Source organism: Leopardus geoffroyi, chromosome X (genome assembly GCF_018350155.1).
Source record: "Leopardus geoffroyi isolate Oge1 chromosome X, O.geoffroyi_Oge1_pat1.0, whole genome shotgun sequence".
Taxonomy (NCBI): Eukaryota; Metazoa; Chordata; class Mammalia; order Carnivora; family Felidae; genus Leopardus; species Leopardus geoffroyi.
This window is the reverse complement of record NC_059343.1, coordinates 82,339,466-82,483,644: the sequence shown is the minus strand read 5'-3', so window position 1 is coordinate 82,483,644 and position 144,179 is coordinate 82,339,466. Positions and strand designations below refer to the sequence as shown.

Sequence of the window (144,179 nt, the reverse complement as noted above, 5' to 3'; positions counted from 1 at the left end):
TCATTCTTTTTATATGAAATTTATTGTCAGATTAGTTTCCATACAACACCCAGTGCTCATCCCAAAAGATGCCCTCTTCAATGCCCATCACCTACCCTCCCCTCCCTCCCACCCCCATCAACCCTCAGTTTGTTTTCAGTTTTTAAGAGTCGCTTATGCTTTGGCTCTCTTTCCCACTCTAACCTCTTTTTTTTTTTCTTTTTTTTCCTTCCCCTCCCCATGGGTTTCTGTTAAATTTCTCAGGATCCACATAAGAGTGAAAACATATGGTATCTGTCTTTCTCCGTATGGCTTATTTCACTTAGCATAACACTCTCCAGTTCCATCCATGTTGCTACAAAGGGCCATATTTCATTCTTTCTCATTGCCACATAGTACTCCATTGTGTATATAAACCACAATTTCTTTATCCATTCATCAGTTGATGGACATTTAGGCTCTTTTCATTCTTTAGTAGGGTGTCCTTTAACCTCCATGCTTTTGGAGGTTTTCCAGACTTTTTCCTGTGGTTGATTTCAAGCTTCGTAGCATTGTGGTCTGAAAGTGTGCATGGTATGATCTCAATTCTTGTATACTTATGAAGGGCTGTTTTGTGACCCAGTATGTGATCTGTCTTGGAGAATGTTCCATGTGCACTCGAGAAGAAAGTATATTCTGTTGCTTTGGGATGCAGAGTTCTAAATATATCTGTCAAGTCCATCTGATCCAATGTCTCATTCAGGGCCCTTGTTTCTTTATTGACCGTGTGTCTAGATGATCTATCCATTTCTGTAAGTGGGGTGTTAAAGTCCCCTGAAATTACCACATTCTTATCAATAAGGTTGCTTACGTTTGTGATTCTTTTTTATATATGAGGGCTCCAGTATTCAGTGCTTAGACATTTATAATTGTTAGCTCTTCATGATGGACAGACCCCTGTAGTTATTATATAATGCCCTTCTTCATCTCTTGTTACAGTCTTTAATTTAAAGTCTAGTTTGTCTGCTATAAGTATGGCTACTCCAGCTTTCTGTTGACTTCCAGTAGCATGATAGATAGTTCTCCATCCCCTCACTTTCAATCCAAAGGTGTCCTAAGGTCTAAAATGAGTCTCTTGTAGACAACAAATAGATGGGTCTTGTTTTTTTATCCATGCTGATTCCCTATGTCTTTTGGGTGGTGCATTTAGTCCATTTACATTCAGTGTTATTATAGAAAGATATGGGTTTAGAGTCATTGTGATATCTGTAGGTTTCCTGCTTGTAGTGATATCTCTGGTACTTTGTCTCACAGGATCCCCCTTAGGATCTCTTGTAGGGCTGGTTTAGTGGTGACGAATTCCTTCAGTTTTTGTTTGTTTGGGAAGACCTTTATCTCTCCTTCTATTCTAAATGACAGACTTGCTGGATAAAGGATTCTCGGCTACATATTTTTTTTCTGTTCATCACATTGAAGATTTCCTGCCATTCCTTTCTGGCCTGCCGAGTTTCAGTAGATAGATCTGTCACTAGCCTTATCGGTCTCCCTTTATATGTTAGAACATGTTTCTCCCTAGCTGCTTTCAGAATTTTCTCTTTATCCTTGTATTTTGCCAGTTTCACTATGATATATTGTGCAGAAGATCGATTCAAGTTACGTCTGAAGGGAGTTCTCTGTGCCTCTTGGATTTCAATGCATTTTTCCTTCCCCAGATCAGGGAAGCTCTCAGGTATGATTTCTTCAAGTACACCTTCAGCACCTTTCCCTCTTTCTTCCTCCTCTGGACTCCCAATTATGCATATATTCTTACGTTTAATTGTGTCACTTAGTTCTCTAATTCTCCCCTCATACTCCTGGATTTTTTTTATCTCTCTTTTTCTCAGCTTCCTCTTTTTCCATTATTTTATCTTCTAATTCACCTGTTCTCTCCTTGCCTCTTCAATCCGAGCTGTGATCACCTCCATTTTATTTTGCAGCTCATTTATAGCATTTTTTAGCTTCTGACTGTTTCTTAGTCCCTTGATCTCTGTAGTAATATATTCTCTGCTGTCCTGTATACTTTTTTCAAGCCCATCGATTAATTTTATGACTAGTATTTTAAATTCATTTTCTCTTACATTGCTTAAATCGTTTTTGATTAGTTTGTTAGCTGTCGCTACTTCCTGGAGTTTCTTTTGAGGAGAATTCTTCCGTTTCATCATTTTGTATAGTCCCTGGAATGGCGCGGATCTGCAGACTCTATAGGTCTTTTATGGAATAGGAGCTTTCCTTCATGCCTGTAGATGAATGAACTGTTAAGGGCATGGCTGGGATTTGTTTTTGTTTTTTTGTATCTGTACCTTATAATTAACTCACTGACTGCATTCCCTAAAAGTAGAGAGGCTGTCTCCATTTCCAAACCAGAAGAAGGGAAAGGATCAGCCCAGAGCAGTGACCTCAATACCCATAGTTCCTGATTCTGGTTAGTGGTCTTCAAATGTTGATTACTTCCGCATTACCACTCTTGTAACTTCTCATCCTATATTCTCCCATTCAAACACACACTCACACACACATAGTGAAAAAGTTATGAATGGCCTGAGGGGTAATATCTGGTTTCCACTCTTCCCACACAAAAGCTCAGAAAGTTTCCAGTTAAAGAGAAACTGAGATGATTCATGCAGAATATTTTCAACTACATAAAAAGGTCCTTAGATTGTAGCAGACTAATGTGGAATTAATTTCTTCTTCTTTATACTTAGGTATACTTGCTAAATTGCTTTGGTATCTTATGGTCTTATCACTGAGTTGAGTCATTAAGGCTGGTTTCTAAAGAAATAGGAAACAGAATAAATCTAAATACTCAAGCTCAAACTGTGGGTAAAAAGAAAAACATAATTAAGTCCACAGTATATCAGTAAGAGTTTTCTTAAAACAGGATGACAGAGTGGTGGGGAGCCTCAGATGAAGAAGCACAACTAGTGCTCCTGGATGGAAAGAAAATTGTTGAGGACACAGCTGGACTGCTATCTGGAGCTGTGAACTAAGAATCTTCTAAAGGTTATAAACATTTTCAGTGTCCTGATGGGACAGGACACAGCAGAGGACCCGGAACCCAGAAAACAAACTAATTTATCTGTACTCCCTTCCTCTTGAATCTCTGTCCTCCTTCCCCTTCTCCTTAGTCCTGTGGGTTCAATCATTATTTAGGGCCCTGGTGAGACTTGATGTCAGCTGGAGTCATGGTTCTATTTTCTTATGTCCAAGTAACTCTTCAAAACACTTTCTGAAACTAAGCATGGTTGTCCAGATTGTTCTTCAACCGAAAATGTCCTGGGGCACCTGGGTGGCTCAGCCAGTTGATCATCCAACTTTGGCTCGGGTCATTATCTCATGGTTTGTGAGTTTCAGCCCCACATCTGGCTCACTGCTATCAGCATAGAGCCCACTTTGGATCTTCTGTCCCTCTCCCTCTGCCCTTCTTATGTTTGCATTCTCTCTCTCTCCCAAAAATAAATAAAACATTAAAAAATATCTTTAAAAATGTACAAAGAGTAGGAGACACTGGAGATTGTTTTATGGACTGATCCTTCCCAAACTATTGATGCTCCTACCTGTCATTCTCAATGCAGTGCCCTAGTTTTCCACTGGTTCTTGCTTAGTGGTCTTGTTCTTAGGGGATTCTATGACACCTTCTCCTATATACACCTTTCCTCTCTACACAGATCAACATACCATCAGAAAACATAATAATACAAGGGGATAGAAAAAGAAGGAAGGGAAGACACTGAAACAGACCCTTCCCCTAAAGACAACTAGACAAATATTGAGTATTAAATTTTAGGGGGAAGGACAAATACTTGCAGTTCTTTATTTAGGACCATGCGTTTCAAGCTGCTCTCTCTTGGAAGTTCATTCTTTTTTTTTTTAATGTTCATTTATTTTTGAGAGAGAGAGAGACAGAGTGCAAGCAGGGGAGGGTCAGAAAGAGAGGGAGACACAGAATCCGAAGCAGGCTCCAGGCTCCAAGCTGTCAGCACAGAGCCTGATGCAGAACTCAAACCCATGAACCATGAGATCATGACCTGAGCCAAAGTCAGACACCCAACCGACTGAACCACCCAGGCAATCCTCTTGGAAGTTCATTCTTTTCATGGCTCCCTAGCATGCTCCCACTGACCAGAAACGCCATGCCAATGGAGTCACAATTAGGAGTGTGTGGAGGTGAACTGAGAATAGGAAAATAGGGAGTGGGAGACAGTGGGAGGTCAGACTTTTGGCAGGTCTTCACTCCCTGAGCATATGGACAGACAGTAGGGCAGGAGAGACTGCAGAGCTATTCAGAAGATGCAGAATAGGCAGCACAGAGTGGAAGAGACAGTGGATGCCCCAGGACCCCAGCTAGTCACAGCCATCCCCACTTCATAGACACATACATATGAAGGTGGAGATTGGGTACTCAATGAATATACAAGTACTCAATCAGCCCCAGGACACAAATCTTAATACTAATCTTTCCTGATTGAAACGTCCCATTTCAAGGTCTACCTATTGGACCCCCAAACCTCACTCTAGAATTCTCTGCTGCTAGCCACTTCCCTAGAAATTCTTTAAAATATTTCCATTCATAACTTTTAAAAACAATAAGGAAATTTTACTAGATATTGACAAGGTATAGGTCCAAGTTTTAGAATAAAGAAAGTATACACCATGAACTTAATAACTATTCTTTCTCATTTTCTCCCTTTCTTCCACTCCTTTTCCTTCCCTCTTTTAATATCAAGAGTTTGTTCTTGATAAATATGGCACTGAGCCACCCATAAACCCAAAAGAAGCAGTATGATTGGTGAACTAAGGTGCATTCTGAAGTGAAGGCTCTTGTTTTCCAGAGAATCCTGACACCATGATACACTGAGTCACAAGATAAGGGGAGTAGTTTAAGTGCCCATGCTTCCAACACCTTCTCCTATGGCCCATCTTCATTCACCCCCTCCTGTAGGCTGGCTGCCCAGTGAAGCTTCTCAATTATATGATTTATTCTAACTCAATTAGGAGAGAATGAAAGAGACAAAGGAAATCTATTTTGCAGTTGGTCAATCACTCAAAACCATCCTACCTTAAAATGTCAGCTAATTAGGAGTTAGTGGGCCGGGAGTTTTTGCTTGAGTACTTGGACCTTATTATTGGGACTTAAAGTGATTATTAATATTATACTTCAACAAAATAAACCAAAACTGTATCACATACCTAATTGTATTTGAAGACTGAATTTCTATTTCTCTCACTTTACCCAAACAGATTCGTAATGTCTAAAATCACAGGAACAATGGCCAAATTAGTGTTTTCTCAATTAAGTACTGACCAATTCTGTCTCTTTTTTTAAATTTTTATTGTTTATTTAGTTGAGAGAGAGAGAGAGGAAGACAGGGCGTGAGCGGAAAAGAGACAGAGAGGGAAGGAGACACAGAATCCCAAGCAGCCTCCAGACTCCACACTATCAGCACATAGCCCGATGCGGAGCTTGAACCCATGAACTGTGAGATCATGACCTGAGCCAAAGTCGGACGCTTAACCAACTGAGGCGCCCCTGACCAATTCTCTTTAATTCCTTTGTGGTTTTTGAAGCTCTAATAACTTTTGGATACATTTAACCCTCAACTTATAAATGAGCAGAAAGCTGAGAGAGTAAGGTATGTTTGAAAAAATACAATTGGAAGAGACCGAATGGCTACAGACTCTAAAATGCAGAAAGAGTAGCTGTTCTGTTCTTTGGAGAAAAAGATACATGCAAAGGAAAACAGCATCCAGGATGACAACTTTGGTTAAAATTTACTGAGCTCTTACTATGTGTCAAGCACTGCTCTAAACATACTATACTCTCTATCATATAGATCTCACAAATAGTGTATTAGAAAGGATGTTTTTCACATAAGGAAAATTCATAAAGAGGTTAAGTGGCTTCCTCAAAGTCATACACATAGCAATAAAACCAAAATTTGTACCTGTGCAGTTTGACTAGAGAGCCCTTCTTACAAGAAATATACGCTCACAAATGTTCTTGCACATCAATAAAGACAAATAATGAGAAAGCACAGTAAGATGATTAACAAAATGCATGACTAGAGACAAAGGGCAAAATTCAGTCTTTGGCAAAAAAAAAAAATTTATGGAAAATAGCATCTTTTAACTTAATTTTATTTTATTTTATTTTATTTTTATTTATGTAAATCCAAGTTAGTTAACATATACATGTAATAATGGTTTTAGGAGTAGAACCCAGTGATTCATTGCTTACATATAACACCCAGTACTCATCCCAACAAGTGCCCTCCTTAATACCCATTATCCATTTAGCACATTGTCCCACCCAACACCCCTCCAGCCACCCTAAGTTTCTTCTATATATTTAAGAGTCTCTTATGGTTTGCCTCCCTCTCTGTTTTTATCTTATTTTTCCTTCCCTTCCCTTATATTCATCTGTTGTTTCTTAAATTCCACATATGAGTGAAATCATATATTTGCCTTTCTCTGACTCACTTATTTTGCTTAGCATAATACACTCTAGTTCCATCTACATTGTTGCAAATGGCAAGATTCCATTCTTTTTGATCATCGAATAGTATTCCATTATATATATATATGTATATATATACCACATCTTCTTTCTCCATTCATCAGTCAGTGGACATTTGGGCTAATTCTGTAAATTTGCTATTCTTGATAGTGCTTCTGTAAACATTGGGGTGCATGTGCCTCTTCAAATAAGCATTTTTGTATCCTTTGGATAAATACCTAGTAGTACAATTGTTGGGTCATAGGGTAACTCTCTTTTTCCATTTGTGAGAGACTTCCATACTGTTTTCCAGAGTAACCACACCAGTTTGCATTCCCACCAACAATGCAAGAGTTTCCCTTTCTCCACATCCTTGCCAACATCTGTTGTTTCTTGAGTTGTTAATTTTAGTCTGGCAATAAATTAAGTCACCCTATAACTTTTCTATAAGGAGATATAGACACACACAAACACACACATACAGGAGTTTGAAAATAAGGTTTCCCTCTGAAAGTTAAACAACTAAAAGCCAGCCATAATAGATGTGAAGAGCAAACTATAAAACACAAAGGACTGCCTGGCCAGATATGACAGCAGACTATGCACACATCCAACAGGCTAGTCAAGGCTGAGGCACCAGCGCTGGGGACCAGCCCAATGAAGGGGAAGAAAAAGGGTGTTTCAGGAAGAGAGACAACATGTACCAAAGCTAGAGAGGAAATGATACATTCAGAGAACATTAATAAGTTCAGTAGGGCCAAAACAGTGAGGGAGGAGTAGGCAGGGATGGGGCTATGGAAGGCCTTGTCTGCCTGTAAAGTTTTTTGGACCTTATCCCCAGTGCAGTGGGAAGCCAAGCACTGAGGTGTTTTAAGTCAGATGTGAAGGAATTCAGATTTGGGGGAGATCACTTTGGCCACCAAGTGTATTGGAGCCACTCCCACCCTCTAGCAGAGGCAGATAGACCAGTTTAGGAGGCTGTTGCCATCATCCAGGAGAGAGATGACTGTGCAAGTTTGGCAGAAGTGACAACTGGGAAGTGTGGACTGATGAGAGACATTTCAGAGGTAAATGGATGGGATGTGGGGGTGAAGTGGAGAGGGAGTTGGCTTGGGCAATGGGATGGGATGTTGGTGCCCTTCACTGAGAATGAGACCCCTTGGAGGAGGAAAGGGAAGAAGAGGGACAGTTGGAGGAAGAGAAGGAGTTGAGTTTTAAGAACCAGTGAGATGTCCAAATGGAGGGAGCTCTTCACTGACCAGTTGATCACATGGATCTGGATTTTGGGTGCAAGGTGAAAGATGTGAGTATCATCAGCCTACAGACTCCAAGGGTGAATCAGCTGGCTAAAGGAAACCAGACTATGGAAATGGAGAATGGAAATGGGAAACAGGAAAAAAACAGAGGCTCAGACAGCAGAGGCCAATGCATATTGCATGGTGTGGAAAAAGAGGACTTTTGTGACATCCCAAGTCAATATCATTTCTTTGCTTACTACTTTGGCTTCCTATTTACTTTGTGTCTGTTTTTCTGGAGGTGTGGTGGGCTGGGTTGGGGGAGTGTCATACTTTCACATTAAGATGCAGCATAATCTAGTGGTGAAGAGAATGAGTTTGTGCAGTCAGTTGAGACTAGCTCCACTAATTTCTAGCTGGGTACACATTAGCAAAGTTGCTTAACTATTTTGAGTCTATATTTCTTCATCTCTAAACTAATACCTAACCCCAATGTGATCTTGTCAAAATTGAAATAGATAACACATAGAAAACCCTCATCACATTCATTGCTATTATTGTTATTGTTATTATTATCATACAATCTTCATCATGTCTACTTTTATCATTTTTGGTCCAGGACCATCTGGAGCATGCCATCCTAGGGTTTTATGCAAGGCATCAGGAGGAAGAAACAGTGCCTGAGAAGCACACTGTATTCATGATCTATAATAAACTTTGTACTTTCTAGATAAGGAGAAAGTCACAGGACTAGTTTGTGCCTGATGAGGCAGTTCTGAGTGTTGATTTACATAGCCCAAGGTAAGAGTTCTCTTTCCCAAGATATCATCTGATCTACTACAACATATCACATGGACAGTCCTCACATTCCAGCAGATTGATTTGGAGTCTCAGAATCCTTATTGATGAGATCTTGATTGCATGGTAAACCAATAAACCAGTTCTATACTCATCCTTTAAAATAAAACTAAAATAGGTAAAACACATTTTTATGGATTTCAGACCCCTGGGGGCCTGAGATCCAGATAACGGAAAGGTACTTCTCCACTTAATAGTCAATATTGCCATGGTTGCTTAATGATTCACATGATTCACAAGTACTGTCTGCTCTCCTATAAAACAGTATTTGCATTTCAAAGAAATGTACATTTTTTAAAAATTCTCTTCTAAAAATATTTGTTTCAATAGGAAAAAATTGAATTAAGGTCTAGAAAAATTGAGACTTGCAATAACAAGGTTATATTTGCTATAATAATTTCAATAATAAAAGACTTTATTAGAGCTATAAGTTTATAGCTATAAACCATAGACTTCAGTGAACAAATTCAGGGTTTGATTACATGGAGCATTTACTCAGGAGTAATGGCTTTTCCTTTCCTTATCACCAGAAGCTCTACCATTAGCACAAAGCTTCTTACACATTCTTATCAATTTTTATCACTTTTATCATTCACTGTTAGAATAAAAAAAAATTAAAGGCATCCCAACCAAGTTGGTGTGTCTTAAGCTTAAAAGAAAAATACAGGTGATAATGGCTCCTGATTTTGTTGGCATTAATGCCAACTACTCTTGGGGTGCTTGGGTGGTTCTGTCAATTAAGCGTCCAACTTCGGTTCAGGTCATGATCTCAAGGTTCATGAGTTTGAGCCCCAAGTCAGGCTCTGTGCTGATAGCTCAGAGTCTGGAGCTTGCTTCAGATTCTGTGTCTCCCTCTCCCTCTGCCCGTCTCCTGCTCATGCTCTGTCTCTGTCTCTCTCTCTCTCTCAAAAATGAATAAACTTAAAAAAAATACCAAGTACTCTTTACATAATGCAAATTAGACTTCATAATTGATCAATCACCTTATATCCAATTTGAATTATGAATATGGTTGTGAAAGAAATGCTTTCACTGAATAAAAATAGGCCATTAGCTAGTACTTGGAAACCCTTGTTATACAGACATTCTTATAAACTCTTACATAATATTCTATAATGTGCTGCAATATTTGATTATCTCACAACATTAAAATGTGTAAGTTTTAATTATAAATGAAACTGGTTAGGGAGAGAAGGTAGAGAAAGTTAAATTATAGTACAATTTCTCAAATTTCAATTTTGATTTATATTATTTATACGATTTTATTATTGAATTTAACTTGATTTTTTTTTTTTAATGAGAAAGGATTTATCTACTGACCCATTACTATCTATAGGGTCTTGGTTAATTTACTTACCCTCTCCTGGCATCCATTAAGTTGAGCAAAATAACTTGTGGTTTAAAGAAACAAGAATTTCTTCCAAAGCCAAAAAAAAAAAAAAAAAAAATCCTCTAGTTTGGGAAAGTGTTAGTGAAGTTTAGGGATTCCTGAACAAGGAGATACCTGTGCCTTACTCCAATAGTGTTTCAAAGATGTGGCAAGCCTCAGAACAGCCACGAGATGCTCAGCAACTCCAGCTTTGACAAAGATTTCTGTTCCTTTAGCATAGAGCAGAAGCACCAGAGCCATCAAGCCTGAAATGAGCTTGCAATCTGGAACAATGTGTGTCTCAGCAGACCATGTGACTGGGCCTGCCTTTCTGATATGCTGGCTCCCAAATTTTGACTACACTCAAAGAGTAAGGTAACCACAAAAATAAATAAAAAAGCTGATTTTTTTTCCATTTTAACAAGATGGGGACTCAAAAGAGCTTAAATTCCTCCAAGTTACCTTCTATCCCCAAGACCCTTGGGCCACCACCTAGATCTTAGATTAATAAACCCATTTGTCAGAGTAGCTAGGTCCTCTTGTCTTGACAACTTCCCATCTCTGCTTAGGTCAGCTTTGATGGTCTAAGTGAACATCTGACCCTCCTTTAGCAACTTCTCCATTACTTCCAAGAAATTTGGAAGTGAGTTGGAAGGCAGTAAACTTAACACCTGTCCAACCTGTTTTAAATGGGACAGGCCTCCACATCCTATGTCTAAACATCCATCAACCTTTGTATTAACTGGGGTGCCTGGGTGGCTCTATCGGTTAAGCTTCTGACTCTTGATTTTGGTTCAAGTCATGATCTCAAGGTTCATAGGTTCAAGCACGGCATGGAACTTCACGCTGGCAGCTGACAGCGCAGAATCTTCTTGGGATTCTCTCTATCCCTCTCTCTGCCCCTCCCCTGTGCATGCATGTGCGTGTGCACGTGCATGTGTGAACACGTGCTCTCTCTCTCTTTCTCTCTCTCAAAATAAATAAACTTTAACAAAAATAAAGCTTTAAAAAATACCTTTGTATTAACCTCTAGTCTCATTACAGGCAGAATACGTTTTCATGAGGCACTAAACTGGGTGTCCTCCAAAATCTATATATTGAAGGAGAGAGAGTTGATTCTTAGGTTAAAGTGAGAAAACTAGCCTCTGAGGGAAAGTGTTTCTGAGACAACCACTAGGAGATTGGAAAAGAACAAGCATTCTCCTCTTTTTCAGTTATGGAAAAGTTAGGCATTTTCTGATAGAGTGCAACACAGCTAGTAATGCTAAAAGTATAGGCCTTCTGGTGAGAGGAGCACATGAATAAGAAGCACATTTGCATTGCAAGAATGCTGAATGGCTACTTATAATAGAGGTAGTAAATGCTATTGATGCTTTGTCTAGATTCTGTTTACTGGGCTAGTGCATCCATCCCCTAGCTCTTCCAAGCATTGGTTGCTAGATTCATAGTTAGATTCATACCCAGGAGCTAAAATCCCTCTCCCCTCATGCCACTTCACCCATACACCATGGCTTGCAATCAGTGGATATAAAAGGTTGGCTCCTTTGCCTCAAAGTGGATCAATTCTGTGGTGCCCTTCATGTCCCAGAGTTGCCCTGGGTTCAAGCTGAGGCTATACTTCAGCTGGGCTCCATCTATGCCTAGTTTCTTCCTTTGTCCTTTGCTGCTCCCCTCACCTACAAAGATGTTTCATCTGAGAACACTCCCTCACTTCTAGGGAGCCCCACTTAAGACACAATGGTATTAATATGTTTCATCTCCGTATCTGTCTGTGTTCTCCACTTTCCCTTTCTCAATCAAGTCTACCTCCTTGCCTCAGAGTAACCTTGTAGCAGGATTTTCCAGATTTTCTTTCCCCCAAATCCCAAATCCACTGTGAATAACAGAGTTAGGGGAGTAAGAGATTTCCCTCACACTAAAGAGAAATCCCCTCTTCAACTGGAGGGGAAAAGAGAGAGGTCTCTGAGTCCCTTGAGCAAATGTGACCTCTAGCCTCTCCCCTAACAGCCCAGAGAAAACAGTAGGAACCCAAGTTTGGTGGCCTGGATCCTTCCCAGGGCTCCCAACTTCACTAAATTCCTGTGTCTTTTATGCCAAGCATGGCACAGAAGCTGCCTAACTGGCCCACCTGGAAACTTGAATGATGGGTATCACAGCTATAACTAGTGTGGAAAGATATCTCCTTGTAGATAGATTTTAGTTTAGTCTACACAGTTATTTTTTAGAAAATGAAAACATTTAATATTTTTCACACCTGAATCCGAAGACAAAGTTTCATACCTGCTATATGAAAGGTCAGCAAAAGGGGAAGACTATGATTACTATATTTTATTATTATGAAACAGTTCATTAACAGAATGTTTGTGAACCATTTTTAATAACTAATAAAAGACATCCCTTGCAATGTAACCTGAAAAAAATAATCCCAGGATAATACATACAGTATGATTGCAATAATGTTAAACACACACATCTGCATTCTTACACAGAGAGAAAGACAAGGAATGGTAATTGTTGGTGGCTTATTTTTATTTTCTTCCTTACAGTTTTCTGTATTTTCTAAACTTTTTGTAAGCAGGCTTAATGTCTTTTGAGTCACCTGGTTTCTTCTTGTTCTGTCCACCACAGGTCAGTTGGTATATGTAATACCATGTGCCAGCACCGATCATCAGTCCCGCTGCCATCAACCCCAAATTCTGGGCGCGGCCCATGCTGCCGCTGTTGCGTTATCTCACGGGTCTCTCCCAAGCTAGTGAGAGAGCGTGTTGGAGGCGGCAGTCTGAAACAACACTCAAGTGGGATCTAAGGGTGGGGGGAAGGAAAAAAGGAAATGAAGCCTAAGGTTTTCTCCATCTTTCGCATCCCACCCACCACTGATGGATGGACCAGCATACCATGGACAGACCAAAGCCTGAAGTAGACAGGAACAGGAGACAGTGGGGACTCAGTGCTCTGGTGGATGCACCAACACCCGAATGTGGGTCCAAACCCCAACCTTTCCCTGTTCCAGATCCAGGTTGTCAAACCTGTCTCTCACCTCACATTTACCCCATCTCTCTGCTCCCTGATAACCGTTTCCTCCCCTCTGCCTCCTAAGTCACCAAAGCCAACCATTTCTGCTGGTGCTACTTCCCTGCCTTTTACAAAGCCCGAGGAAGAGGCTGGTTTCGGGTGTCTCCAAGGGGAAACACTGAAGTGCCTCTAAAGTCAACAATTGTGCTGCTACCCTCCACCCTCACCCCATGAGTCTTCCATCAACACCCACCCTCACGACGTACAGGAATCAGGAACGATTTCCTCCTCTTCCTCCTCCTTCCTAGCTCACAATCACACCATCTCCAAGGAAATAGGGAGCTTGCTACCTGAGCAGAACAGCCGTCTGGACCAAGACTTCAGTACTAGGCTGCTGGTCACGTGACACTGCGTCACTGGTGAGTTCGGGTCCCAAATGTCCCCTCCTATTATTAGCAACCCTCCTCCTCCCCACCACCACTGCACGCCAGGCACTGTCGCTTTTTTAGTCCTTGCACACCCAACAAATGTGTTGTGTTTCTCTGATTATTGAAAGGGGCAGCATCTTCTACTGGACTACTGGTCAATTCTACTGTTTCTCTGGAGGAATGGCCCCATCCTTTTCTCTGTTCCTTCCACCTTGTTTCTTTGGAATCCCTACTGTTCCTGTCTGCAGTCCTGAAAATTGGGGTGGGAGAATGGGTGTCAGGAAAGGAACCAGAGTGAAAAAATTTTTTTGTTATTTTCTTGTTAGCACTATTTCTGTTCCTTATTTAAACACTAGTGTGCATCCTTTTTATTATTAGAAACTATGATAGAACTTTTTTCATTTAAGAAAAAAATTCACTTAAAAAATACATGTATCATAAGCAATCATACTGCGTAATGAGTTTTGTACATTCCATTCAAATCAATCTTAATTTCTTCTACATCTTGTTACATGACAAGATCCTGATTAAGCGAATCAGTTACCTGAGTGTTTGCAAATCTGCTAATATGGCATTACCAATTAGGCTTTATTTTTGGAATGCAAGAGAATTGTTCAATGTAGGAAAGCCATTCACTCATTTATTCAACACATTTACTGAGCACCTACTACATGCCATTCATTCTTCTTGATGCTGTGGTTACAGCAGTGAATTAAACAGACCTCAATCTCTAATCTCATGGCCCTTACATTGTAGTCAGAAAGACAAACAACAATCAAGATAAATAAACAAAATGTATACTATATTATTAGTGTTACATATAAAAGAAAAAAAATTAAAGGCAAGAAAGGAAGATATGAAAAGTTGAGATGGGTTGAACATTTGGATAGGGTAGCTGGAGAAGGAATCACTAGGAAAGTAACCCTTGAGTAAAGACCTGAATTCAATGAGTAATCTAAGTATGGTGATATTTTGGGTAAGAATACCTGAGACAGGAGGACAAGGAAATGAAAAGGCTCTGTGAGGGCAATAAGCCCAGTATGTCCCAAGAACATCAAGGAGGCCAGGATGACTGAGCTAAAGAGAACATCATAGAAGATGAAACAGGGAGGTAATAAGGTTGAAGAGAGTAGAGCCTTTTAATTTAAAGACATTTGCATTTACTCTAAACATCAGGGGAAGTGGGGTGTGTGAAGTTTGAACTTGGGTGATGTGTTGAAAATAAACTATAGGCAGGGGCGCCTGGGTGGCGCAGTCGGTTAAGCGTCCGACTTCAGCCAGGTCACGATCTCGCGGTCCCTGAGTTCGAGCCCCACGTCAGGCTCTGGGCTGATGGCTCAGAGCCTGGAGCCTGTTTCCGATTCTGTGTCTCTCTCTCTCTCTCTCTGCCCCTCCCCCGTTCATGCTCTGTCTCTCTCTGTCCCAAAAATAAATAAACGTTGAAAAAAAATTTTAAAAAAGAAAATAAACTATAGGGAGACTAGAGTGGCAGGGAGACCATTCTATCTAAATCATTCACTGCAGCAGCAAACTGAAGGAAAAAAGAAAGCTTTCAATCAAAGCATTTGATAAACTTAGCCAGCCATTCCTGAATATTTAAAAACTATTAGTAAAATAAGAATGGGAGGAAACTTAGTTTATGCAGTAAAGAATTATATATAATTTAACAAATCATTTTTGGTTACATTAAATCAGATATAAAAGAAAGTATCCTTATCCTGATGAAGAATATATCAGAGGATCTTCTAACCTGGCATATTCCTCCCTCCTTGTGGGTTACCAAGACCACAGAACTTATGACTTGGCTCCACTCACTGGCATTATTTCTCTGTATTGCCTTTTTTGCAGCATTGGTAAACATAAGTGAAAGTAACCTTGAAAAAAGGATAGAATATATCAGAGCAAAGGTTACACTAAATGATGAAACAAAACAGGTATTCCCATTTTATTCAAGAATAAGATCTAGTCACCACCATTGCTCAACATAGTTCTAGAGGTTATGATCAATGTAACACATGCAGAAAAGAAAAAATGTACAAATATTGGAAAGGAAGAAGTGAAAAAAGTCGTTTGCAGATGATTATATATAAATACCTGGAAAAACCAAAAGTATCACCTGAAAACTATTGGAATTAATAAGACAAATCATAAAAATTAGCAGATACAAAATAAATATATAATAGTTGAACATTATCCTTAAGCAGAAAATTCCCTCCCAGAAATTTTAATTGGAGAAAAAATAGCATTTCAGCAACAAAGACTACTAAATACCTAGGGAAAACCTAACAAGTAATAGGAATTATTTAGCTGAAGAAATTTACGAAGTTTGATTAACAAACATAAAAAGATCTGAACAAAATGGAGACATAACATATTCCTGGAGGGGAAGTCTCAATGTTAGGATACTAATGTTTTTCAAATTAATCTGCAGATTTACTACAATTACAATAAAATTCCAAATGCTTATTATGTGTTTATTGTTGCTCAATTTGGAACTTGATTAATAACCACAAATGCACCTACTAATATGTCCATAAAAAGGACAATGGAAATTGTTAGCAGTGGTTTAGAGTGCAAAAGATATCACAGATATCTTTCTCTGTATACTTTATATATTTCTTTGTTATATTGGATATTTTATAATCATTAATATATGTTACTTTTTTCCTCAGGAAAAAAAAAAAAAAAACAAGAGATTCCTAATCTGGATTGTTATATATAACACTAACTCTCTAGGTCATTGTATCAGTTCTTAATATCTAGGGGAGCAATCACTGACCCCTTGAGAAACTGATGAATTAAATGACCTCTAATGCCACTCCCCCCAAACAAATGCACTTAACCACACATACACCCACAAACAAAACCTTGTGTACAATTTCAGGTACAGCACAGAGGCAGCCAGTTAAGAATGCTTACTAGTTAATCAGTATGGTCTGTGAGGAGGTTCCCTTGGGGTCCAGCATACATTTGGCTGAGGGAGCACCAAAATGGGTGTAGGCTACATGCAGTGACCCTGCAGCATGCCTAGGTTCTGTCTGGGTGCCTGCAAGCAAGGAGGCCAGAGGTAAGAGGCCCAGCTGGCTGCACATCTCAAGCCAGGTGGGAGCAGCAGACAGTGTTAGGAGCAATGTTAACTAAAGCACCATGATTGAGGGCAGAACAGGCAGACCTGGTGCTTTCCCCAGCCAGCAATCACTTTTTTTTCATGGAAAACTGCAGCTGCAGGGGTATGTGAGAACAGCAGCCCCTTCTGTGTATCTCTGAGTTACATCTGTGGGGATTTGGGGAAAGAGGGGAGAAAAGGAAGAAGCCAAAGGTGGTTACTCAAGTTGGTCACCTGATTAAAGGTGGCATTTACCATCTTGGCCACCTGTCCATGTGTACTTTTAGAGTGACCAACAGAATCAAGTGCCTGAATACAGGGAATGAGAGGCTCTGGAATATGGAAGGGGGTAGAGGGTCAACACCTCCCCACCCTTGAAAAACAGTGGGGAGATTTAGCTATCTCTGCATCCCTCACTTTCATCTTTCCCTTGGCCTAACATCTCTGCTTTTTGCCCAGAGCTGAATCACGAAACTGGAACCTAATCCAGGGACAGGTGTTCAAAACTGTCATGGTTACAGCCATCAAATTACAGAAGGTTCACACAGCAGTCAGCAATGGTTTGGGAATATTAAATAACCGTGTTTCTCTAACAGAACAAGACAGGATCATTTATTTATCCAACTTAAAAGCCATCCCACAAGGAGAAAAAGTAGGATATTATTTGTCCAGAATAAATAAGATTGGACAACTCAACATCTCTCCGTGGATCAATTTACAGATCCCATGAAAACACACTTATCTTGTTGAGGGAAAATGCCATTTTTATATATTCAAATACCGTAGCACGTTTTGACAACTATTTCCTATGTGGCCAATAGAAGTCATTTTCTGTATGGTAAAAATTAACCAAAATTAATGGTGCCTTTCAATATTAGTGGGAGATCTTTATAAATCATGCAGCTTTTTTTTTGTTGCTGCTTCTCATACTGTGGTATTTTTTTACTGCAATAATAAAGGATGGTGATCACTTTAAAAACAAATTGGAGAAGTGTTACAGAAATACAGACCCCATTCTCACTCCTTATCTCCTTTCTGACACTCTGCCCCTTAACTATACGGGAACAGGGACACAACTGCAGGGGAAATGGTGGGCACTAGTGGATTAGGGATTGAAGGTGGAACGAAGGGAGAATGTCCAGTTGCCCAAGAAAAAATGAAACAATTCCCCCAATAACAACAACAACAACAACAACAGCAAAAAGTAAAACTTGTCCATCACCTTCCAAAAAAATGCATCCCATCCCCGGTAACTAGAAAAAGACAAATTCTAACACAGGGAGAAGGGGCTACTTTTGGCCTCCGGGACTACAAAGACAAAAAAAATAAAATGAAATGAGTGACAGGACCTGATGTGGTAGGGTGAGGTGGGAGTAGGGCTAAAGGAGGGGCTCACGTTCTTGGTGGGAGTGGAAATTGGGGACCCAAGCTTACTGGCGATGAGACCCTCACGTGACCGGGAGCTGACGCGGGCAAAGGTACTTAAAGCCCTGACAGCCGTCCTCCGTCCTCCTCTGGGTACCAACTCTCTTACGCTGCGCACTGCCGTGCGTTTAACCCAGGCGAGGAGGAGGAGGAGAAAATTCCCCCAGATCCGGGCAGGTGGGTGTGAGGGTGGGCATAGCCTGACACTCCCGAAAGGGGTAGCTCAGAGATGCGGGAGTCTGAGGCCGCGGGTGCCTCTGCCTCAACCGCTCCTGGCCGGCTTTCCAGACCCCCGCGCTCAGTCGCAGCTCATTTTGGTGGGCGGCGGGGAGAGGGGGAGGGGGAAAACCTAAAGACTGGGATATAACTGCGGAGAATCCGCTCAATTCCTCTCCCAGTCAGTGTTTTTTGGTTTTGTTTTTGACACTCAGGCCCCGCACCCCACATCCCGTCCTATTTTGAGAGGAGGAGGGAAGAGAAATAAACGTGGCATCGCATATAAGGCCAGTAGGGTGGTTGGGCAAGGGTGACCGGAGGGGCACGCAATTTGGAAACAATCCGGCCCGTTCATTCCCATCCTCACTTTACAGATACCTCCCCCAACCACCACTCCCCCTGCCCTCCGCCCGGCAGGCCCCCTGTCATTAGGGGGTGCTGGGAAATGGGTGTGCCAGTCTCTGTGGGGGAGATGGCGGTTTTGGTTCTGTCTGGGCTTCACAGGAGGGGGGACCCTGAGACAATCTGGTATTAAACCACCGTGCTAACCCCCAGGCTGCTTTCCAGACACCTCCAACCCAAACAGCCCTTCACCTCCGTTTATTCAGTCCTGGAAAAGGAGTTCGGGTACGCTGGAGGGAGACGTGGCGGTGGTTATTGGGTAATTTGGGGGGGGGGGGGGAGGCGGAGCCCAGAACAGAGAAACAGTGGAAAATCACGACCCTCAAATCGAAAGGTCAGACATTGGAGCCCCTGTTCTTCAGGCTAATGCTAGGGCTGGGGCCTGGAGACTGAAGGACGGGTGGTCCTAGGAGGAAGACACTAGATTGTTTGGCAGTAATCCCTTATCCGGCGTCCCATCCAGTTTTTGCTGCACCCTCGCCCCGCCCCCTCCTGCTTCGATGCAGGAGAAGGGGTGTGGCTGTGTGTCCCGGAGAAATGGCGGACGGGCGGGGAGGGGCAAAAGAAAGGAGGGGTTGAGTGCCTGGGGAGTCTGCGCAGGAGGCGGGGCGGAGAGGTGAGAAGAGTTGAGTGAACTGAGAGGTGGTCGTTCTGGTATGTGAATGCTAAAAGGCAATTATAAGGACTTGTGTTCTGGGTCTCCTCCATCCACCGGCTCTCACTGTCCAGCCTCTGGTGTCTACATTTCTGCCCTTCTTTCTGTCCTTAGGATGAAGCTTTAACTGAACTGAAGGAAAGAGAAACAGCCCTGAATCTTTGGAGGTCAGTGTGGGGAGTGGGAACGGTCTGGAAACCCCTGGTGTGAACGGGGCAGAAACCAGAGCAGAGAATGGGACGAGAGGCCCCTCCTCCCCCATCTTTTCCCTCTTTACAAGATACCCTTGCCTTGGGCCTGTCCTTTCTGGTGCAAAGAAAGGGGTGTGTCATCCACTTTCTTAATTAATGCTTTGAGTAGGAAGGGTTAGGAAGGGAAAGAGGATCCCTGAGAGGGAAAAACATGGCCTACAGGGGTTCAAATCAAGAAAGGAAATTGAATCCAACTACCAAATGCTCCAAAGCACCCTTTCTGGGATCTCTCTGCAGGTCTGTCTGAATTTGGGGCCCTGCACAAGTACAAGCCTGGTGGAAAAAAGTAAACTCCTCCTGCTTCCAGCAAGTTGGTATGTGTATGAGCAACATCTGGGGACCCTTGGGGTGACTGTGGGAGGATCAGAGCAGAATCTGGGATCTCTACTGTTTTTCCTGCTCTCCACAAGTTTCCTAACGTCCATACTGCCTCTCATCCCTCATTTAGGTGCTAGGAAATTGTGTGTTGGCATTGGGTAGGGCTGGCTAGGGATGAAGGTATAGAAAACCTTGGACAACCAAGGTCCTGTATCAGCAAACACAGGCCTTGACATCTGTGTCTGGGTACCAGCCCACTCACCAAGCATTATGTTTCCAAGTCCTCTAAGTAGCCTTGTTTAGACATGAAGTTAGCCAAAGCCTTAAGCTTCATTTCTGTCCTTTACCCCAGGTCCTTCTCAACTTGCATCCTGGGTAAAACCTGTGAGACTGAGTGGAAGTGCCTTGCCCAGACGTGCACGCATCCCATTTAGGCAAGCCAGCTCCACGCCCTGGATCAGGGAATTACTCCAGCTGCACCATGAGCCGAGTTCGAGATGCTGGCTGCGTAGCCGCTGGGATAGTGATTGGGGCTAGTGCCTGGTACTGTGTCTACAAATATGCCAGGGGAAGAAACCAGACAAAAAAAAGACTGGCCAAGCCCAAGACAAGGGCTGTGGCCGGGACTGGAGCCAGGTCTAGAGCTGGACTAAGGGCCGGATTCACAATTGACCTTGGGCCAAGATTCGGCCCTCCCACCCCAGTCCACACTCAGGCCGAGGACAGGGCCCAGGATGAAGCCTCTGCTCCGGACATGGCTGGACCTGAAGAAGTGGCCCCAGCTGTGTCCAGTGCTGAGGCTCAGAGTGGGGCAGGAAATCAGGTCCAGGAGGTAGAAGGGACAAGGGTTGGACCTAAAGCTGAACCAGTAGTCAGGGCCACAGCAGCTTCTTCAGTGGCACCACCTCCCAGGGAGGCAGAGGCTTCCGTGGCTGTAGAGGCCCCCACAATCACAAGGGCTCCCAAACTGCCAGAAGCCCTTGACACAGCAGAGGCTTCTGGGGTGCTAGCAGCACCTCCCAGGGCGCCAGTGATGCCTCCTACGGCGCCAGCACCTACTGAGGCTGTGGAGGCTCCTGTAAGGGCAACGCCTACTGCAGCACCAGTGCCTTCTGGGGTAACAGTGCCTACTGGGGCTGCAGAGGCTCCTGGGACTTCAGGATCCCCTAGAATAGCAGCCTACAAGAAAGCGACCCCTGGGGCTCATACAGGCGCAATACCTAAGGCTGGATCAGCCACTGGAGCTGTACCTAAAGGTGGAGCCAAGGGAACCAAGTCTCGGACTGGGGGCAAGGGCAAGGGAAAGAAAAACAAGGTTGAAGTAGACGAATTGGGGCTGGGCTTCCGCCCTGGGGATGGGGCTGCAGCAGCTGCTGCAGCCTCTGCTAATGGAGGACAGGCTTTCCTGGCAGAGATCCCTGATTCTGAGGAAGGGGAGTCTGGGTGGACTGACACAGAGTCAGAGTCAGATTCTGAGCCTGAAACCCAGCAGAGAGGGAGAGGGAGGAGACCTGTTCCCATGCAGAAGCGCCCCTTTCCTTATGAAATAGATGAGATTCTTGGTGTCCGAGACCTCAGGAAAGTCCTTGCTTTGCTTCAAAAATCAGATGATCCTTTTATCCAACAGGTAGCTTTGCTCACTCTGAGCAACAATGCCAACTATTCATGCAACCAAGACACAATTCGCAAATTGGGAGGCCTCCCAATTATTGCAAACATGATCAACAAAACTGATCCCCACATTAAGGAAAAAGCCTTAATGGCCATGAATAACCTGAGTGAGAACTATGAAAATCAGGGCCGACTTCAGGTATACATGAATAAAGTGATGGATGATATCATGGCCTCTAACCTGAACTCAGCAGTACAGGTAGTTGGACTAAAATTTTTAACAAACATGACTATTACCAATGACTACCAGCATCTGCTTGTCAACTCCATTGCAAACTTTTTCCGTTTGTTATCTCAGGGAGGTGGAAAAATCAAGGTTGAAATTTTGAAAATACTTTCGAATTTTGCTGAAAACCCAGATATGTTAAAAAAACTGCTCAGCACCCAAGTGCCATCATCATTTAGTTCTCTTTATAATTCCTATGTGGAATCAGAAATTCTTATTAATGCCCTTACTCTATTTGAGATCATCTATGACAATCTCAGAGCAGAAGTATTCAACTACAGAGAATTCAATAAAGGTTCCCTGTTTTACTTATGTACTACATCTGGAGTGTGTGTTAAGAAAATTCGAGCCTTAGCAGATCACCATGACCTCTTGGTGAAAGTGAAAGTTATAAAACTAGTGGATAAATTCTGATTGGCTATGTGCTGTCAAAAGACTTGAAGAAATTTCTTGGTTTTCCATTCTGGAAGCAATGAAAATTGAAAGTTACTACTTTTCCACTTTTCATTTAGTAAAGGGATCCTTTCAGCTGCCAGTTTTGAATAATGTATCATCCAGAGTGATGTTATCTGTGACAGTCTCCAGCTTTAAGCTGACCCATTTTATGAATACCAAATAAGTAGTCCTCTTGTACTGAAAACACATTTGTGACTTTAATCATGCTGCTTGAATGGAAATATTTTTACTGGTTCCTCTATGTAAATTGACAGTGAACCTGTCCATCAAAAATAGCCTACACTTCTGTCATGTTTTGTCTTGAATTTATCCACCAAAGACTTCATTTGTGTATCATCAATAAAGTTGTATGTTTTGACTGATGAAAAAAAAATGTTCTCATGTTTGAATTTAAATTCTAGCTGGTGAGATAAAGTACATAAACAAAAAAGGATTACTGACAGCACCTGGGCATCTGTTCATTGTCAAATATATGCTGTCTGGTTAAATAAAGAAGTTGCTGGAGACCTTTAAGGGGGAAGGGCACACTTAGGCTGGGACCTGAAGGGAGAGCATGAGAAAACACAGAAGGGCATTCAGGTGGGTAAGATGGCCTGAAGAAAGGCATGAGGTGGAAAATCTGTTCTGTGATAAGAAGACAACGAATTTGCCTGAAATGGAAGCTGTGGAAGAGAAGGATGAATGAAAAAGGTGAGGAAAGTTTTGAGAAATCCTGAACCCCCACCTGAGATGGAAATATCCCAGAGTTACTGGACATTTTTGACAAAAGGAAAAATAATCTGGTGGCCATGTGCAAAATGTATTGGAGCTAGGATGGGGTTAGGCATAGAGACTGGAAATGAGAACTGTTGTTAGGAAGTTATCATCAACCGAACATGAGAGTGTGAAGGGTGAAATAGGGTGATGATTATAAGAACTGTTAGGGAAGGGTGCCTGTGGCTCAGTCGGTTAAGCGTCCAACTTCAGCTCAGGCCATGATCTCACGGTTCGTGGGTTTGAGTCCCGCGTCGGGCTCTGTGCTGACAGTTCAGAACCTGGAGCCTGCTTTGGATTCTGTGTCTCCTTCTCTCTCTGTCTCTCTCTCTCTCTCTCTCTGCCCCTCCCCTGCTCACACTCTGTCTGTCTCTCTCTCTCTTTCTCTCTCTCAAAAATAAACATTAAAAAGGGGCACCTGGGTGGCTCAGTCGGTTAAGCATCCAACTTCGGCTCAGGTCAGTATCTCATGGCTTGTGAATTCAAGCCCCGTGTCAGGTTCTGGGCTGACAGCTCAGAGCCTGGAGACTGCTTCCAATTCTATGTCTCCCTCTCTCTCTGCTCCTTCCATGCTTATGCTCTGTCTCTCTGTCTCAAAAATAAACATTAAATTTTTTTTTAATAAATAAAATAAACATTAAGAATTGTTAGGGAATGGTGGGAATAACAGATGCTTACAAAAAAACAAAAACAAAAACAAAGTACCAGGATCTGCTGTCTGACTTGACTGTAGGTTGACAAAGAGGGAGAATTGTATGATCTGGTGCAAGTCCTAACAAAGAAAGCCCTCTTTCTTGGGCAGTTCTTGTGATCAAGTAATGCCAAAGTGAGTTATCATTTCTAATGATGAGACAAAACATTGTGACAGAAAGAAAGACTCATTGCAAAGAGTGTTTCTTTCCCCTAAGATTAGAGATTTAGCTCTGTCTTCTTTTAGAAGAGGGGCAGTGGTTAGGCCTTTATGGGAACCCCACCCTCACCCTTAAATTCATTAAAGAGCAGATGCATCTTCCTTGCTCTTCTCCCTGGCCCACTGAAGCAATGAACATAGAAAATGGGTCCAGACATTTTTCAAACCCAGCCTGCTTTCCTGACACCTCTCACAAAATCCTCATTTTTTAAGTTTATTTACTTATTTATTTTGAGAGAGAGCGAGAGTGCAAGTGTGAGTGGGGTAGTGGCAGACAGAGAGGGAGAGAGAAAATCTCAAGCAGGCTCCATGCTCTCAATGCAGAGCTGGGCATGGGGCTCAATGCCATGAACTGTGAGATCATGACCTGAGCCGAAATCAAAAGTCAGGTGCTTAACTGACTAAGCCACCCAGGGGCCTCACAAAATCCTCATTTTTGTACAAGTGTGTGATAACCTGAGGCAAGGATAAAGACAGGGATTCCTGGGAGGGGAATACATAGAAAAGGGGCAGGTGGTTATTATTCACTGGCACAATTTATCTGGAAGGCAATTTGGTAGTCAACATAAGAAGCTATAAAGATAGCAATCTCTATCAAAATAACACCAGCATTCTTCACAGAGCCACAGCAAACAATTCTAAAATTTGTATGGACCAGAAAGACCTCAAATAGCCAAAGCAATCCTGAAAAACAAAACCAAAGATGGAGGTATCACAATCCTTGACTTCCAGAATTATTACAAAGCTGTAATCATCAAGACAGTATGGTACTGGCACAAAAACAGACACATAGATCAATGGAACAGAATAGAAAACCCATAAATTGACTCATAAACATATGGCCAACTAATCCTTGACAAAGCAGGAAAGAATATCCAATGGAATAAAGATAGTCTCTTCAGCAAATGGTATTGGGAAAACTGGACAGTGACATGCAGAAGAATTAACCTGGACCACTTTCTATTAAATGCACACACACAAAAAAACCCTCAAAATTGATGAAAGACCTAAATGTAAAACAGGAAGCCATCAAAATCCTAGATGGATGAAAGACCTAAATGTAAGACAGGAAGCCACCAAATTCCTAGAGGAGAAAACAAGCAACAACCTCTTTGACCTCGGCCACAGCAACTTCTTTTTTTTTTCTTTTTTAATGTTTATTTACTTTTGAGACAGAGAGAGACAGAGCATGAGCAGGGGAGGGGGAGAGAGAGAGGGAGATACAGATTCCGAAGCAGGCTCCAGGCTCTGAGCTGTCAGCACAGAGCCCGACGCGGGACTCGAACTCACGGACCGTGAGATCATGACCTGAACCGAAGTCGGATGCTCAACCGACCGAGCCACTCAGGCGCCCCAGCAACTTCTTACTTGACATGTCTCTGGAGGCAAGGGAAACAAAAGCAAAAATGAACTATTGGGACCTCATCAAGATAAAAAGCTTCTGCACAGGGAAGGAAACAATCAGCAAAATTAAAAGGCAACCGACAGAATAGGAGAAGATACTTGCAAACAACATATCAGATAAAGGGTTAGTATCCAAAGTCTGTAAAGAACTTATCAAATTCAACACCCAAAAAACAAATAATCCAGTGAAGAAATAAATGGGCAAAAGACATGAATAGACACTTTTCCAAAGAAAACTTCCAGATGGCTAACTGACAGATGAAAAGATGCTCAACATCACTCATAAACAGGAAATACAAATCAAAACCACAATGAGATACCACCTCACACCTGTCGGAATAGGTAAAATGAACAACTCAGGCAACAGATGTTGGTGAGGATTCTGAGAAAGAAGACCCTTTTGCACTGCTGGTGGGAATGCGAACTAGTGCAGTCACTCTAGGAAACAGTATGGAGGCTCTTCAAAAAATTGAAAATAGAACTACCCCACGACCTAGCAATTGCACTACTAGGAATTTATACAAAGGACACAGGAGTGCTGATTCAAAGGGGCACATGCACTCCAATATTTGCAGCAGCACTACCAACAATAGCCAAATTATGGAAAGACCCCAAATTTCCATTAACTGATGAATGGATAAAGAAGATGTGGTATATATATATATACAATGGAATATCACTCGACAATCAAAAATAATGAAACCTTGCCATTTGCAACTACGTGGATGGAACTAGAGTGTATTATTCTAAGCAAAATAAGTCAGTCAGAGGACAAATATCATATGATTTCATTCGTATGGGGAATTTAAGAAACACAACAGATGAACATAGGGGAAGGGAAGGAAAAATAAGATAAAAACAGAGAAGGAGGCAAACCATAAGAGACTCTTAAATACTAAGAACAAACTGAGGGTTGCTGGCAGGGTGTTGAGTGGGGGGATGGACTAAATAGGTGATGGACATTAAGGAGGGCACTTGTTGGGACGAGCACTGGTTATATGTAAGCGATGAATCACTAAATTCTATTCCTGAAATCATTATTAAACTATATGTCAACTTAGTTGGATTTAAATAAAAAATAAATAAAATTTAAAAAATAAAAAAATAAAGACACACCTACTTTCAGATAAGGCATTCCACTGTGGAATGTTTTTTCTTAAGGAAATAATCAAATAATTTTACACAGGGAAATATACAAGGGATGCCCATTTCAGCACTGTTTCTAAGGGAGAAAAATTAGAAGCAACTTAAATGTCTAACACTATAAAACTGATAAACAGGGATGCCTGGGTGGCTCAGTGTGTTGAGCGTCCAACTTTGGCTCAGGTCATGATCTCATGGTTCATAAGTTCGAGCCCCACATCAGGCTCTGCTCTGGTGGTGTGGAGGCTGCTTTTGATTCTCTCTCTATCCCTCTCTCTCTGCCCCTTCTGCACTTGAGCTCTCTCTCTCTCCCAAAATAAATAAATAAACTAAAAAATATTTTTTAAACTGCTAAACAATAGGTGGTATGTCCACACAGTAAAATATTATACAATAATCAAACTCCGTGATGTGCTTCTATATTATTGGCATGAAAAGACATTCACCATATTTGAGTCCATGGCATCAGTCTAAAAAGGCTACTGCAACTGAAAGTTAGTGAAAATTCTTGCAGATGTTCATGTCATCTCTGTGTATTTTTACACAGAATTGGAATCATATTTGTACATCAGTGGTTCTCAATATAAACCCCACAAACCATTGCAGGTCCCTGAAACTGTAAGGTCAAAATTATTTTCAAACAATATAACATGATATTTGCTATTTTCACTAGGTTGACATTTGCACTAATGCTGCAAATGCCGTGTTGTATAAAACTGCTGGTGTCTTAGCATAGATCAATGCAGTGCCCCAAACCATACTAGTAGTGATTGACTTTTTACAGACACAGATTAAAAAAAATGTTTTAAATCTAGTTTCATTTTAAAATGTCATGAAGGGGCACCTGGGTGGCTTAGTCAGTTGAGTGTCTGACTCTTGATTTCGCTTAGGTCATGGTCCCAGGGTCATGGGGTGGAACCCTGTGCTGGACTCCACACTGAGAATGGAGCCTGCTTAAGATTCTTTCTCTCTCTCCCTCTCTCTCTCTCTCTTTCTCTCTTTCTTTCTCCCTCTCTCACTCTCTCCCTCTGCCCCTCTCCCCAGCTCCCACACTCTCTCTCTAAAAATAAAAAACAAAAAATAAATAAATAAAATGTTATGAAGAGAGTCCTTATTTATAATAAAATCATTACTTTTATTAAATCTCAATGCTTGACTGCATGCCTTTTTAATATTTTGTGATAGAATGGGACATGTGCAAAAAGCACTGCTGCTGCAAAGCTTAAAACAATGGTTGTCTCAAAAAATATATTTGCATGATCATTTAGTTATGCCCTGAATGCACTAGGGGTTTTTTTTGTATGTTTTTTTTTGTTTTTTGTTTTGTTTTTTTATTATGAAATTTATTGTCAAATTGGTTTCCATACAACACCCAGTGCTCATCCCAAAAGGTGCCCTCCTCAATACCCATCACCCACCCTCCCTTCCCTCCCACCCCCCATCAACCCTCAGTTTGTTCTCAGTTTTTAACAGTCTCTTATGTTTTGGCTCTCTCCCACTCTAACCTCTTTTTTTTTTTCCTCCCCCTCCCCCATGGGTTCCTGTTAAGTTTCTCAGGATCCACATAAGAGTGAAACCATATGGTATCTGTCTTTCTCTGTATGGCTTATTTCACTTAGCATCACACTCTCCAGTTCCATCCACGTTGCTACAAAGGGCCATATTTCATTCTTTCTCGTTGCCATGTAGTACTCCATTGTGTATATAAACCACAATTTCTTTATCCATTCATCAGTTGATGGACATTTAGGCTCTTTCCATAATTTGGCTATTGTTGAGAGTGCTGCTATAAACATTGGGGTACAAGTGCCCCTATGCATCAGTACTCCTGTATCCCTTGGGTAAATTCCTAGCAGTGCTATTGCTGGGTCATAGGGTAGGTCTATTTTTAATTTTTTGAGGAACCTCCACACTGTTTTCCAGAGTGGCTGCACCAGTTTGCATTCCCACCAACAGTGCAAGAGGGTTCCCGTTTCTCCACATCCTCGCCAGCATCTATAGTCTCCTGATTTGTTCATTTTAGCCACTCTGACCGGCATGAGGTGATATCTCAGTGTGGTTTTGATTTGTATTTCCCTAATGAGGAGCAACGTTGAGCATCTTTTCATGTGCCTGTTGGCCATCTGGATGTCTTCTGTAGAGAAGTGTCTATTCATGTTTTCTGCCCATTTCTTCACTGGATTATTTGTTTTTTGGGTGTGGAGTTTGGTGAGCTCTTTATAGATTTTGGATACTAGCCCTTTGTCTGATATGTCATTTGCAAATATCTTTTCCCATTCCGTTGGTTGCCTTTTAGTTCTGTTGGTTGTTTCCTTTGCTGTGCAGAAGCTTTTTATCTTCATAAGGTCCCAGTAATTCATTTTTGCTTTTAATTCCCTTGCCTTTGGGGATGTGTCGAGTAAGAGATTGCTGCGGCTGAGGTCAGAGAGGTTGTTTCCTGATTTCTCCTCTAGGGTTTGGATTGTTTCCTGTCTCACATTCAGGTCCTTTCTCCATTTTGAGTTTGTTTTTGTGAATGGTGTAAGAAAGTGGTCTAGTTTCAATATTCTGCATGTTGCTGTCCAGTTCTCCCAGCACCATTTGTTAAAGAGACTGTCTTTTTTCCATTGGATGTTCTTTCCTGCTTTGTCAAAGATTAGTTGGTCATACGTTTGTGGGTCTAGTTCTGGGGTTTCTATTCTCTTCCATTGGTCTATGTGTCTGTTCTTGTGCCAATACCATGCTGTCTTGATGATTACAGCTTTGTAGTAGAGGCTAAAGTCTGGGATTGTGATGCCTCCTACTTTGGTCTTCTTCAAAATTACTTTGGCTATTCGGGGCCTTTTGTGGTTCCATATGAATTTTAGGATTGCTTGTTCTAGTTTCGAGAAGAATGCTGGTGCAATTTTGATTGGGATTGCATTGAATGTGTAGATAGCTTTGTGTAGTATTGACATTTTGACAATATTTATTCTTCCAATCCATGAGCACGGAATGTTTTTCCATTTCTTTATATCTTCTTCAATTTCCTTCATAAACTTTCTATAGTTTTCAGCATACAGATCTTTTACATCTTTGGTTAGATTTGTTCCTAGGTATTTTATGCTTCTTGGTGCAATTGTGAATGGGATCAGTTTCTTTATTTGTCTTTCTGTTGCTTCATTATTAGTGTATAAGAATGCAGCTGATTTCTGTACACTGATTTTGTATCCTGCAACTTTGGTAAATTCATGTATCAGTTCTAGCAGGCTTTTGGTGGAGTCTATCGGATTTTCCATGTGTAGTATCATGTCATCTGCAAAAAGTGAAAGCTGGACTTCATCTTTGCCAATTTTGGTGCCTTTGATTTCGTTTTGTTGTCTGATTGCTGATGCTAGAACTTCCAACACTATGTGAACAACAGCGGTGAGAGTGGACATCCCTATCGTGTTCCTGATCTCAGGGAGAAAGCTCTCAGTTTTTCCCCATTGAGGATGATGTTAGCCGTGGGCTTTTCATAAATGGCTTTTATGATCTTTAAGTACGTTCTTTCTGTCCCAACTTTCTCGAGGGTTTTTATTAAGAAAGGATGCAGAATTTTGTCAAATGCTTTTTCTGCATCGATTGATAGGATCATATGGTTCTTATCTTTTCTTTTGTTAATGTGATGTATCACGTTGATTGATTTGCGAATGTTGAACCAGCCCTAGTATCTTATTTGCTAGTATCTTATTGAGAATTTTTACACCCATATTCATCAGGGATATTGGCCTGTAGTTCTCTTTTTTTGCTGGGTCTCTGTCTGGTTTAGGAATCAAAGTAATACTGGCTTCATAGAATGAGTCCTGAAGTTTTCCTTCCCTTTCTGGAATACCACATTTCTTTAGTGAAACTGGGAACACTGGTAATCAAAATAGGTGATATGGGAAATCCTGAGTCTTTCTGGGCCTTTAAAAAATAGTTCCCGGGGGCGCCTGGGTGGCGCAGTCGGTTAAGCGTCCGACTTCAGCCAGGTCACGATCTCGCGGTCCGTGAGTTCGAGCCCCGCGTCAGTCTCTGGGCTGATGGCTCAGAGCCTGGAGCCTGTTTCTGATTCTGTGTCTCCCTCTCTCTCTGCCCCTCCCCCGTTCATGCTCTGTCTCTCTCTGTCCCAAAAATAAATAAACGTTGAAAAAAAAATTTAAAAAAAATAATAAATAAATAAATAAAAATAAGTAAAAAATAGTTCCCACTATGACCTGCTGATAAGGAAAATAAATAACAATTTGTCTCATATGCTCTCTTTGAGACTCATACTTCAAAATATAAAAACACCTTAGGTCTGGTGGTGATACTGCAATATCAGAACAAAAAAAGAGAATTATAGGTTTTGAGGGTGCTTAAGAACATAAATTTATATCAGTCCATATTAATTGCAATTGAGCTGTCACCTACTATTTATGTACTGTACTGATTAGCTCTAGACTTAAGTTAGATATGAAAAATAAAATTTCAGAAGGGACTACTAAAATAATATAATGTATGATGTCTAAGGCAGTAAAGAAAAAATGCACTAACAAAAAAAAATCCAAAAGAAGGTAAGAAATGAGAAAAGTAGAGCCTCAAAAACACAATACAAATAGAAAGCACAATAGTTCACATGTATTAGTATTCATAATACATGAAAATGGGCTAAACTTAGTAGTTAAAAGATATTGTCATATTTTTTAAATCCAGCCACATGCTAAGGAATAAGTATGCAGAAACTTGGAAAGTAAAATATGTGAAAATATACCATATAAGCACTAACCAAAAGGAAGTTGGCATAGCCAAATTAATATCAGACAAAATATATTTTAAGACAAAAAAACATTATTAAAGATAAAAATAGGTGAATGGTTAAATAAATTGTACATCTATATCATTAAATACTATTTGCTAATGAAAAGGAATGAACTATTGATACACACAACAACTTGAATGAATCTCAAGGGCATTATACTGAGTGGGAAAGAGAAAAAAGCCAATCTCAAAATGCCACATACCATATGATTCCATTTATATAACATTCTTGAAATGAAAAAATTATAGAGATGGAGAACAGATTAGTGGTTGCTAGGCATTAGGGATGGTCGGGTGGAGAATGTGTGTGACTAGAAAGAGGTAGCACAAAGGAGATCTTTGCAGTGATAGAACAATTCTGTATCTTGATTGCAGTGGTGTGATAAAATAGTGTAAAACTATGTACACAGTGTACTAATGTCAGTTTCCTAACTTTGTTATTACACTATAGTTATGTAAGGTGTAACCATTGGGGGAAACTGAATTGTATGGAAGACGTCTCTGTACTATCTTTGCTACTCCTTGTAAATCTATTATTATTTAAAGATAAAGGTTTTGTTGAATGATGATAAAAGGTTCATATCACAAAAAAAAAAATTCTAAATGCATGGGAATTACCCTATGACCCAGCAATAGCACTGCTAGGAATTTACCCAAGGGATACAGGAGTACTGATGCATAGGGGCACTTGTACCCCAATGTTTATAGCAGCACTCTCAACAATAGCCAAATTATGGAAAGAGCCTAAATGTCCATCAACTGATGAATGGATAAAGAAACTGTGGTTTATATACACAATGGAATACTACGTGGCAATGAGAAAAAATGAAATATGGCCTTTTGTAGCAACGTGGATGGAACTGGAGAGTGTGATGCTAAGTGAAATAAGCCATACAGAGAAAGACAGATACCATATGGTTTCACTCTTATGTGGATCCTGAGAAACTTAACAGAAACCCATGGGGGAGGGGAAGGAAAAAAAAAAAAGAGGTTAGAGTGGGAAAGAGCCAAAGCATAAGAGACTGTTAAAAACTGAGAACAAACTGAGGGTTGATGGGGGGTGGGAGGGAAGGGAGGGTGGGTGATGGGTATTGAGGAGGGCACCTTTTGGGATGAGCACTGGGTGTTGTATGGAAACCAATTTGACAATAAATTTCATATATTAAAAAAAAACTGAGAACAAACTGAGGGTTGATGGGGGGTGGGAGGGAGGGGAGGGTGGGTGATGGGTATTGAGGAGGGCACCTTTTGGGATGAGCACTGGGTGTTGTATGGAAACCAGTTTGACAATAAATTTCATAAATTGAAATAAATAAATAAATAAATGCATGGGAATTTAATAAAGTAACCTCAAAATATATAAAGAAAAATGTTATGGAACTATAAAAAGAAATGAACAAACCAACAATCACATGAGAAAATTCAACATACTTCTGTAAAGTATTCAAAAGACAAGGAGAACAAAAAATAGTAAAGATATAGAATAGTGAACAATGCAATCAACAGGCTGATTTAATGGACATATACAGAATCCTGCCCCCAATAATAGGAGAATACACTTTCTTCTTAAGCTACATAGAAAATTTACAATAATTAATCATGTACTTGGCCATAAAGCAAGTCTCAACAAATTTCTAAGAATCAATATCATAAAGATCATCTTATCTGACCAAATGAAAATAGGATAGAAAACAATAACAACAAGATAAGATTTTTAAAAATCCCATGTGTTTGGGGTTTTTAAAACATGCTTCTAAGTAATTCATATTTTTAAAAAGGAAACATAATGGAAATTTTTAAATACTGAAAACTGAGTAATAATTAAAATACTGAAGATCAAATTTGTAGAATTCAGTAAAAATAGTATTTCAAGGTGAATTTATGTTCTTAAATCTTTATGGTATACAGTATTTTTCGTATAGGTAAATCTACAGAGACAGAGAGTAGAATTGTGGTTGATGAAGGCTGAGGGGGAAGTAAAGGAGAGATGGAGAGTGACAGCTAATGGGTTCAAGGTTTTGGAGGGAGGTGATAAAAATGTTTTAAAATTTATCATGGTGATGGTTGCACATCCCTGTGAATATACTAAGAAATGTTGAATTGTACACATTAAATAGTGAACTGTTTAGTATGTGAATTATCTCTCAAAGAAGCTGTTATTATTTTAAAACGTTATGTTAGACTAAAAAAACAACAAAAATCAATAAGCTAGGTATCCAAATTAAGTTAGAAAAAGACTAAGAGAATAAATGTAAAGACAGAAGAATGAAAAAGACAAGAGCAAAAGATAGATTAAATAAAAAGCAAAAATACATTAGACAGTATTACCAGAGACAAAAGTTCTTCCTTTTAATGGTATAATAAAAAAGACAAATCTTTGGTGAGAGTAGTCAAGAAAAAATATAAATAAACTATTAGCAATGAACAAAAAGACATAATATTGCAAAAGCAGAGATTTTTAAAGATAATATTATGATTAACTTTATGATAATAAATTTGAAAACAGGGACGAATTTGATGAATTCCTTGAAAAATAGAACTTACCAAAACTGACTCAAAAAGAAAAAGCCAAAGATTCCTATAACCACTGTGGAAACAAATACGTAGTTTAAAAGTCCCTCTGCCCCTCAAAACAAGCCCATATAGAATTGATAATTCAAGTCTTATACAAACTCTTCCAGAGAACAGAAAGAAGTAATACTGTCCAATATATTCTACAAGACTAGTATTAACCTTTATATCAAAATCATAAAAAGTCAGTATGAAAAAGGAAAATTGTACATGTCTCACTTATAAACATATATGTGGAAATTTACAACAAAATACAAGCAAGTAGAATCCAGCAATGTACAAAAATATTTCACGATCAATATTGGAAAGCAAAATTGGCTTAAGGTTAAAAAAATCTATCAAAGCTTAATTGATACAGTCTAACATTTATATGAAAGTATTCACCTTAAAAGAGTTATGTCAATTTTGAGAAATAAGGATTAAGAGGAGATACTTATTCAACCAGATAGTAAGATATACTACAAAACCATATAGATTAGTCAAGGTAACAAAAGGCTATGCTGCATTAACAAAGGAACCCCAGAATCTCAGTGAAATAAATAAATGTTTATTTCTTGTTTACATAAAATTTAATAAGGTTTGAGCAACTCTCCAGTCTTCCATGCAGTTACTCACTGATCCAAGGTTTCTTCCATCTTTTGGCTCCTCCATCTTAATACATGGTCTTTTTTACAGGTGTTTAAACTACCTTGGCCCAGAAGTCATTTACATTGCTTTTGTTTATAGTACCTTGTCTGAGTCTGGTCATGTGGTCCCAATCCAAGCGCAAGGCAGGCTGGGAAAGTAGGGAAGTACAAAGATCATTTGGTCAGTATTAGCTGTCCCCGCCATATCACAGTAATAAAAGCAATATGGAAGAGATAAATAGATAAATGAAAAGACATAGAGACAGATGTAAGTAAATATAGAAACCTAATATAGTATAAAATTGTCACCACAAATCAATGGAGAAAGGACGAAGAGTTTAGTACATTATATTGGGAAGACTGGCTTACTATTTGAAGAAAAATAAAACTGGACTCCTGACTAGCACCAAATATAAATCTGGACACCAGAGGATGAAAGAGCTAAATATGAAAGTTAAAATTATGAAGTTAACAGAAGATAATAGAGAAGCATATCTTTGTGGCTTCGAATTGGATAACAGTGTCTTAAACAGAACCTGGGAACTATATACCATATGGCAAAAAAGATTAATAGATTTGATTACATTAAAATGAGTATTTCAATAAAGGACACTATGAACAATGTTAATAGATAACAGATGAAAAAAACCATATTTGCAATATGTTAAACTAACAGAGAATTAGTATCCAGCATACATAAAGTACTCCTGCAAATCCAAACGAAAAGGACAGGAACACACCACCCTAAATTTGCAAAATATATAAAAAGTACAATCAGATAAGAGGAAAACCAAAATACTTAGAAAGACACGGAAGGGTGCTTGGGTGACTCGGTTAAGGGTCTGACTCTTGATTTAGGCTCAGGTCATGATCTCAGGGTTGATGAGATTGAGCCCTGAGTTGGGCTCTGCACTAACGTTGTGGAGCCTGCTTGAGATTTTCTCTTTCTCCCTCTCTCTCTCTGCCCCTTCACTGCTTGCTCTGTCCCTTTCTCAAAATAAATAAACATTAAAAAAAGAAATACATGAAGAGATGTTCAAACTCATTATTAATCAGATAATTGCTGATTACAATACAATTAGAAATGTATTTACACCTATTTGGCTGGCAATTAGAAAGCTGAGACATACCAATTGTTAGTAAGTGTCCAGAAATATAGGAACTTCAACACATACAGCTGATTAGATTTTAGACTGGAGCTGCTAATCCAAAAAACAGTCTGGCAGTACTTAATTAAAATAATTATATATATTTCCTATGGCCCAAAACTCCATTTATTTTACATATATTCCAGAACACATCTCACATAGGCATGTAAGGGAACATGTATGATGACATTCATCACAGCGTTTGAGGTAGTAGGAAATCGGAAGCAGTCTAGATTTTGTTTCTAGGAAACTGAAGTAGATTAGAGTAGATGAACACTGTGGTATATCGAACAACAATTAAAAACTCCAGATTAGGGACACCTGGATGACTCAGTCGGTTAAGTGTCTGACTTGGTCTCAGGTCATGATTTCATGGTTTGTGAGTTCGAGCCATTTCGGGCTCAGTGATGTCAACTCAGGTCCTCTGCCCCCCTGTTTCTCTGCCCCTCCCCCGCTCACTCTGTCTGTCAGAAATGAATAAACATTAAAAAGAAAAAGACTACAGATTAGATGTACACAGAGTAACATGTAACATATTTTCTAAAATACTGCTGAGTGGGGAAAAGAAACAATGAGAACCACAGTACCATACCGTTATCTAAATTAAAATATCAGAGTCAATCTCCTGAGCAGATGGGGACAGGCCCTGAGCTGGGGTGGCATGTATCCCAAAGGGACCTGGGCCATGCAGGGGAGAGTGACCTCCTGTGCTCCTGATGACCATCCCTCCTTGGCAGTGATGGGGTCCAGACCCATACCCCATCTCTCCTGTCTGTTTTACATGAACATGAGGAGCAGCAGTTTTTTTTATTTATTTGGTCCAAAATCACATGTAGGATTTGGGAGTGTGGATTTTTAAACAATTTGTTTTCTTTGGTTTAATGGAGGATATACAGACCAACCAGAACCAAGTGCCAAGAGGGCAGGAAATGGTCTGGTGGTGCCGCCTGGTCTGCATGCTTGTGTACAGCTTGAGCTGGACTGTGCAGCTGGTGGTCATGAGCAGAGTTAGGGGGTGATCTTTGCTCAGCTGATAACTGCCATGCACTGTACCACACATGTCCCCAGAGCCTTCTGGAACCATACACATTCAGGGCATTGCTCCCTCCAACCAGGGCTTGTCTCCCAACTGACTGGCCTAGTCTCCTCCAGGTATGGTTCCCACCTCCAAGGTCCCCCTCCCAGCCTGAGTCCTGCCTCCAAAATCTGGAAGAAGCCCCCTATAGGGTCTGGCTGAGCTCCCACCTTTTCCCTCCTTGGTCCCTTTCCTTTCCTGTCCAACCCCCAGTTGGGGTTGCTGCCTGGACTAACCACGTGTGGAGCCAGGACATCCTAGTAGGCAGCCTTTGTCCCCTGCTGCCCCAGGGGTGCTCTAACAGCTCTCCTTCTCCCTGGATCAGCCCTGGCTCCCTGCCTCCCCTCAGCCTGCCATGGGGACCCATCAGCCTGGCCCCACTCCGTGGAACCCAAAGTCTTACTGTAGATAACTCCAGGTGACATTTCTATATTTATAGCAGTGTTTAAATCCCACGTGTTTTACACAGAGAACCACTCTCTCCAACCCCTGACCTTTTCCCACCCAACAAAAGGTTTTCAGAATCCTTAAGTTTTCTGGGGCAGGTGGAAACAGGATCGTGGATTGTGTGTCGGCTGCAGCAATGATTACAATAAGCAGCAATGGGGAGGAAACACAACATTTTTCAAAAAATCATTTTTAAAAAAGATTTATAAAACAATTTTTTAAGATGTTTGTGATTTGCTGACCTTGCTGTAGATGCCATGTTACCAATGATTTCCTGTGGTGGGGGCTTGTCATTGTTTACTCATTTATTTACCAACTTCTGGCCTAAGCATGACAGTGGGCACTATACCCCTGCCCCAAGTTCTGGCAGGGCTCAGCACTCAAGCTCTGTGATATAATTTGGCAGGGACCTGTTCCTTACACATTTACAGTTACCTCATTTTTCCCATGTATGTATTTGAGATAATGTTAATATACAAAGAAAAAATGATTCTTAAAGCTTAAGTGTGTTTTTTTCCATTCTGTGGGATTCACATTAGCTTATAGCATTTAACATAACTAGTATGTTGTATTTGATATGTGTATTTACTGATTGACATTTTGACAGATTTTTACTTTTTAAAAGTGAAAGTTGCTAGTTCTGCTTGACCAAGTATTACAATCATAATTTTTTATATATTGTTGCTAATTTCAGAGGGATATTCACTAATAAATGTATGATGTATAGCAAGTATTCCCCCCAAAATAAAAATAAATAAAAATTCATGCATATAAAATAATTTGAGTTTTAAAAGAAGTCAAACAAAAATATGCACATCAAATATATTAGGTCAGTAGTCTCCAGAGTGGAGGATGGAAGTGAGGAATAGAGATAAAAGGAAACCAAGTAGTAAATGAATGAATAAAGAGGGAAAGATTTTGATTAGACCAATGCAGATAGCATGGTATGAAGGAAGGAATATAGGAATATAGTTAGTATAATCTTCATCATCTGAAGTCTAAAAAAATAAATAAGGAAAGAAATCCATTAATGTCATAGTAGCTTAAAAAGCTACAACTGTTGTAACAAAAGACTCAATAGTATGCCTTTTTAGAAAATTATTTCCCACTCACAAAAGAGTCTCAAGTTAATGTTCCAGATCAGTAGTGAGTTTTTGCTGCAAATGCCTATTCAGCATCTCAGGCTCATTCCATCTTATTATACTCCACTCTCTACTAGGTACTCAGCATTCTCTCCATTCATCTGGTAGATAGGAAAAAAACAGCACAGAACAGGCATGCAGTTTTATGAGAGAAAATTTGGAAATGACATACATCACTTCTGCAACTCATTGGTCTAAATTCAGTTTTATGGCCACATTCATTCATAAGGGACAACTGATCATTGTCATCTAGTTGGGTGCCCAGGAGGAAGCAGACAGCATGGTTATAGGGGAGCACTAACAAACCCTTGCCACAATGGATAAGAGCTTTGTAAAAGGAATTATAAAATGTCATTAAAAGATATTAGTCATTCAGGATGATGGTCACATTGCCTGCTTTTCCTGACTCTGGGTAACTTTCTTTCAAATGTCTTCAGACTCATGGATACCTTTCTCAGGGCTAGCCTGATCCCCAGGCCCCTCCCTCCACCTTCAATCTTACAGGAAGTAATATTTTCCATTTCCTCAGCCACCATGTCCATCCACTAAAATGGGAATGTGGGTGGGCAGGAATTGGGATTAGAGAGTGGGCAAGAGGTCAGCAGTAGAGACAGGGAGTAAACATGACATTTTTATTTCCTCATATTTTCCAGTACTATTGCAGCCTTTAAAAATAAGCACCAACATGCAATCATTTTCACCATCAGAAAAAAGACAATGAAGTTATTTTCACTGAAAAATCAACAAGAAATCAATATGAAGAAAAATCTGTCATGAAAATATTTTCCAGCCTAAGAGGGAGGCATAGTCCAACTAATATTACAATTGTATAATTTTTCTATGTAAGAAGTGTTAATAAACATGCTAAGATATTTAATAAGTTTTTAGACTGAATCCTTCTGAACAACGAGATTCAGCTCTGGGCAAAGGGAAGAGCTGTGAGACTGAGGCAGCTCAGAGTGTGGAGTGTGAGGGATGCAGAGATGGTTTGATCCTTCCTGTCTTGTCAAGAGTGAGAGAAGGTGCTGTCCCCTGGCCCCTTCCTATATTCCAGAGCCTTTCATTATTTGCATTCAGGTAACTGACTCTGCTGCTGGCTCCAAGGAATTACATGAACAAGTGATGAAGGTGGTGACCTAAGTAAATGCCTTTTGGCCCTCTCCATCCCTCTCCCAGATTCCGATAGAGATAATTCAGTCCCAGCATAGATGGGTGCATTGTTCCTACCAATGGAAACCAGAATGAGATTCCTCCTATGCCTCTACAGCTGAGGGTTTCCATGAAGCCTACAGAAGTGATTGCTGTGGGGCAATCCCCAAAAACCCACTTGTTCTCAGTCCTTATTCATGATGCCTAAGTAGAAGCTGCCCTGAATCATTTCTTCTGCCTGCCACCTAGCATGAGGAGTGCAGTCTGGCAGGTCTTTCATCCCCAAACTCCAGAGAACCCAGGAGGAGCCTAGCCGTGCTGCAAGTTTTCTGCCTGCCAGTCCACCTCCTACCTGGTGGCCCCTAAGCCAGGCTTAAGCTAGTATCCAAGGAATTCTCACCCACTGACCATACTGATTAACCTAGATAGACCAAGTGTTCTTAGCCAAGTAAAAGCACCCGGAAAGTATATGCAAGATTGTGTGTTGGGAGTGAAAGGAGGGTGTATGTGGATTTTTCAGGAGAGAGAATATAATTACCAACACATTGTTAATGGTAAGTATGACCCTCAAAGGTATTAGGAATCAAAATAAATAGAAGGTATGTTTATATTTTTTTCTAAATGGGATGATTTTTACTTTCTTTTAATAATGAAATTAATACAGTAATTGTGAAAATATTCCAAAATGCAGAAATGTATTCATTTATTCATTTAATAAGTCTTTATTTAGTGCCTATACAAGTTACTGAGAATACAATGGTAAGAAAAACAGACTAGGCCTTTGCACTCATGAAGCTCACAGACTAGTGGAGGATATACATAAACCAAATAATCACACAAGTGTATGTATAATTATAATTTCATAGAAGTACAGAGAAGGAATAGAACACAGACATAGAAAAGTATACACCAGGGGCACCTGGGTGGCTCAGTCAGTTAAGCGTCTGACTTTGGCTCAGGTCATAATTTCGCGGTTTGTGGGTTCGAGCCCCGCATCAGACTCTGGGTTGACAGCTCAGAGCCTGGAGCCTGCTTCAGATTCTATCTCCATCTCTCTCTGCCCCTTCCCCACTCGTGCTCTGTCTCTCTCTCTCTCTTAAATATAAATAAAACATTAAAAAATTAAAAAAAAAAATAAAAGTACATACCAGAAGATCAAGACACACTCTGAGGCAGTAGATATGGGAAAAATTCCCTAAGGAAGGGAATTTGAGTTGAAATAAGGAAAAGTATAGTCAACTAGGCAAAAAAGACAATATAAATGTCTTGTAATCTCACTGCTACAGAATACCATAGCTAACACATTGTGGTATATCCTTCTAGCTATTTTATTATTCATATATAAATCTGTATGTACATATATGTGCATATATTTTTATGTAATTGCGATAAAGCCTAGTCTACAAATTCAAGTATTTAAGACATCCGACTTTTATTTTCTATAGCAATACTCATAATTTCCTTTTTGTCTTCTCACTACATGGGGGTGACCAAAATAGTATCAGTTCAAGATCTGCTATTTCCTCTATGGTTGTGTCTAAGTTCAAGGATACTTATAGAGTGCCTTAGAATTATTGAAAGGAAAGACACCATGTGGTTCTGGCGTCATCTAAAAAATTTACCATTCTCATTCCTTCCTTGTGGCCCCTTTGGACATGATGGCTCTCTATTTGCTTCTGTGCCATCCTTGATTGATCAAGACTTTCTCTGCTGCTTCCTACCTTTGCTATGCTGGGACATAAAAAGCTTGATAAGACCCTATACTATCTGGATTGAAGTAATATAAAGCAGCCACCTCCACCACCACCCCAGATGTCTCTTAAGAGACATGACCATAAGTCACATATACAATTCAATCCAACAAACCTATTTTAGAAGCTTCCAGTCAATGGCAGACTGAACTGACTCAGAAAACTTCCCTCTTCCCACTTGAAACTCACAGAAATAATAGAATATGCATCCCCTCTAAAAATAGTAATATAGTCAAGCTCATAATCATGAAACAGAAATCCCCAAGAATCAGAAAAAACTAACAACATTGAGCGGGAGATGAAGACAAACAGATGGATATTGGTTTGAAGGGCTGGGAACCAGGATTTTAATTCCGCATAATGACAGAAGACAATGCTTCTAGGCAATGGAAGGTAGGAAGCTGGTACTGAGCTACTGTCTAAACCCAGACCCCACAGAAGCACAACCAGTACATGAAAATGATGACTAAAAAACCTTTCCTCACAGCAAAAATATGGCTTTGCTTATCTTTTATGTGAGGGTGTGGGTAGATAAAGAGCCCCCTGGGAGCAATCAGAACCTAGGCCAACTCCACCCATCAGTATGGGACTGAATTCAGTTCCTACATTTTAGATAACCCAAAGGATACAAACCAACAAAAAAATAATCTGGAACTGGTGAAATGTGTATGGCACTGGCAGAGGTTAAACTCAAAAGCAAAGAGATAATTAAGATATCAAAACAGAGATCTCAAAAAATTACCTGAAATGAGCCCAAAAAGATGAAGTGGTACAAAATATAAATGAGACGTTAGACTACATGGCAGAAAGAATGTAAAGTATTCAAATATGTCTAGAATAATTTCCAAAAAGAGAAACTAGAGACAATGAGGAAAAGGCAGTCTTTGAAGAGACTGTGGCACAACTGAAGTAAGACATGAATACTCATATTGAACACACTGAGTCTTCAGCAGGCTGAATACAAATAAAACTGTAACCAGGTACATCTTTGTCCAGAGCACCAACTATACCTAGTATGATATTTTCATGTGTTTGGGCCTTGGGAAATCACAAATCCCTTCCATAAACCTTTCTTGAAAAGAGGAATGAGGAAAATGGAAAAGTAAGAAATATTGTGGAAGAGAAAAACAAGAACATAAGTTTATATCGGAAACATAATAATCTATCATATATGCATACATGTAAAATGTATATATTTATAATCTCCAGTGAAATATTAAATCTCTGCTTTGAAAATAAATAAGAAACCATCTTCAAGGAAAGGGAGAAATGGCACTCTTTTTCCAGGAGTTCAGTAAGTGAGCACTTGGAAATGTTCAATAGTTTTCAGTATCTGTCACCTCATCCCTTAGTAAATAATTGTATTATTTTCTTCTTTCTTACTCTTCAGAGGTTTCCCTTGGAGACATAAGCAAGATGAGCCCATTGGGAAACAGTATCAGCTATTGGTCAATCCATGGTGTCTATGAAACTTATTTGCTTGCAGTCTGTTTTCTCCTAGACACTAAATTCTGAGCCCAGCTCTTTTAAAGCACAGCTAATCAAAGCACAATACAATAGTTGTATTTTAGTGTACTAATAGAACACTGTGTTAATTTGATACATTGCAGATGTGCAAGGGATTGGGTAGACAGAGTAAGAGAACAGATAAATTATGGGTAACAGTCTAAAGATACTTTATGAAAAATATTCAATCTACTATTAGGTAGGCATCACTGGGTATGTCTAAGAAACAGTGTTTGAAGAAAATGTGACTATGGTGAAGAATAAACACAGAATCATAAAATTGATTTCAATAAAATTTCAGTCATATCTCAGTCCTGCCTCCAAGGGATAGCTCCCAGAAGACCTTTCTTGGAGTTTTTCATTCTCCAAATTTCTCCAGTCGCTTGTATTACTTCCATAAGTGACTATTCATATCCATTGTCTGTGCACTGCAAAATTTAAAATATGTCCCACCGAAATAGAACTATTGAAGGAGTCAGAGATAATCTTTAGCAAAATAAATAATAACAGCACTGAAAGGATTATAATTAAAGCAAGAAAAATAATTTATGGGATTAAAAAGCATGTCTGGGTGGCTCAGTCAGTTAAGCATCTGACTCTTGATTTCAGCTCAGGTCATGTCCTCACAGCTCATGAGATCAAGCCCCATGTCTGGCTTCACACTGGCAGGGTGGAGTCTGCTTGGGATTCTCTCTCCCTCTCTCTCTGCCCCTCCCCTGCTTGCACACACATGCTCTAGCTCTTTCACTCTCTCTCTCAAAATAAATAAATAAATAAATAAATAAATAAATAAATAAATATTTTTTAAAAATTAAACACTACTTTCAAGTTTAAAAACTCAGATTAAATGAAGGAGGAAATATATTTTAAAAATGAGACAATTTATAAGCACACCCTCTTATCTTAACAAAATAAAATCAGAAATAAATAATAAAAGATCACCATAAAATGTAACTGCCTGATTATATAGTTCTCTAAAATAACTAGTGGGTCAAAGCAGAAATTAAAACTAAAGTTGTAAGCTATATAGAAAGCAAAGAATACATCATATCAAAGCCTATGGAGCATGACTAAAGCCGTACTCCATGAAAAATAAAGTCTTAATTACCATTATGATTCAAGAAGACCATATAAAGGGAAATAAGCACTCTTCTTGAAGAATTACATAAAGATAAATACAACAAAACATATCCAAAACTACAAGAAATTATAAAAGTTAAAGATAAAAATATGACCAAGATAAACAATTGTAAAAGTGAAAAATCCAAAACTGACTCTTTGAAAAGGCCAATAAAATACACTCTTCATGAGTACAACTAAGTGAAAACAGAGGGGAAGCAAAAGTATACACATTATGAAGAATAATGGGTTTAACTATATAAATGTGATTAAAAATTATAATTTTACATACATATCTGACATCAAATTAAAAACTCTAGAGATAATGGGTGATTTCCTAATAGAAATTACCAACATTAACTCAAGAAACAGAGGATTTGAGTAGAGAAATTACTAGAGATTGGAAATGTGATTATAGATCTACCACTAAAAAAGTAACCAGAATCAAATGATTTCACAGTTCAGTTCTATCTAACCTTTAAAGAAGAGATAATATCCATGTTACTCAATCTCTACTAGAAAAGAATAAAAAAATTGAAAATTCACTAAAGAATTTTATAAAGCTAGCAACCCTAAAACCAAAATCTGTTAAAGATAGTACATAAAAGAGAATTATAAAAAATACTAATAATAAATATGAAATAAAAATATTAACAAATTATAAAACATATAAACAAATAGAGCCCAGAAGGTTGGCAAGAAAAAGCTATATCATGATTTAATAGGGATTGATCCACAAAGGCAAAAATGTCAAAATTAAGAATTCTACCAATCTAATTAATTTCATAAAAATATTAAAGGAGAAAAAGTATGCTTCTTTCAATAGATATTGAAAAGTGATTGGGGAAAAAATCAGCATATACTCCTAATGGATACCAACAGGAACAGAAGGGAATAACTTAAATATTAAAAGCTCTTTTTACCAACAATCAATAGTAATCCTCATTCTAAACATGAAATGTCAGAGTCATTTCCACTAAATGGGAATAAATCAAGGTTATCCACAATCTTTATTTTTATTCAACAGTATCTTTGGAGATTAAAGCTACTGCAATAAGATAAGAAAATAAATAATTAGTATAAAATTGAGAAAGTTAAAACTAATTTCAATTTACAATAGATATGATTGTGTTTGTCTAAAACACAAAGGACTATTTAAAAAGTACAAAGTTAATAAGCACATTTGAAGAAGTGGTGCAACATAAGATAATACAAAAAAATAGCTTTCATCTATTCCAGCAAATTTTCAGGGAGTATGACGAGACCATGTGCTAACATTATTTTCTTATTTCTTTTGCTTAAAAGGATATATTGTTGGTGAAAGGAGTAACATCTATTAAATTCATCCACAGAAGGTTTTCATCAATTGCTACTTCAGCCAACTGTGTTGGTGTCAATGTCCCACTGGTATCTACTTCATTTTTTATTACATTTTTTATTTGTACTCAAGTGTGTTTTATAAACGTAAATCTCTATTCCAGCTTTTATAAGAATATTACTTTATCTTGTTAGTGTCCACCAAAATGTCCTAATTCATAGTGTTCAAGCTCTCTAGATCTAACAGTTCGTTCCATGTTTCAAAAAGATAAGTTTCTTATCTTTGGTTCCAAGGTAAATATAACAATATATAACAACTCTCCTCCTTGGAAGATTGAATTAGCTAGCATATTTTCAAATTATCAGATACACTGATTAGTTCATCCACTGTCATGTGTCCCAAGACAATATTAAGATTGCTTTGAGTGAAGTGTTGTCATACTCACAAAGTCATCTGCTAGACTGCCTTTTACAAATTCTTATGGCATGCTCATACCCCAAAGCACACTGTATTTATCTTTCTGGTGTTTTAAATGTCTTCATAATAGACCCATAACACAATGAATTACTAATTTCACAACCCAGTACTATTAACTTCATCTTTAATAAAAGCGGCTCTATAATACAGGAATTCACCAACTGTCCTCGGTATATCATACTTCAAAGATAGCAAAAAGAACAATAATGTTTCCATTTACAGAGAACAATAACATTTTGTACATAGCCTATGACTGATAACATATGAAAAATTCTGCCAAAAAGTGGAGGAGACTATGGCATATTCAATGTCTGGGGCTGGGAAAAAGAAGTAAAATTACTTCTCTATTTCATACCACTCATAAAAGTACATACCAGAAAGATTAAACACACACACACACAGACACACACACATACAATTTTTTTAAGTTTGAAGAAAATATAAAAAAATTATTTTAAAACTGTGGGGTGGGAAAAGTCTGCCTCAGCATGATCCCAAAACTAGAGACCCTAAAGGGAAAGGTTGAGTGATAGGACTACCTAAAAATGTAGATCATCTACACAGAAGGACAACATGAACAAAGTTAAATGAAATAAGAGATGCATGGAAAGATACACATGATTTGTTTTAAGTGAAATAAAAGTTGCAAAACAGAACAATGGACTATCAGTTCATTTTCTGATAAAAATGTGAATACATATATCATTTATGTTTCTATATGCATAAAACATATTAGACTTGTAATAGTAGCTAACTGTAATGATGGGTAAGAAAAAGGCAGTTTTATGTTTCACTTTATATGTTTATCTGTTTTAATTTTTAATAAGCATGAGTTATTTCTATGGTTTAATAAAATAAAATAAAATAAAGAAGATTAAAAATGAGTTCATTGTGAAAAATAACTTCTCAGAGTTCTGGTAATTCTCAAATCTGTCTCAAAGTGGTAGTCAAATGCCCAGTTGGATGCATAATGTTGTCCACCAGTGCAAAGCCTATACTATGGCCTTCTTCCCCAGACACTAATTTTCTCTGGGTTGAAACAAATCTGGGACATCTATTAGTATTTTAAGAATAGCTTAAGAACATTCCAGGGTGTTATTAACATCTTAATACTTCCCCAATTATAAACATATCCACCTAAACAAACAATCATATATGTGATATACATTTATAGACATTCAAAGTTATGATATTCATGAATAAGGATTTAAGCTTTATATTGGAAGAAAATCAAACAGAATTTATTGAATTTTCACAGATGACATGGTGCAATTTAACAATTCCATTTTTGGGCTGTAAATTACATGGGTCAGTTTAACAAGAGGTGAAGACTGATGATGTTAAATAGTAGTTGATTATAATGAATCATTGTCCAAATCAGTTTGAATGGATTTACAATTTATAAAATACTTTCAATACTGGTGGTTTTATTCATTCTTGCCTAAATTCCACTTTTCTAATATCAAAATGAGAATCCTTTTAGCTCATTTTAAATGATAAAAGAAAGTAAAAATTAAAATTTTTGCTTTATGAATCAATTTCATTATGTCTGCATTTTCACTGCAGTTTATTGAACGAAAGCCACAAAAATTAGCATGAACATAGTTAAATCACATTTCAGTGAACAGAAGACTGAAATGGAAATGGAAAAAAATAATTAAAGAGCTGACAATTAATTTTGCTTGGGTTTCAGAAAAATTTAATAACAAATTATCATTACTCATCAAACAAAAATAATCCAGAAAAGAGAGACACTAATCAACCTGTAGGGAAGAATGTATTGCACCAATACCAGTTTCCTCCTGCTATAAAAGTATACATCTCTCAAACTCTGTATGAAAGCTAATTGATAATATATCTTTATATTCATAGTATATCTTTTATAGTTGTAAAACTGCCATCCACTCATACTCTGCCTCTGTCAAAGGGGTATCCAAACAGACAAAATTTAGATTTGTGTCCAGGAAGAAATATACTCTAACTATTGAATATAAGTATTTGATTTCAGTAACAAGTCAATCCCCACAGCAGACATGGATGTACCAGGTTCTTCTGCTTTGATGTCACCAACATTTAGCTAACATCAATTTGTCCTGATTCCCTGAGAACTAAATAAATAATCATTTGATGATAATTCGGTTTCTAATGTAGACTGATTTCAGGGACAGAATGTTCTGAGCTCCAAACACTAAGATTCTGGTCTACTTGGTAACTATTTTTCTTACAGTAACATAAATTATCACTATATATATATATATATATATATATATATATATATATATATAATGGAATATTACCCAGCCATAAAAAAGAATGAAATCTTGTCATTTGCAACGACGTGGATTGAGCTAGAGTGTATTATGCTAAGAGAAATAAGTCAATCAGAGAAAGACAAATACCATATTATTCCACTCATATGTGGAATTTAAGAAACAAAACAGATGAATCTAGGGGAAGAGGGGAAAAAGAGAAGGAGGGAAAACTATAAGAGACTTTCAACTATAGAGAACAAACTGAGGGTTGATGGAGGGGAGGTGGGCAGCGGATGAGCTAAATGGGTGATGGGTATTGAGCAGGGCACTTCTTGGGATGAGCACTGGGTGTTATATGGAAGTGATGAATCACTAAATTCTACTCCTGAAACGAATACCACACTGTATGTTAACTAACTAGAATTTAAATAAAAACTTGAAACAAACAAACAAAAAAGAAATGCTCGATAAACAGGGGGCTCTATGCCCAAAGATCTTGTATTATTACTCTTTCATTTTTTAAAATATAAATGGTCAATAGGGCCAGAGAGTTACACTAAGCCCAATCTCATTGGTGGACTGAATTATATGTGCATGAACCTGTAAGGATAAAGTAATAAGACTTCCTGCTCTCCTCACCTCCTTTCTTCCTACACTAAGGTCTATCACCAAACACACAAACTGTCCAAACCCTTAACACAAGGCCTGAGGGGAACCCAATGCACAGGGTCAAATGTGGAAGTATATCATTCTGAAAAATAAATATTTGTTATCCTGCTTAATACAACCCCTCAGGGCAGGACAGACCAGGGGCCACTATCCTAGTTTACTACACACCAAGATGGCATGCAAGATAGTTCTGGTTTAAAGGCAAAGAAGAGCCACAGCTCAAATAGAGAAACCAGAAAAAAAACCTTTAACTTGGGATGTGATGTAAAATGAATGTACAAAGATAGCATTGAAAATAGTCATAATCATTCTTAGAAAACCCATTTTCAAGAGAACTTAGCAGAGAAATTAAACAAATGGAAGCATAAACACACAATTTTCCTGAACCATATCAATTTGCTAAACCTACACTTGGGATGTTTATTGAGACAAGACAAGTAAACTATGAATTTTAAAAACGCCACTTTCCTGAGCCTTGAAATATTATGCTTTAGGTGACAATTTACAAGAGAACTATACTTCAGTTTTGTTAAAATTACCTTTGGACACATTTTACTGGGATAGACCCACTTAAATTCCTGAAATTGTTAGATGATAACAAAATCAAAATATCCTCCAAGTTCCTAATTTCCTCAGTTTCCCAGGAGCTGCCATCATCTCTAAAGACAGGACACTGCCTCCTCCATGCCCCCATGATCTGCCACTATCATGGCCACAATCCTAGAACTATACCCTTCCCAAAATGATTGAGAGTGGCAACCTCCAGTGTGAAAGCATCAGGACACTGGCATGTGGCTTGGCTGGCCATGTGGCCTGCCTGGACCAGGCTGTCACACATCTGTCTCACACAGCACTTCCCAAAGTCTGGGCAATTTGGTTCCAAATAATACCAGGTGTGGGACATCAAAAGTACATGCCATGCACATAGGGCTGTGCCACGCTAAGACTAGTTCCTCCTCAGTCTCTGTTCAACAAGAGTTCCAGAAAATTTTTGGCATCCACTCACACCCTAGGTCGCCACATTACCACAGCAATGACAATTCTGTATTAAATGCCCACTGTTGCGTGACCTGGTGTCATGGAAATTAAATGGTCACAGAAGCACAAAGAGACTATATATACATCCAGTGATCTCCCAGAAGGAAGAAATAAAGATAGAAGTGGGAAGGAGGGAGAAGGGAAAAGAGTGGGGAGGAAGGAGGAGAAATCTGCCAGAGCAGATGGATGCTAGTCAGGCCTATGCCCCTGCCACATGGTGGCTTTTTATTACTTAACCTCATTTTTACCCACATTTCAAATGAGGTTAAGTAAAAAAAAAAAAAAAAAAAAAAAAAAAACTCAGCACCCCAAATTCAACATGGCTTGATGTGAATTTATTTTAGATGTTCAAGCTACACATCTGGGTCAGAAAACAAGTGTGTTCTCATTGCCTCTGTTTTCTCAAGTATCTTCAATGAATATTTTTTAGGAGCAAATTAGAAAGATTTTAAATCAGGCTCTGAAAATTTATATACAGTATCATCTAATTTTATGTATACAATATATAGAAATATGGATAGTGAAAGTGTCTGAAAGGGTATACACTCAGCCTCAATTCTGTGCTTCTCTCCCCAGCTGCCACAGTTCCTTTGGCACCCCTCCACTCTTATACTCTGCACCTCCTCTCTGGGAAACCACATCCACTCCCATGTCCTCAATTACCATTCATCTTCTGATGGCTCCCAAGTCTTTATTTTTCCTCTGAGTGTCAGTTAAATCCATTCAAATGACAATAGGCTGTCTCCACCTGGATGGCACATAGATTCCTCAAACTCAATTTATTTTAAGTGTATTAGCCTTCCCCTCCCAAATCTTTTTCTCCTACCCAATAATAGAGCAAGAAAAAAATGTTACTTGCGTTTTCCCTAATCTATCCTTAAAACTGGTGTCAAATGAGTCTCCACTTTTACTTCATTCAATAGGGTCCTCGTATGCAACAACTTTAAGCCAACCAGTTCCTGACCCTTTTGTCTACTATAGACAACATTAAGGTAAGTATATAGAAGCCTGGGGCTGAGAGCAGTTGGTAACTGAATGGAGGGTTTTACCCTTCCCTGATCTCACTTGGAATATGTTGTGAAAGCTGGTGAGATCATGTCTGAAGAAACACTGAGCCCTTGGAAATAAGGAAATCTTATTCTTTGAGAAATTATTTTAACAGTTGTCTTGGAGGAATCACAGAACTCTACACAGTAGTCACTTAATAAATGCTAACTTTTATTGTTGTTCTTATTTATTAAATGACACTGACACATGGCAGAATGCCCCCAACAAAACAAAGGCCACCCCAAAAAACTATCAACCCTGCATTCCAGGGAATTAAGAGTGCTTATTTTTCTTAATTAACTGCTCTGTGCCAGAACATTCAAAGTATTTTGCATGTATTATTTAATTTAATCCTCATGACAAGCCCCATCTTCATCACTCATCTATCATTTCAGAGAGGAAACTTCACGCCATCTCATTTTTAATCTAAATTCTTTTTTTCCACTCAGTACATGCTCCAATCACCTGCTTCATTGCCAACACTTTCTTTTTCAATAATTTCCAAAAAAACCAATACTCATTTTATATAAATAAAAATATAAAGATGAATAAAAAATAAAAAAGTAAAAGATCACTCATTATCCTTCCACTCAAATATAGCCAGTTACTTTTGGGGTATCTATAATTCCGTAATTGTTAGTGTCTACTTTAAAATATGTTTTATTATCTTCAAAAAAGAAAAGGAATCATTCTATGAATACTGCTATCTAAACTACCTTTCTCATTTAACAATGCAGGATGAATATCTTTTCCTGGCAACATGGATTTGGATCAACATATTTATCTTATATACTGTGTGAACATTCCTGAATTTATTTCACCATTCTGGTGTGCTAGACACTTAGTTGTTTCCAATTGTTACTGTTTTGGACAGTGCTGGGATGAAAAGCCTTGTCCATAAAGCCTTTAGCCAATTATTCAATTATTTCCTTAGGACAAAAGAGTAACAAACTTTAAGGCTTATATGTATTACCAAATGGCCCTCCACAAATCTTGGGCAAACTCAGTGTAAACTTATTCCTACCACAAGAGTTTGATAGGATCCATTTATCCACACCCTCGCAGATGCTGCACAGTTGGTGAGAGAGGAATCTCTATATGAATTCCAATTGTTCTTTCTAGTCAAAAATATTTGACTCTTGGTGTTCAGTGGGATAATATTCAAACAACTCTCCAGAAACTGGCTTCGTTCAGCTTTCCAAATTTATTTACTTCCATTCCCCACACTCTCTACTCTAAGTAGACTAGTATCCTCACTGTCCTAGGAAAAGGGTTCCTACCTCCATGCCTTTCTCACCCTAGTGCCCCCTCACTCCAGCTCTTGGAATGCCCTAACTATGTACACCATTCAGGACTCATTTTAAATAGCCTTTTCTTCCATGAATCTGTAGCTGACTACTGTATCCCACAGAAGCCTTTGCTTCCTCAGTGCTCTCAGACTGCACATTTGACAATGAGTATATGGTCCAGATATTGTTATCTATTTGTTTGTATTTTTCTTACCTCTCCAACTATATTATAAACCAAAGGACAAAGCTGGTTTCTTTCTTTCTTCTTGTTTTGTTCAGCATTAATACACAACTTTATTGATGATATACAAATCAAATTAATGCAAATGACAGGAGGGAGCTTACTTATGAAAAACTAGTTCACTGTCACGCAAAAGAAATAGTAAAAATATTTCAATCTAGGCAGCGAGATAAAAAGCAACAAACATGTTTTCAGAACAGGTAGTGATATTCATTCATCCAGCTTAGACCTGAAGATCAACTCAGATAAAAATCAGCATTGATTATACAATGATATTCATCACTCAAAATTGGCAGCTGAAAGGATTCCTTTACCATATAAACAAGGTGGAGAAAAGGAATAGTTTACAATGTGTGTTACTTCTAAACTACAAAATTAAGAATTTATTCCTGGCTCTTTGGGAACATATGCTCAGCCAGTTTGGCCATGAATTTTCCAACTTTTACTTTCACCAAAAAATCATGGTGACTTTCTATCCCCAGAATCTTATCAGCACACACTTGAAATTCTTTTAAAAAGAAGAAAAGTGAACCTTCACTGAATTGATTCTGAGCAGATTCATTTTCTTCCCATTTAAAATTGTCATTTATGTTCTCAAATATGACCAGAAGTTTAAGAATAACCTCTTTGTTCTCCTTCTTATTAAAGAGGGAACCAAGTGAAGACGGTACTTGGGCCCTGAGCAGTTCTCTAGTCATGGCTGGATTTTCAGCCAAATTCAAAAGGAGTTTCAAAACCTGAAATTTGGTTTCTTCATTTCCTGCTGAAAATAAACGAAAAAAGTCTGAAATGGAATTAGCAAGCATGTGCTGATATTCATTAGTAACAGTCATATTTGTGAGCAATCTTAGTCCAGCCAGCTGCACCGATGAGTTCAAGCGAGAAGTGATTGTGTCATCACACACTTGATTCATGTATATCTTAAGCCTGCGCTGATTTTCAGCATTCACACTCAAGTTATTCAGGACAATTAAAGCCTTTTCCTTAACTATGGGATCCCGAGTATTGAGAATCTTTGCAACAATTGGGAGACCACCTAGATCACGAATAATATCTCTGTTAAATGCATAAGCAGCGTTGTTACCCAGAGCAATTAAAGCTGCTTCAAGAATATAAGGCTTTTCAGACATCTCAACCAAGCAAAGAACTTTCTGCAGCTCTTGAGGGGACAAAATAGTATCATCTGAATTGGGGGAAGCCCGCTTCTGAACAGCCCGACGAGCCCGAGTAGCCCTGGCCCTTGCTCTGGCCCTTGCTCTGGTTCCAGCCTCAGTCCCAATCCGGGCCCAAGGTGGGTACCACACTATACCCTTGTTTTCACTGTTGTCATCATCATCATCAGACCAGTCATTGTACCTGGCCCCAGGACAGTCCCCAACATCATCCACATCCCCAGACCCACCCTCAGCCATTTTCTCCTTGTTCTGTTTTCTTCCCCGGGTCAGTCTATAAATGCAATAGCAGGCTCCAGCCCCAATCACTAGTCCCGCAGTCACCCAGCCTACTTTCCTGGCGTAGCCCATGCAATCGTCCCTGACAATAGCAGGGACCAAGGAACAGAGTATTCACTCAGGCTGGGAGAGGAGCACTATGGGCCTGGGTGCAAGGCTGTGGAAGGTGATCGTCTTCAGCCACTTCAAGGACACAATAGCTGATACTGGAGGTGGACCTGGGAGTGGAGGAAGGAAATGGGATTTGAGTTTCTTTTTTGTGTTGCCCCACACAGAGAGTTGCACAGAAGGACGGGAGCATAACAAATGTGTAGCTGGTATGAAATGTAGATTGTTAATAAACCCTCTGTATCCTCCTCATTTCACCCTCCCCCTACCCTCCCTAACCCACCCTCTTCCCAAGCCTAGATAAAGGCTATGGAGCCCACAGTCTCTGCTGAGGCCTCAGCACCCCAACCTCGGGTGTCCCCAGGGAATGACACTGTTACACTAACCTCCTCCAGACAGACAGTTTGTCCCTTCTTCCCTTCCCTGGAGGTGTGCCACGCCCAACAACCCTTGCGATCTGCAGAGAGACCACAGCCGGTGAGAACTAAGGACTTTGATGGATTGACTGTTCACATCCGTAGCTTTCCTGATTCACCATCCAGGCTGTTACATTTTTTTTAACCTCTATGCCATCCAAAACATGCACAAGCCTGCCCCTTCCCTAACCTGAAATGGGAGGGATGTTAGGAAAATAAGGTAGAATTGAGTGAGCTTATCCAACTGCGGCTGATTTCCAGCCCCTCCCCCATTCCAGGCAGCCCCCACGCCTACACCGACCTCTACTGATCCAAGGAAACTTCCTCCCTCTCTTCAAGTGGTGCCACCTGCTACAGCAGACCTGCAGGATGACAGATCGAAAACATCGGACTAAGTACTGTTGAGAGAGGATTATGAACAAACTCTCTGATAGGTTTCCATACTGTCATTCTCCTCCACCCCCACCCCCACCCCCACCCCCGCGACACACACATACATACATACACACACACACACACACACACCCTGAACGCCATTTCACCACAGTCCCGAGAGTACAAGAAAGACACTCAGACTCAGCCCTAACCTAGATCATTGCCATCTCTGGCTTCTCCCTAACCCCACCACCGCCCCTCTTAGGGCCTCCAGATAGTCTTACCCTCAAATCGACCTTCACCAATTGGGGTTAATTTCCTTCCTCTTCTCTTGCCTGGTGTAGTGTCGCAACCTACGGAAAGACTGGCAATCCAGGAGAGGCTTGGACCCCCTAGACACAGAGCCATGGTCAGGAAGACACAGCCACAGTCAGAAAGACGGAAAACGGCTGCTACTAGAGCTCTTGGTGGACGACCAGTCCCCAGAACATGAAACTCTTTCCTAATTCAGAGGCCTGGTTGTCAAAGGTTTCCCACCCCTATTAACCACTCTCAGCGTTCTGCTGACACATCACTTTGCACCTTCCCCCTCCCCAAATGTTCAACCTTTCCGCCAGCACTGTCCTGAAGGACTGGGGGCCAACACCCAGGCCACAGCTCCCTTTCCGGATTACAGCCTCGGCTCCCAGCAGATTTCCAACTCCGGATCTCTGTGCTCCTCCCCAAACAGCCCCCTGCTCACCATTTCGTAGCATCAAAATGGTCTGCGGGCGGGACAGATGTCTTGGAAAGCCGGCGGGGAGAGGAAGAGACGACGGAGGCGTCTCAGGACCCGCGACGGTCTCCGCCCTACGCCCTCGGCCATCCCCACCTTATGGAATCTCCCAGGCACTGACCTGCAAGAATCCAGGACAATTTCCTTCTCCTCCACCTCTTTCCCTCTGCCGCAGGCCTGCTAGCCCTCAGGGCAATGGGGAGCTGGTACTCAGACGGGAACAAGGACCAGAACAAGAAGGACTTCTGCACACGTCAGCTCTTGGTCACGTGAGACCTACGTCATCCACCAACTCGGGTCCCTAATTTCCCCTCCCACCAGCAGTGCGGCAGAAGAGGGACCGCCCCCCTCTATTCCCTCCCCCATACCAGGCCTTGTTACTCTTTCTTCTTTGCTAACCCCATTTCCCTGTAGTTGTGTTTGCCTTCCTCCGATTACCAGGAAGGGACAGCATCTTCCCCAGGGGCTACTGGCCACTTGTACTTTTTGAAAAATTGCCTCTTCCTTCCCCTAAGCTCCTGGGACAGCAACCTCTCCTTTAACCTCCCCTCCTCCCAGCTATTAATGTCTACCATTTCCTCTGAAGTCTAGTCCCTGATCTCAAACGAAAAAGCCATCAGAGAAGGAGACTTGTAGTGAGAGCGTGTTTTTTACTTTCTTAACACATTTTTGTTCTTTTTGTTCTGCCCTCTCCCGCCCCCAACCTGCATTCTTTTGTGAGGAAAAAATACTATAAAGCTATTTTCATTTGAGAGAAAAAAAAAATAGTGGGAGTTGGAGAGTGATGTTGGGTGATGGCCTCCAAAACATTTTCTCATTGTGGGGAGTGTTACACACCTCACTCCAAATCATCTTGATGTCTTCTGAGGCCTAACACATAACACAAACCCTAAATGAGCCCATTGAAGTGTCTAGAATTGCATAAATCTCCTGATGAGGCCAGTCTTCTAAACAGGAGAGCTACACACTTACACTTGCATCAGTCAGCAAGAAAGAGGCGTGGAGCCCTCAGGAGCCAGTAACACAGAAAAGATTGAGTAGGAATCACAGCTACGTAGTGGATATCTGCCCAAAAAGGCATGCACACTGACAAAGTAAGTAGCATAAAAGAACATTACAAAATATACTTGAGTACAAATAGGAAATATCACCTTTAAATAAAATAAGTGTTAGAGAAACACTGAGACCACTGAGACCAAATTGCCTGAAATCAGCATCTAGCAATTAGTGTAAAACAATTTCACTGACTGATTTGGTGAACTCTGTGATTCACCTGTCAGCAATGATAGAACTTTTTTATACGGGGAAAAGTAATCAAATAATGTCAGAACATGGGATCTACAATGGAATATTCCTTAATAGTTTAGATATAAGGCTATTATCTGAGTATGACTTTTATAATCCACAGACAATATGGAAGCAAATCAAGAAACTGGAAAGTTTGGGAATAGGCAAAACTCCACAGAAATTCTTGTCAGGGTAACTTCCAGGAGGAAGTACTTGGATATGACTGAAATTTAGCAAACAGAAACCAAATCAGCTATGTGATACTGTATTTGGAGAAAGATCACGTGCAGCGTGGGGCTTATTCAAGAATAGGAATGTATGAAAAGAAGAGTCAGAGAAAAATATTGGTAGTTCCCACCCAAGTGCTGTCTGGGGAGAGGGAGTCTTGGCTAAGATGAATGGAACATTCAGCTTTCCTTGGCAGAGCCATCACCATAATGTGTAAGAGTATTTCAAGCTTCCTTAGCTGAAAGCCACTTCTTAAGGTGAACCAATGACCTTGATCTGATTTCAGGCTCACCAAGCAACCTTCTGAGGTTGTGGCTTCCCAAATAGTAGCTTGCCTACAGGGAGAATGGACTGGTAAAACTGACAGAAACCTCCAGTACCCCCTGACAGTTGAATTTCTCAGGGTAAATTATTCATTTGTCACTCCTATTGAGACTTAGCTTCCCTTTTGTCCCACTTACTGGGAGAGAATGCAGAGATACATGGGTTTGGGTATTCAGATCTCGATTTATACATAAGTCTCTATGAATGGGGTTCTTTCCTTGATAGAGGCCTTTGCTTTCAGCTAAAGTCAGGGGTTGATCATACAACAGTGAGGACAAGACACTGAACTATATATACAGCCTTGTGGAATCCTGTCAGGAAAGCCAGGTAACTCTGGCTTAGAATACAATCCTGTGCATCACCATTTCCAAAATGTACCTCTCTAATGTTTAGTTAATGTGAAAATTACAACTAAGACATCCTGTGGCACATAGGCCCCCAGCATCTCAGTCATAGCTGGACAATGGGTTAATATCCAAAGTAGTTAAAAGGCTCTTGCAAATCAATATCTGAAACAATTTACATTTATCCCTGTGAAAAGAAAGTAAGTGCATATTACGTTTTACATACCCTTTAATTTTCCCCAGCAAAAGGGTGAGCATTGTGCCCAAAATAGACCAACTCAATACTCTCCTACTAAAATTTAAATCTTGAATACAGATTTAAGAAAACACTGAAAATCAGCAGAATTGTGGTATCCTGAAGAGACTGTGAATTCCTCCTACCTATACCCTTCAGAGCTGACCCTGATCTTCGACATTCCCTCATTGTTTCCATTAACCAAGTTTGGTTTCTGTTGCTTGCAACCAAACAAAGTTAACTAAAACAAATTATTTAGTACAAAAACAAATAACACAGTACATAAAGTAATACAGCTTTTTAAAATAATCTTCTATAATTTTTTTTCTCACTCTCTACAATCCTATTAGTGTTTCCATCTGGGGATCCTTTTGTGTTTGGGGGCACTCTGTAAGACACCTATCACATGTGACTACATACCAAGTTGAGCCAAAATGTTCCTTTTGGCAGTGGCTTCACATAGTCTTCTTCAGGCTCAGGAACTTTTAACAGGCTTGTCTGAAGAATTGCTTAAGGATTTTCCTCTTTTGCTTTTGAAATGGTATGTCAGGCAAACAACCTGCCCTTAAATAGTTGATGATGCCCTTAAATAGTTATAATGGAGAGCAAAGTAGATTTTAAATGTTAGTTTCTAGGTTCCTTGGTAAGAATTGTGGATCTGAATGACAAAGGAGTAAGATAACTGAAAAGGTTATCATTCCCATGTTTTATAGGAAGTTTTAGAGATGGAGTGGACTCAAACAGGAAAGGTCTGACAGACTGGGAAAATGACGGTCAGGATATTTATATGTTGGAATAAGTGGAAAACATACCAAAGTAGGGGAGGGAGATATTTTATACTAGTAAGGAGAGGTAAGAGTGGCGCTTTTGTCCTTGAAGCTTTGTTAAGCTTTACATACTCCTAAGTTCTTTCTAATGTATATGGTCAAAACAAGCAAAAGCCATTTATATAAGTACTTAGCAGCCCAAAACTGAATGATGAACAGTTAGATTTGTTAGTAAAACTCCATAAATGGAATTCACTCATCTAGAAGAAAATAAAGGGAGACAAAAAGAACAGTATAAGGAGATGATGCGAAAGAAATGCTGTAAGGGTTTTAGAGAGAAATGGCATAATACTGGTGAAGGAATTTGGACTACAAAAGTTTTGAGGAAGACCAGAAAGTTGTGGTGTGCTCTTGACTTCTGAATATTCACCAGCAAGGCACTCTGGGCTCCCTGACTCACCTCCTGAAAGGGCCTCCCCCACACAGGGGCCCCTTACAAGGGGAGCTTCCTGCTGGGGTGTCTTATTTCAATGTTCTAAGAAAGAAGCTGCCTGAAGGGTCTATATTTAGAGTATGACTCCCTGGCAGGGACAGCTGAATGTCTGGAGACTAGTTTCTGCATACTTTGTCCCTGAGTTCTGGGATTATTCTGAGGTGCTTGTATGGGTGGTACAGTGAAATTGTCACAGAAGGCAGCGAGTGAAAAGGCCTCTTTCTCCTGGCGACTGCTTGGGATCCTGTAAACTGCGCTTTTTGTGAGATAAAAATGACAAAGATTTCATTTACAGACCCTCACCACTATCTACACTGGAAGGTGCTGAACACAAGCCGCTGCTAAGGTGACATATAGTACATGAACAACAGATCCCGGAGATATCTCACCAATGTTGTGATTAAATGAACATTCCACCTGCTAGGCCTCATTTCCATCAGTGAGTGGGATAACAGGGAATTCTTTAATTTATGGATTTCTTATGGGTTACACTACAAAACTTGAGAATAGATTTTGAATAAAGACTTTTGGGTGAAAAACAGGCTAATCTGTGAAGTTACTAATTTCTAAAGTTCATCTAAACAGTAAGATTAATCTGAATTTAGGGTCTGCATAAAGTATGTCCTTTGAAGCCAGAAGGAAAGCCATTCAGCAATTTTCTATGAAGTTCTCAGCCATCTGACACTTAATACTATGAGTTCAGCCAAAGAAAGGGAGAGTGGTTCATGTATCAAAAATGACCACGATTAAAACGCTGACCACCTCACTATACATTCATTTTATCCATCAATCTATAAATCATATTGAAAGCACACTAGTTTTGTTTGCAAGGATATGTTTTTAAATTTTAATATGCTGTTTGAAACCTGCTATTTCCTGTGAATTAAGTAGAAAATATTTTCAATAGGGTATAAATTAACTTAACCAAATCAATGAGGTCTTCCTATTACCTGGAAAATCTTGTTTATTACATATATATGTATCTACATATGTACGTAACTTAAATTCTTTTTTCTCCAACTGAAATAGATTTATTATATTTTCTGGTTACAAAATAGTGTAGCTTGAGTCAATAAAAAAGAAAGCATGAAATAGAACATAAATGTATCAAAAATATTAATAAAAACCTCACAACTACTTGAGCTTCCTTTCATGCAACTCCCCCCAAACCCCCGAATTTTGGTGCAGAAACCGGATGTGCAAAGGAGTAGAAAAAGAAGGTATGGGAGCAGGAGTTTCAGAGCCAAGGAAAAGATAAGAAATTTCCCCCCAGAAGAAGTATAAGTAACTGCTGACCCAGGAAAAGATGCTGCCCCATCGTGTAATTAGAGAAAGGCAAATTCGACCACCAGAGAGCCAAGGCCACTTCTGGCTTAACGGTATTGTTATAGAGGAAAAGAGTGACAGGGCCCCGTGTGAAGGGGGGAGGTACGGGGCAGGCTGGCGCCTGCCGCACTGCTTGTGGGAGTGGAAATTGGGGGCCAGAGCTCATTCGTGACGTGGTGGTCACGTGACCAAGAGCTGCCTAGAGCAGAAGTCCTGCTAGTCGCCTCCATCTGGGTACCAGCCCCTATTACTCTGCAGGCGTGTGGAGGAAGAAGGAAACTAGTCCCGGACCGCGAGGTCGGTAGGAGCCTGGGCTCTGCTTAGAGGCGGTGGGGGTAGGAGAGGGCCAAGGGCGTCACGAATTCAGGTTCGAGCTGATCCGGGTTGTGTCCCCTTCTCGCCTATTTTCTAAATGCCGGCGCCCCCCTCCCTCGTGCCCATTTAGTAGAGAGAACTGGTGGACTTTGGGCGGGTGGTTAGAGGAGTGAATGGCGGTTCCAGAGACTCCGAAGAAAGGTGCCACAATTAGGGCACTCGTGTCCCGAGTGCTGCTCCGTCCACCAAACACTCCGTCCCCTGGGTTCCCTGTCTGTTTGCAGGTTTGTAGGTCTGTTGGCCCATAGGACGCCTCAAAAGTCGTCCTGAGGGAAGGAGCAAACTGCCTTGGGACCGTGCAGGTCGGTCTGAGGGTGGGATGAGCCCTGGACCCTGGGTGGGGGTTGGTGATGGGGGTGGCGGAGGAAGAAGGGCTGGGAACTGCGCGGGCCTGGTCGAGTCGCCCTCTCCTGGCCCCCTCTTTCTCCACACCCCCTCCCATCTCAGTGCAGGGAAAGGGGTGTGGCGGCCTTTGCTGGGGAAATGGCGGATGATATGGGGGGAAGGGGGGAAACCCCCGTTAGAAAAGTCAGGAGGGTGTGAAAAATATTTTAAAGTCAAAGGCTGAACATTCAGAAAAGCAGGTAGTAGGACCTGTGTTCTCAGTGCTGATCCATCCAACCACACTTTCAGTTTTTCAAAGCCGGCTATCTGTCTTTCCATCTGTCCTTCTGCCAGACTGTCCATCAATCTCTGTGGAAGGAGCACTGACAACCGAAGACAAGGGAAGAAGAAGGAATTTACCTGACTTTGGTAGAGGTTGGTGGGGAAAACTGCCTGTGAAGCTTTGTAGGTGGGGGTGTGTGACAGAGGAGACTACCTGAAGGTTTGCCCCTCCATGTCACCACCCTCCTGGATAGCATAGCACAGCCCTATCTCCTGCCCTTTTCTGTAGGGCCTGAAAGCATAATGGTTGGTCCCAATGGTACATAGAGAATAATAAACAAATAACAAAGAAACAGGTTACTAATAATCCAACTCTCTCAACCAGAACTCAAACTCTACCCTGTTTGTGTAGTGAGGCACAAATTCAAACACAGCACAAGGCCCTGATACTATTTCTCAACCATAGATTCATCACAAGAGAGCTACAGGAATCTGAGAGAGGCTGAAGAGGACTACACTCCACCATTACTCACCCTGGCCTTAGCATCCTCTTCAATCAGGTGGAACAAGTCCCTCTCCCATCCTACCCAAAGACTGGCACAGACCTGAGCATGGGCCGAGCTCGGGAAGTGGGTTGGATGGCAGCAGGACTCATGATTGGGGCTGGTGCCTGCTACTGTGTTTACAAACTAACATTAGGAAGAGATGACAGTAACAAGTTGGAGGAGGAGGAAGAGGAATGGGACGATGACCAGGAGCTGGATGAGGAGGAACCTGAGATTTGGTTTGATTTCACAACTATGGCTCGGCCCTGGAGTGAGGATGGGGATTGGACTGAACCTGGGGCCCCTGGAGGCACTGAAGATAGGCCTTCAGGTGGGGGCAAGGCCAACCGAACACACCCAGTAAAACAGCGCCCATTCCCTTACGAACATAAAAATACTTGGAGTAATCAAAGCTTTAGAAATTTCAGTTGTGTTCTTGACCTCTCCAAGTGTCCTTTCATTCAGGGCAAAATGTGGTTTGCTCAGCCCAAGGATGCTGGTTTTTCATCTATCCACAATATCAATAGTCATTTGGCCAGCCTCTCCATTGTTGGAAACACGATCCCCACTCCTGACCCCGCTATTAAGGAGAAAGCTTTATGTGCTCCGGATAACTTGAATGCAAGTATTGAAAATCAGGGGCAGATTAAGATGTACATCAATGAAGTGTGTCGGGAGACTGTGTCACATTGCTGCAACTCGTTTCTGCAGCAGGCCGGATTTAATTTGTTAATAAGCATGACAGTCATTAATAACATGCTTGCCAAGTCCGTTTCAGACTTGAAGTTTCCTTTGATAGCAGAGGGAAGTGGATGTGCTGAGCTTCAGGTTTTGAAACTGTTGATGGGTTTGTCCGAAAAGCCAGTCTTGGCAGGGGAATTGCTGGGTGCCCAAATGCTGCTCTCATTCATGTCCCTCTTTATGAGGAACGGAAACAGACAGGTTCTCCTGGACACCCTGGCCTCTTAAATGGCCATCTCGAACAGAATGGAACTGAATCTGCCCAAAACCCTTCTGGTGAACACACACATGTGTTCTCACTCAAAGAATCTGCAGTGGGTGCTGTTGAAGATCCAGTCTTAGCCCATCACCACATCACGGGGTGAAAGTTACACTCGCTAAATCGAGGACCACATTCCTATTGGCCAGGCAGGGGTTCCCACAGGGCTTGGAGTAACTTCTTGGTTTTGCAGTCTGCAGGCAATGTGCATTGTCAGTCACTCCCCTGTGGCCTTCTTCCTGTGGTAAAGGGATCATTCCAGTTGCCGGCTGTGGATACAGAACATCCTATTATAGCATCATGAGGGATGCCCTGCCCGTGGTGGTCTCCCTGTCTAAGCGGGACCATTTTGTGGAGACCAGACACATATCGGAGCTTGTGCTGAAAATGCTTTTGCTGCCGCCTAGGTTGAATTCTTTCTCATTTACTGCTTCTTCTTTGCGAGCTGATGGATGGTGAACTTATTCATCAAAAACGTACACCCCCCTTTTGTGTGCTGTACTGACTTAACCTTACCTACCCAAACCTACCATTTGTATGTATCATCAATAAAGGTGTGTGCTTTGATTGGCAAAAGCGAGACATGGAACTTGCCCTTGAGTTTACAGTCTACATGAAGAGGAAGACAAAAATACGCGACCAACCGACACCAACCCACGCTAACTGGGGGCCTTTGCTCCCTGACAAATGCATGCTTATCAGTGCTCACAGGAGGCGGGGTAGAGGTGGGCTGCAGTGCTCAGGATAAGCCTCAAGAAGGGCCTGGAGGGCTGGGGGTGGGAGCAGGGGAGTGGAGGTGGGGTTAGTGGAATCAGGATGGAGTGTTGGGAGGACTGAAAGAGACAACACTTTTGAAGCAGGCAGCACAGTGCCTGGCACCTGGAGCAGAGAAATCCCTCGACGAAGGTGTCTTTCCTGACTGTCAGCCTAAATAGGAAGGTCAGTATCCTTGGGGTGTGTGTACACGTCCTTGGGGACCACTGGACAACCCATCCCTGCGCATGTCACGCACTAGTATAGCAGTGATGGTTGCCGCTCTCCGAGTGCCCACTTTGTGTAGTTCCGTCTCTCCTGCAAAGCGGCTGTTAAACCTACCTCCAGGCCCCCTCCCTCCCTTGGGACCCCAAGCCCAGATTCCTGGCAGAGCGAGAAGTGTTGGCCTCTGCTTCCTCTGGGGGAACCTCCTTTCTGCCCTTTCCCTGGTACCTTCGGTGAAACCCAAGAAGGGGCCAGCAGAGCCTTCCATGAACTCCCCATTGGGGTGGTAGGGCAGATGTTGAGGGTGGTGGCAGGGTATGACAGGTCCATGGGGAGACATCTCTGTCGCCTCCATCCAAGCTCCTGGCATCCCTAGGAGGAAAGGAGGAACCCAGCCCTGTGCACTGAACCACTCAGTGGATCTGGGCAAGTCATGCTGCTGCCCCTCTAAATACTGCCAGACCCCTCCCAGCAGCACCTTGGCCCCTGCATCACCAAAGCCAGGTTCTCTGACGGCTATTGATGTGTCAAGCGATAGTCCTCTTCCTCAGAGCCCTGGCCAACAGGCTCAACAAGAAGCTTCCCTTGGGCAGAGCTGCTTCTGTGCCTGGTGCCCTCTCCTGGTCTCCATGGGATGCTGCTCTGGGCCACTGTGCCCTGCACATCAGCACTCTGCGCATGCTCTGCTTTCGGACTGCTCTCCTCTGCACAGAGCACAGTTTTACTTTTTTTCCCTTCTCCCGGAGTTTGGGTTGCAGGTAGATTACAACTCTAAGACTTGTATCCATCCTCCCTGTGCTTCGGCCTGACTAGCAGACACCGGCACCTGCCAGGTGCCCCAGAATCTTCCAACATGCAATGGAGACACTGCTTCTTCCCAGGCACTGGCACCTTGGATGGCCAGCATGTGACTTGTGGTTGCTGTGACACCACGCCCCAGTAGGGCTCACCCCCTGGGAACTCTATTCCTCTGCTGGCTGCTGGGCCCTGCCATGTTGCTTAAGAGTTGCTAATGCGACCACCCCTTTCTCCCAAACCAGCCTCAGGTGGACTGGGCAATCTATTTCCCAAGTAGAATGGCCGTGCAGACAGCACCCACACCCACTTGTCCCAGTGGAGCCTGTTTGGCCAATGCTGTCTTCAGTGACACCCTCATGCTCATTCTCTTTAATCTCAGCACAAAGGCAGAAAAGATTTTCTCCTTCCTCCTGGCTTGGGGCCCCAAGTTAACACATGCCTCCCTTCTCCTCTTTGCTCTGCCAAATCAACAGTCGAGTGCTGCCACAGGCACTTGTCCTCCATCTCCAAGGCAGGCACTTGGCATTTTTAGGCCACGGCTGACTTCTAACTCAGGGAGGGCCTTGGAGGCTTTCTGCCCATCTCCTGAGCAACTTTCTGTCCCTGGGAAGCCTGTTGGCATCGAAGGGTCTCCATGGTGTGGTTTTGGCCCAACTCAAGAGCCTCCTCTGCGTCTGCTGGCACTGCCCTCCAGAAAACACTCCTTGTGTCTGGAAGCTCAGGCCTCTGGTCTGCCCTTCATCCCTTGGTTGGTTGCTGTGCCAGAGCAGGAGCCCTAGAGGCAGTGGAGGGGACTCAGGAGCATGCCTGCCACTCAGGGCCTGATTAAGACATACAGAGGCTTTCAGCACCAGAAAGACCATGGTGCCCCCTCTCATACAGTATGAAACAGCATGGGACCACCGGGCACCAAACTTGCCTACCTGCCTGCTGCAACTAACAGATTCTTTCTGGGCTTCCCCATGGGAAATATTTGATAAGGTCATCGATGCTTGAGATTGTCACACTCTGTGGGGAAGGGCCCTGCCTTGATGGGGCCCACCCCAGCCTTGCCTGCCTCTTGGCTAAATCTGGAACTGCCCCCACAGACTGCCTTTCAGCTCCCAAAAAGCCCTGGTTCTGCTTCTTATTCATCTCATGATTACGTCTACATTTGGTGCCTGTGGGTACTGGCTTGCACACTAGCTCCCAGTGCCCTCCCCAGCTTGCTACCTCTCCTGGGAAATTTGTGATTTGACCTCCCCCCGCCCCCATTAAGTGGCTCCTGAGGTTGCAGACATCCAACTTCCCAGTGGATGCCTCCAGTCTCAAAGTCTGCATCCTTCCCCAGGGCCCTATGTGCCACTCTCAAAGCAGTTTCAACCATAATCCCCTCACCTTGATGTGCCACCCACAGATAGGCACAGCCCTCACCAAGTCAATCTCTAAGCCGCCACAGCACCATTCAGCTTAGAGTTTGACAACTGTGGCTAGTGCTGGCTCCAGGCTCCTTTCCGGGGGCGGGCCACCAGTTGGTCTAAGATGCAGATGGGTGTTACACCACAGTCCAGGACAGTCCTGCAGAGGATTGGCCAGTCCCTTGTCTGCTACACATGCTGCATGCATCACCTCACACCCTGTCACTTCCCTCCTCTCTTGCTCTTGGCCTCCTGTTACCTGGAAGGCAGGCTTCTTTTCCCTCGTTGCCTCTTGTTTTTGTGTGTGGCTTAGGATGTCCTCCCTCATGCCCCAATTACAAAGAGTCTCCTATAGGGTTTCCTAATTCCTTCATACTTTTACACTTAAAGGGTCTCACAGATCTACTTGGAAGTTACCTTTGTGAAAGGTAGGAGGTGTGATCCAACTTGACTTCTTTCCCCAAAAGGGTAGCAAATTAACCCAGCACCATTTAGCACTCCATTATCACGCTGCAGTGTGGCACATATGGGATCTTCATGCACCCAGCCGAGCATCCCCTCTGTGGCTTCCCGGTGGGAATTATGTCCTGAGGCACACCTTTCTCCCAGGAACTCCTAACTGACTCGGGGACCCTCAGCTCACTGGAGGGCCCTATGGCAGGTGGTGTGTGTGTTAGCAGGGAGGTATGTATTGGTGCTTGTGAGCAGGCCTCTGTCCCAGGTTCCTTCTCAGGACATATCCTGGCTCACAGGAAACATACGAACCCCGTCCCCCAGCCTACTTTAACAACACGGGAAAGTGGGGACTGGTTTCTTCCGTCACCAAAATTACTTTATTTGTGTGAGAGAAAAGCAAGTTCATTTTCTATGTTTAGATTTGCTGCACTTTGCACATGGTAGTCTTTTGCCACTGTTGAAGTATGCCTATTGTCACATGTTGCATTCATGGCTCAATAGTTTCTCTCAACACTGTCCTTGATTTTTTATTTTTATTGTGGTATATTTCATCAATCTGGAATTTTAACTAGTCTGTTCCTGTCAATTTTTGTATTGAACTGTGATATTTTTTTAGGAGTCTTCACATCCCACATTTACTAGAAAACATTTGCCTATATTTCCTTCTTTTCTTTAATATTTTTTTAGAGAGAGAGGGAGAGAACAAGTGGGGTGGAGTGGCAGAGAGAGAGGAGAGAGAGAGAGAGAGAGAGAGAGAGAGAGAGAAGTAGGCTTCCATGCCCAGTGTGTAACCTGACACAGGGCTTGATCACACGACCTGGTGATTATGACCTGAGCTGAAATCAAGAGTCAGATGCTGAACTGACTGAACCCCGCAGGCACCCTGCCTATATTTCCTTTTAATATAAATACAGTTTTTCTTTTCAGAGTTAAAGAAAGAACTTTTTTAGAGTTAGGTTCTTTTTTTTACCTACTAGTAGCGTATATTTGTAATGTGTGTGTGTTTTTGTACATGTATTTTGAGGTAGACTTTGTATCTTAATTTTCTCTAAATGTATAATGAGTTACACTAATGTCATTCATTGCAGAATCCAATTTTTTCCCATACAGAATTAGGCAAGTATGCTCCAAATTCCCATGTTTAGAATATGAACATGGATTTACATGCATTGTCTCCTTTTGTGGATCTTAACAAGCATGTAGTCTTCAGTCACTGGACCTTTGATTCTTCTTATCAGTAATTCACACTTAGCTCAATTGAGTAAATGACAAACACAGAATGATACATAAGGCGTAGCAATAAGTTCCACCCAATACCATTCACCTTTTTTCCCAAAATCATATCACAACTCTTTCTTGTAAAACATAAATTTTAGAACAAGGCACTTAATTCACTTTACTGTGGAAAAATAAAGAACATTCTACCATCTTGGAGCAATGAATGTCCAAGTATGGCTGTAAGGTACACACTGAGAATTTAATGATTTTAACGAACCCATTGAAGTTTATAAAGCTGTGTTAACCTAACACCAGGAAAGAATGCAAGATAAAGGCACAAATGTCCCTGCTCATGTTGCAGTGTAATTCCCCAAGGATGCCATGTTATAAACATCTTCATTGTCTTCAGTGCTTGAGGCATATGTAGACTTGGGATTGCTCACCACAATTCCCATAGAAGATAGACTGGTGATGAAGGAGTGCATCTGTTGTGCATAAATATCTCTACTGTTAAAGTAAGGTAGCTTGTGACATGTCTCTGGTGGGTCCTCACTGCACTGGTTCACATCAATGTCCTTCTGCTTCTGGAAAACTTGTTGAAGATAATGGTGATAGGCCATTGATAGTGATAACACAGATGATGCATGTGCTGGCGATAAGCTTCCTGGCCAAGGTGACTCGGTGGTTGTCTCCATAGCCCCTAGTAGTCATGCTGATGGTGGCCCAATATCAACATATAGGGATGCTGGTGAGGTTGGAGATGTGGTCATCTTTCTCCACAGAGTAGATAAGCACAGAAAAAATGGAAATGCCCACAGAGAGAAAGAGAAGCAACAGCCTAACTTCATGGTAGCTATGTCTCTATGTGATATCTAGAGAACAAAGTCCTACTGAGTGCTGGGCAAGCTTGAGAATTTGGAAAATCCTTATAAGCCTGAAGATCTGGACCACCATGCCCATGTTCTCAATGTCCTCGCTCTCTTCCTCCTTGGTGTCTACAGTCAAGGTGGCATAGAAGGGAATAATGAAGATGAAGTCAATTATATTCAGAGGGTTTTTCCAGAATTTCTTTTGAAAGGGAGAAACAAGCAGCCAGATGGCAAGCTTGCAGGTGAACCAAGTGATGCATGCAATCTCCAAGCCTTCCAGCACGGGGTCATCTACCTCTCCATCCTCATTCTGGAACTCTGATATACTGTGGACACACATGGCCACAATGGAGGCCAGCACCACACTCAAGGAGGTGATGGCAATCAATGAGCTTGGCAGACAGGCAGTAGGCTGGATTTTCCATTCAAATCCAGATCTTCTTCTGTAGTTGACCAAATTGCAGCTTATCAAACTTCTCCAGCTCCTTCTCAGAGAAAAGTCTTCAGAAGAGCCTGTACTCACATCATTGCTTTTCATGTCCCAATCTTTCTCATAGTTTTCTTCCTTGCCTTCCTAGTAGCCCTTACTGCAACAGAAAAAAAAACCCACACAGCTCCTCCATGACATGTAGCTTACCCGTGTAATAAAAATTCAAAACATATCTGAACAAGGAGGGGTTCAGTTCAAAATAGTACTCCTTATCGGCATCACTCACTGTAGTCTCACAGCTCCAGAATGGCCTCTTCTGAGTGACAGGTGAGCAGCTTTCTGAGTCTGGTGTGAGGAAACCACGGGAGGGTGCCTTTGGTTGATGCACTTCTTAGAGCCTCCCTCGTTCAAGTTGACAAGTCCCTCCTCTTGTCCATGATGATGCAAAAACTAATCAAATACCATGGTGGATAGAGGAGGCAGGGAGCTGGATGTGAAGGGAGATGAGGAAGTTCACACTGCACCCTTGTGTTAGATGTCACACTCTCTGCCCTCGTCCCATCCAGTGGAATGTCCATCATCATCTAAGAAGCTCTGCCCTTCTTCCCTCACAGAATGTGTGGTGCACACAGGCATTTAGTGGCCAAAAGGAAGAAAATAATCGTGTTCTCCGGTTATACCAGCTGAAGCAATTGCTAGGAAATCAATCTTACAGATTTGAGTGGGATAAGATCCTCCACCAATGGGCTTCTTTGTCATCTGTAGGATCATAAGTTTCTTCTGTTTCCCATGTCTGCTTTGTGGCACACACTGTCCTGGGAACTGCAGGAGTCCAGACAACTCAGGATCACTCAGCTCTGTGATGCTGCCTGCCCACGGCTGTGGGGATCAGGCCTCATGGTGCAGCAAGGAAAGCAGGGTGGCTTGCCTAGATCTGTCTGTCTGTCTATGCAGAATCCAATTTTTAATGTTTTAAGTGAAATTGCACTAAGTTTATGGGTTAATCATTGGCAAGAGTTGGCATCTTTATAATTTTCCCATCTAGGCACATTTATTTAAATCCTCATTTTCTTTAGTGAAGTTTTCTTTATAATCATCTTTCCCATTTCTTTTTGGGTTTTATTCCTATGTATTTGTCTGTTTTTGTTCGCTTGTGAATAGGCATGGTGAATAGGCATTTACCTTCTCCTACAATGCTATTCTCCTTCAACTCCACTGTTCTTATTCCATGTGCCAACACACTAGATACATGTGTGGTGTCTGCTGCTTTTGGAACAGCAATAACAAAGGAGAATGATCAAGTGCTTCACCATAGTTACTCCTAAAGAGGAAGGAAAAGGAAATGGACAAGAATTAAGTCCTATTGTTCCACAAATGCTCTTTTCCAGGAACTCTCCCTATAGACCCTTTCATTTTTTTTTTTTTTTCACTTTTATATTCTCTTGCTCCCTCTTCCCTGGAGTGGAGTAGTTCAAACTGGTTATTCTGGCTTATTCAATCATGTTTTTTTTTTTCAATCCTGGCAAGGTCTCCATTAAGTTTAACCATGTTCTATTGTTCTTTGTTCTTGGATATATCGATATGGGATGATTTTGAAAGAAGGAAAGGTAGTTTAATGGCTCAAGTTATTACCACAGGCAGGGCATCCCTCATGATGCTATAATAGGATGTTCTGTATCCACAGCTGGCAGCTGGAATGATCCCTTTACCACAGGAAGAAGGCCACAGGGGAGTGACTGACAATGCACATTGCCTGCAGACTGCAAAACCAAGAAGTTACTCCAAGCCCTGTGGGAACCCCTGCCTGGCCAATAGGAATGTGGTCCTCGATTTAGCGAGTGTAACTTTCACCCCGTGATGTGGTGATGGGCTAAGACTGGATCTTCAACAGCACCCACTGCAGATTCTTTGAGTGAGAACACATGTGTGTGTTCACCAGAAGGGTTTTGGGCAGATTCAGTTCCATTCTGTTCGAGATGGCCATTTAAGAGGCCAGGGTGTCCAGGAGAACCTGTCTGTTTCCGTTCCTCATAAAGAGGGACATGAATGAGAGCAGCATTTGGGCACCCAGCAATTCCCCTGCCAAGACTGGCTTTTCGGACAAACCCATCAACAGTTTCAAAACCTGAAGCTCAGTGGGGCGCCTGGGTGGCTCAGTCGGTTAAGCGTCCGACTTCAGCCAGGTCACGATCTCGTGGTCCGTGAGTTTGAGCCCCGCATCAGGCTCTGGGCTGATGGCTCAGAGCCTGGAGCCTGTTTCAGATTCTGTGTCTCCCTCTCTCTCTGCCCCTCCCCCGTTCATGCTCTGTCTCTCTCTGTCCCAAAAATAAATAAACGTTGAAAAAAAAATTTAAAAAAAAACCTGAAGCTCAGCACATCCACTTCCCTCTGCTATCAAAGGAAACTTCAAGTCTGAAACGGACTTGGCAAGCATGTTATTAATGACTGTCATGCTTATTAACAAATTAAATCCGGCCTGCTGCAGAAACGAGTTGCAGCAATGTGACACAGTCTCCCGACACACTTCATTGATGTACATCTTAATCTGCCCCTGATTTTCAATACTTGCATTCAAGTTATCCGGAGCACATAAAGCTTTCTCCTTAATAGCGGGGTCAGGAGTGGGGATCGTGTTTCCAACAATGGAGAGGCTGGCCAAATGACTATTGATATTGTGGATAGATGAAAAGCCAGCATCCTTGGGCTGAGCAAACCACATTTTGCCCTGAATGAAAGGACACTTGGAGAGGTCAAGAACACAACTGAAATTTGTAATATCTTAAGCATCACACAAAAAAAATGTGATCATTTTAATTGGGGAAAGAGTGATTCTTCCCTATTGGGACATTGTCCTCTTTGGGAAGCCCTGTTTTTTGTTTTGTTTTGTTTTGTTTTGTTTTGTTTTGAAATAAAGACATTCTCAGACAAAAAATATATACCAGTAGCAAATTCAAGTATGCCTGGCTGGCTCTGTCAGTGGAGCATGCAAGTCAGATATATATATATAAGATATAGAGATAGATAGAGATAGAGATATATAGTTAGATATAGATATAGATACAGATATAGATATAGATATAGATATAGATATGAGCAAATTCATACTAGAAGAAATACTAAATGTTGTTCTTCAAGCATAATGAAAATTTATCTTTTTACAAAGCAGGAAAAGAACTACAAAGGAAAATGTAAATATATGAGTCTTGACTATATGAAATAATTGTAAGAATTCTTAAAATATTGAAATATAAAGAGAAATAGGTTGGAAGCACATAGAAAGTTTGAATGCATGACAACAATACCATATACATTGAGATGAGGGTAAGTGGAGTTGGCATTTTAAGTCCTGTGAGTTGTCTGAGAAAAGGGGGAAAAGGATTGATTCATAGAAAACTTTGAAAAATCAAGAATGCATGTTGTAATGTATAGGGTAATCACTAAACAATAGTGAATTAGTACAACTATCAAGCTAGTAAAGAGGAATAATAAAAAAGTGAATAAATCCTAAAGAAGATAAGAAAAAAATTGGGACATAGAGTAGGCAGGTCAAATAGAAATCACTGAATAAGATAAGAGATTATACTCTAAATGTATCAGAAATTACATTAAGTTAAAACAGAATAAATGCTTCAGCTCAAACATAAATGTTGAAATATTGGATACAAATAACAAAACACAACTATATGCTATTCAGAAAGGATACATCTAAAACTCAAACATACAGAAAGTTTGAAAGTGTAAAAATGTAAAATATATACCATGAAAGCATTAACTAAACAAAAATTGATAAAGATATACTAGCATCAGGGGCACCTGGGTGGATCAGTCAGTTAAACGTCCAACTCTTGATTTCGGCTCAGGTCATCTTATCGTTGGTGGGATCAAGCCCCACATCAGGCTCTGTACTGACAGCATGAAACCTGCTTAGAATTCTCTCTACCCCTCTCTCTCTTTGCCCCTCCCCCCACTCGTGCTCACTCACTCTCTCTGTCTCAAAATAAATAAATAAACTTAAACAAATACTAATATCAAATAAAATGGGCACTATGTCAAAAAGCATTACTAGAGATAAAGAGGGATACTCCATGAGGGAAAATGTATAATTCACCAGAAAGATGTAACAATTCTAAATTTGTATGCATCTAATAACATAGTTTCAAAATATATAAAACAGAAATGGACAGAACTACAAGAAATAATAGAGATCCCCAATCACAGTGGGAGATTTTAACATATCTCTTTTTATAGCTGACAGGATGAGCAAATAAAAATAGCAGAGACATAAAAAATTTGAACATGACTGGCAAAATTGACCCAATTAATTCAAACCTTGGTTGGTATAAAGCTATACTCAACAATTACAACTATATGTTTATATATTATTTTTAAAAACATACAGAATATGTATAGGAGTACCTGGGTGTCTCAGTTGGTTAAGCGTCCAACTTCGACTCAGGTCATGATATCATGGCTCATTGGTTTGAGCCCCATATAGAACTCTGTGCTGACTGCTCAGAGCCTGGAGCCTGCTTCAGATTCTATGTCTCCCTCTCTCTCTGCACTTTCCCCGTTCTCTCTCTCTCTCTCTCTCTCTCTCATAAATAAACTAAAGATCATACAGAACGTGTATAAAAATTGATCATATCCTGGGCCATACATCAAGTTCTAACATTTCACAAAGATTAAAGTCATACAGAGTATGTTTTCTAACCATGGTGCAATTAACTAAAAATCAATAATAACAATGTAATAACTAAAATCCACGTATTTTTTTGGAATTAGGAAATACACTTCTAATAACATAAGGGTCAAAGAAGAAATTACATCTAAAATTAGAAAGCATTTTTCATGGGATGGTAATGAAAATATTATGTTCAAAGTTTTGAAAGATGCTCTGCTTCTGGCTATAATGGCCTACTAATAGAAGACTAATCCCCCCCCCCATTTAGAAGGACAAGAAAACCTGAAAAATTCATTGCTATTATATTTAAATAGATTAAATTACTTAAAGAGATCAGAAAGCTTCCAAAGCAGCCAGGATTGAGGTAGCAAAATCCTGGAAAGAAGGGAAATTTAATGAGGTGAACTGACATTTGGCACCAATTTTCCCCTTGAGGCATTGACCAGTCCATTATCAGCATTGGTGAAGAGGCTGAAAAAGAAGCTGGGAAGATACAGAAACCTGAATAGAGCTTTTAGTAATTATGCAGAGTTAAGGAGTCAAAATCCAGAGCACAAAGCCAACTAGACAGCCAGGGTTTGATGGGCTAATATCCTGGAGAAAAGGAAATTACAAAGAAATGAAATGGGTAATCTGAGTTAATTTTCTCCTTGATGCATTCACCAATTCTTAATAGGTATAGAACTAGAAGCGAAGAAGCCAAGTAGAAATAGGTAATTAAGAGTCTGGGAAGATAAACAGAGCTATTGGCAACTTCAAAATGCAAGAAAGATGAAAAATTGGAGTTTGGGGACTTTCAAGATTGGGGGAACTGATAAATTCCCCAGGCTGTCAGAAGCCCTGAAGAATTACACACTGGCAGTAAGGGTGACCTAGAAATAGAATAGGTCTGACAAAGATTGAAATCCAACCTCAAAATAGTTTAATTCTTGATTTACTTAAGCTAATTTACTCCTTTGTATACTGCTTTCCCAAAGCAAAAGAAAATCCTCTACAAATTAAGAAAATTTCATCTAAATTTTCTAGAATTTTTCTTTCATAATGTTTAACATTCAAACAAAAGCACACGAGAGACATGACAAATAGAAATTATTTTTAAAAGGAGAAGCCAGAGGGATCCTGGGAAGATGGCGGTGTAGGAGGACGGATAGGTATTGAGAAGGATAGGTATTATCTCTGATTTGAATGTCTTGTAGAATTCCCCAGGGAAGCCATCTGGTCCTGGACGCTTATTTGTTGGGAGATTTTTGATGACCGATTCAATTTCTTTACTGGTTATGGGTCTGTTCAAGTTTTCTATTTCTTCATGTTTGAGATTTGGAAGTGGGTGCGTGCCTAGGAATTTGTCCATTTCTTCCAGGTTGTCCAGTTTGTTGGCATATAATTTTTCATAGTATTCCCTGGTAATTGCTTGATTTCTGAGGGATTGGTTTAAATAATTCCATTTTCATTCATGATTTTATCTATTTGGGTCCTCTCCCTTTTCTTTTTGAGAAGCCTGAATAGATGTTTATCAATTTTGTTTCTTTTTTCAAAAAACCAACTCTTGGTTTCGTTGATCTGCTCTACAGTTTTTTTAGATTCTGTATTGTTTATTTCTGCTCTGATCTTAATTATTTCTCTTCTTCTACTGGGTTTGGGGTGTCTTTGCTGTACTGCTTCTAGTTCCTTTAGGGGTGCTGTTAGATTTTGTATTAGGGATTTTTCTTGTTTCCTGAAATAGGCCTGGATTGCAATGTATTTTCCTCTCAGGACTGCCTTCGCTGCATCCCAAAGCATTTGCATTGTTGTCTTTTCATTTTCATTTGTTTCCATATATTTTTTTAAATTTCTTCTCTAATTGCCTGGTTGACCCATTCATTCTTTAGCAGGGTGTTCTTTAACCTCCATGCTTTTGGAGGTTTTCCAGACTTTTTCCCGTGGTTGATTTCAAGTTTCATAGCATTGTGGTCTGAAAGTGTGCATGGTATGATCTCAATTCTTGTATACTTATGAAGGGCTGTTTTGTGACCCAGTAGGTGATCTATCTTGGAGAATGTTCCATGTGCACTTGAGAAGAAAGTATATTCTGTTGCTTTGGGATGCAGAGTTCTAAATATATCTGTCATGTCCATCTGATCCAATGTATCATTCAGGGCCCTTGTTTATTTTTTGATCCTGCGCCTAGATGATGTATCCATTGTTGTAAGTGGAGTATTAAAGTCCCCTGCAATTATCACATTCTTATCAATAAGGTTGCTTATGTTTGTGAGTAATTGTTTTATATATTTGGGGGCTCCCTTATTCGGCGCATAGATATTTATAGTTGTTAGCTCTTCCTGATGGACAGGCCCTGTAATTATTATAAAATGCCCTTCTTCATCTCTTGTTACAGCTTTTAATTTAAAGTCTAGTTTGTCTGATATACGTATGGCTACTCCAGCTTTCTGTTGACTTCCAGTAGCATGATAAATAGTTCTCCATCCCCTCACTTTCAATCTGAAAGTGTCCTCAGGTCTAAAATGAGTCTCTTGTAGACAGAAAATAGATGGGTCTTGTTTTTTTATCCTTTCTGATACCCTATGTCTTTTGGTTGGAGCATTTAGTCCATTTACATTCAGTTTATTACAGAAAGATATGGTTTTAGAGTCATTGTTATGTCTGTAGGTTTCATGCTTGTAATGATGTCTCTGGTACTTTGTGGACCTTGCAACATTTCACTCACACAATCCCCCTTAAGATATCTTGTAGGGCTGGTTTAGTGGTGATGAATTCCTTCAGTTTTTGATTGTTTGGGAAGACCTTTATCTCTCCTTCTATTCTAAATGGCAGACTTGCTGGATAAAGGATTCTAGGCTGCATGTTTTTTCTGTTTATCACTTTGAAGATTTCCTGCCATTCCTTTCTGGCCTGCCAAGTTTCAGTAGATAGCTCCGTCACGAGTCTTATCGGTCTCCCTTTATATGTTAGAGCACGTTTATCCTTAGCTGCTTTCAGAATTTTCTCTTTATCCTTGTATTTTGCCGGTTTCACTATGATATGTCGTGCAGAAGATTGATTCAAGTTACGTCTGAAGGGAGTTCTCTGCGCCTCTTGGATTTCAATGCCTTTTTCCTTCCCCAGATCAGGGAAGTTCTCAGTTATGATTTGCTCAAGTACACCTTCAGCCCCTTTCTCTCTCTCTTCCTCCTCTGGAATCCCTATTTTACGGGTATTATTACATTTCATCGCATCACTTAGTCCTCTAATTCTCCCCTCATAGTCCTGGATTTTTTTTATCTCTCTTTTTCTCATCTTCCTCTTTTTCCATAATTTTCTCTTCTAATTCACCTATTCTCTGCTCTACCTCTTCAGTCCGAGCTGTGGTCGCCTCCATTTTATTTTGCACCTTATTTATAGAATTTTTTAGCTCCTACTGACTGTTTCTTAGTCCCTTGATCTCTGTAGCAATAGATTCTCTGCTGTCCTCTATACTTTTTTCAAGCCCAGCAATTAATTTTATGACTATTATTTTAAATTCATGTTCTGTTATATTGCTTAAACCGTTTTTGATCCGTTTGTTAGCTGTCATTACTTCCTGGAGTTTCTTTTGAGGAGAATTCTTCCATTTCGTCATTTTGGATAGTCCCTGGAGTGGCCCAGAACTGCAGGGCTCTTCCCCTGTGCTCTCTGGAGTAACTTATGTTGGTGGGTGGGGCCACAGTCAGACCTGATGTCTGCTCCCAGCCCACCGCTGGGGCCACAGTCAGACTGGTGTGTACCTTATCTTCCCCTCTCCCAGGGGCAGGACTCACTGTGGAGTGGTGTGGCCCCTGTCTGGGCTACTTGAACACTGCCAGGCTTGTGGTGCTGCTTCTATGGGATCTGGCATATTAGCAGGGGTGGATCTTCAAGGTGCACAGGGGCGGGAGAGGCAGGTTCAGCTCGCTTTGCCTTCAGTGGTCCCCTGGGGGAGGGGCCCTGGGGCACCAAGAGGGAGGCAGACCCGTTGGAGAGATGGATCCATAGAAGCTCAGTGTTGGGTGTTTGTACGGTGCAAGCAAGTTCCGTGATGGGAACTGGTTCCCTTTGGGATTTCGGATGGGGGATGGGCAAGGCAGATGGCGCTGGCTAGCACCTTTGTTCCCCACCGAGATGATCTCTGTCCACCAGGGCTCAACAACTCTCCCTCCCATTGTCCTCTAGCCCTTCCACTCTCCGAGCAGAGCTGTTGACATAAGATGCCAGATGTTAAGTCCCGCTGGCTGTCAGAATACACTCCGTCCGGCCCCTCTGCTTTTGCAAGTCAGACTCAGGGGCTCTGCCTTGCCTGGCGGGCTGCCCTTCCACTGCCCTGGCTCCCTCCCGCCAGTCCATGTAGCTCACACCGCCTCTCTACCCTCCCTACCCTCTTCCATGGGCCTCTTGTCTATGCGTTGCTCTGGAGAGTCTGTTCTGCTAGGCTTCTGGTGGTTTTCTGGATTATTTAGGCAGATGTGGGTGGAATCTAAGTGATCAGCAGGATGCGGTGAGCCCAGTGTCCTCCTACACCACCATCTTCAAGAGACTCCTAAAAATTTTTTTTTAAATAGTATTAAAAGAATGTTTCAATACATTTAAAAAGACATAGAGTATGTTGTCTGACTACAGTGATATTAAACTAGAAATCAATAAGTAAAAGAAAACCAGAAAACTCTCAAATACTTGGAAATTAAGCAAAATACTTATAAATAACATAGATTAAAGATAAAATATGAATGTAAATTTAAACATATTTTGAACTAAATGGTAATGAAAATACAAATTATCAAAATTTTGTGGAATGCAACTAAAGCAGTGTGTAGAAAGAAATTTATAGATAGAATCATAGTTTTTATACTGCATGTTTGTAAAGGAGAAAGGCTAGAAATTAATGATCTTAGAAAAAGAACAATGAATTAAACTCAAATGAAAATGAAGAAACTAAACAGTAAAGATGAGAGCAGAAATTAATAGAAAACAAACATATGAGAGAGAAAATATTACATAGAACCAACTTTTTGCTTCTCTCTCATCTGCTTGTTTTCTATTAATTTTTGCTCTCATATTTATTACTTTCTTCATTTTCATATTTAGTGTTTAATTTTTGTGAGTTCTGTAGCAATGCCTACTTTTTCATGCCTCATATTGGTTTTCCTGATAGAAAATATCAGGAATAAGAAGCAAAATAACAGGAAAATCAACATCAGGCATGAAAAAGTAGGCATTGCTACAGAACCCACAAACATTAAACATTCAATATAAGGATAAACAGATACAAGCAAAGATGAAAATTTGATTAGTGCTGTACTTAATTTTCTAAATTGAATAGGTAGAAAAAAACAATTTCCCACAAAAAGACACTTCAGCTACAGGTGGCTTCACCAGTAAATTTATCCAAATATTTAAAGAAGAAATCAAATTAATTTTATAGAATTTTTTGCAAAGAGAAAAAGAGGAATAATCAAGATTCTCCACAGAACAAAACCAATAAGTGATAGATATAGATATATAGATATGGATATATATACAGATGAAATAGAGATAGATACACAAAGAAAAAGAGAAAGATTTTATTTAAAGGAATTGGCTCTGGCAATTGTGGAAGGTGTCAAATCTAAAATCTATAGTGTGGGCCAGAAAGCTAGAAATTCAGGAAAGAAGTGATGTCCCAGCTTGAGTCTGAAGACAACCTGGGGGGCCTGGGTGGCTCGGTTGGTTGAGAGTCCAATTCTTGATTTTGGCTTGCGTCATGATGCCAGGGTCACGGGATAGAGCCCTGTGTTGAGCTCGCACTGAGCATGGAGCCTACTTAAGATTCTCTCTCCTCTGCCCTTACCCTGCTTGCACTCTATCTCTCTAAAGTAAAAAAAAAAAAAAAAAAATCTGAAAACAGAATTCCCTCCTCTTCAAATGACCTCAGTTGTTTTCTTTTAAGGCCTGCAGCTCATTGGATTAGGCCCACTCACATGATGGATAATGATCTGCTTTGCTCAAAGTCTACTGATTTAAATGATATCTGAAAAATAACTTCACAGCAACATCCAGACTTGTGTTTGGCCAAACGTCTGGGTACTGTGGCCTAGCCAAGTTGACACATAAAATTATTTATCACACTACCCACTCTGTGTTATGATCCAAGAATAAATATGATACGAAACCTGAAAAAAATATTACAAAAAATTAAATTAAAGGTTATTCCCTCTTATGAAAATAGATGCAAAAATTTCAAACCAAGTAAAAGCAAACCAAATTGAGTGATATACAAAATAGATAATACATAATAATCAAGTTGGGTTTCATCTAAAAACACAAGGTTAAATTAACATTTAAAAATCAATCAACATAATTTGCCACATTATTATAATTAGAGGGAAAAACTTATATAAATGTTTCAATGGATGCAGAAAAGGCATTTGATAAAATTCAACCCCCATTCATGATTTAAAACTTTTAGGAAACCAGGAATAAAGGAGAACTTCTATAATTTGATAATCACCATCTACAACAAACATAATAGTTAATATAGAAATATTGAGAGCTTTCCACTTGAGATCAGTTAACAAGAAAAAGATGGCCACTATTACCACTTTTATTCATCACCATACTGGGGAGAGTACAATAAGGGAAGAAAAAATAAATAAAAGGAACAATAACTGGAAAAAAATAATCATAACTCACATACAAAATGATTGCATATGTAGAAAACCCAAAAGAATCTATAAACTAAAAATTAATAAATGATTTCCACAAGTCCACTCAATACAATGTCAGTATATTTTTAGAAATCAGTTCTATTCCCATACACCAGCAGCGAACAAGTAGGATATGAAAATTTAAAAACAAAGCCATCTGGGGTACCTGGGTGACTTGGTTGAGCGTCCGACTCTTGATTTCAGCTCAGGTCATGATCCCGGGGTTGTGGGACTGAGCCCTGCATTGGGCTCCGTGCTGAGCATGCAGCCTGCTTGAAATTTTCTTGCACACTCTCTCTCTCTAAAACACAATAATAATAATAATAAATTAATAAATAAAAATAAAAATGAAGCCATCTAAAATAGCATTGAGGGGCGCCTGGGTGGCACAGTCGGTTAAGCGTCCGACTTCAGCCAGGTCACGATCTCGCGGTCCGTGAGTTCGAGCGCCGCGTCAGGCTCTGGGCTGATGGTTCAGAGCCTGGAGCCTGTTTCCGATTCTGTGTCTCCCTCTCTCTCTGCCCCTCCCCCGTTCATGCTCTGTCTCTCTCTGTCCCAAAAATAAATAAACGTTGAAAAAAAAATTAAAAAAAATAAAATAAAATAAAATAGCATTGAGATACCATCATATCCTAGGAGTCGTTCTAACAAAATGTGTACAAATCTGAACTAATATGAGTGTAAATTGGCAAACATTTTAAAAAAAAATATGGAGATGCAAAGCACCAAGAATAACCAAGAGAATTCTGAAAAAGAACAATAAAGAGGAGTCATACTACCAAATATTAAGATGCACTATAAAGCTACAGTAATTATGACAGGATTCAAACACATTGATGCAAGGATAAACAAATAGACTAATGGACAGAGGTGCCTGGGTGGCTCAGTCAGCCAAGTGTCTGACTCTTGATTTCAGCACAGGTCATGATCTCACTGTTTGTGAGTTCAAGCCCCACGTGGGGCTCTGCACTGACACTAAAGAGCCTGCTTGGATTCTCTCTCCTTCTTTCTCTGCCCCTCCCCCACTCTCTCTATATATCTATCTCTCTCAAAAATAAATAAATAAGGATTAAACAAAATAGACTAATGGACAGAATCAAAAGTACAAGAACAGACCCATATATATATGGCAACAAGTTATCACAAATATGACACTGTAGTGTATGTAGTAGAGAAAGGACAGTCTTCTGAAGAAATGGTGCTGAGTCTATTGGATGTCTTTTTATAGGGAAAAAATATAATCTTGACACTTCATGTCACATACAAAAATAAATTCCAGGTGAATTGTAGATCTAAATGAGATAAGGCAAAACAGTAAACCTGCTAGAAGATAATGTAGATAATCTCATGACCTTATGGTAAGGGAGAATTTGTTTGAAAAGAATAAAATAAATGCATGAAAATATTGATAATTTTCTTCTTTATGAAGACACTGCTTTGTAAGTGAAAAACAAGCCACACAATCTTAATAACAATATTTGACACATGGATGGACCTAGAGGGTATTATGCTAAGTGAAATAAGTCAGATAAAAAAGACAAATACCATATGATTTCACTTATATGTGGAATCTAAAAAGACAAAACAAAACAAAACAAATAAACGAACAAAAAAGCAGAAACCACAAAGAGAACAAACTGGTGGTTGCCAGAGGGAAGGGGTGGGGGATGAGCAAAATGGGTAAGAAGGAGTGGGAGATACAAGCTTCCAGTTATGAAAGTCATAGGAATGAAAGGTACAGCATAGGGAGTATAGTCAATGGCATTGTTTGGTGACAGATGGTAACTACACTTGCGGTGAGCCTAACATAATGTATAGGCTTATTGAATCACTATGTTGTACAACTGAAACTAATGTAACTATGTGTGTCAATCATACTTCAACTTAAAAATACTTGGTGATGTAAAAATAAATAAAACGATGGATTAATCACACCAGTGATGTATATGTGAAAATTCTAAATATAATAATTATAAATGCAACCCAGAAGTATGGCAAAGAAATAATACACTATAACAAATCAATCAATTGCTGCAATAAGAACTCAAAAAATTGTCTCAGTCCCAATGTCCCTCTTACACTTATTTCATTTTATCCTTATATTATTTCTCCATTTTTTCTAAAAACTTTTAAAATTTTCAAAAGTTCAAAAGTGCATTTTACCCACTTTGTCAAACAGGATGTCACTCTCCTTTGCAGGTGCTAGCAAAAATGTCTTCATTAGTACTGCTCACGTCTTCAAGACCTAATAGCATGTTTTGTGTTCCTAAAACATCAATGTCCTATACTTGGTTGCAAGGCAAGATGACAATGTGTAATAACTTGGACAACAGAATTAGGCAGCAGATTTGAAAATGCTTAAATGCACTGATTAATTCATTCGTGGTCATATATCCTGAGATAGGAGGCATTATGAGTACTTCACTTGCTGACTCAGAATTTTTGGTCCAGACCCCCTTCTACCAATTGTAGAATTTTCATAGCCCAAATTATAGTGTATCTTATCCCCATGGTGCTTTAGCATCCTTCATAATGGACTCATAACACAATTATTAGTATCACATTTCCCAATTCAATGTATGTACCATCAAAGTTCCACTTGGCCCAACTGCATCCCCTCTCCATTCCTGGGCCCTGCCTTACTTCAAATCCAGAGGAAATACAGCAATTATCCTTTCTGCCACTGCCAATGCCACTGTGGTTCAAGCCACAGCTTGAGGAACGAGTTAATGTAGTGTCACATAAGCAAGAAAGGACTATTGCTGCTGCAAACTAACCAAACTACACACATGGAAACACAGTAGAGTTAATGCTCCAAAGGGTGAACTTTGACAAATGGAGACTAGCTAAGATCCCTTGATAATGGCTTTTCTAAGAATGATGATGACCATTTTCAATGCTACCTTTCCACATTCATTTTGTATAACATCCCAAGCTAAAGTTTATTTCTGGTTTCTCTGAGCTGTGGCTCTTCCTTGCCCTTAAACCAGAACTATCTTGCTGCCATCATAAGGTGTAGAAAACTAGGATAATGGTCCCTGGTCAGCTCTGCCCTGAAGTGTGATATTAAGCAAGATAATAGACATTTATTTTTCGAAATGGTATACTTCCATGCTTGACCCTGTCCATTCAGTCCCCCTCAGGCCTTTTGTTAAGGGTTTGGACAATGTGTGTGTTTGGGGATAGGCCTAGGGGGAAGGAGAAGGGTGGTGGGGAGAGCAGGAAGCTTTATTGGGTGGTAACTTTATCCTTACAGATCCATTCAGTCCACCATTAAGATTGGGTTTAGTGTAACTCTCTGGCACTGTTGACCATTTATAATAATACAGGATCTTTGATTAGGCATAGAACCCCCTGTTTATTGAGCATTTCTAAGTTTGCAGAAGGCATAACATATTACCAAGTGGGGTAGCATTTCTTTTTGAAAATAAAAGAATGATGAGTTATGTTACTATAAGAAAAAAAATTACCAAGTAGACCAGATTCTTAGTGTTTGCTGCTCAGAACATTCACTCCCTAAGATCAAATACATCAGAAACCAAATTATCATCAGATGATTAGTGCTCAGGGAATCAGGACAAGCTGACTTAGCTAGATGTTGGTGCTGTCAAAGTAGGTATATCTAATTCATTTAGTGTTGCTCATGTGTTTCCCCCTATATAGGTGATCAAATCCTTCAAATTTTCCCTTTATGGATTCTAGAGATTTGATCACACTGAGGAAGGTTCTTCCTACCTCTAGGTTATAAAAATAGGCTCTTGTTCCCATCAAACTTTTTATAAACACAATTCAATGCTTTCCTTTTTAATTTTTCTGTTATATACAGTTTTGTGTATTGTGAAGTAGGTGTCTATTATCAACACTTACCTTTTTCTGACAGCATACTTTGTGGAAGGTTTTTGGTTACCTCCAAAACGTTAATTTTCTCCATAAGTAGAAACATTATTTTTTTATGCTTGCTACTTTTGAGGGATGGTGCACTGAGCTACTACAGTAATATCTTATATTACAGAAGTCATTTTCTTAAAAATAGAATTAATAGTTTGAGTAGTTCCTTAGTTCAAGACTAGAAAACAGGGCCTGGGGCAAAAGTTGACCTTGAGATGTATAATACAAGGGAAAAAGTGTGAGGGGAAAAGGGAAGTGAGACAAAGAAAGAGGGAAGGCAAATATAAGGAGGTAAATTACTCATCTGGACAGAACTTTTCAACAAAAACACAGCTGATTACTTACATCACATGATGTCTTCAGTAAGGGCACATAAAATTACTGCACCTATGACAGTCTAAGTGGAAGGGATAGAAAAGAATTTACCTGTTAGCTCTCTTTAGTAGTCTCCATTGGTCAAAGTCCACCCCACAGGGTGAACTTAGCAGAGAAAATAACCAAACAGAAGCATAAGCACACATTTTGCCTGACCATATCAATTTGCTAAACCTACACTTGGGATGTTTATTGAGACAAGACAAGTAAACTATGAATTTTAAAAAAGAAAGCCACTTTCCCGAGCCTTGAAATATTGTGCTTTAGGTGACAATTTATAAGAGAAGTATACTTCACTTTTGTAAAATTACCTTTGGACACATTTTACTGGGATAGACCCACTTAAATTCCTGAAATTGTTAGATGATAACAAAATCAAAATATCCTCCAAGTTCCTAATTTCCTCAGTTTCCCAGGAGCTGCCATCATCTCTAAAGACAGGACACTGCCTCCTCCATGCCCCCATGATCTGCCACTATCATGGCCACAATCCTAGAACTATACCCTTCCCAAAATGATTGAGAGTGGCAACCTCCAGTGTGAAAGCATCAGGACACTGGCATGTGGCTTGGCTGGCCATGTGGCCTGCCTGGACCAGGCTGTCACACATCTGTCTCACACAGCACTTCCCAAAGTCTGGGCAATTTGGTTCCAAATAATACCAGGTGTGGGACATCAAAAGTACATGCCATGCACATAGGGCTGTGCCACGCTAAGACTAGTTCCTCCTCAGTCTCTGTTCAACAAGAGTTCCAGAAAATTTTTGGCATCCACTCACACCCTAGGTCGCCACATTACCACAGCAATGACAATTCTGTATTAAATGCCCACTGTTGCGTGACCTGGTGTCATGGAAATTAAATGGTCACAGAAGCACAAAGAGACTATATATACATCCAGTGATCTCCCAGAAGGAAGAAATAAAGATAGAAGTGGGAAGGAGGGAGAAGGGAAAAGAGTGGGGAGGAAGGAGGAGAAATCTGCCAGAGCAGATGGATGCTAGTCAGGCCTATGCCCCTGCCACATGGTGGCTTTTTATTACTTAACCTCATTTTTACCCACATTTCAAATGAGGTTAAGTAAAAAAAAAAAAAAAAAAAAAAAAAAAAAAAACTCAGCACCCCAAATTCAACATGGCTTGATGTAAATTTCTTTTTTAGATGTTCAAGCTACACATCTGGGTCAGAAAACAAGTGTGTTCTCATTGCCTCTGTGTCCTCAAGTATCTCCAATGAATTTTTTTTAGGAGAAAATTAGAAAGATTTTAAATCAGGCTCTGCAAGTTTATTTACAGTGTACCTAATTTTATAAAAGTTACTCAGTACCCCAACTTGAACAAATCAATACAAAAGTCATTATTATTTGCTCAATAGCCAAACTGCTCATCCTACCTGACACATAAGAGCACCAAGATAAATATTTTCTCTTTTTCATCTGAACCTCAACTATTGGCAATTCCTAAGACTTTACTCTTTCTTCTACACTTTACTGTGTGGTTATCTATAAAGTTATGGACTCGACATAAAGAATATCATCTCCATTTCTGTCTTCATCAAGGGGAGTTTTGTATAAAATATCTGTGGAGGCATTATACAGACATTTGGTTCCAAAGAAAGCGATTTTAAAACAACCAATTGCTGGGGTACCTGGGTGGCTCAGGTGGTTGAGTGTCCAACTTTGGCTCAGGTCATGATCTCGCAGTTTGTGGGTTCAAGCCCTTCATCAGCCTCTGTGCTGACAACTCAGAGCTTGGAGCCTGCTTCAGATTCTGTCTCTCTCTCTCTCTCTCTCTCTCTGCCCTCCCCCGCTCTTCCTCTGTCTCTGTCTCTGTCTCTCTCTCAAAAATAAATAAACATTAAAAAAATTATAACAACCAATTGCTCAAGTTTGGAAGGCCACTGACTCTGCCTCTTACTGATGAAGTGATCTTGGGAAACTTACTTATATCCTCCAAGTGTCATTTCTTCTGCAATAAAAATATAATAATATTTACTTGACAGGATTGTTGAGGAGATTAAGTGGAGGGGGTAGGAACTCTATAAATGCCAATCAGTGTCTGACAAATATTAGGTACTACCGACTTTTTTCTTCTTTAATATACATCTTGTAGATAAATGCGTTGCTTATCAAATTTGAGTAATATTATTCTTAAAAAGAAAGAAAACTCAAGGGCTTCTAGTTTTGTCTGAAATTATTATTGTAATCAGGAGAAAAGCAAACAAATTTATTCAGCATAAGTTCTACATGACATAGGAACCCTCATAAGAAAATGAAGATCCAAAAAAGTGGCAAAATCCAAGTGTTTATATAGTAGGTTGAAGGAAAAGATGCAATTGTGTAAAAGTAGCTAAAATATGGGGAGATTAAAGGAAGGTAAAATTTATTTTAGCAAGATCTTTTTGTACAGAAATATCTCAACCTTAACTCCCTCTCTGGTGATAAGAATGTGTCTGTCTTTCCTCCTGGTTTAGGGAATACAATTTTCACATAAGATTTTTTTTTGGTTTTTGTTTTCTTTTGTTTTAACTTGTTATATTTTTTACTTTTTTTAATTTACATCCAAATTAGTTAGCATATAGTGCAACAATGATTTCAGGAGTAGATTCCTTTGTGCCCCTTACCCATTTAGCCCATCCCCCCTCCCACAACCCCTCCCGTAACCCCCAGTTTGTTCTCCATATTTATGATGTCTCTTCTGTTTTGTCCCCCTCCCTGTTTTTATATTATTTCTGTTTCCCTTCCCTTACTCATATGAGGACTTTAAGAGACAAAACAGATTACTTAAGGTTTTTATCTCCTCCCTTCCTGTGCCTATTTTTTCAAATGTTTTTAGCTCAAAATAATCCTTATGCCAAAGTGGCATATTCTACCAACCCTAACTCTTACATAAAGTTCAAAACAAAAAAAAACTTCACAAATTAAAATAAACCAAGCCACAAAATAAAGAAAATTTAAATTAACATTACTGAGATTGATAATGTTGCTTTGTTGGCTCCAAATCACAATCTGTAATATGAATACGGTAGTCATACAACAGCACCCATTCCCTTGATGTTGACACCTGTGTAAGCACCAATTAAATTGAGATATAGGCCATTTCCAACTGTCCAGAAGGTTCCCTCATGCCCCTCCCAATCATTCCCCAAAGTAACCACTGGTCTTATTCCTATCACCATAGATTAGTTTTGCTTATTCTTGAATTTCATATAATGGAATCACATGATAAATGTTCTTTTGAATCTGGCTTATTCAACATTATATTTGTGTGAGTCATCCATATTGCCACATATAGCAGCATGCGTTCTTCCTTCTTGCTGTGTAGCATGTAAATATAGCACACTTTATTTATCTATTATACCGTTGATGGTCATTTGTTTCCTGTTTGAGGCTATTGTGAATAAAGATGATATGAACAGTCTAAACAAATAAATAAATAAATAAATAAATAAATAAATAAATACATTCCTTCAGTAAGGGGAATCTGATGACTCCCCCTCAACCCTCTGCCAGTTTCCTAACTCAAACTACTGCAAAACCTCTATCAGTACAAAATGATGTACTTATTATGGAGCAAATACATCCTTTATGTATTAAATACATTTTTACATTTTTCTCATTGACTAGAATTTCATTGATCTAAGATGCCTTTGATTATTAGATGCATCATTATTTTATGTACCACTACAAAAGGAAAAAAAATACTTCTAATTAAAGTATGGCACAATGCTAAGATGCCATCAACTGTAAGATGCATCATAACTTTGGAGATCCCAAACTATGGGGGAAAGAAGTTATCTTATTTATGATCAGTGAATACAGTAGTGCTACTTTGTGCTATGACAATATTTAACAGAACACAAAAGTTGTCTCCCAAGTCACCAGTCATTCTCAAAACATCCCCATTTTTATCCTATCCTTCAAGCTCAGCTTACTTAAGTGCCTTCCTTCTCTATAAAATTTTCCCTGAGCACTGCTGCCTACAGAAGTTTTTGCACTGATGGGAGGGGTGTGGCCATGATCAGAGGTTCGTGGTTTTGTTAGGATAATTTTGTCTTGATACATTTTGCCTTTCTAAATCATAAACTCAAGGGACACAATACTTTTTTCTGGTTAAAACACACAACTTTATTGATGAAACACAAGTCTAAGATTAACAAATGTAAACCAATACAAAAGTGTAGCTTATTTATAATTAGTTTGCTGTCAAATTAGGTAAAGGAAAGAGCAAAAAATACCTCAGTCTAGGTAGCAAGATGGAATCAATAAGTGCTTTCTTTATACAAGCTCTAGTATTCATTTGGCATCCTTAAAATGGTACAGCCTAAAACCAACCACCACAACCATCATCACTCTTGATGATCCTTGATATTCATTATTCCAAAATGGCAGCTGAAAGGATCTCTTTGCCATGTAAGCACAATGGCAAACAAAGAATTTACAAAATGCATTGTTCCCAAGTGCAAACTAAACAATTATCTCGATATTGTTTGGGACATACACCCAATTAAAGTTTGGTCAATACTTTTAGGACTTTTACTTTCACTACCAGATCATTGTGATTTGCTAATGCCTTGATTTTCTTAATACACACTCCAGATTCTTTGAATAAGAAAAAAAGTGAACTTCTGCTGAATTCTTTCTTAGATGATGCAAGTCCTTCACTTTTTATGTTGTCATTTATATTTTCAAATAGAGTAAGGATATTAAGAAGAATCTCTCTGTCCCACTCTTTATTAAAGAGGGAAATCAATTCTGATGGTACTTTACAACTGACCAGCTCTCTTGTCATGGCTGGATTCTCAGTAAAGTTTATAATTAGTTTCATAATCTGAATCTTGGTGAAGTAATTTCCCAGGAATAACAATGCAAAAAAGTCTGGAAAAGAATAGGAAAGCAAATGTTGGTAATGATTAGTCACAGTCATGTTAGTTAACAGTCTTAGTCCGGCCATCTGCACAGCTGAGTCCAAGCGGCAGATCATGGTATCATCACACACTTGACTGATATAGGTCTTAATCTTTCCCTGATTTTCAGCATTCACACTCAAGTTATTAAGGGCATTGTAAGCTTTTTCCCTAATAATAAGATCTTTGGTTTTTATCAGTTTTGCAATAATTGGAAGACCACCCAATTCACGAATGGCATTTTGGTTAAAAGAATATGCTGCATTGTTACCCAGAGTGACCAAGGCTATTTCTTGAATGAAAGGATCATTTGATCTTTCCAGGATGTTAAGAACCTTTTGAAGGTCAGGAGCACCCAGAATATCATCAATTTTATAGGGAAAGTTGAACTTGCCCCTACGAACAGGCCATGCTGTAGCTGGAGTCCTGGTGCTCTTACCTCGGGTTCTTCCCTTGGTTTTTCCACTTGCCCTACTCCCAGCCCTAGCGCCACTCCTGGTGGGGTGACAGCCTCCACCCCTGCCCCCTGGGCAGGGTAAACTGGGTGCAAGGGTCCTGTTCCCAGAGATGGTACCCAACCTGGCTCCCCTGCCCGCCTTTGCACTTGCCTGTTCCTTCAGGGTGCTGAAAAGGGCTTTGGCCTTGGCCTCTAGGCCTCCTCCACTCTGGGGCCCCAAGTGGACCTCTGCCTTTACATCTGAACCACTCTCAAGTACCATGCCCACCTCAGCCTTCACCTTTGAATCACCCTGAAGTCTAGCTTCAGACCCCATCCCAGCATTAGCTTTAGCTCCTTTCCCATTCTCAATCCTAGTCTCTACAATATCACTAGATTCCTCCTCATCATCTTCATCATCGTCGTCCCAGATTTTCTCATTCTCATCTCTTCCCCAGGTCAGTCTATATACACAGTAGCAGGCGCCAGCCCCAATCACCACACCAGCGGCCACGCAGCCAGCTTCCCGAGTACGGCCCATGCTGGGGACAATGTCTGAGCCGAATTCTTAACCGGGGCAGAATGAGATTGCTCTGGCCCGGAGGGGTGCTCCTATGTTGGGGACAGAGTTTTCAGCAGGCCCTGCTGCAGCTACAGATACAGCGGAACCTAGGAATGAAAGAAAGATTTAAGGCGTCAATCTCCCTTTTTGTGCCTTTGCATGCAGACAGACTGAACTACAGACCGACAAATGTAGAGAACATGACAGGGAATCAGGGCTGGATCATTGATTCCTCTCCTCTATTGGGGAGGTAATTTTGAAAAATTTCCCCACGTCCAGATTCTCCAACCTCATGTTCAACCATCCCACCCCAGTATGTTAAATTTAAGGTACCTAATCATTTCCCTACCTCCCTTACCCCAGATGTCCTGGGGGTAGTGGCGCCCCCACATACACCCATACAGGTTCAGGCACTTTCTTCCTTCTCTTCCTTGCCTGGAAGTCCACTGGGTCCTGCAAACCTGCATACAAATGGGTGGGGAGGAGGATGCTGAATGATCAAGGGACAGAAGGACCTCATCCTGGATAGATACACATCCCTTTCCTGCATCTCTGGCCCTCGCTCTGTGTACCCCAACATCACCCTCCCCTCCTCACAGAGCTGTGGCTTTGAAAATTATTATCTCCCTTCCCCATCTCCTTCATCTCTTTCAAGTCTCCACCCTATCCTCACCCAACCCAGGTCAGTTGTTTCCTTCAAAAGTGATGCCACAGCCCTTTCCCTGTAACAAATCAGATGGTGGTGGAGAGATTGTCTGGAAGATGGACAGACATAAAATGCACAAAGTTTTGGAGTTCACCCTTCCCTCCACCACCTCCAGCATCACGGAGGTTCCAGGACACTCCTCCCTTCACCCATTATACCAACTTCCACTGCTCTGGAGCAATTTCCTTCCTCTCTCATCTCAGTTTCTGTCTCCCCCATTAAACCTAAGGACTGAGAACTCTGGGACTTAGTGCTTGCAGGAAGGAGACAAACCCAGGATACAGTACTCCAAACAGCAATTTGAAGCAAGATCTCCCCACCCCCGTTTCAGGATTCCCGTGCCCCGCCCCCCAGCCACTTCCTTCTTTGTCTAATACCTGCAGAGCACTTTGTTTTGAACGCTCCAAAATGGTATAAAGAGGAGGAAAGGAGGGGGGTGCAGAGGAGGTTCATGAGGCCACTGGGGTTTGCAGTCTCCACTTTTCTCCACCCCAGGAGTCCCAAATATTGCCACCACCCTCACTTTGGCCTACTTTTTCTGGACAATTGTCGTCTTCTTCCTGCTTCTACGGTTGAATTGGCCCTAAAGTGTGTCCATAGACACACATGCCACACGGCAGAGGCAAACGGCTTGCGGACAGAACAGCACTTCGGAAGGTCTCAATACCAGCTTTTCCAAATTCAGGACTCTGGTTGTCAAACGGATTTCATGTTTTGGTCTCTAATCCTTACCCCTACTTCTCAGGACTCCGCTGACATCAGCCCTCTTCAAGCCCAGCGTCCACTCATCCATTCCTGCAGCACCCACCCTCAGAGGTCGGCCATTTTCCCAGCAAAAACCACACCCCTTTCGAACAAGCAGAAAAGGAGGAGGCCGACGAGGAAGTATGGAAAAGTAGAGAAGCAAAAGAAGAGCCTCCTCCCCGATGCATTCCAACCCCCAATGACAGCCATTTTCCCTGTAGGCGCCGTCACATCCTTCTTCCTACATAAAATAACAGGAAGGTAGCTGGAGTCAGAAATGGGCCCAAGTTAAGGCAAGGACCTCAACCATCCCCCACCCTTCCAGGGGCCGCGGGGCGATCCCACCTTTACACCGACCTCCAGGGATTCGGAGCAGATTCTTTACTCTTTTCCTCTGGGTGGTATACAGCGCCCTACTGAAAGACATGGGGAATGACAGATGCACAGCCCCAAGATTCTGGCTTGGTAGATGGATGCACACAGGACTAGAATCTTAATATCTGCCCTTCCCGATTCAAGGCCCTGGATGCCAAAGTTTTCGAATTTCCTTCCTCTTGGTCCGGGATGTCCCCAGGAATCTGGCCCCCAAGTCCACCATTTTTGTTCTTGGAAGGGCCAGGGATAGTGGAAGGGTTTTGAGAAAGTCCGCTTTGTCTCCACCCTCCGCTACCCACACCGTAGGGATCCCCCCCGCCCCCCAGGCTGCTCCCATCCACACACAGACCTGCTGGGATCCGGGCGGTTACTTCCTCCTCCTTCCCTGGCCACTGGCCCGCCCGCCCTTAGGGCAATAGGGAGCTGGTAGCCGGACAAAACCAGGACCAGGATTAGAAGGACGTGGGCAAACGTCGGCTGCTGCTCACGTGAGGGCCACGTCACCCGCGAGTGCAGGACCCCAGTTACCTCTCCCATCCCATCGGCAGTGCGGCAGGAACCCGCCCACCCCTTTCCTTCCCCGCTACATCAGGTCCTGCCACTCATTTTCTTCTGCCAATCCAGGAGACTGAGGAGAGCTGCTCCTTGTGGCTGGAATTTGCCTTTCTCTGGTGAACAGGGAGAAACTGCATCTGTTCCCCTGTCCATTGGTCTTTTTTCCCCTCTTTGAGGAATAGTTCTTTTTCTTTCTCTACTCCCTCTCCAATTGCTTCTCCCATTCTCTCACCTTCCCCCACCTCCAGTCATTAAGGGCCAGCATTTTCCCTGCACCCCTATATGAAATGGAAGGAAAGATTTCAGAAAAGAACATACATTGTGGGAATATTTTACTTTCTTAAACTTTCCTGTCCATTATTTAAAATCAGTGATGCATTACTCTTATATTGAGAAAATAAAATGATGCTATTTTTTAATTTTTTTAAATTTTTTTAAGGTTTTATTTATTTTTGAGAGAGAGAGAGAGAGACAGCACGAGCAGGGAAGGGGCAGAGAGAGACGGAGACACAGAATCCGAAGCAGGCTCCAGGCTCTGAGCTGTCAGCACAGAACCCGACCTGGGGCTTGTACTCACGAACTGTGATATCATGACCTGAGCCAAAGTCAGACGCTTAACCAACTGAGCCACCCAGGCACCCCAAAATGATGCTATTTTTATTGGAGTGGAGAAAAATGTAAGAGGTAGGGAAAACCCAAAAGGCCTCATTAATTACATTATATTTATTTATAAGAAAAATGTTTCTACTGGTTATAGCCAAATAGCAGCTTTCAAAACATACTAACTGGGTTTAAAATTGGAAACAAATTTTTCATACAATCTATGAATTATTCCACAAAGAGATCTAATCTTTAGTGGTCTAACTTTGGCCACTTAATGTGAATGATCTACTTTTTCCACTTTTGGATAACCTTACAATTTGGTTTAAAAAAGCAAAACAATCCTGTCTTGTTTCATTAAAGAAAGACATGTATTTAATGTCCTAAAGTCTTGGCTGACTGCTATGTCAACCTCTTATGATATGATGGCTGTTCTGAACACCAGACCCTGGATTAGATTCCAGTCCACTGAGGTAGAGGCACCCGAGGGTGTGAGGAGTATAGAAATGGTCTGATCCTCTCAGCTTTGTCAAAGAAGGAGGGATGAAGGTGCTGCCCTCTCACCTCTCCAGTATTCCAAAACCTCTCATCTTTACAGTTAGGCACTGATTCTGTTGGTCACTCCAGCTCAGAGCCTGGAGCCTCCTTTGAATTCTGTGTCTCCCTCTCTCTCTGCCCCTTCCCTGCTCATGCTGTCTCTCTCTCTCATTCTCTCTCTCAAAAATAAATGAAACCTTTAAAAAAATTTTTAAATTAAAAAAATAGCATCATTTTATTTTCTCAATATAAGAGTTATGCATCACTGATTTTAAAGAATGGACAGAAAAGCTTAAGAAAGTACACATGGACAGGTGACCAAGATGGTAAATGTCACCTTTACTCAGGTGACCAACTTGAGTAACCACCTTTGGCTTCTTCCTTTTTTTCCCTCCTCCCCCAAATCCTCACAGATGTAACTCAAGGATACACAGAAGGGACTGCTGTTCCCACATACCCTTGCAGCTGCAGGTTTCCATGAAAAAGAAGTGATTGCTGGCTGGGGAAAGCACCCAGGTCTGCCTGCTCTGCCCTCATCCATGGTTCCTTAGTTAAAATTGCTCCTAACACTGCTGCTCCCACCTGGCTTGAGAGGTAGAGCCAGCTGGGCCTCTTGCCTCTGGCCTCCTTGCTGCAGGCACCCAGGGAGAACCAAGATCTTCTACAGGGTCACTGCCTGTAGCCCACACCCATTTTAGTCCTCCCTCAGCCAAATGTATGCTGAGGTCCAAGGGAGTCTCCTCACTGACCATACTGATTAACTAGAGTAGGCATTCTTAACTGGCTGCCTCTGTGCTGTACCTGAAATTGTATCAAAGTTATGCACATACATATGTTCATTTTAGTGGCTAGAGGAGTCATAACTTTCAGCAGATTCTCACAGGCATCTATGACTTTAAAAAACAATAGGGCACCTGAGTGGCTCAGTGAGCTCAGGTCATGATCTAGTGGTTCGTGAGTTCAAGCCCCACATGGGGCTCTGCACTATTGGTGTAGAGCCTACTTGGGATTCTCTCTCTCTCTCTCTCTCTCTCTCTCTCTTTCTCTGTCTTTCCACAGCTTGTGCTCTCTCTCTCTCCTCTCAAATAAATAAACTTTAAAAAAAAAAGTAAAAAAAGCTTAAGTACTTACCTAGGAAAAAAGATATATCCCTTGAACAGAAATCAATCTCTTCCTCTCTCTCTCTTCCTGTCTCACTCTCATTACATACACTTATTTTTTTTAATGTGCAAACAATGCAGAAATGTATAAAGTAGAATGTGAAAGTGCCCTGAAATTCATGTTCCACCACCAACCACTTTTAACAATTTCCACCTTTATTCATGTAAATACAAAAAATGTATGTATGCCTTTGTCAAGTTCCAAGTTGAAAAACATACACAGAACGAAATGGTTGACATTTAGTGACATAAAGTGCAATGAATTCTCCACTTTAATTTGAGAACCAACATCTTTAAAAATTGATTTTTATCCATGTTTACTTTTATGATCTTCAACAAATTTTATGTTTCTTTAGGTAGGTCATACTCATTACTTGTTAAGTTTATTCCTAGGTATTTTATTGTTTTGTTGTTTTGAAGAATAAATTTCCTTTATTATTATATTTTCTAGCAGGTTATTGAATACCTAAGGAAACAATAATTATTATTTTTAATGACTTTTCATAATATTTCTGATAGTTTTTCAATTGTTATATTTGTTTTTTTCTAGGTATGCATACATAATCATCTGCAAATGATGATTTTTAAATTTTTTCTTTTCCAATCTATATATCTCTTATTCTTTCATTTCCTGGATGTACTGCATTGACCAAAACCTCCAGAACTATGTTGACAATAGCGGTGATTGAGGGTCTCCCAGCCTTGTTCCTTAGGTAAATGGAAATGCCCTTAATATTTCACCATTTAGTGTGAGTTTTCTGTTTGTTTCTGATGTGTTCTCCTTTATCTGTTTTTGTGTGACTGAAGGGTGATGTCTAAAAGCTACACTTTCATACCCCTTTGTATAAGACTGAGAAAAACTCAGTTGTCCACGTCATAATATTGAGATGGAGAGGGGACCAAGGAGAGTTAACACAAGTCCTGTGCTTATTGCGAGTAAAAACAGACACTATGCCCTCATAGTGGAAACAAGACTTTAAGGAAACAATTATACATGTATACAAATCGAAAAAAATATCATGAAAGAAAAGAACATTATTAATATATTAAAATAAGTGGCAGAATCTGGGGATCAAAGATGACTTCCTTGGGGGAAAGGGAGTGAAATTTTGAACTGAGATGAAAGAAAGCAGGTGTTAACTAGGAAAAGAGGGGAGCAGAAAATAAGAATGTTCAAATTCTCCACATTCATGATAACCACTGTGATAACCCATATACCTAAATCCTAGGATTAATCATGTGAAAATCACTGTTAACTTTTCAATTGACTCTCCAGGTTTTGTTGTTGTTTTATATGTACAAATAACAACAATATAGATAGATGATAGATGATAGATAGAAGATAGGTAAATAGATAATAAGTAGGTAGATACATTATATGTGAGTGTATGTACACATATATATTTTTTTAAATAATTTTGTATCATAAAATGCAAATTATTTCTTCACCTAATATATCATGTACATTATTTTATCAGATACAATAATATTCTGCAGTGTGGATTTACCAAAATTTTACCAATCTATTACTGATTCACATTTGGCTTTTTACCAATATTTGCCTATTATAAAAATGCTGAAGTGGAGACCTTCGTACACATATATTTTGATAATTGTGGTATTATTTCCTTATGATAAATTCCTAGAAGTGAAATCATTGGGTCAAAGTGGATGTTCATTTTAAATCATATCCATGTTGCCAACTTTCACCTTTTAAATTGTGATATATATATTCCATGTTCTGTTCCAAAAATTTTGAAATTCATTAATTATAAGTGAGATTAAGCATCTTCTCATAGGTTTGTTAACCATTTGTATCTCTCTTTCTTTTTTTTTTTCTTTTTTATTTTTTTCTTTTTATTTTTTTTTTAACGTTTATTTTTGAGACAGAGAGAGACAGAGCATGAACGGGGGAGGGGCAGAGAGAGAGGGACACACAGAATCGGAAACAGGCTCCAGGCTCTGAGTCATCAACCCAGAGCCCGACGCGGGGCTCGAACTCACGGACCGCGAGATCGTGACCTGAGCTGAAGTCGGACGCTTAACCGACTGAGCCACCCAGGCGCCCCTGTATCTCTCTTTCTATGAATTGTCTTTCCCCATTTTTCCATTTAGGTTATTCATCTTTTTCTTATTAGTACATAAGAACTTTCTGTAAATCAAGGAAATGAGCTCTTTGACAATCATAAGTTTTATAAATATATTCCCTGTTTATAATTTTCTTTGAACTTCTGCAATATGGAATTTTTAAATCTTTATGATACAAAATTTATCAATTATTTCTTTACATTTTCTGGGTTGTGTGTCCTGCTTAGGAAGTCGTGTATTTTCTTCTAATTTTTATGTGTATTTTTAGTACTTAAATTTTTGGTCCACATGGAATTTTTTTTGGTGCCATTGCCTTTGTTACCAGTAAAGCACCAGCAATTTTACCCACCATTACTTTTGAACCATTTGTATAAATGTTAACATGGTGAATAAAGCAAATAACATCTCAATGTTATCGCAAATATATTTTTTCCAACTTTACTGAACACATGGAATTATTTTTTCAAAATAGTTAGTAAACTGTCCAATGCAAATTATCTAATAATCTTTCTCTAGCTCACTGATTTAAAATGTCACCTTTATGGAGGAAAAAAAAGAGAGAGAGAGAAAGGTGCAGACCATAAAATACTCTTGTTTTAATTTTAAGTTTATTTATTTATCTTTTGAGAGAGAGAGGGAGAGAGAGAGCAGGGAGGGGCAGAGAGAGAGAGAGAGAGAGAGAATCCAAAGTAGCCTCTGCATCATCACCTTGGAGCTTGATGTGGGTCTCGAACCTAGGAATAGTGAGATCATGACCTGAGCCGAAACCAAGAGTCAGGTGTTTAAACCACCTGAGCCACCCAGACACCCCCAAACAGATTCTTAACTCTAGAGAACAAACTGTGGGTTGCTGGAGGGGAGGTGGGCGGGGGGTGGGGGAGATGGACTAAATGTATAATGGATATTGAAGAACACACTTGTGATGAGCACTGGGTGTTATATGTAAGTGATGAATCACTAAATTCTACTCCTGAAACTAATATTAACACTATATGCTAACTAGAAAATTAATAAAAACCTGAAAGAATAAATAAATAAATAAATAAGTAAAACGTCACCTTTATCATAAGCTAACCATCCACATATATTTGATATATTTGATTCTCTATTATGTTTCTTGAATGTTATTTTTTTATTTTTATGTACCAAGCTTTTAATTATAGTATCTTTATAATATGTTTTAATATCTGGGAGGGTAAAGCCTCTCTAATCACTCTTTTTCATAATTTACCTGCCTATTCACATGTGTTTATTTAGACATAAAATGTATTATTTTGTTACATTCCCTTAAAATCCTGTCCTTATTTCAATTTGGTTACATTTAATTTATAAGTTAATTGAAGGATAACTGGCATCTTTAAAAGAATATCTTACCACCCACACAGGTCAGAATGACTATTATTAAAAAGACACAGGGTGCTGGGTGGCTGACACCCCACTATTGATTTTGTCTCATGTCATTACATCACTGTTTCATAAGATTGAGCCCCACATCAGGCTCGCGCTGACAGAGCGAAACCTGTTTGGGATTCTCTCTCTCTCTCTTTCTCTCTTGGCCCTCTCCCCTTATGTCTCTCACTCGCTCTCTCTCTCTCTCAAAAGAAAGAAAAAAAGGAAGGAAGGAAGAGAAAAGAAATAAAAAGAAGAAAAGAAAGAAAGAAATAGAGAAAGAAAGAGAGAAAGAAAGAAAGAAAGAAAGAAAGAAAAAGAAAGAAAGAAAAAGAAAGAAAAGAGACAAGAGAGAACAACTGCTGGTGAAAATGTGGAGACAAATGGAACCCTTGTGCACTGTTGTGGGAATGTAAATTGGTACAGCCACTATGGAAAACAGCACGGAGGATACTCAAAAAATTAACAGTAGAAATACTATATGATCCAGCAATTCTATGTCTGGGTATTTCTTTGAAGAAAGTGAAATCACTCAGAGATATCTGCACCCCCATGTGCATTGCAGCATTATTCACAATAGCCAAGACATGAAAACAACCAAAGTATTTATCAATGGATGGCTGGATTAAAATACACATATATATTTATATTGGTATATTTTATTCATTCATTAAGAAAAGGAAATCCTTCTGGGGCACCTGGGTGGCTCAGTCAGTTAAGCATCCAACTTCAGCTCAGGTCATGATCTCACGGTTCATGAGTTGGAGCCCTGCGTCAGGCTTTGTGCTGACAGCTCAGAGCCTGAAGCCTGCTTCAGATTCTGTGTCTCCCTCTCTCTCTGTCCCTCCCCCACTCATACTCTGTCTCTCTCAAAAATAAATAAAACATTTTTAAAAATTTTTAAAGGAAATCTTTCCATTTGCAATAACATGGATAAACTTGGAGAGCATTGTGCTAAGGGAAATAAGTCAAAGAAATACAAGTGCTGTATGATATCACTCATATGTGAAATCTAAAAAAGCCAAACTCATAGAAACTGAGAGTAGATTGGTGGTTTCCAGAGGCTGGGGAAAGGGAGAAATGAGGAGACATTGGCATAAACTTCCAGTTTTAAGGTCAGTAAGTTCTGGGAATCTAATGAACAGCATGGTGACTATAGTTAACAGTATTGTATTGTATACTTGGCAGTTGCTAAGACAGTAGATCTTAAATGTTCTCACAACTACAACAAAAAAGGTGTGATTATATGGTATGATGGATGTATTAACTAACCATATTGTGATATTCATTTTGCAATATATATGTGTATCAAATCATCACATCGTACACCTTAAATTTAGATAACATGTCAATTATATCTCAATAAAGCTAGGAGGAAAAGAATATCTTTCTACACCAGAACCCAGTTTTGCTAGTTGTCTTCATTAATTTTCCTTAGCAGCATTTCCAAATTAAAAAAAAAAAAAAAACTCCTAGAACATTACTTGGCACACTATAGGTTATCAATAAATACTTTTTAAATTAAGTACACTTTGTTAAGTGTATTCTTAAGTACTTTACTTTTTACCATGGCTATTGTAAGTTGAATCTTTTCTTTATCTTACATTTCTATTTATTCTTTTTATATATGAAAGTCGTTAGATTTTGCAGTTAATTTTATAACCAGCCTCTTTATGGAATTCCTAGTTTAAAATAGTTTTTCATTGATTGATTCTCTTAGATTCGTTTCATTTGCAGTAATGATCATCTTGTCTCCTCCTTTCCAATATTAATATTGTATTCCCTTCTCCGATAATTGCATTAAGTAGTACTTCCAGAACAATGTTAAATAATTGTGGAAAAATTGACATCCTTGTCTTTTTCCTGATTTTTATGGGAATGTTTTTGGTGTTTGTCCTTCAAGCATGAGGGACTTCTTGGTGAGAGCTAGGGCCATGGAAGAGGGATCTTGTGTAGGAGCTGAAGTTTTGGCCTATCACTGCCAGTATACTTACTGGCAGTCACTGCCAATAAAACACAGCCCAAGTCAGTGATGGAACAGAAAAAAAAAATGTTTTCTCTCTTCCTCCAAAGTTCTGTAAGTGTATTCCATTGGCCAAATCCAAAGAAGAATGGTGCCTGGGGATTATAATCCATAAGAGTCAGTTTTCTGGGGCATAGAAAAGGACTAAGGAGCAGAAAATTGATCAGGAGTTGAGGTAAAATAAAGGATAACCAACCCAATCCACCTTTAGCCACTCAGCATCCATTCTTGCCCTTCACTCCAATAAAGAAACTCTCATCTCCAACAAGGAGGCAGAGACAAAAAGACCCATGAGCCTATGTACTATCATGGAGTAATGTTAAGTCATACTCTCCACTTGAAACCTGATTATAACAACAATATCTGGTATTTTTCACACATAAGAGAAATTAAGGAAAAAAATAATTATCAATAAAGGTACACCTAGCTGCCACAGTTCCCTTCTGTAGCTGGTCATGAGGCCAAAGTCAATAATCCATTTCATATCTCCTTTAGTTTTCCACAGTTCTTTCCCTGATGTAGTGACCCTAACCTTCAATCCTATCTTTATTGGATTTTTGCATTTTCACATTGACCAAGACTATTGGGCAAATGAGTATTAAGAGGTGCCCTAATGACTATACCTGGACTCCAAGCATACTTTTCCTCCTGTTCTCATTGTATAGAAACAACTCTATTTCCCGTGGTAATGGTATTCAATCATTCCAGGCAGTGCAGTAACCCTTTTCTCTGCCTCTCAGTTCAATAAATAGCATGAGGAGACCAAAATAGCCAGGGTGCAGTTTCAGCTTTCAATTTAATGGAACCATGGCTTTATTCCCTGTTGGAAACATTCATTCCCTATAAAATAGAACTTTCATATCTGCTGAGCCCAAGGCTTTGGATATATATATATATATATATATAGAGAGAGAGAGAGAGAGAGGCAGGGGGGCACTCCCTCCTCCACCCCTTCATTCCCAGATTTGTGTATCTTCACTAAATGAGGGAAATAACGCCATATATTGGTCACTGGTTTTCTTTTTTTTTTTCTTTAAATCCAAGTTAGTTAACATATAGTGTAATAATGATTTCAGAAATAGAATCTAGTGATTCATCACTTACATATAACATCCAGTGCTCTTGTTGTTACATATAACAACAAGTGCCCTCCTTAATACCCATCACCCATTTAGTCCATTCCCCCACCCAACACCCCTCCAGCAATCTTCAGTTTGTTTTCCGCATTTAAGAGTCTCTTATGGTTTTCTCCATCTCTGTTTTTATCTTATTTTTCTTTCCCTTCCTCTATGTTCATCTGTTTTGTTTGTTAAAATCCACATATGAGTGAAATCATATGATTTTTGTCTTTATCTGACTGACTTATTTCACTTAGCATAATACACTCTAGTTCCATTCACATTACTGCAAATGGCAAGATTTCATTATTTTTGATCACCAGGTAATATTCCATATCTTCTTTATCCATTTGTCAGTCAATGGACATCTGGGCTATTTCCATAATTTGACAATTGTCATGGTCACTGGTTTTAAAGCAGCTGTTGTATTCTTGTAGTATAGCAGTCTCAATCTGGAACATCTGATCCTATAACTAAGCCTTCAGAAATTCATTTTCTTTTCTATCAGGCAAGCTGCTTCTGCATGATGGAGTAAGTAATACAGACCAGTGAATCTTTGGATATGACTCCATTATTGTACTTTGTCTACCATTAAATGAGTTTCTTAGTCAGAGACAATGTTGTATAGGATAACCTGATGATGATTAAGGCATTCTGGAAGTCCATGGATGGTGGCACTGACAGAATCACTGTAAGCAGTGAAGGTGAATGTGCATCTGGAATATATATTTATTTCCATAGGGAAAAATTTATGTTCTCACCATGATGAAAGGTGTCCCATATAATAATCCTACCACCATGGAGCTGAATGGTACCCCCAAGAAATACTGTCTTATTGTATTGAATGCTTTATCATCATCTTATTTTGTTGCCAGTTTGGGCACTTTTGTTGCTAGCGTTAGTACAAAATCAACTTTGGTGAGTGGAAGTCCATGTTATTAAGCCCTTGCATTGCCTTCATAGCATTGATGCTAATCTAATACAGATAGCACAAAAAATAGAGAATATTATTACAATTCTATTTACTACAGTGCTATATTGAATTTACTAATATTTTACTTTGGGTTTTTGCATTTATATTTATGATTTAGATTAACCTCTGGCTTACATTTTTACTTCTATTCCTCTTTGTGTTGGTATAAGTCTTATGAAGCCTTATAGAATTAATTCAGTAGATTTCCACCTTCTCTTATGCTCTAGAACACCTTAAATTATAAAAAAAAAAAATTAGTGGATCCTTGATGATGTTGTGGTAGGAAGAAGAATGTCTCCTCAAAGATGTCTACATATTGGAACCTGTGACTATGTTACCTTATATGGCAAAAGGGACTTTGCAGATGTGATTAAATTAAGGATATTGAGATAGGGAGATTATACTAGATTGGCTGAGTGGACCCAATGTAATCACAAGGGTCCTGATGGGGGGGGGGCAGAAGAGCCACATAAGATATGATGACAGAATCAGACATCAGAGTGATGTGGGCTATGAGCCAAGGAATGCAGGTAGCCTCTAGAAGCTGGAAAAAGCAAGGAAATGGATTCTCTGCTACAGCATCCAGGGTAACATAGCTCTGTCAACCCATTTTAGACTTCTGACCCCCAGAACTGTTAAGATAATAAAAGTGTCTTATTTTAAGCCATTGAGTTTTCAATAATTTGTTACAGCAGCAGTAGGAAACTAATACAATATCGTTATTATTTTCAAAGAATAGAAATTTTTTATATTTACCCAGATATTTACCATTTTTCTATTGCTTCTTCATTCTTGAATTCCAGATTTCCCTCTGGTATCATTTCCCTTTAGGCTGTCGAACTTACTTTAGCATTTTTTTAGAGCATGTCTGCTGGCAACAAATTCTCTTGGTTTTTCCTCATCAAGGAACATCTTTATTTTCATCTCCACACTCTATTCCTGAACTGTAACTATGCATTGACAATTCTTTCCTTTAAACACATCAACCATGTTATTCCACTATCTTCTGACCTTCACTGTTTGTGATAAGAAAACCACAGTCTTTCAAATTGTTCCCCTATAAGTAATGTGTTATTTTCCTCTAGCAACTTTCAAGGTTTTTTTTTCTTTACTTTTGGTTTCCAGCAGTTTGATAAGATGTATCTAAGCATAGTTTTCTTTGAGTTTATCCTGCTTGGGATTTATTGACCTTCTTGCATCTGTAAATTTATGACTTTCAAAGCATCTAGGAAGTTTTTGACAATTATATTCTCAAATAATTTTTCTATTCTAGGAAAGGAAGGCTGAAAAGAACAGGAAATGCTACCCTTTCCCAGCACCATTTCACAGAGCAAGAGTGTCACTCGGGGGAAAAAAAAAAAAGTACCTGCCTTCTGCTCTGGTGCATCGGTTGAAGAGTTTGTCCCAAGAAGAAAGGCAGGGCACAAGGATGAAGAATGCTGAAGCTCTGCCTGAATGCTCTGTCTGCCTGAAAGGGCTGAAATAATCCGGAAATGGTAGTAGAAAATTCCATGCATTTTGACAGACACTGTCAAAAAACAATGGAGATCTTGGTGCAGAATAATTAAGAGGAAGCTAATACCACTAATACAAGAAAAATGTCAGAACAATCACAAGTTTCCTAGAGAGAACCAGGGAGACAACCAGTAAGAGCCCTCTTGAGATCATATAAAATTGTGGTGGTCAGGAAGATTGTGGTATATGCTAGGCTGTATCCCCTTGGGAAAATTAGAGAAAGACATGCAACAGGCTTGAACGGATTCCCCAAGCCATGTAGAGACCCATAAACACAGGGCATAAAGCCTCACTGGCACAAAGAACTTAAACACAACCTCTGACCAAACACTGACTAAATCATAAGCTACTCTGACCCAGGGACAAATCCTAGAAAGTCAAGATTAAAAATAAAATCACAGTCATCCTTGGCAGTCTGGAAAAATGTGTGAATGTCTATAGTCTTTCAGGAGCAATCAGAAAAAAAAAAAAACCTCCAAGCTACTACTCCCTGGCTGAATGGGAGAGAGGCAAAATATGTAAATTCACTGAAATGTGAGAGCAGCTACACAGATATATAATGGTAAAGGGTAAATATCTAGGGGCGCCTGGGTCACTCAGTTGGTTAAGCGTCCAACTTCAGCTCAGGTCATGATCTCGCGGTTCATGTGTTCAAGCCCTGCATCAGGCTCTGTGCTGACAGCTCAGAGCCTGGAGCCTGTTTCAGATTCTGTGTCTCCCTCTCTCTCTCTCTGCCTCTCCCCTGCTTGCACTCTGTCTCTATCTGTCTCAAAAATAAATAAACATTAAAAAAGGGTAAATATCTAATTGGCTAAGGGAACTTAAGCACAACCTTTGTCCAATAAGTGACTTATGCTAACCCACGGGCAAAACCTAAGTAGCCAAGCTCAAAGATAAAAACAAGGGAAAAACATATGAGCTGGGACATCCGAGATGCACATTATGAGTGTGGAGGAAGTAAACTTCACAGAATTAGTCCTACTAAGTCAACGAATAAACAAATAACTGATAAAATAATAACAATGACCACTGAGAAGAGCATCAGTATGCAGGGTTGCTATATTACCTAAAATGTCCAGCTCTCAACAAAATATTAAAATACATATTTAGTATATAGTTGTAACTATATAGGTAAATATATAGTTGTAACTATATAGGTAAACATAAAAGACAGTATAAATGTATTTTTGTAACTATTTTTTTCTATTTTATTTGAAAGACAACTTCATGAAGCAATATGAATAAATCTATGTTGATGTACATACAATGTATAGAGATATGATTTGTATGACAATAACAGTGCAAAGGAGTGGTTAGGAATGGAACTATTAGGAGAAAAGATTTTAAATTAAGCTGGTATTGATCTCAACTTGATTTTTATAAATTAAGTTGTTCATTGTAATTTCCAGGACAACTACTAACAGAATATCTTTTTTTTTTAAGTTTACTTATTTATTTTGAGAGAGAGAGAGAGAAGAGCAGAGAGAAAGGGAGAAAGAGAATCCCTATCAGGCTTCACATGCAGAGCTGGACATAGGGCTTGATGTCACAAACTACAAGATGATTACCTGAGCCAAAATCGAGTTGGAGGCCTAACTGACTGGGCCACCCAGGAGAATTTATTTTAAAATATAGTAAAAGAAATGGCAGGGGAATGAAAATGGCACACTAGAAAATGCCTATTTGACATAAAAGAAGGTAACAATGGGGGAATAGGGGAACAAAAAAGACATAAGACATATAGAAACAAATAGCAAAATGGCAGATTATACCTTATCAGTGATTGCATTAAATATAAATGTATTAAACACTCCAATTTGAAAGCGGAGATTGCAGAATACATTTTAAAAATATGATCCAACCATAGGTTGTATACAAAAGACATGCAGATTCAAAGACACAAATAGGTTGAATATCAAAGGATAGAAAAAGTTATACATGTAAACAGTAACCAGAAGGGACCTGGAATGGTTGTATTAATACCAGAAAAATTAGGCCTTAAGATATACATTGTTATTAAAAACTAAGAAGGGTCGTTTATAATGATGAAAATGTCAGTCCATCAAGAAGATATGACAATTATAAATATAAATATGTGGACCTAATGACAAAGCCCCATAGTACATGAAGCAAAACCAGACAGAATTGAAGGGAAACAAAAATATATGCAAGGAATAACAATAATATATAATATATGCCAATTTATAAGTATTACTCTGAGAGCTTAATCATTTAATTATAACAGCAATTCTATAAAATAGGTTTTGTTATTTCCATTTGAAATATAGGGAAAACGAGGAGGAGAAATGAAAAGATTTGCCTAAGATCATGTAGCTATTAAGTGAAAAGACCAGGATTTGAAGTCATGCTGTCTGATGGCTTGTCCAATAGGATTAGTGTCCTTATAAGAAGAAATACCAGAGAGCTCACTCACTCTCTCTCTAGGTGCACACATCAAGGAAAGGTCATGTGAAGTCATAGCAAGAAGGTGACTGTCTACAAGCCAGGAAGAGATCTGTCACAGAAACCAAATTTACCAGCACCTAATCTTGGACTTCTCAGTCTCCAAGACTGTTGGAAAATAAGTTTCTGTTGTTTAAAACACCCAGTCTGTGGTATTTTGTTCTAGCAGCCCAAGCAGACTAATACAAGGACATTATGCTAAATTAAATAAGCCAGTCACAAAAGGACAAACATTGCATGATCCCACTTATAAAGTAGTCAAATTCATAGAGACAGAAAGTAAAATGGTGGTTGCCAGGGGCTGAGGGAGGGAATAATGGGGAATTATTATTTAATAGGTACAGAATTTCAGTTTGGGAAGATGGAAAGACTTCTGGAGATGGATAGTGGTGGCAGTTACACAACAAAGGGAATGTACTTAATGTCAATGAATTGTACACTTAAAAATGGTGAAGATGGTAAATGTTTGGTGTACTTTGCCACATTGTTTAAAAGGGAAGAAAAAGAATATATAGAGATATGTGTTGTAATATTTTCTTAAAACTTTTAAAGTTTATTTATTTCTGAGAGACAGAGAGAGAGCAAGAGCAGGGGAGGGGCAGAGAGAAAGGGAGACACAGAATCCAAAGCAGGATCCAGGCTATGAGCTGTCAGCACAGAGTCTGACATGGGGATCATGACCTGAGCCAAAGTCGGAAACTTAACCAACTGAGCCACCCAGAAGCCCCTTGATATGTGTTGTAATGCTGATGGGAAGCCATATCCTCAGTTTCAATTCTGCACTCCTCTCTGCCAAAGTCCCACTTGTGTTGAGTTTTCTTAGCATTCTGTCCTCAGTTTTTCAGTCTGTATCCCTTACTGGGGCCACCTGACTCACTCTCTGGCTTTAGTAGTCATCTAAAATACCTATCTTCGGTCAGACCTTTATTCTGAGCTCTAGATCCATACTCATCAAATAAACACTGAGCATCTCCACTTGAAAGTCCCATAAGCACCTCAAATTCATATAGTTTAAACCAGATTCATTCCATTCCCCTCTCAAATATGCTCCTTTAGGTTTGAAACATAAAAATGAAGAGAAATATTAACACCCTTCCTGCTTCATCCTCTGCTCCAGATTGCAATCTCTCCCCTACGCTACAATGCCTTAAGGGTCAATCAGAACTGGGCCTTTTTTCCAAGAAGAACTGCATTTCATCTTCAAAAAGTGATGTTAAACTATTCCTCATATGTGCATGATCCAGCAAGGCCACTGTACCCAAAACCTTAAGCCAACCCCTGAGCCCTGAGTCTGCTAAAACAGCACTAGAGTAAGAATCAGGACTTTGGGCCACATTGGAACCCAGAATTAGCTTATAATACCACTTAACTCCCCCAAATATCTAGGAGTGTCATCCACTTCTATCCTACTCTCAACACTGCCCTTAGAACTGGGCGTGAGGGGCCCTCTCTAAATCCCATGTTTTGAAGAGTCCTGCATCTCTCTCTCTCTCTCTGTCACACACACACACACACACACACACACACACACACACAGAATAACACAAAGGACACAGGATCTCGTGCTCATTGTTGGCACAGTGCAACTTATAACCCTAGACATATGCACTTTGGCTAGTACTGTTCAGGCTCCAGGAAAGTACTTCTCCACACCTGTTCCCCTCTATCCTCTAAACAAAAGGCAACTGTGTCCAAATGTCATGAAGATTTGTAGACCATGCCACTGCTGACCTAAGAGGCAGACATTATTTCAGAAGGCAGGGAAGATTCAAGCAGTGGAAGCACTTATGGAAGAGAAGAAACAAGCTAACTTGTCAAAGCCTTCTTAGATACATGAATACAACAGGTTTCTGCTTAACAAACTATCATTTCCCAATAGTGTCCATTTTCTTGCTTATCTTTAATTTCCAGTTTGTGGCTCCAGAAGTAATAAAAAATCAGTGCAATATTTGCAACAGTTGCATATAGAGGTTAAAGAACATTTCACATTAAACAACACCTATTACTCTTGATTTTAGGATGGCTAGATTAGATAAATGATAGATAGATAGATAGATAGATAGATAGATAGATAGATAGATATAGATAGATAATAGATGATGATGATGATAGATAGATAGATAGATAGATAGATAGATAGATAGATGTAACATATGTAAAGCATTGTCACAGATTGGATGTTCCAGGAGTCATTTTCTGAGACAAAGATGAGAGAATAGAAGATTCACTGGGGAGTGCTCCTGGCATCAACACTTACGGAAGGAGAGGGAATAAAGAAGCAGGAATTGGAAAAGGGAGAAATCAAATTTTAGTGTGCTCTCAATGGAAGGACTCAGCATACTTTGAAGGGAATTCTGAAGACAAAATGAAACTCCAAAACTATCTCAGTTAGGGGCAAGAGGGCCAGGCCTTTATACACAGCATCAGTGAGTCATTGGATGTGGGTCACCCTGACAATGGGATGTAATCTTGAACAAGATAACTCTCAGCTAACGTAATCCCTGAAGGCAACTAAGGGCTCTCTGATGGCAGAATTCCTAACAACTGAAGTAATAAGGACTTTATTGCTAAAGGGAGCTCTGGGAAAGGCATTACAATGTCCACCACAGTCCACACCTTGTGCCTCCCAGATCCACTTCATAAGTTCTGGGATCAACTCTTCCAGGAGTCTGGTGGACCTCTCTTCCTAGGAGAAACATTGGACAAACTACAACCTTCGGTACTGTAGCTGGTCTCAAAGCTGCAAATAATCATCTCCCACTTCAACTAACAGTTATAGATCCCCATCAGTCTTAGGGTCTTGGTGGTTTGCCTGGTAGTGTGACTCAGACCCTCCTTCCTGGTCACCACGGCTTTCTTAGGTTGGAGTTGCTATACTCAAACCTCTAAACCTGCACTTAACGTAGCCAGCCCATGGATCTTTGTAGGGTTTATCCCCCATCATGTGGAGTACATGTGTCTTACCAAGGCTTGTAATGTGCTAACCATTTCTTACTCATTTTGGTCCCATTAGCATGATGTCATCAACATAGCGGTTTAGTATTATATTCAGATGGTCCAGCTATCTTCAGTCTATAATATGACAGAGGACAGGAGAGTTGGTAGGCTTTTGAGGAAAAACTGTACGTGTATACTGTTGTCTTTTCTACATGAATGTGAACTTTTTCTGATGTTTTATTCTGATCGGGACAGAAAACTACATTTTCCAAATCAATAACTAAGTATCTAAGCTCATGTTATTCTGCTCTAGCAAATATATTATATCTGACATGGTAGCTGCACTTGCACCACTACATGGTTGAGTCTGCAATAGTCTACCATCGTCTACCAGGCTCTGCCCACATTTTGCAGGGGCCCAAAATGGTGCATTAAATGTAGATATGATGGGGACCACATTCCAGCATTCTTTAGGTCTTTAACAGTGGCACTAACTTCTGCCATCCTCCCCAAGATGCTATATGTTTTTGTTTATTATCTTGGCCAAGGAAGGTGAGGGCAGTCTCAGAAACTTCACTTTTCATCTACAAACAGGTCTGACTCCACAGGCCAAGGAACAAATGTAAGGTTTATACCAACTACCAAAATTTCTATTCCAATTATATATTCAGAGACCAGGAAAATAACCATCAGGTAGGTTTGTGGACCCAGTGGAGCCACTCCGAATTCAACATAGGCCAGGAGTCCATTTAATACCAGGCTCCCATCTGCCCTTATTCTAAGAAGGAGAACATGTTGACATTTTAGGTCTCTGGGTAAATCAACTCATAACTACCATCCAAAAGTCCTCAAAATGTTTGAGTATTCCTCTTTTCCCTGCATACAGCTACATGCATAAATGGAAGGACTGGAGAAATAATTACTAATGTTGTAGGGTTCTTCTTCCTCTGCACCCAGCCTCTCCTTCAAACAATGCACTCTGGATCAAAAATTGAGTTAGGGTCAGAAGCTGAGCAAGGAACTGTGACTTTTTATCTAGGCACTGTCCCTCAGACTTCTGAACCATCTTTGATGATTGCTCACATTCGGTACAGATTGTTCGCTGCTTATTTTCCCCAGGGCACTGTTGTTCTATTAATCATCTCAACAGATCTCTGCAGATCAGGCCTCCCTGCCTATCACTCTGATTCTGCAGCACATTATGGTATTTGCATTGACCCGACTTCTGATGGTTATGTGCAGTCATCCTGCCTCTATTGTTTCAGAGGCATCACCAATTCTTTTTTCTTTTTTTTAATGTTTATTTTATTTATTTTGAGAAAGAGAGAGCATGCATGTATGAACAGGGTGGGGGACAGAGAGAGAGAGAGAGAGGGATACAGAGAATCCCAAGCAGGGTCCACGCTGTCAGTGTAGAGCCTGACTCGGGGCTCAATCCCACGAACTGTGAGATCATGACCTGAACCAAAACGAGGAGTTGGACACTCAACCGACTGAGCCACCCAAGTGCCCTGAACTATCACCATTTCTATCAGTGTTCTTCATCCTGTAACATCCTCTCCTATTCTGAACCTTGGCCTCCAGAGGCAAGCCGCCCCTGAATTTAGTGATGCTGCTGCTCCTTTCACCAATGCATTCCTTATAGCTCCAGCAAATAGTGTGCCCTTTGGATCCTCCTGAAGAACATACTCCTCCAGAGGGTTTTCAGAACATACATGATATATTTATTCTATCATTCCCACTTCTTTGAGACTTTAACCCTTTCCCTGCCATCTGCTATGACAACTCTGGCATTTAAACCTCACTTAATTCTTTTTTTCCATACTTTGAGACGCCATTCTACTAGTGAGTTCACAGATCTCCTGGGGTCTTTCCCAGGGTGTTAAATACTGCATCTTGGGAGATGACTCTCAATACAATTAATTTTTCCCTTATTCAATTTTATATTCCATCTCCCCTGATCAAGGCCCTCAGAATTTAGTCCCGTGATTCCCCCTCAGCACTTGCTAGTACATGCTGGCTAAGTCCTATAGCTTCTTCTTGGGGTATCCCCTTTCCTTCCTTCTTCTTAGGCCCAGCACATCCCCAGGGAGGTTATGCTGTGACTTAATCCTATACATATGCCCAGTGGCCAGGATGAGAAGTGGGGCAGGTTCTGAAGGAAACACACATTACCTTAGAGGAGAAAGGACACTGCATTTTCAAACAAAGTGAAGTACTAGCCCTAAATAGGAAGGAGTGGGATACTTCTAAATGCTCAAGGTGTCCAGGGAAATCTGAGAATACAAGATTTTTAGGAATATCAATCCATAAGTCCCCATCCCACGTGTCAGGGTCCCATTCCTTCCTAACCAGAATAGCAGACTTGTCTTGGTTGGGATTCTAACTTTCTTTGAAGCTTGCTTTCAATAAGTCCTGGGCCTGGTCCTACGATCTCTCTACCCTCTACCTAGAAAAGAAGAGGGCCTCTTTATAGGTTATGAATGAAACTTTCTGGCTTTCACATATAGCACTTAATTGCTGATTAATTTAATTTGGCTTTTCATTATTTTTTTTCTAGAAGTCAAGCATAGAAATAGTTACACAATTTTCTGGCATTCTTTATATCTAATATTTCCCCCATATTTCTCAAAAGTCTGCTACATAGAACCAGCTAATGCATCTCCTTCCACCAGTGCCATCCCAGTTCACCATCACTGAAAGCTCTGACGATTCCTCTGCCACATGTTTCAGATGCCTATCTACTCCACCTACCATCAGTGATGGGGTCCTCCTTGCCAGATTGGCAGCAGGTGATTCATCTCCAAAATTTCATCACAGTGTTTGCCTTCCTGAACTACTGCTTATATCAACTGTTGTAGGTTGGCTTCCTGGAGAGCAGACTCAGAGTTCAGCATGAAGGGCTTTTATTAGGAATTGCTCTTGAGATCAAAATCTGTAGAAGGGAAAAGAAGGAAGCAAGATTGGACAGAAGGAGAAGTTTAGCTGTCCCATTTGGGGCAAGAAGGCCATGTCAATCAGCCATTGGATGAAAGTACCCCCAGGAAGAGGGCATGACCTTGGGGGAGGTGACTTCCCAGCTGAGGCAATTCCTGAAAAGGGATGACAGCTGAGGGCTGTCTGCTGGCAGCACTCCTAGCAACTAAATAACCTCTTTATTCCTGAAGGAGGATTTAGGGCAACAGACTGCAGAATCTACCACAAATGTGACATCATTTTTTCCACTAGAAACTTAGTGGCCATTGAATAATAGAATTGAGAACAGTTTTACTTTTAAAATGATTAACAATGGCACAAAAACAGACACATAGACCAATGGAATAGAATAGAAACCCCAGAACTAGACCCACAAACGTATGGTCAACTCATCTTTGACAAAGCAGGAAAGAACATCCAATGGAAAAAAGACAGCCTCTTTAACAAATGGTGCTGGGAGAACTGGACAGCAACATGCAGAAGGTTGAAACTAGACCACTTTCTCACACCATTCACAAAAATAAACTCAAAATGGATAAAGGACCTGAATGTGAGACAGGAAACCATCAAAACCTTAGAGGAGAAAGCAGGAAAAGACCTCTCTGACCTCAGCCGTAGCAATCTCTTACTCGACACATCCCCAAAGGCAAGGGAATTAAAAGCAAAAGTGAATTACTGGGACCTTATGAAGATAAAAAGCTTCTGCACAGCAAAGGAAACAACCAACAAAACTAAAAGGCAACCAACGGAATGGGAAAAGATATTTGCAAATGACATATTGGACAAAGGGCTAGTATCCAGAATCTATAAAGAGCTCACCAAACTCCACACCCGAAAAACAAATAACCCAGTGAAGAAATGGGCAGAAAACATGAATAGACACTTCTCTAAAGAAGACATCCGGATGGCCAACAGGCACATGAAAAGATGTTCAGCGTCGCTCCTTATCAGGGAAATACAAATTAAAACCACACTCAGGTATCACCTCACGCCAGTCAGAGTGGCCAAAATGAACAAATCAGGAGACTACAGATGCTGGCGAGGATGTGGAGAAACGGGAACCCTCTTGCACTGTTGGTGGGAATGCAAATTGGTGCAGCCGCTCTGGAAAACAGTGTGGAGGTTCCTCAGAAAATTAAAAATAGACCTACCCTATGACCCAGCAATAGCACTGCTGGGAATTTATCCAAGGGATACAGGAGTACTGATGCATAGGGGCACTTGTACCCCAATGTTCATAGCAGCACTCTCAACAATAGCCAAATTATGGAAAGAGCCTAAATGTCCATCAACTGATGAATGGATAAAGAAATTGTGGTTTATATACACAATGGAATACTACGTGGCAATGAGGAAAAATGAAATATGGCCTTTTGTAGCAACGTGGATAGAACTGGAGAGTGTGATGCTAAGTGAAATAAGCCATACAGAGAAAGACAGATACCATATGGTTTCACTCTTATGTGGACCCTGAGAAACGTAACAGGAACCCATGGGGGAGGGGGAGGAAAAAAGGAAAAAAAAAAAAAAAAAGAGGTTAGAGTGGGAGAGAGCCAAAGCATAAGAGACTGTTAAAAACTGAGAACAAACTGAGGGTTGATGGGGGGTGGGAGGGAGGAGAGGGTGGGTGATGGGTATTGAGGAGGGCACCTTTTGGGATGAGCACTGGGTGTTTTATGGAAACCAATTTGGACAATAAATTTCATATATATATAAAAAATTAAAAAAAAAATAAAATAAAAAAAATAAATAAAAAAAAATGATTAACAAGATTTAAATTTTCAAACACTTACACTTACATTTACAGCTTTATTCAAATATTTATTCAAAAATTTAATTTATACCTTCCAAATATCTAGACATCAATATGTGAACCTCTATTTATAATTTTGCCCTAGTTCCCTGATATACTATTGACAGGTCTGCTTAGTCCAAATCCATCCATTTCCTCTTGGCAAGTTATGCAAAAATTTGTGGTGTATATAAAAATCAGAAAATACAGATGAGCAAAAAAGAGATAAAATTGCCCATTAATCTAACACCCATAGAACACTATTAACACTCTCAGTATACACCAAAGTTTATACAGGAGATAATTTAGATATATACTTTTACTTTATAAAAAGTATAGCATGTGTTCTTGCAGCCTATTTTTCCCACTTAAGATTAATGCTGAGTTTTTTCCAAGTAAATAAGTCTGGATGCCCATAACAATTTTCAGTAGCTGCAAGATGTTTCTATGTGTAGGCACACCCTAATTTGTTTAGTCAATTGCCTATTTTGAGACACTTGGGTCATTCACAACTTTTCACTCTTCAAAACAGTATGAAGATACACAGCTTTGTACAAGCCAATTATTTGATCATCTTCTATAGATAAATTCCTACAAGTGGAATTACTGGGTCAAAGATCATGTGTATCTTAAAGACTTCTGAAACATGTATCCAGATGGATCTTTGTACCAATGTATGCTCCCACCAGCCCAGTTTGAGAGTGCCCCTCCCACCATACCCTCACCACAATCTGGGGTGGGATAAAGGTGGATATTCTTCAGTATTGATATCAACACCACTCTCAGTGTTTCCATAAAGGCCCTGCCTCAATCAAACTCCTAAAAGAAATCTAATAGAAGCACTAAACATTGTTATTTCTTCTATTATATTTTATTATTTCAAAATAATAACTAATGTATTTACCTTACACAGACACCAGAGTTAGTCAACAAAGAGAATGTTTTCCTATTAAATACCACCAGGACCCTAAAATAAAATTGTCCCTCTATGTATGCCCTCAAGATAAGTTCCATCATTTCTTTGTTCAAAGAGCGTATCACTTCCTTCCTCCCCTTGCTATTCCCATGGCCAGTAGTGAAGTCTCACACTTTTAACATCTCATACCTGGACCATGGCAGTAACTTCCTAACTGGTGTTCCAATCTCCAGTGGCCACTCTTGTCCCCACCCCAACTCTGACCCATCCTGCACACAGATCAGCTACATTCTTTTCCTTTAATTGCTCATTCCTTTGGTCACAAAAGGTTGTAGGGTCACCCAGGGGTGGATGGAGTAACATTAAGACAACTCAGTTTAGCAGTCAGGGATCCTCCATGAAAGGGCTCACCCAAACTGATGGATTACACTTCCCATACTCCCCTCCCCACACGTGGAACTCCAGGCAGGCCAGCCTCCTCTATGGAGCAGGATTTCCACCTCCATGCATTTCTTCCCACCACTCATCCCTCCTCCAAATGCTCTCCCACCCCATTTTTATCCTATCCTTCAAGCCCAGCTTCATTAAGTGTCCCCCTCCTCTGTAAAATTTTCTCTGACCACTGTTGCCTGCAGAAGTTTCTGCACTGTTTGGCCATGATCAGAGGCTCATGGTTTTGTTTCCATACATCTTGCCTTTCCAAATAGATCATAAACCCAAGGACAAAGATGTGTCTCTTTTTTTCTGCTTATAACACACAACTTTATTGATGACATAAAAATAAAGCCTCAAATGTATAAACATAAGTCCACACAAAGGACCAAAAATTACCTTACTTATGAAAAATCAGGTCAGTTTCTGCTCATGAAGCATACTAAAAATATCTTGATGCAGACAAGGTAATAATCAACACATGTATTTTCAGTACAAGTTTGAATTCGTTTGGTGTTCATAAAGTGATCCAGCTATAGACCATCATAAGTAACATCAGTTTCAAAGTTATAATGCAATTTACAATGTGCATTACCTCCAGGCAGCAAAACCAAAATATTACTCAGATTTGTTTGGAAACATATAACTAATCAGAGTTTACTTAATAATAGCTCAACTCTTTCTTTCACCTCAGGGTCACTGTATTCTGCTGCTAAGACTCGAAGTTTCTTGGCACATGCTTTAGGTCGTTGAAATATGAAGTAAAGGGAATTTTTACTGAACTTGTCCTGGGTAAATACTTTTGCTCTTCTTTTAAAATGGTAATTTATATTTTCAAATAGTGAAAGAGCATTAAGAATATTCTCTTTTGTCTCTTTCTTGTTAAAGATATTAATCAGTGATGTTGGTGCATTGGCAATGAGTAAGTCTTTTGTCATAGATGGATTTTTAGAGAAATTCAAAAGCATTCCCAAAATATGGTCTTTGGTTTCTCCACTTCCCACAGTTAACAAACGAAGAAATTCTGAAATATAATTTGTAACCATATGCTGATATTCACTAATAACAGTCAAATGCTTTATCAATCTTAGTCCAGCCAGCTGCACATTTGAATTCAAGGGATAGGTCACTGTGTCTTCACATACTTGGTTTAAGTATGTTTTCACCTTCCTATGATTTTCAGCAGCCACTGAGATGTTATTCAGTGCATTTAAAGCCTTCTGCCTAACACTGGGATAGGGATTATTGAGCAAGCTTTCAATAATTGATATTCTACCTGCATTACGAATGACTTCATGGGAAAATGGATAATCAGGACTGTTATATAGAGCATTATTGGCTATTTCATGAATAGAAGGATCTTCAGTCATCTCAATCATGCAAATAAGTTTTTCAAGCTCTCGTGGATCCATATTAGCTTCGCGTTTACAGCGACAGGTCCAGGGATGAGTTTTCTCCTCACACCTTATCTTTCTGATTTCATCTTCAGGTGAGAAGCAGGACTCATTTTGGTATGGAAATTTCATTTCCGTCCAGATCATGGCTCCCGCCCATGACCCCATTCCTGCCCCAGGGACCATGGATGGATATGTGCCTCTTGACTCAATTGACTTTTTGGCTTTAGTCTTAAGTGCAGATTTGTCCTCACTTCTGTTTTCATTACCATGCCAGAACCAAGACCTTACATCAATTCCACCAGAAGCCTCAAGGTTATCCTTGGCACTGGCCTTATAGACATCTCTCTCACTCTTGGATCTGAACTCATTACTCTTCTCAGTATCAGCCCAAAACAAGGACCTTAAACTGATTTCCTCAATATCAGGGCTGGACACTCTACTTAGCTCATCCTCATCTACATCCTCAGTCAAAGACCAGGACCCCATGCAAGCCTCTTCCTCACCCCCAAGCCTAGACCCTGTAGTGGCTGCATCTCCATCCCAGAGCCAAGACTCCTTCCTGGCCTCTGCCCCAGCCCCAGCTCCCACACAGGAATCCACATGGGCTGCCTCTTCAGATCTGGTCCAGGACTCAATATTGGCCTCTTCTTCAGCCCTTGATCTGGATTCAATACTGGCCTCATTTTTACCTCCAAGTTTGGACGCAATACCAGCAGCCTCTTGCCCTCTCCTGAACCAGGACCCTGTAGAAATCTCGCCTCTAGTCCCAAACCAGGATCTTTCATTGGCCTCCATCTCAGCACTGACCTGTGGTCTTCCACTGGCCTGGTCATCAGCCCTAGCCCAGGATCCTCCACTTGCCTGGTCCTCAGGCCCCAGCCTAGATCCTCTACTGGCCTCATTACCATGCCTCAACCCAGGGCAAGATTTTCCACTAGCCTGATCCCCAGTGCCAGCCTCAGAGACTTCCCCACTGGCCAGGTCCTCAAATCCAGGTTTGGAACAGCTATCAGCCTGATCCCCAGCCCCAGCCCAGGACCTTCCACTGGCCTGACTCTCAGTGCCAGCCCAGGGCCCACCACTAGATTGGTCTGCAGACCCTGTATTAGACCCTTCAACAATCTGGTCCTTAGCACCAGACCAGAACCCTCTTCCACTGGCATCCTCAAATCCAGGTTTGGGACAGCTACTAGCCATATCTCCAGCCACAACCCAAGACCCTCCACTGACCCGACTCCCTGTATCAGCCCAGGACCCACCACTGGATGGGTTCGTAGGCCCTAGTCTAGATCTTCCAACAGCCTGGCCACAAGCCCCACCCGAGGACCCTCTTGCATTAGCATGACTCCCACTGCAAGCACAGAACCATCCATTGGACTGGTCTTTAGGCCTTGGCCTGGATTCTTCACTGGCCTGGTCCCCAGTGCCAGCCCAGGAATCTCCAAATGACTGGTCCCTGGGACCTAGCCTAGACCCTCTACCAGCCTGGCCCCCATTGTCAGCCCAAGACCCTCTTCCACTTGTCTGCTCTTCAAATCTAGGCTTTGCCCCACAACCAGCCTGATCCCCAGGTGCAGCCCAGGACCCTCCATCGCCCTGGTCCACAGCTTCAACCAAGAACCCTCCACTGGCTTGGTCCTCAGAGTCAGCCCAGGACCTTCTGCTGGACTGGTCCTCAGGCCCCAACCTTGGCCCTCCACCAGCCTGGCCAACAGCCCTAGCCAAAGACTCTTCTTCATTTACCAGATCCTCAAATCTAGGCTTGGACTCACCACCAGACCGATCACCAGTCCCAGCCCAGGAATTCCCACTGGCCTGGTCCACAGTCCCAACCAAGAATCCTCCAATGACCTGACTGCCAGTGCTAGCCCAGGACCCATTACTCGACTGGTCCACAAACCCTGGCCTAGACCCTTTGTTGGCCTGTTCCCCAGCCCTAGCCCAGGACCCACCCCCAGACTGGTCCACAGGCCTCATTTTGGCCCCTCCACTGGCTTGGTCTGCAGTGCCAGCCCAGGACTTTCTACCAGACTGATCCTCAGGCCTGAGCCTAGACCCTCCACTGGACTGGCCACCAGCCACAGACCAGGACATATTTCCACTGGCTTGATCCTCAAATCTAGGCTTGGATCCAGCAGACAGATCACTGTTCCCAATCCAGTACCCTCCACTAGCTTTGTCCATATCCTCAGCCCAGTACCCAATGCTAGCCACATTCCCAGCTCTAGTTTCAGCCCAAGACCCTCCATTAGCCTGAATCCTAGCCCCATCCTGGGACCTTCCACTGTCCTGTTCCTCAGCTCTAGTCCAGGACCCTCCAATGGCATCTTTCCCAGCCCAGGACACCCCACTGGCCTGACTTCCAGCCCAGGGCTCACCAATAGCCTGGTTCCCAGTACTAGCCCAAGATCCCACACTGGCCTGGTTCTCAACCCCAATCCAAGACCCTCCAATGGCTATGTCCCCAACCTCTGACAAAGAACCCCCACTGGCCTTGTTCCCAGCCCAGGACTCTTCACTGGCCTGGCTCCCACCCCAGAGCCCCCCACAAGCCTGGTCCCCAGCTGCAGCCCAGGAAGGAAAACCAGCTTCATTGTCAGCCTTAGCCCCAGCCCAGGACTTAATATCAGACTTATCACTAGCCCCACTCCAGGATTCAACACTGGCTTCATTCTCATCATCAGCCCAGGACATGCTATTCTCCCAGTATCCATCCCTGGCCTGAAACCTAAATTTTATCCATCGCTCAGAAGCAATCCAATCCTCAATACCAATCCCATTCCAGTAATAGTCATGGACCCTAGGCTGAATTTTTCTGCAGGCCTGAGTGCCTGTCCCACCGCCACTCTCAGAAGTGAGCATGGCTTCAGTCTTAGGTTTTACATAGCCCTCATCTTCTGTGACTTTTGCCTCAGACTTGGGTATAGTCTTGTCCTTTGCTCCAGGCAAGATCTTATTCTGGGAATGAGCCACAGACTGAGGCTGGCCAGAGCCCATCATATGTGCCCCAGCCTCTACCTTAGACTCAGCATTGGCATTTCCCCTGACCTTACTCCTGGCACCAAGCAAGGCCTCACCCTGAGAACTGGCCACAGCTTGGGGTGAAAGAGAGCCTCGTCTATCTTGCCCAGCCCCTGCCTTAAATACCACATTGGGATTGTCCCTGACCTTATTTCTGGCACCAGACAAGGATTCACCTTGAGAATTAGACTTGGCTTGGGGTTGGGCAGTGTCTATTATATCTGTTTGAGGCTGAGCAGAACACATTGTATCTGGCCCAGTGCCTGCCTTAGACATAGCACTGGGATTGCCCTGGATCTTACTCCTAGCACCAGGCAAGGTTTCACCTTGGGAATCAGACACAGCCTGAGGCTGGGTAAAGCTTGTTGTATCTGCTCTGTCCTCTACCTTAGACACAACATTGGGATTGCCTCTGACCTTATTCTTGACACTAAGCAAGGCTTCACCTTGGGAATTGGCCACAGCCTGGGACCGAGCACAGCCCATTGTTTCTGGCCTAATCCCTGCTTTAGACACAGAACTAAGATTGCCGCAGACCTTATTCTTAGTGCAAGTTGGAGCTTCACCCTGGGAATTGGTCATGGCTTGGGTCTGGGAAGATCCTGTTGTATCTGCCCTGACCTCTGCCTTACACACAGTGTTGATATTGACCCTGACCTTGTTCTTAATATCAGACAAGGCTTCACCCTGGGTATTGGCCACCACGTGGGGCCAGGCAGAACCTGTTATATCTGCAGTGGCCTCTGCCTTAGATACAGCATTGGGATTGCCCTTGTCCTTATTCTTAGTACCAGACCAGGCTTCATCCTGGGAATTAGTCACAGCTTGGGGCCAGGCAGGGGCCACTATATCTTGCTCAGTGCCTGATTTAGACAGAGCACTCAGATTGCCTTGGACCTTACTCCTGACACCAGAAAAGGCTTCACCTTGGGAATCAGACTCAGCCTGGGGCTGGGCAAGGCTTGTTATATCTGCTCTGGCCTCTACCTTAGACATGGCATTGGGATTGCTGCTGACCTTATTCTTCACACCAGGCAAAGCCTCACACTGAGAATCAGCCATAGCCTGGGGCTGGGCAGAGCCCGCTGTATCTGGCCCAGTCTCAGCTTTAGACAAAGCACTGGGATTGCCCTTGACCTTATGCTTGATACCAGGCAAGGCCTCACACTGGGAATTGGCCACAGCATGGAGCTGAGCAGAGCCCACTGTATCTGACCCAGCCCCTGTCTTAGACCCAGCATTGGAATTTCCTCTGACCTTGTTCTTAGTACCAGGCAAGACTTCACCCTGGGAATTGGCCACAATCTGAGGCTCAGCAGAACCCACTATATGTGACCCATTCTCTGCTTTAGACACAGCACTGGGATTTCCCCTGACCTTATTCTTAGGACCAGACAAGCCTTCACCCTGGGAATTGGCCACAGCCTGGAGCTGGGCAGAGGCCACTGTATCTGACCCAGCCCCTGTCTTAGACCCAGCATTGGAATTTCCCCTAACCTTGTTCTTAGTACCAGGCAAGACTTCACCCTGGAAATTGGCCACAATCTGAGATTGGGAAGGACCCACTATATCTGGCCCAGTCCCTGCTTTAGACACAGCATTGGGATTGATCCTGACCTTGTTCTTAGTACCAGGCAGGTACACTAGGTTTTCACACTGGGAATTGGCCACAGTGAGGCGCTGGGCAGAGCTTGTTGTATCTGCTAGAGGTTGGGCACAGCCCATTGCATCTGCCCTAGCCTCTGCCTTAGACACAGCACCGGGATTGACCCTGACCTTGTTCTTAGTACCAGACAAGGCTTCGACCTGGGCATTGTACACAGCCTGGAGCTGGGCAGAGCCCACTGTATCTGGCCCAGTGCCTGATTTAGACACAGCATTGGAATTGCCCTTGGCTTTGTTCTTAGTACCAAACAAGACTTCACCTTGGGAATTGGTTACAACCTGAGATTGGACACAGTCCACTGCATCTGGCCCAGCCTCTATCTTAGACACACCACTGGACTTGCACCTAGCCTTATTCTTGATACCAGGAAAGGCTTCACCCTGGGAATTGGCCACGGCCTGGAGCTGGGCAGAACCCACTGTATCTGGCCCAGCCCCTGTCTTAGACACAGCATTGGACTTGCCCTTGACCTTATTCTTAGTGCTGGGCAAGGTTTCATCTTGGATATTAGATACCTCAGGCTGGGCAGAGCCTATTGCACCTGGCCCAGCTGGTGTCTTAGACACAGCATTGGGATTGCCCCTGACCTTATTCTTAGTACCAGACAAGACTTCACCATGGGAATTGGCCACAGCCTGGGGCTGGGCAGAGTCTGTTTTATCTGTTTCAGGCTTGGCAGAACATATTGAATCTGGCCCGGTTGCTGCTTTAAACATAGCACTGGGATTACCCCTGACTTTATTCTTAGTATTAGGTGAGGCATCATCCTGGAAATTGGCCATACCATGGAGCTGGGCAGAGCCCATTGTATTTGGTCCAGCCCCTGACATAGATATAGCATTGGAATTGCCCCAGATCTTATTCTTGGCACCAGGCAAGGCCTCACCCGGGGAATTTGCCATAGTCTGAGGCTGACCACAGGCCCTCAGGTCTGCCTTAGTCCCTGACCTAGAAATGGCATTAGGATCATCCCTGCCATCAGGTAAAGCATCAGCTTGGATCTTGACGCCAACCTGAGGCTGCGCACAGGTTTTCATTTCTATCCCCACCTCTGCTTTACACTTGCTTTTGGCTTTTCCCCTAGCCTTACCTCTAGTACCAGGTAAAACCTCAACCTGGCTCTTGTTAGAAGCCTGAGACTGTGCCTTTGTGTCTGTCCCACCCCCTTCCTTAGACATGGTGTTGACATTGCTTTTAGCCTTAATCCTGCCATCAGGCAAGGCATCAACCTGGACATTGGCCATAGGATGAGGCTGTGTATAGAGCTCAATGTCTGTCCCAGCCCGCATCTTAGACATGGTATTGGGATTGTCTCTGATCTTAACCCTGGCATCAAGCAAGGCCTCAGCCTGAGAATTGGTCCTCAAGTTTGCCCTGACCCCTGTTTTAGACACAGCATTGGAATTGCCTCTACCTTTAACTCTGGCATCAGGCATAGGCTCAACCTGAGCACTGGCTATAGCCTGAGGTTGAGCAGCAGCCCTCATGTCACCTCCAGTCATTGTCTTAGATGTGACATTGGTATTTCCTCTGTCATCATCCCTGGCCCCAAACATTGCTTCAGCCTGTTTCTTGGCCACAGTCTGAGGTTGTGTTGAAACTCTCATATCTTCCCCTGCCCCTGCCTTACACACAGCATTGGTATTACACCCGGCATCAAACTTTACCCCAAGCATAGCCTCAGCCTGGGTCTTGGCTACAATCTGAGGCTGAGCAGAAGCCCTCATGTCTGCCCTAAACTCTGCCTGAGACACTGTTTTGTGATTCCCCTTGGCCTCAACCCCAGCACCAGGCATGTTGTCAACCTGGATCTTGGCCACAGCCTGAGATGGTGCACAGGACTTCATGTCCACTCCAGCTTCTTTCCTGGACATGGTATTAAGATTTCCCTTAGCATCAACTATGTGACCAGGCCTGGCCTCAGACTGAGTCTTGGCCACATTCACAGTCTCATCCAGGGCTCTTGCCTTGGTTTCAGCCATAATTCCAGTCTTATTTATGGCACCCATCTTGGCTGCTTCCCTGGTCACTCCCAAGGCCTCATTCTGTGTCACCATTACTTTGTTTGTGTCTTTTTCAGCCAGTAAACAAGCTTCCACTTTTGTCTGGGTCATTATTTGCTTCTTGGTTTCTGCCCTGGCAACCAGTGCCCAAGCTTTAGCCTTGGTCTGGGTCACAGCCTCCTTCTTGACTACTCTCCCAGCCTCAGAGTCAGTTTGGGTCACTGCCTCTTTCACGGCTACTCCCCCAGTTTTGAGCTGGGCCACATTCAGAGTCACTGCTTCTATCATGCCCACTGTTGTGGACACTGTTTTGGCCTCAGACTGGTTCTCTGCCTCTACCTCAGCCATTGTCTTGGCCTGAGAGTTCGCCTTAGCAATGGTGGTAGTCTCTACTTCAACCCCAATCCTACCTCCTGCTCTGGTTTCTGCTCCAGTCTTGGCCATGGGTCTAGTCTCAGTCTCTGTTCCAGCCATGGCTTCACTCATGGCCAAGGTTTGGTTCTGTACCCCAACCACAGTCTCCATCTTGACTCTGGACCCATTTCTGGAAAGTTTCCTCACTCCCTGGGCTCTTCCTTTGGTTAATTTGTGAATGCAGTAGCAGGTACCAGCCCAGATCACCAATCCTGCAGTCACCCAACCCACTTCCTGAATGCGACCCATGTAATCACTCCTACTGAAGGCACGAACAAGGTACGGGGAGCTCAATCAGGATGGGGAAAGAGGGTAGTAGGTCTGGGTGTAGGCCTGTGAGGGCGCTGGTCTTCAGCCACTTAGAGGCCACTACAGCTGCCACTGGAGGTGGACCTAGAAGTGGAGGAAGGAAATGGACTAAAATTTCTCTTCTAATTTCATGCATCATACAGATAGATATACAGAAGGACAGAAAAGTGTAGAAATGATGTGCTTGGTGGGAGGAGAGGATGATGAGCAAACTCTCTCTCCATCCCTTTTATTTTCTCCCCTCCCCATTTTCCCCAGTGCCCAACAACTTTCCCCTAAGGTACATCCATACACATTTCCTTACACCAAATGAATAATGAAAAAGATATTGGAGTGTGGTGCTGACTATGAATGGGGGAGACTGAGAAGCCCTCAGACCTTGATTTTTACTAGACCTACTCTTGTCACCACTCCCAGAGGTCCCCACCCTCATACCAACCTGTAATGATCAAGGCAGTTCCCTCCTCTTTCCTTCTTTTGATTGGTGATATACCCTAAAGTAGATCTATAAACTTATGAGATCTGTGGACCTAGAGACAGACAGACAGACAGACAGACGGAGGGACAGATGGGACTGGAGATTTTGTTCTTAATGTGACAGGCACATTATCAAACTATGTTTCTATCTTGCTCAGTTTACCCCACTTTCTGTACCAAAATAAAGGTAAGAGTGTGGGGTAAGTGGCAGAGATGGTAGGAAAGGTGGCTGGGAAAGGGAGAGGCTAAGGATCCTCCAGACTGCACACTGACCCTACTAGATGCACACTGATCTCCACCAACCCACCCTTGAGATCTACAGGTATTCCCCATCCTCTTACCAGTCTATACCGATCAGAGGCAATTTCCTCCTTGTTTCTTTGCTTCCAGTAATCTCAAGCCCTACAGCAGACCTGCAGGCAGATCTATGGACAAGTAAACAAACAGGAGGTAATAGACACTAAGTCCTCATAGAACACACAAGTGCCCTAATCACTGACCCCAGTACTTGTCTTGCCAGAGCCCATGTCCAGTTTGCTAATGTGTTCCATCTTGTGATCCCTCCTCTTGTCTTCTCAGTCACACTCCAGCCCACCACTAGCCCAATATTACTCCTGTTTCCAGAACAGAAATCACCAAGGGATTGGCAACACTGTGGAAATCTGACAGAATGTGGGAGAGGCAGAAATACCCTCCACTAAGACCCTCTCAAGTCTCGGCCACCTTCTGTGCTCACCCTCTTGTTATCGCAAGGCACTGCTCACCTTCACACCAACCTTCATGGTTCCAAGCCAGTCTCCCCCTTTCCCTTGCTTCCAATGGTAAACAGCCCTACTGTGGGCCTATGAGAAGACCTAGGAACAAACAGAGAAGAAGGGGAAGGTTAACTGTTGAGTGCTTGTTACATCCCAATATCTAAAACAGGGGTCCCAGTACCTTCTGTGCTAGATCTAGAAACCCATTCTCTGAAAAGCAGAGCCTGGGGCTTCCCCAGCACTGAAATGGGCAGGGTGTAAAAGGGAGGCAGAAAAAATAAAAGGGAAGAGACAGAGGGAAATTATTTTAAAACCACCTGTAAGATTCTAGGGTTTCTCCCAAAAGTCCATCATTTCTTTCACCAAGGTGTTCAGACAGGGGAATCTGGAAAACTGGAAAATGGAGAAAGAGATGGAGGCCCTCAGATGCCTTACTCCAGAATCATACATAGCAGACTGCCACCTACTTCTCCTTAAATACATCTCTAGAAGTCTCCAGCAGAACAGACAAGGAGTGAGGGAAGGCTTTTTCTTTTGTAAAATTGCTATGCCTCTTGGCAAAGGCTATCTCAAAATATAATAATAATGTTCTTTGATATAATTTGCATTTTCTCAATATTATCTGGAGTGCAAATTAAAGCATCCGTAGAAAAGTTTGCTGTCTTTACTGGTCTTCAACATACAATTTAAGTTAAAAATCCGAAACTTGGTAAGTAAACGCAGTTTAGGGAAAGTCCCCTAGTTAGCCCCACCTTATATCCCAACCAGACAGCGGTGCCTAAGTTCCTGCCATAGAGAATGCACACAGAACTTCAACTGTCCATAGGCAGTGCCTGTGCTCACACTAACCTCCACAGATCCCGTGCAGTTTTCTTCGCTCTTTCTTCCCTTGCCTCGCCACAAAACAGTGCCACACCGATCTACTGTTCATCAGACAGAAAAGAGGAAACGCGCTGAGTGCTTGGACCAGCACCCAGGACACAGAACCTAATACTCACCTTTCTGAATTCAGGATCCCTGTTATCAAATGTCCCTTCCCGCATTCCAAAACGCCATCCCCACCAACCCCACCGTCCAGTCACCAAGGCCCACCATTTTCTGTGTAAATGCCACGGTGACATGTCCCTTCCAATGAAAGGAGCAGGAATCTGGACGGAAGTGTGAGGTCAGCGATTAGAATCAGAGAGGATGGGACATCTCAATCTCTGCATTTCCCTTTCGAGACACTCCTCCCCGCCACCCCCCCCACCCCCCCGCCAACTATCCGCCTTGTCATAGCCCAAGATTCCCCAGCACAGACGTAGGCAGGGGGAGGGGACTCGGGAGAATCACAGCGAAGGCTCCTGGAACTTGAACCCGCTTTGTCCGGTATCCATGAACCAGCTACCGGGGTTGGTGGGCGGCTGCCCCCCTGGCCTCAGCGCGCGGGCCCCAGAGCCCTTACCTGCTCCGCTTTCCTCGGACTCAGTGCCAGCCCGCCAGGCGCAAGGCAGCGGGGAGCTGATACCTAGAAGGGAGTGACGACTGCACGGAAAGCCGCGTCGCTCTGCAGCTCCAGGTCATGTGAGGGCCTCGCGTCACCAAGCTCTCTCCCCTCCCACCCCACCCCCTCTGGACAGCAGGGAGTTTTGCAGGACCCTACCCCCCACCTCCCGGTGCACCAACTCCCCTTCCACCCGTCATTGCGATGGGCCTCAGCGTGCCCCGCCCAGTCACTCAGCTCTGTCCTCTCCAATCTGAGTAGCCTCTCTGCCTTGAGGTTTTGGTTTGCCCTTCTAGGGTTACTGGGGAGGGTCTGCATCTCACCCTCCCCCAGGCCTTTGCTCTAGTCTTTTCTCTGGATTCTTAGAGGAATCCTCTGTTTCTGCCTTAGACTATAAGACCAACAGTCCCCATGGGGTACAGTGATGCACCAAAATGGGCTAGGGAAGGGATGTCAGGAAAGGAGGCAGAGAATGCATTTAGAAAGGACGCTTAACATTTTTTATGTTCTTTTTTTTTTAATTTTAACATTGCACTCATTGTTTTTGTAATCGGGAAATGCAGTCAAGCCATTTTCATTTGACATTTAAATTTTAGCTCGCAAAAATAACAAAACACATTATTCTGTGCCACATTAGTTGCTATGAACTATATCAGTTTTCAAAACATATTAGTAATTACTGACATTTTATATACAAATGTCAAACAAAACCACGGTTTCAATGTCATCTATAATCTGTGGGAAAACGTTCAGTTTTCTAAAAGTGTCAATTTCCCACAAGTGATTTACAACCTTTTGAGGTTCTGACTGAAATGAACTATGATCTTGTGTCAGGTGTCTGGGAACTTCCTCATAGATGACTCCTGGATGATTGAATGAAGACCCAACTCCTGATGAACCCAGTGCCTGAAAACTGGTGACTTCCTAGATTAACCTGTTTTCCATTTTCAGGGCTTTATTTGGATTTTACACAAGCATGTGATCAAATCAGTCTCCTCACACCCTGGACAGGACCAACTATTATCCCACTGATGGAAATGAGGCTTAGCAGGTGGAATGTTCATTTAATCACGACATTGGTGAGATATCTCCAGGATCTGTTGTTCATGTACTATATGTCACCCTAGCAGCAGCTTGTGTTCAGCACCTTCCAGTGTAGAAAGTGGTGAGGGTCTGTAAATGAAATCTTTGTCATTTTTCCCTCACAAAAAGCACAATTTACAGGATCTCAAGCAGTCACCAGAAGAAAGAGGCCTTTTCACTCGCTGCCTTCTGTAACAATTTCACTGTACCACCCATACAAGCCCCTCAGAATAATACCAGAACTCAGGGACAAAGTATGCAGAAATTAGTCCCCATTCAGCTGTCCCAGCTAGGGAATCATACTCTAAATATGGACCCTTAGGCAGCCTCTTTCTTTGAATGCTGAAATATGACACTCTAGCAGGAAGTTCTCCCTACGAGGGGCCTCTGTGTGGGGGAGGCCCCTCTAGGAAGCAAGCCAAGGAGCCCAGAGTGCTCTAGAACCTTGATATGACTTCTCAGAACTCAATTGCTCATGACTAACTTATATTCTCCATCAAATTGAAAGATTCATAAGTTGATTACATAAACATTTAATATTTTATTAAAGTAAAATACAAACCCCACAAGCATAGGATGACAAATGGCTAATTTGTGATAATCTAAAAACTTACAAATCACTAGTAAAATGAGAACTCAATAGAAAAATGAACCAAAGACATGAACAGATTTGTTCTCAGAAAAGAAATACAAATAACTGATAAATATATGAAAAGATGCTCAATTTGAAAGAAATGCAAATCCAAACAACTGTGTCTTACGTGTTTCAGCTAGAAGTTTGTCAAAATATAGAAATTTGATAATGTTGTCGATTGGTTTGTGGGAAGATGGGCACTCCCACACTGTTGGGCCACATACTGTGATGCAAACTTTTTTCAGAGAGCAATTTGACAAAATCTATTAAATGATAAATACAATATCCCATAAATTCTTTGACCCAGCAATGCTTTTACTAGGAATTTAACCAGCCCATATACCTACACAGTTTCACAAAGCAATGTATATGTATTGTATATATGTATTATAAATACATTTTATATATGTAATGTATAAACATTGTATTATGTATTATATATACATTGTATATATGTATTGTATATACATTGTATTTATATATATGTGTATGTTTGTGTGTGTATATATATATATATACACACACATATATATATAGGTATATCTAGTAAAGAATATCTATTGGATATCTATTGCAGTACCTATAAAGGTTAAAAAAGCTGAAGAAACATACAATGTCCATCAATAAGGAAAAAATTAAATACATCATGTTAAATTTATACGATATGGGGACGCCTGGGTGGCTTAGTCAGTTAAGCATCTGACTCTTGATTTCTTGATTTTGGCTCAGGTCGTGATCTCACAGTTTGTGAGTTTGAGCCCCATGTCAGGCTCAGCACTGACAGTGTGGGGCCTGCTTAAGATACTATTCCTCCCTCTCCCTCTGTCCCTCCTCTGTGCTCTTTCTCTCTCCCCTCTCTTTCTCTCTCACACACACACAAAATAATAAATAAACTTTACAAAAATTGTACAATATGGCTAATAAAAAGATTTAGTTGTGTGTATTCTGATGTAAATGTACTTAGGGTATTTTATTATTTGCTGTTTCTTTTCTGTAATTACATGCAAATTCCACAAGAATATATTCTGGTATAAGATTCAAACCCAGAAAAACACTAGTATCACTTTAAATCCACTGTCCTCACCCAAAGTGCAGTTACCTCCCCATTGTTATAAATTTGCTGTGTTAACTGCTGGTGGGAATGCAAACTGGTAGAGCCACTCTGGAAAACAGTATGGAGATTCCTCAAAAAATTAAAAATAGAACTACCCTATGACCCAGCAATGGCACTACTAGGTATTTATCCAAGGGATACAGGTATGCTGTTTCAAAGGGACACATGCACCCCCATGTTTATAGCAGCACTATCAACAATAGCCAAAGTATGGAAAGAGCACAAATGTCCATTGACCAAAGAATGGATAAAGAAGATGTAGTATATATATATACAATGGAGTATTACTTGGCAATCAAAAAGAATGAAATCTTGGCATTTGTAACTACATGGATGGAACTCGAGTGTATTATGCTAAACAAAATTAGTCAGAGAAAGACAAATATATGACTTCACCCATATGAGGACTTTAAGATACAAAACAGATGAACATAAGGAAAGGGAAGCAAAAATAATATAAAAACAGGGAGGGGGACAAAACATAAGAGACTCTTAAATATGGAGAACAAATAGAGGGTTGCTGGAGGGGTTGTGAGAGGGGGGATGGGTAAGGGGCATTAAGGAATCTACTCCTGAAATCATTATTGCACTATGTGCTAACTACCTTGGATGTAAATTTTAAAAAATAAATTAAATTAAAAAAATGCTGTGTTAAATGCTTTTCTATACATTATATACAAACAAATATCTTATTGAAATATATAAATGGTATCATATTTAACATACTGTTTTGCAACTTTTTTTCCCATTTAACATTGAATCTCAGAGAGCTCTAAGTTCTAGTACATTTATATCTGTTTTATTATTTTTAATTGCTACATACCATTCCACAGCTTGGCTACACTATTGTGTATCTAATTTCATTCCCCCACACTAATGAACATAAAATTGTTCTGGGTCTGGGGCTAATAAAAACAAGGCTACAATGATCAATCTGGTACATACACCTTTGCCCACAGGTGGAAGAATTTCTTCAGGATATTCTCATATAAATAGAATTGCTAAGTTAAGTTATACATTCAATGCTGCCCAATGAAGGATATGAGATTTTATATATTTAACGGGTATGCCACCAAACTGCTCTCCAAAGACACCAGGTAATTTATACCCCTGTCAAGCACATGACAGGACCCTTTCCCCCATGCTCTCATGCACACTGTAAATTAGCAATTAGTACCAATATGAGGCAAAAAAAAAAGGTATGAGGTTGTCCTTTTAATTCACATTTTCCTAAATATCTATAAGCTTGAGCATCATTGCATATGCTTATTGGTCATTTGCATTTCTTCTCCAAAATATCCTTTGAGTATTTTTTCATTTAGTATTTTTCTCACTGATTTGTAGTTCCTTGTGCATACCTATACATTAGTTGTTTTTCTGTTATATAAGTTGGACATATATTCTACCAATCTGTCGCTGACATCTTAATTTTATGGTATTTTTTTATATCAGAATTTTTATATTTTGATGTAGTCAAATATATTAAATTTTTCCTTTGGCTTCTGGGGTATGTAATCCATGTATATTTGAATACATACACACATACACAAGTACATACATGCATATATATCATATACATGTGTTTATATGTACATGTATGATATGTATGTGTCCATATATATTAAAATGTATGGCCAAATCCCAGTACCATTCATATAATAGTCCATTACTCCTCAACCAATTTTAAATGACTAGTGGTAAATTCTCATTTCTACTCAAATATGTTTCATGAATTGACTTTTTTGTTCCACTGAGATATATATATATATAATATACATATTTAATATATGTATATGTAGATATACATATATAATATCACATACACACACACACACACACACACACACACACACATATATATATATATATAACTGCCTCAATAGCACGTTTTGAATTGGTATAGCTTTGCAGCAAGTTTAGGTGCCTGGGAGGACAAAGCATTCATTGCTCTGCTTTTTCAAACTGTGTTTGGATATGCTTTGACATTTCAAGTTCCAAGTTTCATTTTTTTTTTTAAATCCTGTTGGGCTTCTATTACAATTGCATTGGATTTGCAGATTAACTTGGGGAATAATTAAAAGCATAATAATAAATTATTTTCATCCAGGGCCATGTAGTATTCTTTAAATTTATTTATAGCTTTTGTGCCCTTTAGTAAAATTGTATAGTTTTCTTCATGTACATTGTACATATCTCTTGTTTGCTGTATTCTCACATATTTCATAGTTTTTGTTAACATTATGAATGGTAGCTTTATGCACATGATATTCTTTTTTGCTTTTTAGGAAAATATTTTCAGTTTTTATAAAAATTATGCATGCTAACTATAAGCGATGCAATGCAGTAAAGTACAAAGAAGAAAGGTAAACTATCACTCAGATTCCAACACTGTGAAATAACCATCAAACTTTCAAAGAACAATTAAATGTCCTGGAACATGATATGTTCTTTAGATCTGAACATTTCATCCTTAAGGAATATATTATTAATATCTGTGTACATATATCTCCTTATTTCCTTTAATTTATTCTTTCTCATCTCTAGTCATGTGATTATCTCAAGTTCTTCATTTGTCCGCAATTCAATTTTTAGCCATGTCTTTCCATTTCAGCTGTTTATAATTTATTACTTCTATGATAATGTTATTTGGGCCTAACTTGTTCCTTAGTTTGCAATCTTCCTTTTTATCTAATTCTGCAGTCTTATCATCTCATCTTTGAGCTCTTGGGTTTTTTTTTTTTTATTATTAAACCTATATTCTTCGTAAGTTCTTCCATAGGTTTTTTTTTTAATTTTTTTTTCTTAATGTTTTTATTTATTTTTGAGACAGAGAGAGACAGAGCATGAGCAGGGGAGGGGCAGAGAGAGAGGGAGACACAGAATCCGAAGGAGGCTCCAGGCTCTGAGCCATCAGCACAGAGCCCGATGTGGGGCTCAAACTCAGACTGTGAGATCATGACCTGAGCCGAAGTCGGACACTCAACCGACTGAGCCACCCAGGAGCCCCTTTCCATAGTTTATTTTTTTTTCAACGTTTATTTATTTTTGGGACAGAGAGAGACAGAGCATGAACGGGGGAGGGGCAGAGAGAGAGGGAGACACAGAATCGGAAACAGGCTCCAGGCTCTGAGCCATCAGCCCAGAGCCCGACGCGGGGCTCGAACTCACGGACCGCGAGATCGTGACCTGGCTGAAGTCGGACGCTTAACCGACTGCGCCACCCAGGCGCCCCTCCTTTCCATAGTTTAAAATAGACATTTCCTTCTGTACTTTGAGGTATGTCTTTTCACATTTACATTCTTTGCCTTTCATATGCCGTATTTTATATAGCTCCTGAGGGGCAAGGTTAAGGACCTGGCTGCACATCCCCACTGGGCTTAGCTCTGCACTCTTCTCTTTCTTTACTTGCCTGTGACTTTTTGAAGATTGTGTCATTGGGATGTGCCCCTTTCTTTGTTTGCCGATGACTCCGACTTCACCCCTGCTGTTTTTTTCATTCCTTTTGGTTTGCATTTTTTCAACTATTGGGACAGATTCCGTAAGGCAGCGTCTTTCCTCTATTCTAACACTGAAGCTTCTTCTAATCTAATGTTCTAGTTGGTCATTACTGATGCAAGATGAGGCTACAGTTTTTGTATGTTGCTCTTATATCAGGCCACCCTAGTGAATATTATTAGTTCCAAAAGTTTGTCAGTTGATTCTCTCTGATTTTTTAAAAAAGACAACTAAATTGTCTGTAAATGACAATTTGGTATTTTTCCTTTCTAATATTTTGTACTGCTCTTTTCTTCTTTTTAGTTTATGGACAGAACAAGAACTTCAGAAAAGTGTTCAAAAATAGTGTTGAATTCTAAACTTCAGAATAGTCAGAGTCTAGCTACTGACTATAATAGGAATGCTTAGTCTTTTATCATTAAATACAATGTTTCTGTACATCTCTGGCACAAACCTTTTGCAAATTAAAGAAACCTCCTCTATTCCTAGAATGCTAAAAGTTGTTATCAGGAATGAAGGTTTAATTTCAACAGATGATCTTCTGTACCTATTGGGATAATCATATTTTAATATTTTAATATAATTTTACTATTTAATATTATTTTACATGATTTTTTACATATTTTACCACAGTGGTTTACAACAAAACTGTTCAAATAATAAATTGCACTTGAATTCTTACAATAAATCTCACATGGTAGCAACTGTTTTTAAAATACTGTTAATATTTGATTTTATATTTTTTGTACATGTTTGTTGATGAGATCAGTTTACAATTTTGTTTTTGTGCACCATCCTTTTCCAGTTTGAGTACTAAGATTATACTAGCCTTGTAAAATGAACTGGAAAGTTGTCTATGTTCTGGAAATAATTTATATAACAAGAAAATTTTCTACTCCTTGAAAGTTGGAAAAACTTTGCTAGAAAACATTCTGAGGATGATAATTGTATTTTTTTCTTTTTGTATGTTTTTAAAGTAGTAGATCTTAAATTACTTTTTGACATCTATTTATTTATATTTATGATATTTATATATATACGATAAAATACTACTCAGCAATAACAAGTAATAAGATCATGATAAATGCAACAACATGGATAAATCTCAAAAGCGGTATGCTGAATGAAAGAAGTCAGACACAAAGGAATACTGTAGGATTCTATTTAAATGAAACCCAAAAACAAACAAAAACTATCTGTGATGATAAAAACCAGTAAGTGGTTGTCTGGGGAATAGAGGGAAATAACTGGAAAGATATATAAGGGACCTTTCTGGAATGATGGAAATGTTCTATATCTTATTTTGTGTGGTGTTTACATGGTTATATGCAATTGTTAAAGCTCTTCAAACTAAACATTTAAGATATGTGTGATATATTGCATGTAAATTATTATCTCAATACATCCCAATTTCATCCCCAGAAAGAGTTGCTTCATTAGTTTGGGTAAACTAAACTTTTTTCTGTGAATTTCATACACACGTATGTACCTATAGAAATATTGTTAGGGGACATCATATTGTACATATGTTTCACAAATTGATAGTTTTCACTCATCAACATATCTTGGAGCTCTTTCCATGTCAGTAAATGTGGATCTTTTTAACTCTTATATTGTATTGCATAGTGTGGTTATAGTTTGGTTTATTTAGCCATTGCTTTACTAATAGACATTTAGGTTTTCTTTAATTTTTTAATTTTGTTTTCATAACAAACAAGTTACAAAAATTATCTTTGAAAATTTTGCCAATCAGAAAACTGAGAAGTGGTATACCATTGTTGTAGATTACATTTTGCTATTAAGTAGTGATATTGCACATCTATTCACATGTTTGTTAGTCATTTGTAGCTCCACAAATTGCTTGCTCACATCTTTTTCATATTTTTCTGTTGCATTATTTTTATATTGTTTTTTCAGAAGATCTGCACTTAGTGCAGATAGCACTTGTTTCTATGTTTTGTATGTTGGAAATGTTTTTTTCTAGTATACAGCTTCTTTTGATATTATTAGTATATAGCTTCTTTTGATATTATGTTGTCTTTCCACATACTGAAATTTCTCAATTTTGATGTAATCAAATTCATGTTTTAATTTATAGATTTTTTCTTCCCCAACTGAAACCCATAAAAATACTCTGACATATTTTTATGATACTATTATAAGTTTTAAAAATCAACTTAGAATGTAATAAGAGACATGAGATAGTCTCTGATGTCATTTTTTCCAAATAGATATCCATCTTCCCAAAAGCATGTATTGAAGAGTTTATCCTTTCTCCCACTAATTTTTTTATTGAAGTATAGTTTAAACACAGTGCTACATTAGTTCCACATGTACAACATAGTGATCCATCAAGTAAATATGTTATGCTATGCTCAACACAAGTGTAGCTACCAACTGTCACCATACAATGGTATTACAATATCAATGACTATGTTCTATGTTCCCTATGCTCTACCTTTCATCCCCGTGACTTATTTATTCCATAACTGGAAGCCTATATATTCTGCACCTTTCAACCACCCCCTCCAATCTGGCAACTGTCATTTTATTCTATTTATGGATGGTTTCTGCTTTGTGTTTGTTTATTCATTCTTTTAAAATTTTTATTCATTTATTTTGACAGAAAGAGAGAGAAAGAGAGAGAGAGAGACAGAGAAAGAATGTGCCAGTGGGGAAGGGACAAAGAGACTGGGAGAGAGAGAATCCCAAACAGGCTCCGTGCTGTCAGCACGGAGAGGCCCAAGAAGGCTCAATCCCATGAGCCATGCATGAGATCATGACCCTAACCGAAATCAAGATTCAGATACCTAACCGACTGAGCCAACCAGATGCCCCTCATTTGTTTAGTTTTTTCGATTCCACATATAAGTGAAATCATATGGTATTTGTCATCTCCCACTGATTTGAAGTACAAACTTTACCATATATTTAATTCCCATATATATTTGGATCTATATGAAAATGTATAGGTTAGTATTATTTAATTAATTTAAAAATTTAGCACTATGTACTCAAACCAATTCTTTTCTTCAGTTTGTTTATTTAGAGCAAAAGCAAGGGAGGGGGGAGAAAGGGAGAGAGAGAATCCCAAGTTTCTGTGTGGGCAGAGGCCCAAGTGGGTTGATCCCATGAACCGCCTGTGAGATCATGACCTTAACCGAAATGAAGAGTGAGACACTTCACCAACTGAGCTACCAAGATGCCCCACTAATACTTTTTTGTTTTGTTTTGTTTTGTTTTTGTTTGTTTAATTTTATTTTTTTTTTTAATTTACATCCAAATTAGTTAGCATATAGTGCAACAATGATTTCAGGAGTAGATTCCTTAATACCCCTTACCCATTTAGCCCATCCCCCCTCCCACAACCCCTCCAGTAACCCTCAGTTTGTTCTCCATGTTTATGATTAGAGTACAGGGTTCTACATTTGTTGATTATGTTAATATTATTAATTTTGCTATTCAAATATGTATTCTTACTGGGTTTTTTGTCTTTATTATAATTTTATCAATACGGAGAGAAACCTGCTAAAAATCTCCCATTATTTTTACCATGAAATATTATTCCACAATATGAACAAACTGTAACTGCATGCAACCAAATGGATAAATCTCACAAATGCAATATTGAATGAAAGAAGGCAGATACAAAATAGCACAGAGTGGATGATTCTATTTAGATAAAATTCAAAACCAGGCAAAAGTAATATATGTTTCTAGAAGTCTGAATAATGGTTATTCTTGCTAGGGGGAGAGAGTTTTGTTACTGGATGGGGACACCAGTAGAGCTTCTAGGGTGCTGATAATGTTCTCTTTCTTGATCTGGGTTCTGGCCACACAAATATGTCCATTTTGTGAAAATTTATCAAGGTGTACATTTATGGTTTCTGCACTTTCTGTTATATTTTCATAGGTTTACTCTAAAAGCGAATTCAATCTCACTAATGATCAAAAATCTTCAACATCAAATGACAGTGAAATATTTTATTTTCTTACCAGAAATATAATTCTTAATATTTGTGTAGAAGTAGAGAAATGGATAATGGCTTTGTATTGAAGGCAGATCTTTTTTTAGGCACCATGTAGTTATCTTTTTAATCCAGTCTGACAAGTTTTGTCTTTTAATTAGAATGTTTAGGCTGTTCATCCGTGATGTAATTACTGGAATATTTGGGCTTAAATCTACCATTTTACTAACTTGTTTTTTATTTGCTCTGCCTATGCTGTATTGCTTTTTCTCTTTTCTCTTTCCCTCTTTTGGATTGCTTGACTTTTTTAGAAGTCTATTTTCCTCTGTCTGGTATATAGCACTCCTAAATAAGTTTTAGATCCCTTGGCTGTATTCCTCAGCCCCCTCTGTGATTCCAAAGCCTGTGCTTTTTCCTCCATACATCACTGCCTTGGAAACCAAATGATGTTGGTTCTATACTTTGCCCTTTAGCACAAGGAAAGGATTTTTATCTCCCTTTCTCATCTCAAGAGAAGTTGATCAACTAGTACCCATATGTACGTGTCATCTCATGATATATGTGCACCATTCCAATCAGCTGATCCTGATCCCTATAAGTTCATCATCCAAGAAGGGAAGCAATGTGGTAAAATTGCAAAAATATGCATATCAAAGACAAGGTAAGAACCCAGTCTGGATGTAACCTAGATATGTTTTTATCCTATCTTCATTTATAGGCACAATTTGATATTCTTGACTCTACCACTAGATGTCAGCAAATTCTAGAAAAGGATGAGCTGTTTGTGTTGTGGGATTGTGGGTGTTTATCCCTCTTCTCTTTTTGTCTTATTGTACGTTCCAAATGTTTACAAAGAACATGTATCACTTAAATTCTAGGAAAAATAAAACTATCACCCATAGCAGACAATTAATAGTGGTGAGCACCATACCTATTCTTGTTATAGAGCAAAATAATATAGTTCATTATCACTACTAAGCTATCACTGGATACCTTCTGTAACCCCAATATCTTTTCCAAACACAAGGCTGGTTCTCACCTTCTTTGGGACTCAAGTTTCTACACCTTTAATATGTGGATAACAGTCCTCCTTCAAAGGGTTGATCTGAGTATGTAATGCTACCATCTGTGTGCAAGGGCCAAGCTCTGTGCAAATTACTCCCCACCCAATTAAAGAGGCACACACAGAAAACACAGGAGTCCCTTGAGGAAACAGCCCATGGTTCAGGCTGCTCAGACCACATAACATTTGGTAGACAAGGCTGGATATGTTGTCTGGATCTACCAGGTAAGGAATATCAGCAGGGGAAAGGAGTTTGCAATTCTCTTGGTGGATTGCTTCTAAGGGTGTTTCTGTGGGAATTATAGAGTCAGTTTTAAAGAAACGTTCTGGGACCGCCTGGGTGGTTCAGTTGGTTAGGCACCCGACTTTGGCTCAGGTCATGATCTCACGGTTCGTGGGTTTGAGCCCCACATCGGGCTCTGTGCTGACAGCTCGGAGCGTGGAGCCTGCTTTGGGTGCTGTGTCTCCGTCTCTCTCTCTCTCTGCTCCTCCCCCACTCATCGTCTGTCTCTCTGTGTCTCTGAAAAGTGAATAAATGTTTAAAAAATTTTTTAAAAAGAAACTGTTCTTGGCATCTGTGCATAATGACCTGGAAAGAGGCAGGTACAAGATTTGGGAAGCCATCACAGCGGGTTGGTATTTGGAGCTTAAGCCACCTGCTTTTTCCCAGAGGGCCCTCTCTACAATGTGGAAAGGTTAGCAAACCTTGATGGAGAGAGAGAGAGAGAGAGAGAGAGAAGGGGGAGGGAAAGGAAAGAGAGGAGAGAGAGATATCAAAGAATAAAGAATATATGAAAGTGAATGGATAGCTTTTTTAAGTCTTTGTATATGAAAATACATTTTCTTTTTTTTTAATATATGAAATTTATTGTCAAATTGGTTTCCATACAACACACAGTGCTCATCCCAAAAGGTGCCCTCCTCAATACCCATCACCCACCCTCCCCTCCCTCCCACCCCCCATCAACCCTCAGTTTGTTCTCAGTTTTTAACAGTCTCTTATGCTTTGGCTCTCTCCCACTCTAACCTCTTTTTTTTTTTCCTTCCCCTCCCCCATGGGTTTCTGTTAAGTTTCTCAGAATCCACATAAGAGTGAAAACATATGGTATCTGTCTTTCTCTGTATGGCTTATTTCACTTAGCATCACACTCTCCAGTTCCATCCACGTTGCTACAAAGGGCCATATTTCATTCTTCCTCATTGCCACGTAGTACTCCATTGTGTATATAAACCACAATTTCTTTATCCATTCATCAGTTGATGGACATTTAGACTCTTTCCATAATTTGGCTATTGTTGAGAGTGCTGCTATAAACATTGGGGTACAAGTGCCCCTATGCATCAGTACTCCTGTATCCCTTGGATAAATTCCTAGCAGTGCTATTGCGGGGTCATAGGGTAGGTCTATTTTTAATTTTCTGAGGAACCTCTACACTGCTTTCCAGAGCGGCTGCACCAATTTGCATTCCCACCAACAGTGCAAGAGGGTTCCCGTTTCTCCACATCCTCTCCAGCATCTATAGTCTCCTGATTTGTTCATTTTGGCCACTCTGACTGGCGTGAGGTGATACCTGAGTGTGGTTTTGATTTGTATTTCCCTGATAAGGAGCGACGCTGAACATCTTTTCATGTGCCTGTTGGCCATCCGGATGTCTTCTTTAGAGAAGTGTCTACTCATGTTTTCTGCCCATTTCTTCACTGGGTTATTTGTTTTTCGGGTGTGGAGTTTGGTGAGCTCTTTATAGATTGAAAAAACATTTTCAAGCACAATCTGTACCATCCTATATATACTGTTTAATATTTAATAAAAGGCTTTAAAAATAACATTTTGTTTCTTTAAAAATGCCTTTTTATAACAGAGTAATATTCCTGTGTGTGTGTGTGTGTGTGTGTGTGTGTACACTACATCTTGGAGGGATGGGTGAAATAGATGAAGATGATTAAGGGTACAAATTTGTAGTTATAAAATAAATAAGTCATGGGGATGAAAGTACAGCACAGGGAATATAGTCAATAATATTGTAATAAAGCTGTATGTTGACAAATAGTAACTACATTTATCATGGTGAGCGTGCATAATATATAGAATTGTGGAATCACTAGGTTGTACATTTGAAACTAATATAACATTGTATGTCAATTATACTTCAATAAAAAAATTAATGTCGCTTCATTTAAAAATAGAAAAAAATGGAGACGGATGCCCCCTGGTGATCAGAATCAGAATTGCAGTACTAAAAGATTCAGGACAAGAGGCTTTTCAAGGGAAGGAATAAAGGGAGGGACTTGCATGTGGCCTTGTCCAGGTCTTCCTAGAATTTACCATCCACTGGTAGCAATCTCTCTGAATATAGGACCTTCTGTGGTCTCTAATCTCTAAAATTGGACATTTGTCTCCTCCCTGAGTTGAAGAGAAAGCTGCATATATGAGTGTATTATTACTTGGAGTGAGAAGTTTGAAACATAGAAACACATTCACAGATACAGTGTCAAATCAGTTAGTTTAATCTGTTCTTTTCTCAACAAACCAGTATATTGTGAACACATTCCCAAAACATATGTGTACATAATTTTTGTCAGTTGGGTTACATATTTTTACTCTTTATAATTTTTATATTAATAAATTTTCCTGACTACAAATTTTAAGCATGACAAAAATATATATGTGTAAATTAAATTATCTTGAACATCTCTTTTGCCTAACCCTCAGTCCCTGACCCAAATATATGCACTGAAAATAAACAGGTGAATGTTCTCCAGGTGTGTTTCTCTGTATACAGTTTATTAATGTAGTTACATATAAGCAAAAATTCATAAAATATCCTGAAGTACACCTGTTCTTCAAAATTGTAATCATGTTATACATATTCTTCTGCAATTTTCCTATTTCACTTAATATGAAAATCTCTGATTTTCACTAATATTTCATTAACTAGTGTTTATTGTGCACAATATTGCCCTTTAGGTGAATATTCTGTCGATATCATCAACCTACCTATCTGCCTAATATACCACATATGTGAACTCCATAGAGTGTGCAAATATTATTTCTGTTTTTTATATAACTTTTACATTTTTCCTGCCATACACAGTGTTTTAAATTTTGAATATTATTAATTAAAATTATACAGTTTTGTAAATCTAAAATTATTACAAAATAAAGTTTATGTTAAAAATAAATAATAAGGGGTGCCTGGGTGGCTCAGCCAGTTGAGCATCTGACTCTTGGTTTCAGCTCAGGTCATGATCTCATGGTTTGTGGGTATGAACCCCACATCGGGCTCTGTGCTGATGGTGTGGAGCCTGCTTGGGATTCAGTCTCTTTCCCCCTCTGTGTGCTCCTCTTCCACTCGTGCTTTCTCTCTCTCTCAAAATAAATAAATAAACTTAAAAAAATAAATCATCACATCCATTAGGATGGATATTGTTTTTTTAAAAATAGAAAATAACAAGTGTTGGTGAGGATGTGGAAAGCAGGGACTCAAACAGATATTTCTGCACCAATGTTCATAACAGTATTATTCACACTGACAAGACTATCTCCTGGACCAAACTTTAGTCATGCATCTCTGAACCCCCTTCCCAACCTTTGGACTTCCATGTTCATTTTTGCATAGCCTAATTTTAGCAAAAAATCTTGCTAAGTCAATTCAGCACAAATCCCTACAATCAATGCATCACCCCAAGCCTGCCTTCAGCAAGGATTCTAGTTGTGTCAATTTAAACAGACTCCCTACCATAATCCTGAGGTTTCCTCTTCTATTTTCCACCCTGATCTCTACCCTGCTCCTTGGCTATAAATCTCCAAGGAAGATTTATAACCGCATTCACAATTGAGCCCCATTCTATACTGAGGTCTCTTTCTATCATCACAATCATTCCTGAATAAAATCTGTTGTTACCACTTTAACTACTATACAGCTGTTTTTCTTTAACAACAATAGACAAAAGATAGAAATGATCCAAATGCCCATTGATGGATACATGTATAAACAAAATATGGCACATTCATACAACGAAACATAAAATTCTGATACATGCTACAATATGGATGAACCTTGAAAACATTATCCCAAGTGAAAGAAGCCAGAGACAAAAAGATAAATACCATATAATTCCACTTATGAGGTACCTCAAATAGTGAAATTCATAGAGATAGCAAGCTTAATGGTGGTTTCCAGGGGCTGAGAGGAGGGAAGAATAGGAAATTGCTATATAGAGGATATGGAGCAAGATGAAACAAGTTCTGGAGATGGATGGTGGTGATGGCTCTACAGCAAAATAGATGTATTTAATGCCACTGAACTATATACAGAAAAAAAAAGATTCAAATGGTAAATTTATGTAATGTCTATTTTATAAATACATACATATATAAGTACATATTACAGTCCATTTAACAGAAACTGAACAATACTCTGCCAAGCATCAAATGCTAGCCCCCAGGGAGATTAGAGCACTCAGAACCTGGAGGATTCAGGACACAAAGGGCAAGGCCTTAGAGTAATTCCAGCTTTAACTACTTATCTCTGCTAACTCAGCCCACACTCAGTGATAGGGATTGCACATTACTCACATGCATGAATACTAGGAGGCATGGCTCACTGGGTCCATTTTACGGACTGCCTACTACAAATTTTCCCAATCTCTTTATACTGATCACTGGGAATGTTTTCACATATCGTGAAAATTAGCCCCAGGTAATTTGCAAATATTTACTCTAACCATTTCAGACAAGCGTGGCTTATTTCTTTGTCAGACAGCATTTTAAGTTTATTTATTGTTTTATTTTTGAGAGAGAGAGAGAGAGAGAGAGAGAGAGAGAGAGAACAAGCAGGGAAGGAACAGAGAGAGAGAGAGGGAGAGAGAATCCAGCACCCAGCCTGATGCAGGGCTCAATCTCACAAACCTTGAGATCATGACCTGAGCTGAAATCAAGAGTCAGCTGCTCAACCAACTGAGCCACCCAAGTGCCCCTTTGACATACAGCATTTTAAAGTTTTGGGGCGCCTGGGTGGCTCAGTAGGTTCTGCATCCGACTTTGGCTCAGGTCATGATCTCACAGTTTGTGAGTTTGAGCCCCGCATCGGGCTCTGTGCTGATAGCTGGGAGCCTGGAGCCTGCTTCAGATTCTGTGTCTCCCTCTCGGTCTGCCCGCCCCCCGCTTGTGCTCTGTCTCTCTCTGTCTCTCAAAAATGAATAAATGTAAAAAAATTAAAGTTTTCAGTAATATTGTAATTTAAAAGCAATACAACTCCCTATTAAGAAAATAAAAAAGCAATACCCAGGCCAGCATCAATTGCCCAAGGAGATTAGAGCATTCAAAGCCCCGGCAGATTCAAGACACAGTAGGAAATTTTAGCATAATTCCAGGTTTCACTACTAACCAAGAATTTACAAGGGCAGTTCCCTGATTTACTTCAACTCCCCTAATTTCCTGTAGCCTGATCTGAATTGGTGATTTCATAACAAGTAGCTTGAATAGTTGTTAAGATCAAAAGAGATCTTGGAAGCCTGGTGCTTAGTCCTTCACACACAGGGTTTTCCAGAGTGGGAGACATGATGACATCACAATGTCACATGAGCTACTTTGTAGACCAGTGATTGGTCCCCTCACACTTTAAAGGCATTACATACTATCACCCACTGCCTGAGTGTATGGCCCAAATAATGAGCCTGGCTAATTGATGCTTTTGTTTATTTTTCTA

The 144,179-nt window shown here is 40.4% G+C and overlaps 6 protein-coding genes and 1 pseudogene across 37 annotated transcripts; 2 read left to right on the top strand and 5 right to left on the bottom strand.

Moving 5' to 3' along the window:
• Positions 1 to 17,992: 17,992 nt before the first annotated feature.
• Positions 17,993 to 22,491, top strand: ARMCX2 (armadillo repeat containing X-linked 2). Of its 5 annotated transcripts, XM_045471307.1 has the most exons (6): positions 18,007 to 18,100; positions 18,355 to 18,426; positions 18,695 to 18,766; positions 19,311 to 19,363; positions 19,685 to 19,761; positions 20,118 to 22,491. In XM_045471307.1, the coding sequence occupies exon 6, from the start codon at positions 20,247 to 20,249 to the stop codon at positions 22,074 to 22,076; it is 1,830 nt and encodes a 609-aa protein (XP_045327263.1). In that variant the 5' UTR covers positions 18,007 to 18,100; positions 18,355 to 18,426; positions 18,695 to 18,766; positions 19,311 to 19,363; positions 19,685 to 19,761; positions 20,118 to 20,246; the 3' UTR covers positions 22,077 to 22,491. The 5 variants fall into 5 exon arrangements, with proteins under 5 accessions (XP_045327260.1, XP_045327263.1, XP_045327265.1 ...); XM_045471309.1 differs by lacking the exon at positions 18,695 to 18,766 and having other exon boundaries at positions 18,008 to 18,100; XM_045471305.1 differs by lacking the exon at positions 18,355 to 18,426 and having other exon boundaries at positions 18,015 to 18,100.
• Positions 22,492 to 46,655: 24,164 nt separating this feature from the next.
• Positions 46,656 to 55,382, bottom strand: ARMCX3 (armadillo repeat containing X-linked 3). 6 transcript variants are annotated; one of them, XM_045471337.1, is made up of 5 exons: positions 55,219 to 55,382; positions 54,607 to 54,714; positions 54,249 to 54,309; positions 53,918 to 53,988; positions 46,656 to 53,641 (listed from the first exon to the last, which is right to left on the bottom strand). In XM_045471337.1, exon 5 carries the CDS (start codon positions 53,493 to 53,495, stop codon positions 52,356 to 52,358), a length of 1,140 nt encoding a protein of 379 aa, XP_045327293.1. In that variant the 5' UTR covers positions 53,496 to 53,641; positions 53,918 to 53,988; positions 54,249 to 54,309; positions 54,607 to 54,714; positions 55,219 to 55,382; the 3' UTR covers positions 46,656 to 52,355. The 6 variants fall into 6 exon arrangements, with proteins under 6 accessions (XP_045327293.1, XP_045327294.1, XP_045327296.1 ...); XM_045471338.1 differs by having other exon boundaries at positions 55,065 to 55,375; XM_045471340.1 differs by having other exon boundaries at positions 54,607 to 54,686; positions 55,065 to 55,375.
• A 4,883-nt stretch (positions 55,383 to 60,265) lies between these two features.
• On the top strand, positions 60,266 to 63,207 carry LOC123594554 (protein ARMCX6-like). 4 transcript variants are annotated; one of them, XM_045471346.1, is made up of 4 exons: positions 60,266 to 60,398; positions 60,701 to 60,778; positions 61,110 to 61,229; positions 61,549 to 63,207. In XM_045471346.1, exon 4 carries the CDS (start codon positions 61,694 to 61,696, stop codon positions 62,594 to 62,596), a length of 903 nt encoding a protein of 300 aa, XP_045327302.1. In that variant the 5' UTR covers positions 60,266 to 60,398; positions 60,701 to 60,778; positions 61,110 to 61,229; positions 61,549 to 61,693; the 3' UTR covers positions 62,597 to 63,207. The 4 variants fall into 4 exon arrangements, with proteins under 4 accessions (XP_045327302.1, XP_045327299.1, XP_045327300.1 ...); XM_045471343.1 differs by having other exon boundaries at positions 61,110 to 61,235; XM_045471345.1 differs by having other exon boundaries at positions 60,297 to 60,468; positions 61,110 to 61,235.
• A 4,381-nt stretch (positions 63,208 to 67,588) lies between these two features.
• On the bottom strand, positions 67,589 to 69,595 carry LOC123594552 (annotated as a pseudogene).
• Positions 69,596 to 70,409: 814 nt separating this feature from the next.
• Positions 70,410 to 71,552, bottom strand: LOC123594550 (protein ARMCX6-like; the record flags this gene model as incomplete). The annotated part of the gene is made up of 2 exons (XM_045471336.1): positions 70,410 to 70,898; positions 71,136 to 71,552. Coding segments are annotated over 2 exons (558 nt in total), but the record flags the coding sequence as incomplete, so codon positions are not given.
• Positions 71,553 to 82,028: 10,476 nt separating this feature from the next.
• On the bottom strand, positions 82,029 to 127,188 carry ARMCX4 (armadillo repeat containing X-linked 4). 11 transcript variants are annotated; one of them, XR_006710774.1, is made up of 7 exons: positions 127,076 to 127,187; positions 126,481 to 126,554; positions 125,949 to 126,024; positions 125,641 to 125,730; positions 125,218 to 125,301; positions 112,228 to 112,408; positions 82,029 to 84,410 (listed from the first exon to the last, which is right to left on the bottom strand). XR_006710774.1 is itself a non-coding variant. In XM_045471323.1 (7 exons), the coding sequence occupies exon 7, from the start codon at positions 124,337 to 124,339 to the stop codon at positions 116,240 to 116,242; it is 8,100 nt and encodes a 2,699-aa protein (XP_045327279.1). In that variant the 5' UTR covers positions 124,340 to 124,483; positions 125,218 to 125,301; positions 125,641 to 125,730; positions 125,949 to 126,024; positions 126,481 to 126,554; positions 126,724 to 126,779; positions 127,076 to 127,163; the 3' UTR covers positions 115,889 to 116,239. The 11 variants fall into 11 exon arrangements, 7 of the variants coding, with proteins under 7 accessions (XP_045327279.1, XP_045327275.1, XP_045327276.1 ...); XM_045471323.1 differs by lacking the exons at positions 82,029 to 84,410; positions 112,228 to 112,408 and adding exons at positions 115,889 to 124,483; positions 126,724 to 126,779 and having other exon boundaries at positions 127,076 to 127,163; XR_006710777.1 differs by lacking the exons at positions 82,029 to 84,410; positions 125,949 to 126,024 and adding an exon at positions 97,748 to 97,789.
• Positions 88,489 to 92,724, bottom strand: ARMCX1 (armadillo repeat containing X-linked 1). 10 transcript variants are annotated; one of them, XM_045471325.1, is made up of 4 exons: positions 92,465 to 92,678; positions 92,086 to 92,156; positions 90,649 to 90,751; positions 88,489 to 90,397 (listed from the first exon to the last, which is right to left on the bottom strand). In XM_045471325.1, the coding sequence occupies exon 4, from the start codon at positions 90,267 to 90,269 to the stop codon at positions 88,893 to 88,895; it is 1,377 nt and encodes a 458-aa protein (XP_045327281.1). In that variant the 5' UTR covers positions 90,270 to 90,397; positions 90,649 to 90,751; positions 92,086 to 92,156; positions 92,465 to 92,678; the 3' UTR covers positions 88,489 to 88,892. The 10 variants fall into 10 exon arrangements, with proteins under 10 accessions (XP_045327281.1, XP_045327285.1, XP_045327282.1 ...); XM_045471329.1 differs by having other exon boundaries at positions 92,098 to 92,156; XM_045471326.1 differs by having other exon boundaries at positions 92,086 to 92,153.
• Positions 127,189 to 144,179: the final 16,991 nt, after the last annotated feature.

Excerpts from the sequence above, each read along its gene's own strand:
- ARMCX2 (XM_045471304.1), top strand. The coding sequence starts at position 20,247 with ATGAGCCGAGTTCGAGATGCTGGCTGCGTAGCCGCTGGGATAGTGATT.
- ARMCX1 (XM_045471331.1), bottom strand. The coding sequence starts at position 90,269 with ATGGGCCGTACTCGGGAAGCTGGCTGCGTGGCCGCTGGTGTGGTGATT.
- ARMCX3 (XM_045471337.1), bottom strand. The coding sequence starts at position 53,495 with ATGGGCTACGCCAGGAAAGTAGGCTGGGTGACTGCGGGACTAGTGATT.
- ARMCX4 (XM_045471321.1), bottom strand. The coding sequence starts at position 124,339 with ATGGGTCGCATTCAGGAAGTGGGTTGGGTGACTGCAGGATTGGTGATC.
- LOC123594554 (XM_045471346.1), top strand. The coding sequence starts at position 61,694 with ATGGGCCGAGCTCGGGAAGTGGGTTGGATGGCAGCAGGACTCATGATT.